This window comes from Leuresthes tenuis, unplaced genomic scaffold (assembly GCF_036924035.1).
Source record: "Leuresthes tenuis unplaced genomic scaffold, fLeuTen1.0.hap1 SCAF_18, whole genome shotgun sequence".
Taxonomy (NCBI): domain Eukaryota; kingdom Metazoa; phylum Chordata; class Actinopteri; order Atheriniformes; family Atherinopsidae; genus Leuresthes; species Leuresthes tenuis.
In genome coordinates this window covers 10,205,484-10,344,184 of record NW_027325372.1, presented here as the reverse complement: position 1 = coordinate 10,344,184, position 138,701 = coordinate 10,205,484, and the positions used below count along the sequence as shown (strand labels likewise).

Sequence of the window (138,701 nt, the reverse complement as noted above, 5' to 3'; positions counted from 1 at the left end):
ACTTCTTAAATGCACTGATCTTAAAAATACTGGGAAACAATTAAAGAAATGTTGAGTCACATGTTTGAAAGCTACACTTTTTCGAATTTTTGATGCAATTGCAGTATAACAATAATTCATCCTCCATATTCATTGTGACAATGAATTAAATACTTTATCGGGGGTTTTAATGGAGTTCCACACTTATCTTGGAAGATCTTTAATCAGGACAACGTATCATTGGAAATGTAATGCAATACATTTCAATAGTACCAATCAACGACATCACCATCAGTGCTCAAATCCCAAATAAACTGGTATCGGTTTGATACTGTCAGGGTTTCCCAGTAATACTTCTAGTAAGTAGATGGTGAGATATCAGCTCTTTACCTGCACAGGCCACGCAGCACCATCTCCCAGGGCACAGATAGTGTGTCCCTCAATCTGCTTACTGAGCTCCCAAATCATGTCGATCTCTGCCGGCCGCGCATCACCACGAACAAAACGCCACATCATGTTATTCATCCAGTCCACTCCTGCAGAAATAGACAGAGGAAATCAACGCTTTTTTACGACTGTTTAACATAGAACAAAAAAATTAAGGAAATAATTGCGATAACACTGTACGAGAAGGCTGACACTATAATTGCTTAAAAAGGCACTAAAGCAGTACTTACCCTCTCTGCATGGTGTGCACTGGCCACAACTCTCGTGCTTGTAGAACTCTATCAGGCGGGCAATGGCTCTGATAATGTCAGTCTGCAAAAGTAACCCATTCGTCAATGTAACATTTGTTTTCAAATGTCTTTAGACACCATGAAATACGCTGCAAAGGTCACGAGTCTTACAGATTTGTCCATGACGATTATAGCAGCCGTGCCAAGCCCAGTCTGAGCCTGAATGAGGCCATCAAAGTCCATCAACACTTCTTCACACACTTGCTTGGGAATGAGGGGAGTTGAGGATCCACCAGGAATTATAGCCAGCAGGTTATCCCAACCTCCACGCACACCACCTACCAGATAGATGGTGGTCTCAATTAAGACTCTCAAAAAAAAAAAACCTGCCCTTGTGGCTAAGTTAAGCTTTCTGAACCTTTGAGTTCATAGCATATTAGTCCCGGACAACACATTAGATAAATGGAGCTCAACCCTTTCATTCCATCTCACATAAAACTACTACAGTATAGATAAGGCATATTCACTCTTGAAAAAATAAAAGCCTATAACTCTTATGATAGATCCATTAAAAACATGTTACTATGACAATCAACGTCAAAACTGATGGGACAGATCCAGAGTGTAATGTGCACCTGCGTGTCTCTCGATGAGTTCTTTCAGAGGGATAGACATCTCCTCCTCTATGGTGCAGGGGTGGTTCACATGGCCTGAGATGTTGAAGAGCTTTGTGCCAGAGTTCCTCTCTCTGCCAAAGCCCAGAAACCACGAACCTCCACGGCGGCAGATGGTGGGTGCCACGGCGACCGTCTCCACATTGGCAACAGTTGTTGGGCAACCAAACACACCTTCAAAACAGTAGAGAAATAAAACATTTGAGGGTTAACTGGACACTCCCGGTCCACCGTGTTCACAGCATAAGTACCACAAGGAGGTCATGTTTACATTTAGACTTTACAAACTGTATTACACAGCTGGAACTCTTTGTAACACTGGAACTCACCCACATCAGCAGGGAACGGGGGCTTCAGGCGGGGCTTTCCCTGCTTGCCCTCCAGAGACTCTATGAGAGCGGTCTCCTCTCCACAGATGTACGCTCCAGCCCCACGCATCACAAACACATCAAAGTCAAAACCAGTGCCGCAGGCATCCTTTCCGATTAGTCCAGCAGCATAGGCCTCATTGATGGCCACCTATGATCAAAAAGAGAAAAGATCACATAGGTGTTAGTTTCTAATTAGGTCATTATTTTGCAGTGTTTTTTTTGCGATTTTGCTTAATCTGTTCCTGAAAACTGATGAACTCCAAATTCCCCTCCTCCAACATTCACCTGCAGGTTGGATGACTCGTTGTAGAACTCTCCTCTGATGTAGATATAAGCGGCACGCGCTCCCATGGCCCTCCCAGCAACCAGGCAGCCCTCCACCAGCTTGTGTGGATCATTCCTCATGATCTCCCTGTCCTTGCAGGTGCCTGGTTCTCCCTCATCTGCATTCACCACCAGATACTTTGGACTAAAATGAGAAATTAAAGAGTTGGGTCAAATAGTGCAGCGGAGTTTAGACACAGGGGTGAAGAAGTTTAAACAGCATTCAGTCTGCACACGCAGCTGTTAAAAAGCATCAATACAAATGGTTAAAATTGCAAATCTGGCTTGTTTTCCATGTGAGCTGACCAATTTGGGGTTTTGTAAATTCTACTTAAAAAAGACATTGCATATACATCTAAATAACATAAAGAGACATTACATTAAATATTGTAAAAATAACAAGAATATTTTAATTAAATCTGTCTTTTTCCTCACTGACCGGCCATCACTGGGCTTGTTCATGAAGCTCCACTTCATGCCAGTTGGGAAACCAGCTCCACCTCTCCCACGCAGGCCAGAAACCTTAATCTCATTGAGAATCCAGTCGACTCCCTTCAAAAGGATCTCCTTGGTTTTGTACCAGTCGCCACGCTTCATGGCACCCTTCAACCTGACGCACAAGAAAGAGCAGCTGAGGACTGTTTTTAAAAAAAAAATTCTGGTGTGTTAAAAATCCTCCTTTTCTGCATCAAAAACCGATAGCACGCTTTAGATTTGACAGAGAATATGAGAATCATCAATCGTGTTACCTCCAGTCATGACGGCCATAAAGATTTGTGAATATTCTGTCCTCATCTGCCAGTGGTCCAAATTTCGATTTCTTAGGAGCAGCCTGGAAAAAAACAGGGCAAAAAATGTTAATGCCATTATCACCATCTAAACTGTTTCATTGTGGGGGTTTTTTTCCCCAAAAATACAGGTAATGTACCTGTGCTGTGCTGTTGAATCTGGTGATGGCTGTCACGCAACCTTGGCTGGCAGCAACTGGGGCACGTGCCACCCCACACACCAACGATCGAGACAAGGACAGCATCTTTCCTACCGCACAGGGAGCAGACAACAGAAATGTTTAAGCACGGAAATGTAAGAAAAATCACAGTTTAACCGGAAAAACTGAATCTGCTGAGGTCAATGCAGCTGTTTCACATGTTACTGAAAGATCATTTTCTATATATTATTACACATAACCTAATTTAATAAGTACAAAGCAATGACAACAGCAGACGTAAATGTAAGAGATACTAAGAGCCTACATTGACCTTTTCCATTTGTTTTCCAGGCCAAGTTGTAGTGTAGTTGCTTGGATTTTGATGACATCAATCGGTCAAACACAACACACATTGTTTTTTTTTTGTTTTTTTTTAAGTCATAACCGGCTTTGTTATAACCACCCATTTCAATATTAGCTCCTATCAACACAAGAAGGATATCGAGGATATCCAATCAAAGCTCGAAATAACGATGAGGAAGTTTCTTTGGATTCACAGTATTAACTTTGTTATAATAATAATAATAATAATAATAATAATAATAATAATAATAATAATAATAATAATGATGATGTAATATGATATATCTAATATATTCACAAAAACATTATGATAAATCGATGGTTTAAAAACAAGTCAGGGCGTGATTTACACAACAGAAGTCAAACATCGATCAAAACAAGACCAGTGAGGTTTAACCAGACCGTCTGTTACATCACGAATATCGTTTACATTTAAATTTTTTAAATAACATTAAAGTAATAGTACGTTTCGCGAGCTAGAGACAATCATGTGACTGATTTTTGTTATTAATTTCTTTCTAGAAGCGGTCTCTGTTACTTGGAAGTTGTGTGCTGCTTCTTCTTCTACTTCTTCTTATGTGATGTTGTTACGTCACAGGCAACTAACACTTAGCTAATAAAGGTGAAGGCTACTTCCAACACTGCTATCGGTCCTAACACTCCTGCGGTGAATATCTAAGCAAAGGCATTTTTAAAAAAAAGTTTGGCGAGAAGCAATAAATCGATGCTATTTCACCTCACTAACTGTGCCGAACCGTGTACACACACTGACCTCCATGCTAGCGTCTGCTAGCCTGTGGCTAAGTACAGCTAGCTCAGCGGTTAACCTTGTACCGTCGGGATAAAAGCAGCGGATGCACAGCACAACATGCAGATCCCACACTGACAACATGTGGAGTGCATGGGTAAAAACACGCGTGGTGTTAGCAGCAATTAAAAGCCAAAACGCGTTGATTGTAAGTCAGCAAACAATCGCCCCTGCTTACCTTCTCTCAACGTTACAGGTTTATGAAACACAGCTTCACAGGAAGCAAAGCGCTCGGCCCGGATGCAATTCTGAACAGCTGCTGCGGCGCTGTGAGGCTTATATAGACTGTGGAAAAAATATTTCATAACATCAGTCTGTCCTTACAGAAGGTCAGTGTGTAATTTATTTCGACTTGAATAAAATAAAAATGTACTTTTCTTGCAGGAATTTACAACTTTACCAGTTGTTATCATTTTTATGGGCCGCCTTTAAGTTTATTTAATTGCCAAAAAGAGGAGACGCGCACTGTTATGTACCCTACATGCTTGTACTGTTTTATAATAGTTTACAGCAGATTAACCTTTAGTAAAATACAGTTCATATTCTTATGAATAAACTATAGAATATAGCATTGATCAATATACTTTGTATTTTTAAGATGATACATGTCAGTGTATCTACTTTTTGTTTGTTTGTTTTAATAAACGATGTATTCACCAGTGTTGTGAGCATGTGTTCACATCTTTATAACATTTCTATAACTACGTTTTCCCTCAACCCTGGATCTCCCAATCAAATATGAAACATTAAAAAAGATATGAGCCTCTAAGACAAATGTCAAATGTCACTTTGTGGCATTAGATTGAAAAAACAAACAGCAGATGTCATGCAACATAAACAGGAAAGGAAATAGAAATAATAATAATAATTCAACACTTTTTTGTAGCATGTACCTTAAAAATGGAGCGAAATTGTTGTAACTGATGTCTTGCTTTCTCAGTTCAAGTAGAGGAAATTAATGATGGAATCACTCAATCATGAGAGAAAACGTACAGCTCGATCAAGAAAGATGTCCAATTGTCAGGTGACAATAAATGATGCACAACAAAAGAGATGACTAATCAAATGGGCAGAAACAGGAGTCAATGTTTGTGATCAAACTGTAAGAAACCAGCTGAAGGAAATGGAATTTAGAAAGTGCCTAATGAAAACCATCATTAACACATAAATATTAGAAAAATAAGGTGACAGTGGGCTAAAGAGAAGCCGTCATGGACAGTGGGTGATAGGATGGAAGTGATTATCAATGACAAATCAACCAACCTGCAGTAGACAAGGAACCTTTGTCTGGTGAAGGTCCAATGAAGCATATATGTTTGATTCCTCATTACTGAACGATTCCAATTTTTTCCTCTTTTTTTGTTTGGGAAAAAAAATGCATCATGAGCTGCAGAGACTTTAATGTTTTCACAAAGGCTGAATGTTCGGCTGCCAAATGCTGTAGTTTGGTGTCATTTGAGCGGTGATACCATTGTTTTCTTTGCCAGGGGTTGTATGTTCATACAGAGTACTTAAAGCATTTGCCTTTTTTTGTCTGGTATAATTTTGCCTATTTTTCTTAACAGTTATCTTTGTAACCTTCGCTGTTGTGTGTATGAGTTTGAGTGGTGTTGTGCCTTTTTGGTTTGTAGTTTGTCTCAGATATTTTTTCCATTATGGATGCGTACTGTATCCATCCTATACTTATTAAATCAGAAGCTAAGAAATCTATTGTTAAATAAATAAATAGATGAAAATTTTAAAAAATACATCAATGATATCTTGAAAGCAACTGCATAAGAAAACAACATATATTCATGCTTCAATGGCAGAAATATTCACATTTACATCAAATAATCAGAATGAGACTTTTTTACAAGAAAGTCCAAACAGACAGGATCTGAACATTTTGGTCAAAGCTGAACACATTAACAGGATTACAAAAGTATTATTGTGTGTGCACTTCTCTCAAAAAGTTTTTCTTTTCCATCAAATGTACAATAATGTGTAAAATACTTGCTTTATCAAATTTAGCTGAAAAAAATCACATAAGTTGAACTTTAAATCCCCATCAGGGGACTTTATGTTATCAGCATATTTAGTTAAAACAGCAACATCAGTTATAATGAAAATAATATTATCACAGCGGCCCTGAACTGGATTAAGCAGGTGTAGAAAACAGAAGGATAATAATAATAATAACAATAGTAAATAGCTTATAATATTAAGTGAAATCCATTACATTAATTCATAATGGTTGATGGCTATATTTACATACAATTAGCTGAGCCTTTGCTGCTTTCACAAAAATCAGTCCAAAATGCGACCTGCTTGTATGTATGATGTCTTCTAAAAAGCTTATTTGTTTGCAAGTAGGCTGTTTGAATTAATTGTATTTCTGCAGAAATAAAGATCTCTATCATAAATTCATTCTTCGAAATCAAAGAGCCTGCAAGAAGAATAGAATAACTAAGTAGGAGTTATAACAACTCTAGATTAGAGCAAAGGAAAATGTGTAAATCCAAACCATAGCACAAAGCTGCGATCCCATGTGTCTGTACAGTTAGAGCCCTTACATCATGGCAGCGTATCACCCGTACACATGGGCATTAACCCTCACTTGACGCAATCTACAGACCTGGGGGATGATTTGATTTAGAAAGCTGCATGATGTACGGCCAACTGGTGATCTTACACTGTTTGCTTTCAACAGCCTGTATGATTGATAGGATGGATAATCACAGGAGTGCTGCAGTACCAGAGAGTAGGCAGACTGTTAAAGTATAAGCAGCATTTACAAGTGGAAAAAATAGCACGCACAGTGGTTAAAAAGCATGAGTATTTGTGAGGAGAACAAAGGAAACCTTGTTAGAAGTCGATTCAGTTTGAAAACCATACAGTGGATCTGAGAGAACAATTTAAGAAGATCCAGCATCAAACAAGAGCAAATAGCTTTTTGAGATTCAAGTAACAAATTGAATTAACTGAAGGTGCAATATTTTTAACCAAGGGCAGCAGCAATGTGCTTATAAATAAAATGTATGGTCCCCATTTAGTTGTTCATCACTGTGCACTAAAGTCAGTAACAATCGCTCTGACTTGAATAGAAGAATCTTCGTTACGATGTGGAGTTCTGTCAGAAAAGGACAAATTTCTCTGGTTCTCTGGTCATGAGTCCCTTCATGAGTCCAATGGAAGTCCCTCAGACTCGGTTGTTGGAGGCTGATAACTGGGTCTGCGTGAAACCCGGTGCAGTCGGTCCACAGCCACACTCTCAAACGCCCTCCTCATCAGAGGATGCTCCTCCAGGACTTCGTTGAAATCGTCGACGCTCAGGGAGTAAAGACGGCAGTATGTCTCAGCCTTCACGGTAGCTGTGCGTCGTCCCTGAGTGAGCAGGCAGATCTCTAAACCCAGAAAAGGAGAAGTTTAACCATTAGCTGAGCTAAGCATGAAGGATAAAAACAAGAAAACTGGCAGAGATACCAGTATTGTACTGTTATTTTACAACGCATGTAACTTAACCTTATGGCGCATCACTGTATATTGGCTTACAGTAGGGTACAGTAGTAAGTTCTCCCAGCAATCATTTGTTATCATTGCATCAACTTAATGTGGAGGAAGATAAATTTTATTCCTTTCCTGCAACCTATAATATTTTTGCCTGTCTCTGTTCAGACAAAAGACACAGACCAGCATGGAGCTTCAAGACCAAATAGGAAAAAGCTCATTGTAAGTGAGGGATGAAGTTGATCCTATCCTATTATCATGTGTCCTGGATTGTACACTATCACTCTATTACTCATTGAACTTCAGAGGCTGCCTGAATCAAATTCAAGACACAAATGTTTGCCTACAGAGTGACTGTGGATTCCTCCAAGGATTGACGACTGACTCTGTCATCTCCTTGGTCAGTTAAGTCAGTCTCAATCCAGACAGGAGCTACGAAATGCTGTCAGAGTGGCGTTCCTCTCTAGCTAACATTGCCCAGTGCTACTGTGTTCATCCTCTTCCAAGCGTTCATCAGTAAATGTGTCTTTATGTGTTAATACACAACTCCAGGTCTAACCAATAATAATAAATGAATTATTAATTCAATTTGACATCAGTCCTGGTTTTTAAGATGTGACTTTGGAAGGAAATAACATAAAGAGGTATTCAAAGATAATAACTTTGCTTTTGAGAATCTATTTTTGATCATCTAAGAGCAAACATTAAAAAGAGAATATAAATATCAAGTGGACTGATGATGAACATGAGGAACGAGGCGGAATTGATGGTGTAATTACTACAGTGTAAATAAAATGGAACAAAGATGAGCTGGGACTCTAAAGAATTACGACTAAAGAGGATAAACAGTAGCATTAACAACAAGGAAAAAACCCAATCACAGAACGTCTCCTGAATTTTAACAGGTAGTTGTATGAAAATTAAGCAAGGTGGCATATGATTTACCCCCAAAATAAGCTCCATCGTTGAGCTGAATCTCCTTACAACCGCGTGGGATGATCGTGACAGTGCCATGCTGGATGAAGTACATCTTCCGACCCAGCGTTCCTTCTCGAATCACGAAGTCTCCTGGTTGGAAAACTTCGAAACGCAGCTTGGTCAGGATCACTGTCACAAAATGAGGGTCAGTATTGGCAAAGAGTGGCATGTTGGCTACCAGCCCACGACAATTATAGCTGACAATCTCCTGCATGAAGAAGAAAACAAGACATTCAGAAATCAGAAATGGTCGTCTGTTGATACGGATTACATTCATAAATAGGAAGGAGTTTGTGCATGCTTATTGGCTTAGTCATGGTAATTGATTAAGTTAATTGACTTTAATCCAAATGAATCATATACATTCAATATCCAACAGTCACCGTGGATTATTTTACCAGAGCAGTTGTTGACGAATGTTTTCGAGTAATTAAATTAATATCGATATCAAAATTCTATACCTGAACAAAAAATCTTCCCAAATTGAACTTCTATTTCTAGTTTTCACTTTAATTTGACAAACATTTGGTTCTATGTAGTCTTAACATGATTCTGTCCCATCGAGAAGTTATTTGGTTGTGTAAAAAAATTGCCACAGATTCTGCTTAATACAGTTTCAGTAATAATTCTACTATATATTTAATACTGACGTCGTAGTTGTCTGTGATTATGGTATCATTGACAAAAACAAAAAATACAGAAGCTTTGTAATAGTAGAATTTATGGTAAAGTCTCTTTATTAAGTGTTCCTAAAACAGTAGCTGGTACAGGGGTTAAAATATGAATTGAAATAAACAAATATGTTTGCTATAAAAAAAACTTTTGTTGAATGAAAATGTTGTGAAATGTTGTGAAAAACTTGTGGAGATTATCCCTGTGTTGGTTGCTATGGTGTTTAGCAGGTATGGAAAATGGATGGATGATCCTTGAAGTTTTGTGTATCTTTAGTGCTAACATCAACCCAAGAATAAGCAATTTGTGAATCATAAAAAGAAAAGAGTTTCCCAAAGCATCAAACAAACAAAAGCATTACTGGGTAGAGCTCTGGGATCATTTTATCTATTTATTTATGAATTTATTCATAGAGAAAGGAGTATAAGAGTTTGATCATTTGTTGTGGAACTGCCCTGCGGTTAAAAAAAAAAAAACAGTAAAAGAGAACCTGAAGACTGAGAATGTGGCATGTTTCTGCTAGAAAAAACATTTAACAATAGACTGTATTGATACAGATGGATCTATTGTCTATTAATTAATCTTTTTATGTCCAAATAAGATATTCAAAGATGATACTTTCAGGTTAAGAAAATTCCCGAGTTCACTTTACTTGATCATTTGCTGACAAATGATGAACTACAAATAGAATCACAGAAAAAAATGGTACGATACTCAATATTTTGCTATAGTGATTTATAGTATATCTATGCTGATTCACTAATACTAAAATTACTGATTCACCCTGAGCTGAAAGTGTCAGCTAACTGATTTGTTGACAGACGTAGCTGCTTTTTTCAATTCCTTTTAAAACTGAATATCTTAAAGGTTTGATTGTCGGTTGGAAAAGATTTATGGAAAACATCACGCTGAAATTTTTGATTTTCTGACATTTCCAATAGATGAATAATGATAACAACTGCGACTGCTATTCCCCAACTACTCTCCGCCTTATTATCTATGGTCATTTTCAAGGATTTGAGAAAATAAAAGACAGAAATGGGAGGAAAAACTGAGCTCCAAATCACCCACCTCCCTCAGTGGATCACTGAGCTCTCCGAGGATGCTGTCCTCATCAAACATCTTGCCTTGAAATCGCTGCTCGTAATAATCATGAATCCTTTGTCTTACATCCGCTGGCAGTTTATGGAAGGACATATACTGCTCCACTTGCTTATACTGAAAAACATTTGTGCAAAACACATTGTGGGTGACCCTTATGAGGATGCAATCAACATTTTCATATCAGATGTAACAGTTAGTCACATTTTCAACCATGTGTTTGCTGAATTATTCCACAGTTTCAGTAATTCCATTTGTTTTGCGCTTTCTTCCATTTTAAGTGGATTAAAAACTCATTTTCAATAGCCATCAACAGACAGTGATCCAAAACAAAGGTGCCATTTGTCATCATCTGCTCAGCTTTATGAAAATACCCTGGAAACAATCACAGTACGGCCACAAAATCTATTAGATAATACATATATTCATATCTGGCATAGTGTCCTGGAATAAAGGACAAACAAGTAAGCAAGCCTAGGATATGAGACATGGCTCATATTAAACTGTTTCAGGTCAGAGTAGAGGTGATTACCTTCTCTTGATACTGTCGATGTGATGCATCCAAGGACTGGACCAGATTAGTTGCGTGACCCAGGAACATGGCATAGCAGGTGGCGCCAATAACCATGCTGGTCATGGTGAGCCAAACATCACTGATGCCCTCGGGAGGGTGAGCACCATATCCAATACATAACATGTGACTCATGGCCATAAACAGGGAGTAAGAGTACTGTAAGTGCCAGGTAGAATTCTGAAACAATAGAGTAAAAAACAGAGGATATGAGACAGGACACAGCAATGCGGTCATGAAAAGGTTATATATAATGTACACAGAGAATGAATAATTAATTATTTGCATGTTTGGAAAAGTAGACGGTAACTCTGGTGACAGCAGTGAAAAAAAATATAAGTGAGAGGCCTCAAATCAAAAATTCACGAGAACACGATAATAAACTGTGATCACGTCTCAGTGACGTGAAACCACAAGATACAAGTCTAATATCTGTTGTGCTCACAATACTGGGTGAGCTGTGTACCATCGGGCTATCATCAAGAATGAAGCGTGGATGAATTTAACTTTACTTAAATCTTGGAATGATTTATCATGATGTCTTAGCACAGTGCAATCTTTAATAAAGCACTCTTAATTGGGCTGGTTATAAAAAGGGTGTAAACGCAAGCAATTTATGGACTTGGACAAGTCGTTCTTCATAATGTTTGACCCCAGACTGCAACTTGTGGCCATCCAATAAGTAGTTGCAGAAATGCTGTTTTCACAAATGCTCAGCGGTCCTAAAGTGTTCTCAAGGTGTTTTAGAGGTGTGGCATGACAGAATACAAATGTCCACTGCACATGCTTCAAACTTCTTGCAGATATTTTCCGTGCAGCCACCAAGTAAAATATCAGTTCGATCAGTGGTGGAGACAATGTGTTAATGTAGCAGCATATCTTTAGTAGCATTTACGTCAATTAGTGAGAGACGCTTCTTTAAACTTTTTCAGCAGAAAATCTTCCATTGTAAAGTGTGTGAAAAGCAACTGCAGAATATCTCTGGACCACACTGCCCCCATGCACACTCTCCTGGAACCTCTGTGGTGTTAATGAGTGAGAATGACTGTGCTCAAACACTTTTGACTCTTCAGCTTTTCTATGCTAGCAAAAAGTTGACAATGGGCTGCTAATGTTTGCTGAACTCTCTTTCATCAGCTTCAAGAAGACACAAGCTGGTGGGAAAGATTTTGTAAGTGTTTAATATGAAACAAAATCTATCCATTTATACTTTGAATATCTTAAGCTCACCAAGTCCAAATCAGATCCTCTCTGTTTTATAAAGAAAAAGACTAATCGTAGAAAGCACCAGGTCATGCGTGTTTCCCCTGAGATTTATGCACATTTTGGGAAAAGGGTGAAGGGTCTTATGATCTTCTTTTTACAGCACATAATTGGAACCTGAAACCATGTTATCCAGCTTGGTCTATACTTAATTCAACATAGGCTGTATTTGTAAGGGGGGCTGCACAGTGGTGTGGTGTTCAGCACCATCACCTCACAGCAAGAGGGTTCCAGGTTCAATCCCCACCTGGGGCCCCCCTGTGTGGAGTTTGCATGTTCTCCCCGTGTATGTGTGGGTTCTCTCCGGGTACTCCAGCTTCCTCCCACCATCCAAAAACATGCATGTTAGGTTAATTGGTGACTCTAAATTGTCCTTAGGAGTGAGTGTGAGCATGTGGTTGTTTGTCTCTATGTGGCCCTGTGATGGACTGACAACCTGTCCAGGGTGTACCCCACCTTTCACCCAATAGCTGGGATAGCCCCCCCCACAACCCAATTGACAGTATAGAAAATGGATGGATGAGAAGATGAATTTACTTTTCAAAGAGCTGGAATAGCTGTTTAATTTGCCTTGCTTACAGAATAACAACTATGCAGCTGCAGCATAACTGTCACCAGTCAGGATTTTATGATGCATTTCTCACTCACAGAATCATAACAGATTGCTGTGAATTTGACAAAAAGCCCCTGTATGACTCAGATCATGAAAAGTAGGGTTCTATTTAACAGAGGTTATTAGCAAGGATCACATCTCCCAAATTAAATAAAAAATAAACGTTCTTTGAACATGAAATGTATTGGTAGTATCTCTCAGAGGAGGTGACAGCACCTTACTTGGGGAAGGCTTCAAGATAGATTTACCATGATGTCTGTGGTTAGCAGACCCCCAAGATACCCTAAGAGATAGATAGAGGAGAGAGGAGAGCAGGTGGGGCATGGAAATTGAGAACAAGCAGGTGTGCAGGGCAGGAAAGAATCTGAAGATGCATGGAGAAGGAGGTTCTGCAGTGTGGTTCTGCTCAAGCATGTCAGCTAAGATGATCTCTGAATGTGAGAGGGGTATTGATTCTCTTATTTAAGTGTTTTTTCAATATATTGAACTATTCCTTGAAAAAGAAGAATTCCATGGACATTTAACTGTATTTTGATTAACATATACTCACCACCATATTGTTTTTAGATACCCAACATTCTGGAGGAAAGTCCTGCAGCATTGGCACCATGAAGGTCATGCAGCCATCCCAGTGGCACAACAGCAGCATCATGCCGATTAAGTTGACTATACGCACCACAGCACTGGCAAGGTCATAAGTCATGTGGCAAATCTGTCAAAGGAAAATATAGATTTGGAAAAAATGCTGATATTGATGAATATCTTATATCTAAGTCTCGTTTTCAATCTTGCCCCTTTACCTCTTCCCACTGGTGAATATATCGGATGAGGCGAGACAGCCGGAGAAGACGAAGTAAGCTGAGAATTTTAGTGAAACGCACAATGCGAAGAGCGCGGGCGGTGCGGTACACGTCAGAAGACTCATGCCGGGACTCCAGATCAACAATAAGAAAGATGTAGTCGACTGGGATGGAGGAGATGAAATCTACCAGGAACCATGTACGGAGGTATTGCATGCGGATTTTTTTGGGGTCCAGGATGATGTGACTGTCCTCTGAGAAGATTCCTGTGCGGAAGTTGAAAAGCAGGTCCATGAGGAAGAGAGTATCAGACAGGACGTTGAAGGTGATCCAGGGCATGGTGTTCTGATCTTCAAAGAAGGTGATTCCCCAGGGCAAAATTACCAGATTGCTCATCATCAACAGGAGCATCACAATGTCCCAGTAAAACCTGGACAGAACAGGAGAGGGCGGTGCAGTCAGATTTGTGACACGGTGTCGAGACCCTGAAGGTTTGCATTTTCTATTTGCTTGAACACATTAACTTGACAAAATTGTTTTACATTTTTTGTCAGTCCCAAAGACCAAGCAAAGATTCTATTCTGGAGACAACAATTTTGATCAGGTACTTCACTAGTTCACACATATTTGAATGACTTACTGAGGTTAAGCAGTTATATGCAGAAAAAGTTTGAAATTGCAGTGAAACGGTCTGAATAATTCTTCATATAATGAGTAAATGCATAATGTCCAGCAGTGTCAGCCTAACCACATAAGTTTTACTGTAGTGTTTAACTTATATGAGTTGGACAGAGGGACCTGACTCCAACATTTTCAGCAGGTTTGTTGCTGCAGGCCCTGAATTATCCAGATAATGACATACAACCTATAAGCTTGGCTTTCACTCCATTTTCACTATTGCATTTCTACCGTTAGCGTTTATCTGATATCACTATTAAAATGTACTCGTAAGGGGATGTCAAAAACGACAAATCTGCTGTTGAAGAGAAGTTTTTAATTTTTAAATGACCTTTTAAAAGTGGGTATTGCTGCCTTCTACTTGTGTTTTTTTTTCTTTGCAGACGGTCACTTGAGCTCTGGTGCATCCACCTGTTAGTGGTTCTTGAGATGCTTCCAAAACTTGACTTGAGTCCACCTCTTCCTGGATAAATTCAATGGAAAAACTGGAAGGGACACCTATCTACATAAGATCAAAGAATTGGGGATGTATGTCAGAGTGGAAACCAGCTATGGTAGAGAGAAGTGTCTGCAGATATGTGGTACCACACTGAATTAAGGTTAAAATATTTGGAAGGATAACAGAACATTTCTGGAGGATTCAAAGCTCCAAAAAAGCGCAGCATATGTATTTGATTATAAAATTAAATATATGTGGAACCAACAATAGAAATCCCAGATCTCGCAGACAGGTAACTAAAAATCTAACAGTCACTGTGAATGAGACCCAGAGTTCTTCTTTGGAGATGGGAGAACCGTACTAAAGGAGGACTGTAGATCTCAACCGTTCAGGCTTTAATGATAGAGTGGCCAGAACAAAGCTTTTTCTCACTCACAGGCCCATGACAGCTTGCTGTTAATTCAACGAGAAGCACCTGAATGACGAGCAGGTCTCTGATTATAAGATGCAAATATGAACGATGGAATCAAATATGATGATCGTATCATCGGTCAGTGGGGACACTTTTCTGTGACTAGTGCTATGGTTTTACATGAAAACCAGAAGCCTACCTTCAGGAAAACATAAGAATCACTTGAGGAAAACTTTGTGAAAGTCCTGAACTGTACAAAGTTTTATGCAATGAGAACATTTAATACTGACGTCATAACATAACACAACATAAAACACTTTTTCCACATGAATCACATTTAGTTTTTGGTGATGACCGTGTACGTTTGTAAATTCTGTCAACTTCATTATTATTATCACTTATCTGTTATTATCACTTTGTCCTTTTTAGCTAAGTTAACACAGGCGCTTCTTATCAGCTGATTACATTCATTTAATGAATGATTCATGATTCACTGATTCATGTCAGTGCTTTTTTGGTGACCCAGTCTGAGACCAAACATGATCCCAGTAAAGCATCTCTGGATGACCTAAAAATGCCGGTGCACTAATGATACCCATCCATCATGGTTATACTAGAAAGTTTCCTTAAAGGACCATGAAACTTTAATTCTGTGCACATTTACAGTCTGTCTACATCATATCACATCCAAACAGGATTGAATTGGTCTGTCAACAGGTGTGAATGGGTTAAAAGGGTACAGAAGTCAAATTAAAGTTGCAAAGTTTGAAACAGCCACTAAGGTCAGCTGAACTCATCCCATTATGGGGACAGATTGAGGGAGTGACCCTTATTCTCGTAACGGCTTCTGTCACAAGAGAAACCCCTCACATTAAAAATGAATGCAGTTTGTTCCTCTGTCATTGGGGATGTACTTCCATAAAGGCAATTAACAAAAGAAAGTATCACTATGTCATGTGTCATGTGTGAGAACGCTGAACTTTGGGCTGCACACAGCTTCACTCATCATTGTCTTCTTTAGCTCATGCACATCATCTTACCCCATATGTCTCAAGTATCTCTTATACACCAAGGGTGCACAGTTAGGATTTCCTTACAGATTGTTTACATCAGTTGTCAATCACTTTGCTCTCTCTCTGGCTCTCAGTCACTCTTTCATCACTCTGGCACAGTAACAGAATATCAACTGGACTATTTTGAACTACTGCCACACTCCAGTGAGTGCAACATGAAGCCAATCAGTGGGGATACAAAAGCAGATGATTGGCCTTTTTATTCTCATTCATGTTCCTTCAATCGTTCGGATTTATGTTGTCAGTGTCAGCACACTGGTTTACATGACTATTTATCATCACATGTCATGTTACAACGGATTAGAGGCTATTTCCTGCTGCCTATAATGACCCCAAAGACTCAGACAGCAGTTTATTTGAGTAGACGCATAAACTTGTGAACTTAGTGTGTGAGAGAAGCAACTTTTCTGCTTTTTTTTTTTAAATCCATGCACACAGCCAGTCAATCAGTCATTTCTAACTATTGGATCACTCACAAAGTCATTGTCATGATAAATTCCTGCAAAAACACGTTTTAACCGTCATGCGTATCATTATGATTATGAGCATCAAATTTATTGGCTTTATAGTGAATCTATGGAGCTAAAGAGAGAAGCTGACTGTCCTTAAATCTTAAGCAAAAAAACTTGGAATGAATGTGCCGATCTGACCTGTCAATTTTAAAGAGGAAGTTGGACCACAAGGTTCCAGGAGAGCGGGATCTCTGTAATCTGCCCATCAGCTGTCTGTGTATTATTGCATAATAGAGCAAGATGGGAATTATAGGGATTCTTACGGGTGATAATCCCCATGCACGGGTTTATCCTCTCTGTCTGGCATAGTCTGATGCTTAAGAATTGTTTAAATTTGATACCAGCTATTGTTAACGACCCCACAGACAGATTTCTTGAGCATCACTGTTCAGATGTTGCTTAGCAACAAAAAGAGAATCAAATTCTCCAAAAGGGAGGCCAAGCTAAACTCAAACTATTGGATGTTTTTCAATTTGAGTAATAGTTTAATTGGTAAGGATCAATGAATGTTGTTTTCCTCATAAACAGGAAGAGGGGGAACAGGAGGGAGTGGTATGTATTAATCCAGATGATCTTGTCCTATATACTGTATCATTAATCAAATCCCTTCATCGCCTTATCATGTGCTAGGAACTGTGACATCAGCTGCTGTCCTTGGAAAACAGGATGTGAGTCCTCAGTCAAAGACTGTTTTCTCCAGACTTTGCACAAGAAAATGTTGCCAAAACTTTCTCACACACATCATTGAAACAGAGGGTAGAATTAAATTGTGGAGTTGGACAATCACCCAAACTTGTGGTTACCTGAAGTCACTGTAGGGGTGGATGATCCACACTCCAAAGCTCTTGACCCTTTCCTGCTCAGCAGCAACCCCCTTCTGGCTGCCAAACATGCGCAGGGAGAACTTATTGACCCCCGGCTGCAGCATAGAGCCGAACTTCTTCTGGAAGTAGGTGGACTGGTCCTGAATTAGCTCATCGATGCCGCCTTCCCCCTCTTCGTCAGTGTCCTGCAGGCCATCGGGGTCTGCCGTGTAGTCATCGTTGTGGGTCTTGACCAGGGAGAAGAGTGTCCTGGTAACATCGCTCCTCTTGTCTGTCTTTGGTGAGGGGGTTCCAGGGGGGGTCATCTTCTGGGAACTACTTTTCCACCTGGAGAAGCGGAGGCTGCTCCAGCTGCGGTACCTGGAAGTCTCTGGTTTGTTAGCTGCAGTTGAGATTTCACCAATGGCCTTCTGATCGTCCATACTCCTTGAGGGGCTTGTCATTTCAACACCTTGCTCTTGAAATTCAGCGAAACGGAGGGCTTTACCTTCTCTTCAATTTTTCTGGTTGGGTCTGTAAGATGTAAGGCTCACTTTCCACTCAAGTTTGCTGCAAATGTCATTTCTCATGTAAGCTCCAATGCTACAGAAATTAAATTAAAAAACAAAACTTAAAGCAAAACTAAAGAAATAAAAAAGTCATGCAGTAAGCTACTCACAGAATAAAAACAGCAATGAGTGGGTGACCAAGAAGTCACAATTAGCTCTGTGCAAAATGCCACATATGCATTCCAAGTCTTGATATGTTGTAATGATATACATGTGATAAAAGAAAAACAAATGCCCCACAACAGTTCTCACAATCCAGAAAAAGTTGTAGGGTCCATTTAAAACTTCTGGTGATGAATTAATTCAGCAGCGCGGAAAAACACAAACTTCAGCCGCAGCTGCGTCGGCCTCCAGTCTGACCGGGAGAGGACGGACGCAAATGGACAGAGGGTTCAGTAGCCTTCAATAATCGGCTTTTCGGCATAGCTGCGTCCACTCACCTCCTCCTCCTCGGTGGTGGGAGCGCCCTCCCCTCCTGAGGCGGGTCCCAAGGTGATGCAGCTTTAGCGCAGCTTGTGTTGCGCATGCAAGACGGAAAGCGTCCAGCTCAGCAAGAACCGAAACCTAATCAATTTACTCATTACCGATCTGGTTTCTTTCTGAACTAAAGAGAGGTTCAATTAAATTATAACTAAACAGTTCCTACGGGAAGAGTCACCTTTGGTCCAAAAACATGTGAGTGGTCGATTTAAAACAGTAATATAGCCCACTAATCCATTTCTATGCAATTCCAAAATACCCAGAGCACAGATTTATGACAGCTTGAAAATGTCAGGGGTTAATCCATTTACCAGTGGTAATTCATGTTTGTTTGTTTTTTTGTAAGACTATCTGATAAAGTTACATGGAGAGAATTGCTGCAAATATACAATAAAATAAATATAAATATAAAAATCTTTTTTCAAATTCAAGCTTTACATTCTTACCTTCATATATGTGTGTATGTATGTATATATATACATGTTTGTATATATGTATTTATTTAATTTTGTATTAAAATCAAACTGTAAGGTTACTATAAGGGCAATTAGAGGGAGAAAGGGTATGAATAAATAAGTTTTGCTTCTTCATACCCCTTTTCAGACAATTTGCATGAATTAATGTCATATCTGGTATGACATAGTATAAATACTTACAAGGTTTTTCAATTGGAAATTTTGTTTATATTGTTAGTTTCTATTTATGTTCAAATTTATATTTGAATATGTGATGAGATGTTGAGTTTATGCTGGTGAATATGTATATGTTGTTTGGGATTGTTCGTTTTGTAACTACTGTTTTTGTCTGAAATAAATAAATAAATTCATTCATTCATTCAAAACGCGATGAAGGACGCAACAGAAGTAAAGGTCTTATTAGGCTGTGCATGACTGGGACTTTCCAGATCGCATGATTTTTATACTTTATTCATATACTATTTAGAAACTATCCCTTGGCCATGCAACCTTTGCAAGTGTCCTATACTCAGCAACTGAAAAGCGGCTGTCTGGATTTCTGGGTCATTGCTTCAGCCGTTTTCCTTGTTCAAGTTTCGAATTTTGAAGTCACTCAAACAGTAAATTATCAACCATTTAAGCAACATGTCATTAGTGTGAGCTCTTTTGCGTACTGCAGAATTGAAAAATGAGTGCATTGAAAACGTTACCTGCAGCAAGACTGAAGTCACTGATATAAAGGAGCATTAAATAAAGCCAGAATTGCAGCTGCTACGAGCCATCCCTCATTTCTTCATATTCTGCGGCTTTCTTGTAATCTTTTAAAAACTGTCTTGAGCAACAGTTCTCCAGGCTTACTGAAGGTGCCTTTCACTCATTTTCAGTCCAGTCCATACACGACCATTTTCAGAGGACTGTGTTTTGTTTTTTTTGTTGATGTTGTATGTTAAACCACCAAAGAATGACCTACGACTCATTCAAGCATAAAAAGTTTTGAAACCTCAAAACCAACTAGAAAAGAAAAATTAGCTTTTTTAAAAAGAATTCCAACCAACTTTTTAAAAAATCTGATGGCTTCAAAAATTTAAAATCACGGCATGGATGAGTAGAAAAGTGAGACCGCTGAGACATGTAGAGGGGAGGAATTTAACTTTGTGTTCTACATTCAGTTTCTGCTGGTTGTTTCTTATAGAAATATGTAGTTTCGTGATCCTCAGGCAAACGGGAGTTCTGCGACTTTCAATTTTTCATGTGCAGTTGATAGTTGAATACATTGTATTTATGAGTCACAAAATGCACCTTAAAGTACAGTAAAGATGAAAAATATAGTTTAATTGTATAAAAGTTGTAAAAAAGGTTGTGTATTAAGTTTTCAACTGACACGAGTTGTGTGTGACAGCTTAGAACTGACAGAAGTTTAAAAGTAAAAACAGAAAAGACAAAAAAAACCCGTCCGACCTTCATCATATAAAAATGACTAAATTTAACCCAAATGCATCAAACATTTCATGAGTCTTTAACAGGAATAACTTCATAAACATGATAACCTATGTGGCACTTGAAAAGCGCTCTGTGGAGCTGCAGCCTCGCTCGCTGACCCTCTTTTCACTGGGTGCTGGTACTGTTGCCACATAATTCCCTGAAAGACAGAAAATTGTATTATTATCATCAAACATTTTTTGTGAAATTTCTGAATGAGTTTGATTTGTTTTGGAGACTCACTTTTTTTTTGGGTTGTCCTTGATATAATTACATATCTGCGAGTACTGCGTCAGTTGGGCTTTCAAAGTGTCAATCTCCTTCTGCCAGAGACCAGACTCGGCTTTAAGGTCATCTGAATGACAAAGAAAGTGTTTCAGACTTAAACTGTAATTCTTGTGCTGCACCACATGGTGGCAGCTGAGTGGAAGGACAGGGTTGAGGGTTTTGTACCTGCGACCTTCTTGTTTGCTGTGTCTGTGGACTCCACCTCTTCTTTTTTGGTTTTCTACAACAGCATGGGAGAAATGTTGGACTTTAAGATGGGCTGGGACTCTGTTACACACAAAAATACATCTACTTTCTTTATCAGAAGCTCCGATTCCATATAACTTCACAAAACATGTTAAAGCATGATACCTGTGAGAGCTAGTTACTGTCATGAGAAAGATTTGCCTTTTGAAAAACATGAAAAGAGCAAAGATTCGATCCTATCTGAAACGGTGTCTGTTAATTAAGTTGATACACTCAAGTGGCACATGAATCATTTTGTAATAACGTAGGAAAAACACCTTAAATGTGTCGCACCTTTGACTTGATCACAGTGGAAACAGCGGTTTCATGGGCTAAGTGACAACAACTGAAGCTTCTTTGAAGGTGACATTTGGAACTTTTTCAAACATTTAAACCTCTGACTGATGACTGAAGTGTGTGACGCCATATATACACCCACCGATATATGTTCAGACATCGTATCATTCTTGCTATGATTTGAAGGCAACTGAAATCTAAAGGAAGACGTGAGCTGAAAGGTTGGGGAGTGTTAAGGTGGAGCGAGCACGCCCTTTAACGGCAGCTGCTTGGAGTATCAAAAAGTTGAGGATGACGTGTTTGCTTATTCAGCAGTTTCCATCATCATGTCCAGTAACATGAGAAACTAAACAGATGAGGCAGGTGTTTTTCAAAAGCGGATATGCGCTATATCCGGCACATGGGGGCACTGCAACTAGAGAGGGCGCCAAAGCGATGGGGGAAAAATAATTTCAAGTAGGCATTTTCTTTATTTAACAGCTTTTGTGCATGTGTAAATGAGATGATCAATAACAGAGGCACATTACTGATTTCATTTGAATCTTGTTGTCATCTGATGACGGGGTGCTAAAGATTCTAAAGAGCGGAGGAGGGAGAAGGAGAAAGAGTTTGAAGGGATGAAAGAAAAGTTTTCTCAGTGGCTAAAAAACAGCAGGTAAGTTATGACAAGGCTCAGTGGCTTGTAAAATATTCAGGTTAGCTAAAGCTACTACAAGTAAAACGACAGGTTACTGTTGTCTTGCAACTGTGTACTGATCAGTATTTACCCACCCTCTGATTTAAAAATATTGATAATCTGCAATTATCAATAACAAAGCAAGTGTTTTGCACTCAATTTACAAACATACTTATTATATATTGACCATGGGTGACACTGGTACATGTAACTTGACTTTTTTTTTGTTTTTGATTGAGAAGATCACCTGTTGTGCTGTTTTGTTTTGTTTGCAGTATAAAACCTTTCCCTGTGTCACTCTCTCTCTCTCTATCTCTTTCTCTCTCTCTCTCTGCCACCCCTCTCTCTGTTTCTCTCGGTCTCTCTCATCACCAGTCCCAGTTGAAGCTGCAAATTCTACATTTTGCATTTAATGACTTGCTTCAAAATAAAAACAGTTGAGTTACAAGCCTCAAGAATTATTCCTGAAGACATTAGATTATTGAAAGTCACTGAGTAAATAAGATTCATGGGGCACCATGTCATGTGTCTGCATACCCCTCAGAAAGTAGGCAGTTGTGCCCCTTCCACATATTTTTTACCTGTTCTGCTTGACAGGCTTCTCCTTCAATTTTCTTATTCTCCACCTCTTGGCCAAGTTCGTTTGTTGCAGTCTCCAGATCCTTTATTGACTTTAGCCCCACAGTCACCAGATTCTCCATCGAGTCTTTAAACTGCTCTTCATATTTAAGTTTGTTATAAAATCCCTCTGTGACCTTTTTGAAGTCTGCATTCTTCCTGTTTATCAAGTCCATCTCTCGTTTCTGGCCCAGGATAACCATAAGCAGTGCTCCGGACACCAGGATGAAAAATATGACTAGGATCCCGTGAGATCGCATTGATGCTGTCTGGGTTGCTGTAAAGAAATTAACACAGACAGAGTAAAACTGTTAAAAGAGACATGAATCTTTAAGTCATTGTCCCCAGGAGAATAAAAACAAATATCACATGAGATTTAACTTCTTTTTTTTTGTATTCTACCATATGTACGAAATGCTAGGGTGTCAGATTGCTAAAGTACACGTAACTCTGTAGATAAGTCATTGTGACGGGGGGGGGGTCTTTTGTCTTATGGCACCTGCTGATAGCATGTTTAACGACTCAGGACTTTTAAGGTGCTACGTTTAAAGGTCCCTGCAAGGTCCACAAGGGAACACGCAGTCGATAATAGGGAACACTCTAATATAATATTAGGAAACAGTAATTACATGGAGAAAACACTGTGGTTTAGGCGTTAAACTAACTAGAGGCTGGGAGGAAAAATGGGTCTTTGCTTCTGTCATCCTGTGCATACTTTTCAATGATTAAGGATTTGGTTTGAAGTTATTTCATAATTGCATGCAGTTATAAGAGAACTAGAATGGATGAACACGGCATCTTTATTGTTAAGAAAATTTAACTTTGATAACTGAATCAAGCCATTTAAGGAACATAACAGCATTATTTGGATCCTTGAATGTGTTGTTTATTCAGTAGCGATACTTGCAAGCATAGCACATAAAATACACCACAAATGAAAAAAAGAAAAGTCTGCATTCATGACTCGAGGCTTTCCTGCGTTTCCAAAAGTGGACCTTCTCTCAGTTGACCTATTCGTGAAAATTTTAAGCAGGGCCGCGACATGGCTTTCATTCATAAGGTGAGCATTCACAACGGCCAAATGTGTTAAGCCTAGTTTATGCCCAAGTTTATGCCTATGTCCCTACCTTAGAAAAAATGAGAGCCCAGCACCACCCGGTATCAGTAAGTCCACAAAACAAATCGCAGGGCAGCAGAAAAAGCCGACCTGAAGAACTATAAAGAAGGCGCTTTCATTTTAGTTGGTTTAACTAAACCAAAAGTCATGTATCAACAACTGATTTACAACTCATTGGTGTTTAACTAAGACAATAAAAAGTAAATCATTGATCAAAGTAAACGAGGCCAGTGGGATAAATAGTCTTTTATCTGGATGATTTTTGTCTTTGAAGCCTTTTTGTTTGAGAAATGTCATACTCAGTAAACCAGATATCACTTAATTTGTAGTTAACAAAGGCTCTACAAAAAATATCTCATGTACTGCTGTTCACTCACTTTGGAGAAGCTGACTGGCTCAATAATGGAAGATTAGAAAGCGTTCGCTTTACAGTCCTACATCTGACTTTAGGTAGGAGATTTGGACAACAGCAGAATCGAAACCTTTATCAGAAATACAGTGGCCCTGTTGGGAATCCTCTTATGTAGTCTTGGGTAAGTGTTTCCAAAATGAAATGTTGGATGATTCATTTTCAAAGATGCTTACGTGAAAGCTGCTGAAATTAATATATACTTTTTTTAGATAACTTTCCTTTATTTAACCAGATAAAAAAAAAATATATATATATATATATATATATGATTTCTTAATCTATGCCTGCTGAAGGCCTAAAATCAACAGGCGAGAAAAAGAGGAAACTGAGGGTCACTCAAAGGCATTAATGTAGCCAACCATCATACAGCTACAGTCAACCCGGGTTACAGCCAGGTGAAAAATGAACGTTATCACAGATTAAATAATTAAATGAGTTTTGTGGCTTTGAACCTAGACTCACTGTGAAATATTCCCATGTTAGGTTAGCCGGTAATGGGAGAAGCTCCAGGCTCCCGAGCATCAGCAGGATAAGACATGAAAATGATTAGTAATATGTGCCATAAAAACAATAAATGCAACACATATTTAAATGTGTTTTTTTTCCATGTTTGCGGCACCTTGTTCACAGCTCATTGACGTATAGTATAACAAATTCACTAAAGTCACGGAAAAAGAAAAAAAGAAAAACACTTTAGAGCCACATTGGTATTTCACAGAAATTAACTAGTCCCTGTAAATATTTACTGATATTATGATTGTGTTGGATATGCTCTCAGCCTATTTATTTGATACATAAGGAACGATGGCCGGTATAACAAAAGAGTGAGATCAAGCAAAATTAGAAATTAATTTTTTTCTCAAGAAACTTACTAAAAAAGCTGTAGGAAGCGAAGTGGTATTCCAATTTGTCCAAGACAAGCAGTTCTCCAAGACCAGGAAACTAAAAGATCCCGCGGAAATGCAGATATTTCGAACAGGTGTTAAACCGAGTAATCAGTTTGTACGGGCGCGCTCCCGACGGGGTGCGGAAGCTACCAGACCGTGCACGACTTCTGCACCGGAGTTTAAACGATTATTTTATCTAATGAGGAAATAAGCGGTGTTTGTTTTCTGTTCTATCTTGATGCATTTGAGAAACATATTATTGGGTGATATTTCCCTTATTCACCCACAACTTTCTATCCGGTAAAAAAAGATCAGACTCGAAAGGGAGACGCTAACGTTTGAGGTGGAGAAACTGCCAGGATGAGCGTGGTGGCCAGCGAAGTTTAGAAATGAGAAAACTAATTATTTTCATCCAAAGTTGTAAAAAATTAACTTTTTGGTTTTGTATAATCTACTAAATTAATTGGTAAGTATGTAATTGTAATAATAAGTTTCACTGATTACTAGACTTTAAGTAAAAATGTACATGTTTACAAATAAATGAACTCTGCGGGAAGAGTACATTTCACCCCACAATTTCTCTTTCTGTTACATGTTTTATAATGACTGAACATAAACTGAAAAATGGTAAGTAAATTTAATTAACCATATCGCGTTTGAATCAAACGACACAATTCAGGGCGACAGCGCGACGAGACGCTGGAGGAGCTACTTCATGCCCGAACAAGTATGTTGTCTCTACATTTGTGAAAATTTGTGGTACTTGCTTGTGTGTGTGTGTGTGTGTGTGTGTGTGAGAGAGAGAGAGAGAGAGAGAGAGAGAGAGAGAGAGAGTTTATAGCGCAATGCGACTTTCCAAGGCAACAGCTGCCAGCTTTATATCCAGAAAGACAAACCAATCACTTGCTGATGGCTTGTTGTAAGGACTGTAATGTCACGTTTTAAGTTTTGTTTTGTCATGTTTTCAGATTCTGTCATGTTTCTTCCCTGTCACGTTAAGTTTCACTCAAGTCACCTGTTTCTGCACTCATCACTAATCACCTCCCCACAGTATTTAGTTTCCATCAGTCATTGCAAAATCCTCACTTTACCTTTCATGCCACGTTTTGTCACAGTCTGTTTAGGTTTTTGCCTCACAGTTATGTTATTTAATCAAAGTCATAGTCTTGTTATTTCTTCATAGTTTTGTTTAGCTAATTCACAGTTTAAAGGGGAACTCTGGTATTTTTAAACCTAGACCTTATTTCTGGCATGAAATACATCTATCTACTCACCGAGAACAATTTGGCAAAAGTCGGAGTCCTTCGGAAGCTATTTAGAAAACTCGCCATCGGCGTATATCCATATACGTGAACGGGGCAGGGACATGCAGCCTCTAAATAAGGCATCATCTGTCTTGATTTCACCAATACTTCAGGAAGAATGAATGAACGAACGTGTACTATAGCTCTGTTTGCTCATAGGTGCTGTTATGTGGCTAATTGTGGCTATAGGAGAGCTAACGGAGGGAGATAACACCATTAACACCATTTGGCATGACGTTACTACACCTTTGGTGTCACTGAACTCTCTCAGCTTGATATACTCTTTTCCACCAATCTTTGGCCACACATTTAGCTTCTCTCTGAAAGCACGTTGCACTACAAAGGAATGACCATATGTGGCATTCAGCCTATCCCATGCTTGTTGATAGGCTTCTTCATCTTTTCTGTAGAAGCTGCCTTCAAGAGAAGATTTTGCCTCACCTGCTACATACTTTTGGAGGTAGAACAGCCTATCTGCAGGGTTAGAGCATCACCTCTCTATAAGAGCTTTAAAGCTTGTGCTCCATTCGGTGAACTTCAAAGGATCGCCTGAGAATACGATAGGTTCTGGTTGGAAGACGAGCGAGAGCAAGTGATTCTTGTGATGTCTGAACCAAGGAAGTGCCATTTTGTACTACTTGCCGTTCATAACGTGGAATGTTGTGTGAGCAAATTAACTTGTATCGTTTACTTTGCTGCATACAGGACTGCATGACCCATCCTTTCCTTTTGTCTCTTCTTCAGGGGAAACATTTAGCTTTGCCTGAATGACCTCAATGTGTCTTTAATTTTCAAGTTTTTTTTCAGCTGCTGACTTTCAGCTTCAATAGCAGCTTCCATGTCAATTTCGGCTCTCTTCAAGTAATTAAAGCAGTTCTAATGTTTGATATGTTGATAGCATTATCTAAATTCTCATTTTATGTTGTATACAGGTAGGTAACCGCGGTGATGCAACTCAACACATTATGAAGATCATGGTTGTCCATGGCACTGATGGAGAAGATCTTGTGGAAGTATTCATACTCCTTGAAGGCAAGGAGATGTTGACGGGATGCTGCAGTACTGCCAAAGCTTGCACGCTGCTTATGGGGCTTATTTACGGCCTCAATCTTGCTTACCCACCAGCACTGTGCTACACATTTGAAGTTTGGACGGGATTAAGCGGTCTCCAAAAGTGCAGGGTTTGAAGACGAAGCTGCTGTCCTAAATGAACACAGACCAGCAATGTTCAGCAGGCGTTTTCACATGGAAAGGCTGACATTTTATTGGTTTTGTGTCCAGTAAGGCACCTGTTCTGACAGTGGGTTGCCTCCTTTTCATCACTGATCTGTGGGATGTTTTTATGATTTGACTGAAGGGCAGATGTGTCTAAGTCAGTCAACTGGACATGATCAGATGCCCACAGAGAATGAGAGAAACTTCCAAAGAAGCAGAAAGCTTGAAGGGTCACTTGATTGATCCTTATATGTTGCTTTGTCCAAGTGCTGAGAATGAGATCTGAATACTAAGCTCTGAGAAGTTTGGACATTTTTGGCTTTTATTCTTTAAACGTTTATAAAACACTACTAAAGCCCAGTTTTTGTGTCGCCACCATTAAAGAATTGTAATTAAAGTGGTAAAGAAAAAATGTGATTGAATCCATTTTAGGAATGACCCTGTTGACCCTGCTGTCATCATTTCACTAAATGTTAGTGTTGCATGTGCCAACTGTTCACACACAGTGAGATAATACGATGTAAGATGAGGAAAAACAACACTGTAGAGACACATTTAAACAAAGAGTGAACTTAGCCTGTTTTTTTCACCTCTTTCTCCTTTTAGAAATATGTAGTTACGTGATCCTCAGGCAAACGGGAGTTCTGCGACTTTCAATTTTTCATGTGCAGTTGATAGTTGAATACATTGTATTTATGAGTCACAAAATACACCTTAAAGTACAGTAAAGCTGAAAAAAATAGTTTAAGTGTAACAAAGCTTGTCTCAACCCATACAAACTAAACATTTTGTAGAAACGTAGTTTTCATAGGTTACATACATTTACAAATAGCACGTGCATATTTTCGGTGTGATTCTATATTGTCCCTATGAGTGAGCGTGTGCGTGCATGGTTGTCTGTCCCGTTTGTCTCTATGTGGCCCTGTGACGGACTGGTGACCTGCTCAGGGTGGACCCTGCCTCTCGCCTCTCTGTGACCCTGAACTGGATCAAGCAGGTAGAAAAAACTGATGAATGGGTGGTTATTCTTAATGTGCATTTACCAAATACAGCAAAAGATAAATCAGTACAACGAGCTCTCAGGGGTTACAACAAAGAAAAAAAAAGGTTGTGTATTAAGTTTTCAACTGACACGAGTTGTGTGTGACAGCTTAGAACTGACAGAAGTTTAAAAGTAAAAACAGAAAAGACAAAAAAAACCCGTCCGACCTTCATCATATAAAAATGACTAAATTTAACCCAAATGCATCAAACATTTCATGAGTCTTTAACAGGAATAACTTCATAAACATGATAACCTATGTGGCACTTGAAAAGCGCTCTGTGGAGCTGCAGCCTCGCTCGCTGACCCTCTTTTCACTGGGTGCTGGTACTGTTGCCACATAATTCCCTGAAAGACAGAAAATTGTATTATTATCATCAAACATTTTTTGTTAAATTTCTGAATGAGTTTGATTTGTTTTGGAGACTCACTTTTTTTTTGGGTTGTCCTTGATATAATTACATATCTGCGAGTACTGCGTCAGTTGGGCTTTCAAAGTGTCAATCTCCTTCTGCCAGAGACCAGACTCGGCTTTAAGGTCATCTGAATGACAAAGAAAGTGTTTCAGACTTAAACTGTAATTCTTGTGCTGCACCACATGGTGGCAGCTGAGTGGAAGGACAGGGTTGAGGGTTTTGTACCTGCGACCTTCTTGTTTGCTGTGTCTGTGGACTCCACCTCTTCTTTTTTGGTTTTCTACAACAGCATGGGAGAAATGTTGGACTTTAAGATGAGCTGGGACTTTGTTACACACAAAAATATATTTATAAAATATCTAGAAATATACTTTCTTTATCAGAAGCTCCGATTCCATATAACTTCACAAAACATGTTAAAGCATGATACCTGTGAGAGCTAGTTACTGTCATGAAAAAGATTTGCCTTTTGAAAAACATGAAAAGAGCAAAGATTCGATCCTATCTGAAACGGTATCTGTTAATTAAGGTGATACACTCAAGTGGCACATGAATCATTGATAAAAAACAACTAATTTTCCTATCATAAGATCTACTGTAAACTCAGTTTGTGCATCTACAATCAGAAAGACTTTGCAAATGTAACCACAAAGTGAAGAAAAAGCCTATGCTCTCCAAAACGATGGTTAAAGTAAGTTTGCCAGTGGGCATACAGGCAAAACCCAGGCCTTTTGAAGTAATGTAACATTTGCAGAGCGAGTTGCTTGGCCACAGTATCACTATGTGTGTTTAGTGTTGAGCAAAGATTGCTTCGGGTTCATTACTTCATAGATTTGAAAATGTTGACAAGTAACAACATTTTCAAATCTATCCTTGGCACATGAACCCACCGATATATGTTCAGACATCGTATCATTCTTGCTCTGTTTTTAAGGCAACTGAAATCTAAAGGAAGACGTGAGCTGAAAGGTTGGGGAGTGTTAAGGTGGAGCGAGCACGGCCTTTAACGTCAGCTGCTTGGAATGTCAAAAAGTTGAAGATGACGTGTTTGCTTATTCAACAGTTTCCATTACCATGTCCAGTAACATGAGAAACTAAACAGATGAGGCAGGTGTTTTTCATCTTGTGGGGTCATGAGTAAAACAAGATAAATGAATAAGAAAGCAAACAAATGTATGCTCTGTTATGAAGCAACAAATCAGCTAATAAACAGACACAATTTCATGAGGCCACAGGAGAACAAAAGGTTGGCAAACACATCAATCAGACAAATCATTTGTATTTTATAAGCTCGTGTGCGTAATCCGAAGCATGAACCTGTAGAGTGAAGCTCCAACCAAATCAATGTGATCTTTCAGTAAATATGCTTCAGAGTAATTTCCTAATTCTCATATCCCTGTGTTCTCTCTGATAAAAATATTTTAAAATAGTTTTTTTTTTTCCACCAAAGCATACGGAAAAACTCTGAAACAAACAAATAGCACACATTTTTTACCTGTTCTGCTTGACAGGCTTCTCCTTCCGTTTTCTTCTTCTCCACCTCTTGGTCAAGTTCGTTTGTTGCAGTCTCCAGATCCTTTATTGACTTTAGCCCCACAGTCACCAGATTCTCCATCGAGTCTTTAAACTGCTCTTCATATTTAAGTCTGTTATAAAATCCCTCTGTGACCTTTTTGAAGTCTGCATTCTTCCTGTTTATCAAGTCCATCTCTCGTTTCTGGCCCAGGATAACCATAAGCAGTGCTCCGGACACCAGGATGAAAAATATGACTAGGATCCCGTAAGATCGCATTGATGCTGTCTGGGTTGCTGTAAAGAAATTAACACAGACAGAGTAAAACTGTTAAAAGAGACATGAATCTTTAAGTCATTGTCCCCAGGAGAATAAAAACAAATATCACATGAGATTTAACTTATTTTTTTGTATTCTACCATATGTACAAAATCCTAGGGTGTCAGATTGCTAAAGTACACGTAACTCTGTAGATAAGTCATTGTGACGGGGGGGGGGGGGGGGTCTTTTGTCTTATGGCACCTGCTGATAGCATGTTTAACGACTCAGGACTTTTAAAGGTCCCTGCATGCTGAACAGAGCCAGTCTCCACAAGGGAACACGCAGTCGATAATAAGGAACACTCTAATATAATCTTAAGAAACAGTAATTACATGGAGAAGACACTGTGGTTTAGGCGTTAAACCACAGTGAGAGGCTGGGAGGAAAAATGGCTCTTTGCATGTTTCATCCTGGAATGCTTGATCGAGACCAACATATGACAACTGTTTACACTTACTTCTTGCTTCTGAAGAGTGCAGATGCGTCTCTGCTTCCTCCTTAAAGCTTACTGCTTTATTTGCTTTTAAATCATTCTACTTCTTTCCACTAGTCTTGGATATAATCTTATTCTTTTATTCTTTTTCTTTTAAGTGTATATTGGTAAACGATATTAGCCCTCCTGTTTGCAAAGAGAATCGGACAGAACAATGTCTCCTAACCCTGCATTATCAGTGAGCTGCACAGAGTGTGAGCGACTCTCTGTGAGGATAACACAGCTCGAGAAGAGGATTGAAACGCTGCAAGAAATTCATGCGAGTGAGGAATTTATTGACTCTATTATAGCTCCTGTGCAGGCTGGGGAGCCTTCATGTGCCAAAGGACTAACTCAGATGTTTCTACACGGGATAACGGCTGATGTGGAGCCTCACACTGCAGACCTGGCTGACACACTTCCTTGAATGTGTCCAAATGACACTGGAATATCTGGTGAGGCTCCCAAACCAGCCGGTCCGACTGATATCTCTTACTGGAACAGTGCTGGTGCCAAACCAAAATCATCAACCCCAGCCAGGACCTGGTTTCATGTTGTCCGTCGCAGAGCTAAACCCAGCATGAAACCTAAACCTCCAGCCCTCACTCTACCAGCTGAAGTACCATTGCATAATAGATACGATCCGTTGATTCCAAATACAATGTGCGATGATGGATGTAATACAAAAATCAATAAAAACAAGAGAAATGGCCCCAAAACTCAGCCAAGGGCTAACCAGAATATTAGGAGAAGCTCAAATCCCACAACCAAAGTGAGGACTACAGAAGCAATTGACACCTCCACACAAAATGGAATAGATACCATTCTAATTGGGGACTCTGTAACAGAGTATATCAGAATGGTAAAGACGGAAAATATAACTTTTTCTGATACATCGGTCAGGGAACTGATAAGATATCTTGCCGACCATTCTGTCTACACATACAGATGGCATGAGGATCATTATCCACACGGGGTCTTTTGATATTCTGAGAAGGAAGACTGGTTCTGAGATCCTGAAGAAAGACTTTTCTCTGCTGTTGGAGAGACTGTGTCACTATGGAGCACACCATGTCTCCATTTCAGGCCCCATTCCTACTATGGGTAAAGGAATTTAACTTTTCAGTAGACTTCTTGGTCTGAACACATGGTAATCAAATGAATGGATCGTCCATGGTATTAAGTTCATTGATAACTTTAATATCTTTTGAAACTGTAAGGAGCGTTTCAGACCTGATGGCGTGCATCCAAATCTAACTGGATGCAGATTACTTGGTGCACACTTACGTCATGCTGTTGGGACGGCAAACCCAAACATGAGTGTACAGATAAGAGTGAAGGACCCCCCCCCACCACCAGACTCTTTACTCCACATCACCCAAGGTCTCCAAAGGATGTCTCTATCCCAGCCAGGACTCCAGCAACCCCATCTACCAGGAAACACAGGGCACCCCCTCCTCTTACATCATCAGTCCTGGCAGAGCAGGGCAAGGGGATGTGCAGGATGTTCAAGGAGCAGCAGTAGATAACCAAAACAAATCAAAACAAAGATTACATGCCATGATGTGTTCAGGGTCCCTGCTATAGTAGTCTTACTACTGACAGCTGTTCTGAGAACAAGCTGGGACCCAGTAGGATTCCTGTATTGGTTCGTAAAAGAAGGAATCGAAAACAGTCAACTTGCTGGGTGAATATATCTAATCTGTTAACGGTACCATGTACAACTCAGAATACAACAGATACCAGTGTAAACTCCACAAAGCCGGCTCTACTTAATATTAGATCTCTGTCCAATAAGTCACTGTTAGCTAATGATTTCAGAATTTCACACAACTTAGATTTTCTTTTTCTGACAGAAACATGGTTAACAGAGAGCACGAGTGCTACTGTTCTTAATGAAACAGCACCCCCAAATTTTAGTTTTATGGATAAATGCCAAAATGGGAGGAAAGGTGGGGGAGAAGCTGCCTTATTTAAAGATACATTCCAGTGTAAAGAGATCTCATTTGGCGATTTCACTTATTTTTAATATCTTAGTTTTATTTTAAAGGGTGTTCCTAAAATTCTGTTCTTAATCATTTACAGAGCTCCAGGATACTGTGCAAGTTTTATTGAATTTTCTGAATTATTGTCTGTTGTTTCAACCGATTTTAACTATTTTATCTTGAATTTTAACATTCACATAGATAATATGACGGACGGTAATGCCAAAGAATTTTCTTCTGTGCTGGACATGTTTGGTTTGTGGCAACCTGTAACAGAACCGACCCGCTTTTGAGGTCACACTCTGGACCTGGTCATTTCAAAAGGTGTTGATATTTCTTCTTTTGTGCCCAGTTTAGAGAGGCCATAGCTATGTTACCAACAATGAGCGCAATGAGTCGGTTGACGAACTGCTGGATCATTTCAACTTGAAAATTTTGAATGTAATGGAAGCTGTTGCACCCATAAGAATCAAGAGCACCTTGAGCAAACAGAAAACGCCGTGGAGAAACACCACAACGGTCAAAAAACGGAAAACAGAATGCAGGAAAGCTGAACGTAAGTGGAGGAAAACAAAGCTTCAGATTCACTATGAGCTGTATAAACGAAGTCTGCGTAGTTATAACAATGAGCTGTGCAAGGCCAGACAGGTGCAGTTATCTGTAATGATTAATAAGAATGTCAGCAATTCTCAAACTCTGTTTGCTATGGTTGAAATACTTACAAATCCAGTACAGTTAAACCCAGGCCTCCTCTCCACTGAGAAAACAATTAGACAAAACATTCACGCCACACAGACCAACAAGAAAACAAATCTGTGTCTAAAACCTAAGACTAACTCTGACGTTATGTCACAATTTAATATTGTTGATTTAAAAAACCTAGAGGAAACAGTTAGGCATTTGAAATCAACAACTTGCAATCTGGACATGATGCCATCCGACTTTTTAAAAACAGTTATTACCTCAGTAGAAAGTCACCTCCTACAAATAATTAACAGCTCACTGGCATCAGGCATTTTTTCCCAAGTCACTAAAGACAGCTGCCATTAAGCCACTCCTAGACGCCTCTGTGACAAACAACTACAGACCTGTCTCTAATCTCTCTTTCATATCCAAGATTAGTGAGAAAGTTGTATTTAACCATCTCAACGACTTTCTGAATGAAAGTGGAAGTCTCGATAACTTTCAATCAGACTGACAACGTCATCACAGCACTGAAACAGTTCTGATCAAAGTGTTAAAAGGCATCAGGTTGAATACTGATTCTGGTTATGTTTCAGTGCTGGTTTTGTTGGATCTCAGCGCTGCGTTTGATACTGTAGATCACAGAATCCTGTTGCACAGGCTGGAAAACTGGGTTGGACTTTCTGGAGCGGTCCTATTCAGAAGGCCGGAGTTATTTTGTTACAATTGGCAGCTATGAATCTGAGTGAGTGGCCATGACTTGTGGAATCCCCCAGGGGTCAATTCTTGGACCTCTTCTGTTTAACTTGTATATGCTCCCTTTGGGTCAGATATTACAGACCTTTGACATCAATTATCACAGTTATGCAGACAATACACAACTTTATGTGTCTCTGTCACCAGACGACTGCAGCCCAGCAGACGTATTGTGTCAGTGTCTGGAGGAAATAAACTCCTGGATGCGAGAGAATTTGCTACAATTAAATGAAGACCTGAGATCATTCTGTTTGGTAGCAAAGAGAGGAGGTTCAGCATTGGTAAATATCTTGAGCCTGGGGCCCTTACAATCACTGACCAAGTTTGTAACCTTGGAGTGTTGATAGACTCAGATCTGACTTTCAGCAGCCACATCAAAGCTATCACCAAGGCAGCTTTTTACCAACTCAGAAACATCAACAGATTTAAAGGTTTTCTCTCCCAAAAAGACCAGGAGAAACTCATCCATGAATTAATCTCCAGTAGACTTGATTACTGCAATGGTTCATGTGTTTATGCATGAAATCTGCACGGTATCTTTTAACTTATCTAGACTGTTGCTTGTTTTTATTCATTTTATTTCTTTCTCTTTATATTATTTTACATATTTTTAATGCTTCATCCACTCCCCACTTCAATGCTTTTATATTATGTAAAGCACTTTGAATTGTTTTGTACATGAAATGTGCTATACAAATTAATTTGACTTTGTCAGTAAAAAAAAAAAAAAAACATTAGTCACTCCATTGTTGGGTTTAAACAATGATAAGGCAAAGCCTATTTGCTTAGGGGTTAGAAATTCAAATTAGCCTTCCATGTGAGGGTTATACGTACTTTTCACATGCCATTTTGCTGGTTGTCATATAAACCAAACACATTAAGATAACAAAAAAATAAATAACTCTTGTCTGGGCAAAAAGACATTTATACTAGCAAATGTTCACCATTTCTAAACGTCACATAGAGGTGCTCCCATGAATATGTAGATTTGAACTAAATTATTTCTCTTATCTGCCTGTTATCCACCTGCCTCACCCACAGCCCTCAAGTGTTGTACAGACTGATGTTCATCTGTTCACATCCACCAGAAGCCGCTTGTTAACATGACAACTTGTGGTGCTAATTCTGATGTTAGGTGCCACTGAAAAATTGAGTAAAAAGTGTCATGAAACGATGTAAGCTGCTATTGCAAGTCACTTGTGTCACTGATGTTCAATCCCTTTCCATTGCGTTAGTCATGCCCAGTCTTTGAAAAGACTATGAATGTTGTAGCTGATGACCAGAAAAAATTTCAGTCCAATATAAATTACTGTAAATGTTGATCAGTGCATGCTGGCTGAGTTTTTGTGATATCAAGTTTTTGTTTGCTTTTGCTCTGTAAAGAACTTGCATTTGTGTTTGAAAAGTGTCATACAATTATAGCTGAACCACGTTAAACGCCAACAGATGCATAGTTTGTGACTCCTTGTCTTGAAAAGTGGTCAAAAAGCTGTTAGAAATCAACCCTTTGTGGGATCTTCTTTTAAACATCGTAAAGTCTCAATTATTTGCATAGAAAAAGGCAACCTTTAGGAATTTATATGAAGACTCCACCTTGTTAACTAGTTCATATGTCTGTATCTTTTGACTGTACTCGACAAACTGGCTCTATCAGTTACTGCCTGCACACCTGCCCATAACTCTGGTCTGACTGGAGTTTCTGGTTGTACTGGAACAGGAAGAAAAAAATATTCCAATTTGTCCTGAAGCTGTGCATTACTACCATTGGGGAATGGTTGTCTGTACTTGCAGCAAAGAACATCTGAATGTTACAGTTTGCCTTTCTTTTCTTTTCTTTTGTGAGGACATGCTGAAGACAACTTATGAGGTACATGACGTCCAGAAGAAAGGCTTTGTTAGTGCCTTTAAAATAATATATAGTTGAAGTTAAAAACATGTTTTGTTTAATCAACACTGAACAAAAAAAAAAAAAAATCTCATGTACTGCTGTTCACTCACTTTGGAGAAGCTGACTGGCTCAATAATGGAAGATTAGAAAGCGTTCGCTTTACAGTCCTACATCTGACTTTAGGTAGGAGATTTGGACAACAGCAGAATCGAAACCTTTATCAGAAATACAGTGGCCCTGTTGTGAATCCTCTTATGTAGTCTTGGGTAAGTGTTTCCAAAATGAAATGTTGGATGATTCATTTTCAAAGCTGCTCACGTGAAAGCTGCTGATATTAAACTTTTTTACATAACTTTCCTTTATCACATATATATATATATATATATATAGATATATAACCTTTATTTAACCAGATCAGATTTTTAATCCATGCCTAAAAGCCTAAAATCAACAGGCAAGAAAAAAAAAAGAAAACTGAGAGCCACTCAAGGGCATTAATGTAGCCAACCATCATACAGCTACAGTCAACCCGGGTTACAGCCAGGTGAAAAATGAACGTTATCACAGATTAAATGATTAAATGAGTTTTTGGCTTTGAACCTAGACTCACTATGAAATATTCCCATGTTAGGTTAGCCGGTAATGGGAGAAGCTCCAGGCTCCCGAGCATCAGCAGGATAAGATATGAAAATTATTAGTAATATGTGCCATAAAAACAATAAATGCAACACATTTTAAATGTTTTTTTTTTCCATGTTTGCGGCACCTTGTTCACAGCTCATTAACGTATAGTATATACAGATATAGGTAACAAATTCAGTAAAGTCACGGAAAAAGAAAAACACTTTAGAGCCACATTGGTATTTCACAGAAATTTACTAGTCCCTGTAAATATTTACTGATATTATGATTGTGTTGGATATGCTCTCAGCCTATTTATTTGATACATAAGGAACGATGGCCGGTATAACAAAAGAGTGCGATCAAGCAAAATTAGAAATTAATTTTTTTCTCAAGAAACTTACTCAAAATACGCTGTAGGAAGCGAAGTGGCATCCCAATTTGTCCAAGACAAGCAGTTCTCCAAGACCAGGAAACTAAAAGATCCTGCGGAAATGCAGATATTTCGAACAGGTGTTAAACCGAGTTGTCAGTTTGGACAGGCGCGCTCCCGACGGGGTGCGGAAGCTACCAGACCGTGCACGACTTCTGCACCGGAGTTTAAACGATTATTTTATCTAATGAGGAAATAAGCGGTGTTTGTTCTCTATTCTATCTTGATGCATTTGAGAAACATATTATTGGGTGATATTTCCCTTATTATTCCCAACTTTCTATCCGGTAAAAAAGATCAGACTCGAAAGGGAGACGCTAACGTTTGAGGTGGAGAAACTGCCAGGATGAGCGTGGTGGCCAGCGAAGTTTAGAAATGAGAAAACAGATTCTTTTCATCCAAAGTTGTACTGCGTGTGGGTTAAAAACTGGTCACCGTGTGCCTGATTTAGAGGACTTTTTTCAGTGTCATGTGTAGTCCAAGTGTTTGAAGACAGAAATAGTCCCACATTTCAAATACATTGAAAACAGTACACGCATTACAGGGGTCGTGTAATTGCATAAAAGTTGAAGTGTAACACACACACGCACACACTAACCTCTGTGACTAACAATTACTTTGAATTTTATTTCTAAATTATTTTTAAAAAATGCCATACAGAAACGTTTTGCTGTCATAGTATGCATCCTTTTTTAGCTTTTACCAGTTTGAAATGTTGCTGTTCTTCCCCACAGACTTAAAATATGTTCTGAAGCTGAGGATAAGAAACAATGAAGCATTTAATTGTGTTTTGTCCCATTCAAGCTGCAAAAAAATGTTCTTCTGCCTATGTGTTTATGGCCTTTTCTTGATACAAGGTCATACTGGATTTTCTTCTCATCATTATTAAAAAGCTCTGTGTATGTACTATCAACAAAATGGCTCGGGTGAGGAATACCTCTTACTATCCCAATCCAACCTGTGTAGGTTGTTCGTTGCCATTTTACATTTTTGGAGACCCCTGATTGATATGATTTCATTGTTTCTCACCAAACACTCCAACAAAATTGCCTGTCGTGGTAATACAAATTATTTAAAAATTTGATTATGGAAACATCTGATATTTTTACAGAGAAAGCAAACATCTTTAATTTGATCCAGGGGCTCACAGTTAAATCCATTTAAATCCAAAGTTATGGCCTGGACAAAGAAATACTTCTACGTCAAATCTCCAGGTCTGTTCCGTCCCCTGTCTGAGCCAGCAGAGGTCAGTGGTGTGGAGGAACTCCTTTTTAGCAGCCATCTGCCTCCACAGATTGAGGGGGGAATTGGACTGGGCAAGCTTTGAGAAGGAAAAAAGAAAAACACAAAGTGAATGACAGCAAATTTGGCATCTACATACATGAAACCCTTACCATTGGTGGCACTGTGTGCAGAAACAATACATGCTTTGCTTCAGATTCCTCCTGGTGTGGCATGGTGTTCATTTCATGTTCATATGAAGTCCTGATTACTGGTTGCTGATCAGGCGGCGGAGCATTTGAAGCCTTCTGCAGAAAAGAATTAAAAGAAAAGTATACATTAAAGTGGTTAAAGTGGATAGCGTTTAGCTTTCAAACAATTGAGAAAAAAAAGTAAAAAAGATTTTACTTACAGGAACATTTTGCATCACATTGAGTGATGTGATACTGATCCTTGTGTACCAATCCACTGGCATTGTGACTTAATTGTGAACACAACTTCCTCTGGAAGGTCTGGAAGATAGGAGAGGTTTGGGTTCTGCGCAGGTCTTATAGCCAAGATCAAAGTGTTGTACAGGGACACTGAGAGTGTGCTGAAGTTTAATGGTGTGCTCCTTTTAGAGTGCATAGAGGCGTCCGGCAGGGCTGTGCACTGTCTGGGATGCTCTATGCACTCTCCCTGGAACCCCTCCTACAGAAGATACGATCATCTGTTCGAGGCCTGTTTTTACCTGGTTTTAACAACAGTGTTGTTCTATCTGCATATGCTGATGATGTTGTTGTTTTTATCAAAGACCAACAGGATGTGAGTATTTTAAACTCTGTCGTTGACAAATTTTCTGTTGGGGTGAACTGGAGGAAGAGCAAAGCCCTGGCTGTTGGTGAGTGGCGTGAAGGCCTCCCTGTTCTCCCTCAAAGCCTAACCTGAAAAAAAGAAGGATTAAAGTACCTTGGTATTTATCTAGGGAACAACGACATCAGGAAGAAAAACTGGGACAATATCAGTGCAACAGTAGACAGCAAACTGGCTAAGTGGAGGTGGCTCCACTCGCAAATGTCCTTTAGAGGCAGGGTCATAAATAACCTGGTGGCCTCTTTATTGTGGCACAGGTTAGCCTGTCTGGACCCTCCATCCGGTCTCATTGCAGAGATACATGCAAAGATGGTTAAATTGCTGTTTTTATCCAGAGATGAGGGGGGGCAAGGCCTGGTCCACCTGGCTAGTAGGACAGCCACCTTCAGGCTCCAGTTTACTCAGAGATATCTGAGTGGACCTGAAGATCTGGTGTGGCGGGACGTAGCCAGCTGCATACTCAGGCGTGTTAACAACCTAGGGCTGGATGCTGCTCTGTTTTTAACTGATTTTAATTCTCTAAAAGTAAGTGGGTTGCCTCCTTTTTTGTCAGAGTGCTTTTAAATCCTGGGCGTTGTTTAAACATGAAATGAGTGAGAAGCGTGACTCTCTGTACTGGTTGTTAAAGGAGCCTCTAATTTGTGGTGCCAGGCTGGATGTGTGTTGCAGCACCGTGCCTGGGCTGACGGGGGCGCTGTGCAGGTCGAAAATCGTCTGCCTGAATCAGCTGGTGGATGCAGCAGGACCCGCACTGACCTACAGCCAAGCTCTGGACTCTGCTCTGGGGGTACGCTCTGTCCAGCTGATGGAGAGGTGCCTGGAGCTTTGGAGGAAGAGGCTCACAGAAAGAGAGAGACCTTCTCCTCAGGTACGCTGTGGAAGTACAGCGTTAAAGCCAGACTGAGGCTGGAGTTTTGCTTCCACAGAGTCACCGGAAACATAAATGTCTTTGCACATCAGTGGGCTCATGGGGGGCTTTTGTGCCAGGTGGCTGGTGGAGAACTGCAATTCGCACCCTTTTTAAATTGATTGATTGATCCTTTTATTAAGTAAATTGTGTGTTTTGTTTGGGACCAATTGTAAATAAAGTGCTGTTAAAAATTCTTCTTCGTCAAATATATATATAATACTTTCATCTTCACAGTCAGATCTGGAAATATGATATATGGCTTTCAATCTGTAAATGAATCAAACTGTTCAAATCAAACACAAAAAAACTATTGACTATTGATGTGAGAAATGTAAAGAATGGAAGGGCAGTGACTCAAACATATACAGATAAAATTAACAGCTCATGCTATATTTTGTTTCCCCTAATCAAGAGTATCAGAGATGATGTATCGTACAGGATATGTGGGGCTGCTGTGTCTCTTCAAAGGCACACTGCATTTATGCTGCTGGACATTAGGCAATAGACAGCTCCTGATTTCTCTCAGTTGCATATACTGCTCGAAGCACTAGAAAATATGAACATGTAGTACAACACCAAACATTGTATTTTCACATTTCTGAATCAAACTGATCTGGAGACATGCAGATGCAGACAGGTACATTATACACAGAACATCCTAATAAAGTGGCTGGATTAATCTGTACCGAATTAATCTGCATCTGTACCGAGAATAGGTTTAAACCCGCAAAGTCAAAGTGGGAGATACCTTCAAATGTGGAGGAGAATGACAGAGCTAAGATCCTGTTGCACTTCCAGATCCAGACTGATAAACAGGTGAAGGCTGACCAACCGGACATTGTGGTCAACTACAAAAAAAGGCAGTTGTGAAAGATGAGGCAATCCCAAGTGACAGCAACACCAAGAAGAAGGAACACGAAGCTTGAAAAATACCAAGTGCTGAAAGAGGAAGTTGAAAATATGTGGGAAGTGAAGATAACACTGTTGCTAGCGATAACTGCAGCACTTGGGGATGTGACCCCTCCAAACTGGGAGAGTGGTTTCAACAGATCCCAGGAACAACATCAGAGATCTCTTTCTGGAAGAGCATAGTCCTTGGAACATACTGTTCTGCTGTTGTTGTTGTTGCTCCAATCCTGGCAATACAAGGAGACCCAGCAGATGTCTTTATGGGTCCCCTGTGCAAAAAAGACATGGCTTACCAATGCAAAAAAAATAGCTGCGTATACTTTTTTTTTCATTAATGTCACACAGAGTAATGATTATTAGATGGCCCTCTGTCTCATGTTTTTGTGAAAATGTGGTTTGTTTTTGAGAAATGAAGGTTACAAATTGAGCAGAGATTGTGTGTGACATGTTAAGATGACCGTTCACTGACAGACCTGTCAACAAAGTAGACAGATGTTCATCGATGTCCAGACATGCCTGTGAGCCGCTTTGTGTAGAAGGCCACTGAGACACTGATGACTTGTGTTTCACACAACTTCACTTTAAAAGGAAGAGATTCAATAAATAAGCATCTTTTCAGCATAATGCTGTCGGAAAAAAATATGATTGTTTGGACTTTAGGAGGTGGAAAACTTTCAGTGAGTGATTTACTCATTTTCCGTAGGAGTAGTTTTTTTCTCTACCCACACGGTTTGGAATTTAAATGGCACTGCTTTGGAGATAACATGCACACACACACATTTATAGTTGGTGTTAACCATCCTTTGATAACAAAAGACACGCTGATCCAGTTTCAGCTGAAAACGAAAGAGGAGGACTTTGGTATTTTATTTTATTTTTTTGTGGTTTAGGAAAGAAATGAGAATGGTGTAAGAAACATGTCATGTTTCTCCCCCACTTTGCCCTCTCAGCAAAGATAAAAGAAGCTAAGACCTCATCTTTTCCCACTCTAGTTAATTAAAAAGAGAATAACGACATGGGAGTATATTCATACTTATTACATTCTGTATGAAAAGTGTTGAGTTGGACCTCTCTATTCTCCGTCATTCAGGTCATGGTAATTGTTTGGTTGGTTAAGAAGAGGTCAGCTGGACTTCTTTATGGTCCTAAAAGATGTTTCATGCCTCATTCAAAAAAGGCTTCCGAGGTTCAAACTGGCCGTTGGAGAGATTTAGGTATTAATTTACAGTTACCTGAGGGATGTTACTCATCTGAACCTCATGTTGGAATCATAGTGTGCTAGCAGTGAAGGTATCTAATAAGGGATGTGTTGGGTTTGGCTAATGGGTGGTTAAGTGAGCCAACTACCCTGTTTAAAGATGGTCATTCCCACTTAACTAAAACAGCTTGTTTATATTTCTTTGTCCATCATGTTTACATTGTGGTTCCCAAATGTATGTTCCTTAAACACTGGATGGAGGTGGACTGCCTAGTCATGACCTGAATGCCTGGGTCTAATATAATGTGCCATGTGCTAGAATAATTATTCTTACATATTTTCAAGAAGTCTTGTTGTCCTCTGCTAAAGGACCTTGGTTTTGACCCCTGTCTCTCACAGTTTAGGGCGTTCTAACATCAGTCTGTGTTCATTAAAATAAAATGAGGGGGCAGATAAAGATTATAAAAGATGTTTTAACAATGTCACATAAATATGTCTGGGAGGAAAAAGCACACTCACCAGTATTCCAGATGGTATTCTCCCCAATGATAACAAATCATCGATATGAAACGGCTTTTCCCCTCACACAATGCTGCTCCTTGATGGTTGTGTCAAAGCGAGTTGAAAACAAAGACAAGTTCATGGACATGACAAGTTCTTTATTAGCAGAAACATACACATGTGGGGGCAGTTCACTCAGTGTATCCTGCTGTTGTCTGTTCGAAACAGTATTTTTTCGTCATCGCATCATGTGCCGAAAGTGACATCTATTCTGCCAGTGCTCAGGAAATTAGGATTTCAGGTTCAATGGAAAAATTTGTGAGGTAAAGGTAAGATGATCGCATCACTCATCACTTTCGATTGTCTGACTGGGACAAATAAAAAAAAAAAAACACCATAAAGACATCAGATATCCAACACTATAAATTGAGTAGTTTTTCTTAACCTATGCTTAACATCATTCCCATGAAGGCAGCTTGAACAGTCAAAGGAAACTCTGTCCTCGCTCTGTTAAACCATCATGCAAATTAGCTTGACTCCTTTAACAATTTTTTTCTTCAGTCGAGTCAACTTTGTGACTTTTGACGAGTTGTTAGAAAAGCGAGAAAGCAAACCTGAAGACAGTGTGGTGTTGTCTGTACTTTATGCATCAAACGTATGCAACTTAAAGGTGACATGATTTCAAGGTTTTGACTTCTCTCTCCCGAAATACACTGAATGTAGCATCCTGAGCACATTGTGGTCTACCTTGAGTTTGCATTTGATGTGGTCAAAGGGATTTTGTAAATTCTTGCCACAGAAATGAAAATGGATTACCTCTCGCAAGTTCACTGCACACTTGCATAACCCAGCCACAGCTAATGTTTGTACTGGCATGTGTTTGTGTTCTCTTATGAAAAACAGATATTTCTGCGATTAGGAGGGTTTATTTTCATACTTTTGTGTATCATCCTGGGCTTAGGGTGCCTGATATCTTTGGTGAAATGCAAACTTTGCTGATTACTTGCCCAGATCAGCAAAAATAACTAAAGTTCACATTCTGTTTTTATCTTGACAGCTCCCCCCACACACCACCACATTCCCTCCACTCCCACTTCCAGCTTTCACATCAAACATTTCATTCTCACACGTCTCCTCACTCACTCATATAAATTGGTCGAGGATCCTGCCACAGTACTAGTAGGAAGGAAAGGTACCTTTACAGAATCAAACTCCCGCCTCAACGCCATACAGCCATGGCTTTAACTGGAAAACTCAGAGTATTTTGGATCATTGCACTGATGACTCTTCTTGGTGCATATTTTGGAGGTAACTTCTTATAGACTCGTCTATCATTTATACTTGATATTATATAGAGATGCTGCTAACTTCTGTGTTGGTTTGTGCTTATTTTCCACAGAGACAAAAAAGAAAACCAGAAAGGAACCAAATGTCCCATTCCCACCTGCCCGTCCCACCCCCCAGAACCTCAATGCCATTTGCACCCACGGTGGTGGTCGTCCCAGATACCCGGACAGCTTCTTCCCAGCCTCTAGTTTCAGTCACTTACGCCGCTGTGGAAAAGCCATCAACCGCCTGGAGTCGTGGTACAGTTTGTGCTGCAGTGGACAAATAGCACAGCAACCCAACCAAAAAGTCTGCTGCGCCCAGCAAGCTGTGAGTCTCACAAGCAGAGTGGTTATTGGTCTTATTATCTATGAATGATAAGGTTCTTATTAATGGTCAGGGCGTCCTATTTTTCTGTCAAGATGTGTCAGTTTTTGCACAGCAAAGGAGCTATGCTGTTACTCGGCTTTTACTTTACTTTTTACTTATCTTCTTCTGTAAAACTAAATACAAACATCTGAATTTAAACTCAATTTGAACAAAAGTACCTCAGTACTCATAAGGACAGCAAAGCGTTGACAAATAAAAGAGAGAAAAAACAGTCTTTTAAAGGATTTCCTGTATTTTACAGATACTGGAAAAAACTGTATAAAAATGTAAAAATCAACTAAGTGAGCAAAAACTGATGAGAGTTTGTAAGTATTTGCTCTGATTTTCTGGAGATGCAAGTCAGCTCTGTGAATGTGTATTTTCTGTTCACAGTGGAAACAAGCCCTGTCGCAGTTCTGTGAGCAAGAAGCTTCCATCATGACACTGGCATACGAGTGCTGTGAATATGAAGGAGAAGCCAGGTGGACCTGCTTCAACAGCGAGCTGCCAAACCCCAACTACAGCCCAACAGCAGGCTACGTTGCTCCCGTAATGTCACCAGTGCAGGGTTTCACCTTTGACTCAAATGCCTGCTAGAAGTGACAGAATAGTGCTCAGTGACATACGTAGATAGAGAACAATAAATAGAGTGGTTTGCCTTTGCCCTGGACTCACAAAGAGGACAGGAATTACTGGTTTAGTTCATGCTCTGTTACGACAATAGAATCCCACTGAGTTACTTTATCAGCTCTGTATGTTAACCAAGCTTTTTCCCAGCAAGAGAAAACACATGTTTATGATATAGTTAAAATGCTCACTGTTTCAACTCTCACAAAATGTGTGCTGTAAAGCGTATGATTCTCTGTAAGACATATGTAGTCACAGTCTGACAGGCCTATACATGTATTTTGACGGAGCTAAAGAAGGGGCTGTGGTAGACTTTGAGTTATGGTTGGCTGGACTTGCTTGGGTGTGAAATTTCCAGTGTTGAGTCATAAAGTTGGAGTGTTCCGTCTGGCTTGAGCAGAAATGTGCAGTCACAAATAAACACTTTATAAACATCTTGACTGAGGCATGCTGTGAGTATGTGCTGCACTATGTGATCCAGGACAGTCCACACCATACCACATTCATGAATGAAGCCAACACACGTCCTGTTTCAGGTTTTCAAAACAAAAGAAGAATAAAGATTTTTTTTATTCATTTATTTGTTTTGCTGTGGTGTAGTGTTACTTTATGTAGTGCATATATGTTAATTAAACATCGAGGAGAGCCTCTCTGCAGTTGACATATTTTACTTTTAATTCCTCTTTAGAAATACACATGTAAAACTTTGTTAAGCTTTATAAATTAATTTCAAGGCCTAAATGTTTTTTTCTTTATCTATCAGTTGAACAACCTTGTTATGATAAAGCCCCTACATTTTTTTATAAGGTCAGTTTAAACAGAATGCAATGATTTGCAATAAGTTCAACACTATATTTGATTGAGGACAGTGGAAATACAACATAACAAATCTATAAATTATTTTTTTCATAATAATATGTGCTCTGAATTTTATGCCAACATTTGTGGAACATAATATCATTAAAGCATAAAGAAAAATGAAGCAATACCTACCTTCTATATAAGGTACAAGGTAGGAGAAGCAATACTGAATGGCCCTTGGGACTGCATTAAAAACAGATTGACACGAGTGCTCACTGACTCTTCTGTAGGCAGGATACAAGTGCAGATAAAAAACTACTGTATGCAAAAAACATTAATAAAACCCATTAAATACATCAGTTTTTTATGGGCCTTTGTCATCAGGTCATCTTTCAAAGCCAGCAAGAAGGCAACATTGGTCCTTAATAATATGGAAAGATTTTATTTTTGTGTGGTTTACTCAGTCATCCAACTCATGATACTCCTACTGTAAGTATATAAAAGAAAAGCAACTGATATATACACATATATATATATATTATTTCTGAGTATTTCTCTTGCCTACTCTGTTATTGTGTAGGTGTATATATGGGTATTTTTTATGGAAAGGTCTTGCTTATCTCACCAAGATGACACCAAAGCACATTCTGCACATATCTAAACAGAAAACATCTGGCACACTATGACACAAAAACATGACAAAGGATGGAAAATTATGATACAACTGTGGAGCAGTTCAAATTCTATATTAAGAAAGAACAGGAAAACACCATCCATCCACCCTGGGACCAGCTTGAAAGGGCAACAGTCTGAGCAGAAGCCTTTCGACCTCCTTCTCTCCAGCCACCTGCTCCGGCTCCTCCGGATACACAGAGGTATTCCTAAGATCAACACTCTCCAACACGTTCTGGGACTGCCCAAGGTCTCCTCACATTGAGACGTTCCCCAAAACACATCCCATGAGAGACTTCCAGAGAGCAAAATAACCACTTCATCTGGTTCCTTTCTACACAGAGGAGCAGCAACTCCACTCTGAACTCAAACTCAAATGCACTTTACTATCCCCAAAGGTGCAATTAAAAGACACAGAGAGAAGCCCACATCAAACAACAAAGGCCACAAGGATAAATACTAAAAACACATGGTAAAAAAAAATGTTTGTCTGTACAAGAATACAAAGAGGTTGAAATAATCATACTAAGCAGTGATACAGTTCTATTGTGTAAGAAGTGCAGTTACAATTTAATATGAAGAGTCTGAGCAGGAGCAAAGAGTCTGTAGGGGATGAAATACTTTAGCTCTGTGTTCTGCAGCTTGGACAGCAAAGTCAGAACATGCATTTGGGTCCAACCCAAACCTGTAGACTCCTCCTGGATTTCTGATTTCCTCATCCAAGCTAATTTATCACACTTGTATTTGTAATCTCAGTTGAATTCATAACCCGGTGCTCAGCTCTCTCTTCTCCGTAACCAGTGCACAGGATACAGTCCGGTGGATCCCCCACACTCACTCATACCCTGAGATATTTTGTTTACTCCTCTTGAGGCAGAAATTCCCTCCCAACCAACCCAAACTTTTCTGACTAATGACCATGCACTCAGATTTGGAGGCGCAAAGTCTCATTTTAGCAGTATCACACTCGGTGCAAACTATTCCAGTTAGCTCTGGAAGTGTCCGCTCACTGAGCACAGTAGAACCACATGCAAAATGTATAGATGCAATCCTTCTCCTACAACACTTGGTTGCCTCGGTTTCCAAATGCTTACAAAGTGTTGTTAAAACAAATGGTGATGAAGCACAGGAGTTAGTTTTTTTTATGTGCTGCTGTCATCAAATGTATATGAGCATTTATCTAAAAAAAACCAACAACAACAAAAAAACCCATTGTAAAATGATTGAAGTTTTAGTATTTGTTGTCAATGTTTAATCAAAGTTCCCAAATCACCGCAATTTTTTTTTTTTTTTTTTTAGTTTTGGGAGGAAACGTGATTATGTTCATTACTTTTCAAAATAAATATTGAAATCCTCTGAAATAGGTTGGAATTGTTGTTCAGTTTTGTTGTATCATGTTTCACCAAATATGACGGCAATGTGACATTTCTCATGTTTAACGTTGACGTCACATTAACGTATTTTGGCGGCCTTGCAATTGTGCGTTTTATTGCGAAAAACCCACAGTAAACCGGAAGTGCAGCTTGTCCTTCGGTTAGCTGAGCCCATCAACAAACTGCTGCTTCCGCATTGCTTCCTTGTTTACTTGTTTTGGGGGAAACATTTCTTTTAGAAGAGGTATTTCTCTTTCTCGGGAAAGTCTCAGAAGTCCTCCACAGGAATTTTCGAGTAAGTTGACCGTCTGTTTTTGTCTTTTGCCGGTATTTGTGGGTGTGATTCGCTCGGTTAACCTTAAAGCGGAGGTAGCAGCTAGCTTTCTCGCCTCTCTTTGATTAAACATCGCAACACAGACACTTCGTTGGGTGTCATCTTAACCAGTCGAAACATGTTCTGGTATTCTGATTCGTGTTTGTTTTCCTAAGGTCCTTACACGAGTTAACCTACAGTACGTGTTAGCGTAGTGGTTAAGAGGTCTTCTCGAGTTTTTGTCCCGAGTCTCCATGGGCAGACCCGGTCAACGTGGCCGTTTCTTTTGAATTGTGGCATCAAGTACTCTGAAATGTCTGTTTTAACGAGTTCCTGTTTGTCTACACAGATCCACGTTTGCTTGAGCTATTTTCATCGAGAAATTTGATGGTGAAAGCTTAACAAGGAACCAGTTTCATTAAACTCCTCCGTTTAGTTTCTGGTTTGAATGGCCACAGCTGCAGAGGAGCCTCCAGGGCTTCAGGGCCACACTGCTAGTAAGTACTGTGTTACTGTACACCACCTGCCTTTTAAAGATCATGGGTGTTTGACTTCAGTTTATGTCATCTCAGCTTTTTAGTTTATGCACATACAAGGTATAAGTTGTTTTACCCATTAGGTGTCTATGACTGTCTCTTTAAGTTCAGTTAAAATACTCTTGAAGGTTCCAATGTAAATGAGAGTGTCTCTTTACATAATGAAAGTCTTACAGGTCGGCCCTCTAATGTATGTGTTGCCAAGAAAGTAAATGTTTCCTTGAACGTGAAGCGTGTCGCCTTTTACTCGGGCAGTTATTTCACATTAGCAAAACATTGTGAGGTGTTGAGTATACATGATGCTGATCTCGAGTACCGTGCTTGGGTATGTCGATATGGAACCAAGCTTATGTGCTCTCAACACTCACAGCCAGGTGTAGCGATCGAGTTATTTTAAGAATGAATTGGTCAAAACTGTAGAAGACAGATATTCTGCTTTTCTTGTTTTCAGTAGAGATTTAGCTCTCAAAATGCTTGATTGTCTAGATCTTTGCAACAAACAGCCTCATTACATCTCTACAACCCGATCTGGGTTATTTACTCCTTTTTTGTCATGTTCAACATAACCTCCTTGTAGAACGTTGAGGTTTGTCACACCGTGTTGCATGCTGGGACAGTAGCACCAGCATCTTGTTTGAACTGCTTTCCCATTGCCTCTGTTTACTAGCACTGCTGCCTGGTTAGCTCGTGTTTTGTTCGGCTCAAAATGGTCAAATCTGGTAGGGAGGAAATACTGAGGGAAGCTGGGCCATACCAACAGAAAATTAATTGTGCTGCTGAATGCAAGATCTGCTAATTGATTGGCCGATATTATGATGAAACTCTTTCCCCTCGAGTTTTTGGACTATTTATCAAAGTAAATTCATAATAATATTTCCAAATATCTTCAGGGTTGAGTATTTTTTTTTTTGTTTTACTCTCGAAACTCATTAGAATGGGTTTCTTTTTGTATATGCAGGGCACAGATATGTTTATCCCGTTGGTTATGAAGGGTAGCGACAGACTGAGATGTGACAGTACAGGCAGTTTCAGCGCAGAAAACGCTATCTTGAAGTTGGAATGCGTGGAGGTTTTGTACACAAAAGACAGACTTGGAGGTAACAGGAGTACAGTGTGGCGTCCAAACAAACCAATGTCAACTTCAGATTCCCCTACAGTGTTTTAATGCTCAGCTTATCTTTAGGTGAATTTTTTACATTAATCAATCTCACTCACATTCGCTCTAGAATGTGTAACTAGCGCCATTGTGTGTTTGAATTTTCTAGGTCTTTATTGGCGCTGTATGAAATCACTTTAATAGCGTCCTTATTTAATTCCTCCTAATGCATACAAAGACCTGCAGAGTCAGTTCTGGAGGGCACTGTCTTCTTTCAGAGGTAAAGAACAAGGTGTGTCTGCATGCTTGTTGCTTGTGTCAGAGTTCATCTGCTCTGTTTGTTTTCAGTAGTGGGGAGTGACGTAAGCTGTGTTGTTTGATATTAATGCATCCAGTGTAAGAACTCTGTTTGCCAGATCAACTCATTGCTTCTCCTCTGTGCGTGATTTTTGTCTAACTCGTTTATTTCCTCCTCTCTCTCCGCTCAGATTCAACCGGAGCCCGAAAAAATGTTACCACAGAGGTGAGGAATAACTAATTTGTCGGAGGAAATGTGTAATGTTCTGTAGCTCTGTGTCAGTTAGGAAGTAGAGATTGCTATAGTCCTAAACAGGGTGTAATTTACCAATATTATGCTGACATGTCCTCTTCTCCTTCCTGTTTGAAGCATGAGAATGTTCCATGTTGCTTCAGACTTCTGACTTCTTTTCCTTTAGTAACTTTCCTCTGTTTTGTGTTCGCGCTGACAGGGTCCAAGCATCGGCATGTCGCAGGCCATGAAAAAAACCATCGGCCATCGTGGAATCGACCCCACAGGAGAGACGACGTACAAAAAGGTGCTAACGAAGACGGCGTCTAATTCTTACCTAACCAAGCTTTTTTTTTTTTTTTACCTGACAGTTGATTTCTTATTGGATTATTGAATAATTTACTCTGTACAGTTGTCAAAAGAACATATTTGTTGTATTATCTTGTTGAGTCATATTTATGGCATTGGTTGGAATTGTCTATTAGCGGCAGATTGGCTGAAAAAGAAATACCGACTCAGGGAGGGGGTTCAATTTGAGAGAGAAAATACTCCGATTATCGGAGATTTAACTTGAATATGTTTAAGGCAAACCCAAGGGAAAACTTTTTTTTTGTAAAAGAGCCACAACCTCCTCTCACCTCAGACACGACTGCTTCCCACATCTCATGTCTGTAGAAGATAAATCGATTCAAAATAAACTGTAATAAGGAAATACGATACTCCTGATTACAGCCCTTGAATTATATGGGAGACTACAAAGAAAGGAGCAAGTGGCAGGATTGTGAATCATGTTGGGTCTCCTCTCTTCTATGCACATGTATCATTCCTGGTTCACTCACAGTGTCTGTGGTTAATGGAGCTTTACAAACTGAAGAAATGGTTCCTTAATTTGTGATATAAATCTTAGGGAACCTGTAGGTTTTTTTTTTTACCCTTACAAATGTATGACTTTCCAGTCTCAGAGAACATTTTCATAAAATCCCTGAATCGTATTGATGCACGCAGTGTCATTCAATTACGGGAGGACAGCAAAATCCCACATTCAGCTATCCTTACCTGCATCTGCATTCTTCCAGACCACATCATCAGCTCTGAAAGGTGCTATCCAGTTAGGCATCACGCACACTGTTGGCAGCCTGAGCCAGAAACCTGAGAGAGATGTGCTGCTGCAGGACTTTGAGGTTGTGGAAAGCATCTTCTTTCCCAGGTGAGTAAGAATAGGTTGTGAGGATTAATGACTCTCTTCTTTATTTACTGTTTGTGAGTATATTTGCCAGTACATACATATGGCGCTATTTTGCTTTGCCGCCCTTATCTGGAATGTATTGTTGTCTATTTTCGGCAGTGAGGGCAGTAACCTGACACCGGCCCACCACTATGGAGACTTCAGGTTTAAAACGTATGCCCCGGTCGCCTTTCGCTACTTCAGAGAAATGTTTGGCATCCGACCTGATGACTACATGGTACTTTTGTTTTCCCTGCAACTATTCTACTCAGAAAATGTGCCAAAAACTCAGCCTCTGAAGAAAGCCTGTGAGCTGCAAAAGGAATTGAGTGATTGAGTAACTAAGAAGACTGAAACTGGGGAAGTGTGAATAATGGAGTGTTGACACAGGAGAGGCGGAGGTTGGGTTCGTATCCCTCGCCTAACCACTCTGCTTTTGTTCTTTTTACAGTATTCTCTGTGCAATGAGCCACTGATTGAGCTGTCAAACTCCGGGGCCAGTGGATCTCTATTTTATGTCTCCAGTGATGATGAATTCATCATTAAGACAGTGCAGCACAAAGAGGCAGAGTTTCTACAGAAACTTTTGCCAGGATACTTTATGGTAAGCTCTAACATAATGTGCAGAATTGTGCATCTGACTGTGTCACACAGAAAATCACGCGATCATAATCCTCTTAGGGGGTGTGTCCAAGACTCTAGCAGAATTCAGTGTTTGGACGATCTGTTCCTTCAAATAGGCCGTTCCATCTTTGTGATCATTTCTGACTGACTTGTCATTTTGGATTGACAAACGCAGCCAGATGTGCTTCTCCTCCATCGCCACTGTGACAGATTATGTCCATTTGATTGTCTCTGTAGATTCGCAGTCATCCAGGTCATGGTAATCCTCAGTGCTTGAATGTTCTATGCCACCTATTCATGTCGTGTGACGACACCGTCACAGATTTACAACTAGCAGAATTTTGAATGCTCTGATGAAAAGACATCAGGTGATAGATGAATATTTAGAACTGAAGGGAACAGGTTACACTGCAGCATGTTTTAAGGGATATTTCTTAGTGAACCGGCCCCCGAGAATTCTCCCCGACTCTCCAAACTGAGAGCAGTCTGACCGCTGTTTCAAGGTGAGACGCTGACTGCTCGTGAGTACTTCTCACAACCCAACCTCTAAAACCCAACCTTTCCACCATTTATTTGCTATTTTAACACAACTGTAACTGGATCAAGAAGTCTGCAGTTACACTTCAGGGATATGACTGATTGTTGAATTCAGCAAACACGTGTTTTGAGTTTGCTTCACTCGTTTGACTTGCAGGTTACTTACAGTGATATGTTTTGTAATGTGTTTTACCCGGCTCTCTCCATCCTCTGTGTTCTTCCTCAGAACCTGAACCAGAACAAGCGGACCTTACTACCAAAGTTTTATGGGCTGTACTGTGTCCAGGCAGCCGGTAAAAACATTCGCATTGCAGTCATGAACAATTTGCTGCCGAGTGCAGTGCGAATGCACCTCAAATTTGACCTAAAGGGCTCGACTTACAAGCGGCGAGCGTCAGCCAAAGAGAGAGAAAAGTCCGTGCCCACGTACAAGGACCTGGATTTCAATCATGACATGCCTGGGGGATTGATACTGGAGGGGGACATGTACAGTGCTGTTTGTAAGACCATGCACAGAGACTGCTTGGTGAGAACTTTCACATGAACATGAATATGAAATTCCAAACATGACATTGTCAAAAAAAAATGGGTAAAGTTACAGCAAACACATCTTTTACAGGTGACATTTTTATCTGAAAAACTTCTGATTAGGTCTTTAATTACCTGTGTTCCTTGATTTCCCTTCAGCTCCTGCAGAGTTTCAAGATTATGGACTACAGCCTTCTAGTGGGAATTCATAATGTCGACCAGGCCCTTCGAGAGCAGGCCAGCGAAGAGGCTGTGGCAGGAGCTGCAGACCAAAGGAAGCCACAAGGCCAGAAGTCCCTGTACTGCACCGCTATCGAGGCCATCCAGGCAGAGGCAGGAGGCGTGGGGTCTCTGGAATCAGAGGACAAGTGAGTGACGGCGTGCTTGTGTCCATAGAGAGATTGTGTGCACGGCAGCTCGCCTGTACAGTACTGTTACTCCACTGAAGTCTTGACTTTAGGCGTTGCAATAAATGGGTTTTATTTTACAGGACAGGAGGAATCCCAGCACGAAACTCAAAAGGGGAGAGGCTGCTGGTGTACATGGGCATCATTGACATTCTGCAGTCCTATAGGTAACAGCGCACATATTTGCCCTTTCTCGGTGTCTGACATTCAAATATCGCCCACATAGAAACGACACACATCAACAGAGCTCCAGCAGTGTCAGCGATCTGTCGGTGTTGGCACATTCAGCTCGTTTGTGTTTAAGTAACAGTCAAAAACCAACAGACGATGTCAGCAGTGACACACATGGTGTGTAAACCTAAAACCCGTATATCCATTCTATTTACACAGATTGGTTGACTTGGCTTATTTGTTCTGTCAGAAGGGTTCAAATGACATGACTATAGCATGATCTCGAGCCCAAGCTAAGCTCCATTTGCTTTATAAGAACCACAATGGTCTATTTTATAGTTCTGCTTTATAGTTTTTTGTCATTCTCCATATGTTGGATTATGTAACTTCTCAGCTGAAACTGAGGATTATGTGATGTTTTTCAGATTTATAAAGAAGCTTGAACATTCCTGGAAAGCCCTGGTTCATGATGGGGTAAGGTAGCTTTCTTTTTCTTTGTTTGCTTGTGTCATTTGTCAATAAAGATGTTGACAAAAACATGTTTTCCGCCTCAGGACACTGTATCAGTTCACAGACCAGGTTTCTATGCAGACAGATTTCAGAAGTTCATGTGCACCACCGTCTTCAAGAAGATGTTGTGTAAGTGGACTTTATGCCCATCTAAGGATAAATACATCATGTCAGTTCCACAGTTTAGATTCTTAACTTTTCTGTCTTGTATACAGTGAAGACCTCCCCATCTAAAAAGCGCCGTGCTAACGGACCCATGAAGAAAGCAGCTGGCTTTGGGCCGTCTTTGTCAACCCAAAGCAGCATCAACAACCACCCGCCTTCACTCCAGCAGCAGGCCAGCTCAGACACCAGGGAGGACACAGAGGGGGACAACGGTAAGAATGCAGCAGGTTCAACTGTAGGGTAGCCAGAAGAAGTGCAAGCATGTTCCAGCATGTGATGTGCTGCCTTCGCAACACAGCGTTTAAAGCTTATCCTCCCCTCCCATCCAGTCATGCAGTCAGGTCGACCTGACCTCCTCCCACAGACCTTACCAGCCAGTGATGCTGGTGTCAACACTCCAGAGAACTCAATTTCCTCCTTGGCAAACTCCGAATCAGCTCCCTCAAGTGAGCCTCTGTCTCACTCTCAGGATACCTCCTTGTCAGTGGAAGTGGGTGAAAACAACACATCCAGCATGGACCAAGAGAACAGCACCCCCTTGAGGTAAAAGTTAAAAGTAAAAAATGAGTTTATCATCCACATTAAGTGGATATAAAAGTCATTTAGAGGTGCCATACCGCATAGATGCTAATGATAGAAAGTATTAAGAAGTGACTTAACACCCAATTAGAGATCAGTTATAAATGTATGTTTGTGGCAGTGCTGAAAGCAAACCCTCCTTGTTGGATCTTTGTGCTTTGGAAATGAAACTGCACCCAGACACAAAATGCCTCTAAACCAGAAGCCCCTGAAAGTCGGCTTCTGTGAAGGCTGTACAGCATCCTCGCCACCTGCAGGCAAACTCAATCTTTCATATTCTCACTCCTCTTTCTTTGTTTTCAGAGCTCAGTTCCAACTCGGAGAAACTGCTGACTCCGAGGATACAATCTCACTTAGTGATAGCATTCCTAATACAAGCAAGTGCTCCGTAAGTAGATTGCAGGTTCTTCTGGGACTATTCTTACTTCTTATCATTTAGTAGTTTTATAACCTGGTCCTTTTGGTTCGCAGGTGTAGATGTGGAAAATCAAACTGGACTCAAATGAATCAGAAAAGAAACTTGGAGGAAATGGCTGAAATGCTTCAACCCCCTTGATTTGATTTAAGGTACCAGAACTAATAAAGCCATATAGTATGACATTGAAACCAAGTGGGATTTTAAAAGTTTGCTGTTCTTGTTTTCTACACTCGGATTTCTACATGTCAACATAGTATGTAAGGGAGTTGTTGTGTTCTGACACTAGTAATTGTGGTTTGTTAATGTGGGTAGTGAACACTATCATTCATTCTATAGGAGTGCCTGTATTCACTACCAAATATTGTTCTTGGCCCTGATTTGCTTAGTTAAGCCAGCATTCATTACAGAGTGTAACATCAGGATTTTTGTGTTATTTGTGAACAAAAACTCCTTATTCATGCCTTGTTATTTCATACTTACTTTTTTTTTTTTAATGAATTCCTCTTTTATGTTTACCACATTACTGTAGCATATGCTCATGAAAACTTTGCTCAATGTGTCTCTTTCCCACCAAGATACTGCATATAAAAGACGGATGTGGCTACAGCGAAGTGGCTGTTTTTGTGACTTCAATCCCTAACACATGTTTATTTATGACCAATCACCACACAGATTCTGATTGAATGTAACTAATGAGGCCATGTTGACTTGTAGGATAAATGTATTGGCTTTGCATTTCAGGAGAGAAATAGATTTATTTTAAATGAGATGTGTAGCATCTGCCAACTAGTGGTCATCGGTGGTGTTGCAATATAAGGCATTTCCACTTTGACCTCACTTCTGACACCAGCCTGTGTCTGTATTTTACATACAGTCTTTGAAACCACCACTCAGAGGTTTCTGCTCTGTGTTTGATTTAGACCCTTTAACACAAAATCTTGCTATTTGTCTTTGGAACACATCTTTATTAAAAAATCTTTTTTTTTTTTGTAAGGAATTACTTTGGCTTACTGTAAATGCCCACGATGCTGGACAAAGTTGTGACCCTCAGCTTGCCGTTTAATTCGACTAAGTCTTCTAACGGACATGTACTACTACAGAGACTGTGAATCTTAAATTGCCACCTTTAATGTTCAGGTTCGAGTGAAATTTTAAAAGGTGGTTGGTTTTTAATATATTTGCATACGTGGAATACATGTGATCAAATGTGACTGATGGCGGTTGACTAATGACCACAACAAACAGTGACTGGTGGCCTGTCTCATGAAGCAAGGCTGCTGAGTTAGTCAGCAAAATTTGGACTGAATCTTGTCTCTCTAGGTTGAGTCGTGCGTCGAGGCTTCTTACTAATCATGTCACGGGGACTCAAAGAACACGTAATGACGTTATTGCCAACTGGCACGATCATTTTGTTTCACATTACAATTGTCTCTGCTATGGATTGAATGCGGTCGGCACAGTTGTTTTTTTTTTGTCTGCTTGTTAGCAGGATTTATCGAAGCGCTCTGGACTGATTTGCACGAGTTTACCATGTTTTACCAGAGGTACATGGCTCGACTTTAGAAGTTCGATTTTGACCCATTTTCACCCAAAGGAGAGGTATATGTTTGCAGACGACTCTGGTTCATGCTATAATAGCAATTATAGTTTGCAGTTTACTCAGCACATCCTGCGTGACCTTGTATGGCGCCTTATCCAAATGAAATCTACCATTACAGCATAATTGCCCTGTTTTCTTACTATAAGATATGACCCTACCTCTCTGCATTAGGGTGTCACTGTCTGATTCAGCAGTCCTGCAGTCAATTCTGCCCTCGTGAAGGTTATGAAATGAATTTTATATTTGAGGTGTGTCAGAGAGGTTTTGATTCAACTTCTTGATGACTTTGGAGGCGGTTTGTGCTCTGGTACTATACTATAGTGATGTATTTTTATTGTTTTGTCCACACTGTTTATATCGGTACTGCCAGGTTAAATGGGAGAGCTGCAGCTGAGTGTCCACAGCACGGACACTCGAATGCGAGTCATTAACACCTGAAACCAGGCCGGATGCACCTGTAGCAGTTCCAGACATGCTGACATGTCGGTAGATACTTCATCAATGTAGACCCGAGTGCTCCCTGACAGCCTGTCTGTGTTTAGTTTATGTGTGCATTAAACATTTGCTACATTGCATTTAATCACGCAAAAAGAGCATTACGAAGACCAACATGTTGCAGCAAAGAATAAAAGTCTTGCTTGAGCTTTACTGTCTTCACTGCGCTCTAACTTTTAGTTAATAAGCACAAGGCTTGTATGCATGGGAACAAAACAAAATAACCATTGAAGTGCTGCATTTTCTTTCAATAATTTACACTTTACCACTCTTTTCATGTGTTTGCTGCTGTAGACTTAGGTGGAATAGCCATTTATAGCATGACATAGTCTCAGCCTGATTTGTGTTGACTTGCCTTCACCGTTTTGATATTTTTCTTATTGCTCTGTTATGCTTATTGAAATCTTCGTATAAATGCAATGCTGCAACTCCTACAAGGATGTTGATCTTGCACACGAGTGCCTTGTTATTGTGGTGAACCGACTCTCGCTGCTTGAGCAAGTTGTGTAATCTTTGCGTGGCAGTGTTCCCTTCAGAGATAAATGTAGATGTAAAATGAGATTCATGAGATGGGCCCCGGCTGTCTTACATTAGCTATTTCTCATTAGGAAAAGACGGTGATGGCTGCCTGCTGTGTGAAAGTGAACAAAACAAAATGGTGCATCAAACTGTCGAACTGCGATTCAGATCAAACCGGTTTCAGAGTGTGTGTTCAGTGTTTTTAACCTGATGTCACGGTTGGACCACATTTGCTTTGTCAAGTGTCACAGTTGTTTGAAAATGCAGAAATGTATTGGATTTGGATGTTCAGTCTGACAGCACTGGACTGTGCAGTGAAATCCTCTTGTTTACACCATATATGTTTGTCAAAATGAGTAAAGCTGTGCAATATATAGTAAGGTTTGTTGACCAACGTCTGACCAAGATGCATTATTTGGGATCTTCTACATCACCTGTTAATGGTATGTAAGCAGTAGCACACGCAGCCTATGAACCAAACCTGTAAATATAGTGATATTTATTGTGATATTTATTGCTTTATGTTTAGTTTTTTCTCTTGTTTCCAAAATGTTTGTTCACGGTGACGAGGGGCTGAAACTGTGCCTTTCTTTACACAGCACAACAAACTTGCATCCAAGGCATTCAGCTGTTTAATTAAAACCTTTGTTTTATTGTTGCTGCATTATTTCGATTATTTTAACAACTGTTGAACGATCTCGTATTTTCTTTATGTATTTCTCTTCTCCTGCCTTTGGAATTGTGCATGACAGAAAAAAAGCACACGTCTTTGTACAAGGATCACAACAATGCCTTTTCACAGAATCCGAATTTATTGTGTTTCTCCATCTGTTTTGGGGCCGTCATGTTTTGTACAATTGTACCTGAAGTCATTAAATAAAAAAACAAAAACAAACTGATTCCGTTTCATTACACACTGCATTACAGACATTCTCAGCTGTCAACAAAGTATTTGTCAAAAAATCAGGCGTATTCATTTTTCCTATTGATGTACAAACTGGAGACATATTTAAAGGAAAAACTACTTATGTGGAAGGCAAATTTGTTCAGATAAATAAATTCAACAAGATGATGAAAAGGGCTTTACAAGACAACATAAGACACATTAAATCAGAATAATTGATTAAATGTGATGGTAAACAGGAAAATCTTTTATTTGATATAAAAGAAGCTGGAATAGTATTAGTATTAGAGCCTTTTTTCCACATATATGATGCATACAAACTGAGAGCAGCTTCTTCTTGTTTAGTTCTAACTCAGTGGTCAAAAACTTAACCTATTCCGGTTGACCTAAAGGGCCCAGAAGGTTAATAAAGAGCCAGAAGACCTGCAATGTATTTTGGCCCCAGCAATCTAAAACTATATAAACCAACAGCAGTATTTTATCTCAGATCTGGCTTGATAAGTTGTCAGGTCACCACAGGGCATCATGTTCTAGCAGAACAGCTTTGTTGTCTCGTTTCATTGAGTTAACAAGTTAGTTTAACACCGTCTGTTGCGTGGAACACTTTTACTCTGAATATGTTTCCTCATTTGGTATATAATTAATGGTGGTAGAGGATGCTGTTCAAACACATTGGCCCAGAATCTTCTATGGGTGTCAAAACTGGGTGGAGATCTGGTGATTGCTAAGGCCATAGCATGTGACAGCCGTATTCTCATATTAATCCAACCAATCAGCGAATCTTTGGGTCACCCTATTGATGGGATTTTTGTCATCCTCATGGGGACCACTCCCATCAAGATAGAAATATCATAGGATAAAACAGAAAAGTGGACTCAAATTATGCTTAAAATACCTCTATACTTGAAGTTGTCTAGAGTTCTGATTTTTCACAGTATTGGAGATTAATAACCACATATCAAGTTGCTGGATTTTGCAAAGACACCCATGTGCTGGGATATTTTCTACATGAATAAGTTCTTTATTCAGTACTATATTTACTATTTATATAAAAAATATAGATTGTGAAATAATCTTACAATCCCTGTTTTTTTTTTTTACAATATTACTTTCCTCGTACTCAGACAATAATCATCATAATAACTGGAGAGAGTCATTGGCATTGTAAAGCAAGGCTGTACAAGAAAAATTATGAGTACAATAAAAAAAATAGAAAAAAATTAAAGTTTAAAGCTAGTTAGTGGACCTTGACTTTAGATTTACTGTACACTGCATCAGCAAATCGAAGGTGACAGTGACTGACCAATCAGATTACGCCTTGTTCAGACGCTGTCCAATAGTATGTTATTTTGTAAGACTACGACAGAGAGCAACAAGAAGTTACCAAAATGGGGCTGGAAAGTACTATGGTCTGGTAAGAACTCTAAAGATATGTTTTTAAAGTAGTTGTCCAACTAATGGCGGTTCAATTGGGGACGTAGTAGTTAAATACTCGATAAGGTCGTCAATCGACCTCAATAATGAGCAAATGTACCGGCCAACTTGACTGATTTTAGTCAGTGACGGTTAGCCGGCTAACGAAGTGTCGACCGGCTGAGTCATTGTAGCTACAGTTAGCTTTAACTAAATGTGGTCTCGGTGTTATATTTCTTTCTCTAAAATATATGACATCATTTTGAAATGCTATGACTTACATTTTTGTGGGTTTTTTTATATACATTTTGAACTGACAACATTAACGGTGCCATTGTTTAGACGAGCTACTCCTTTGGTGTCACCACTTGCTAACGGTAGCGAGCCGTGCTAGTTAGTTTTTTTCTGTTTGAGTTGTTAAAATCTTGTTATCACCTACCTGGTTGAGGGAGAAATGATTCCCAGGGAGCTGACTGAAGTTGACCTGAGGTGTCTTACTAAAGCAAACCCTCTGCCAGGCTTTAACAATGTTGTGATGGGAATAAACCAACGATAACTAGCTGTTTGCCAGACTGGTGTCTGAAAGCCATGTTAAACTGATATCTCCCCTTTAGTGTGGACAACAGCGAATACATGAGAAATGGAGACTTTTTACCAACGAGGCTACAGGCTCAACAGGATGCTGTCAACATCGTTTGCCACTCAAAAACACGCAGCAACCCAGAGAACAACGTGGGCCTCATCACCATGGCAAAGTAACCATTTCTCTTTATTGAACAATCCTTGTTAGTCATTGTGATAAAGTTGAACAGTTCCTTTGCACATGGTTGCGGATGATGGATTACAGTCTGCGTTTGTGCTTGTGTTTTTATTTAGTAACTGCGAGGTCCTCACCACACTGACACCAGACACTGGACGCATCTTGTCCAAACTTCACGCTGTCCAGCCCACAGGAAAGATCTGCTTCTGCACAGGCATCAGAGTGGCTCATGTGCGTAATCTGCTGTTTCATACATAAAAGAGTAATCTTCGCAGTTATTGTGAAATGTACTCGTAAAATAACAAATATGTTTTCTGATTTGGACTTGAACTGAAGCTGAATGACAACTTTGCTGTCTTTGTAAACTGCCTTGAGGTGGCCGCTGTTAGGTTGCGCCATACAGATGAAACAGAAATTAATTTAAACTGAATTTTGTCACAGCACAGGAAAAAGTATCAGCCATGCAGGTATCTGAATTTGAATGACTTACAACAATCAGCAACTATATATAAGTAGACCTGAAAGATAAAATCCTCCAGAATGATGAGGGTGCAGTCTGTTTTTAAATACTTCTCCACTGAAAAGTGTTTGACATCTGCCCATTTAAACGGTACTAATTGGGCAAACTTAACTTTGAGTTTGTTGTAGCTGGATATGTTCCTGAATGAGAAACTGTTCTGATGAGAAACTGTTTACAAACAGTTCACTAGTATTTCATTCTTCACTCTTATTATTTTTTTCTTTTAACACATAAGTTAAGAAGCAAATCTCTGATCTGTAAATTGGGGGTTTTGCTTTTTTGTTTCTTTTTCCACGTGTAGCTGGCCCTAAAGCACAGGCAAGGAAAAAACCACAAGATGAGGATCATTGCTTTTGTTGGGAGTCCTGTGGAGGATAATGAAAAAGATGTGAGTTGGAAGTCTTGCATCACCTTTCATGCCGATGTCTTACGAAGACATATAATTGATCTACATCTGTGTATTCTCTCTATCCCTTACTGTTTCTGTCCCAACTTGCTGATCATGCAGCTTGTCAAGATGGCAAAGCGCTTGAAAAAAGAGAAAGTGAATGTGGACATCATCAACTTTGGAGAAGAGGTGAGGAATTATTGGTTTATCCTCCATTTTCACTTCTACAATCTATGCGATCAAAATGTATTTATTTAATCATTTTATTTAGTCATTTACTTTCTTATTAGTTTGAATGTTCTTTCTTTCAGTATCCAATGCTCTATTCACAATTTTGTGTGTCTGACTGTTCATTCAGGAGATGAACACAGAAAAGCTGACTGCTTTTATCAACACTCTAAATGGGAAGGAAGGAACAGGCTCCCACCTGGTTACAGTGCCCCCTGGGCCCAGCCTGGCTGATGCGCTGCTGTCCTCTCCCATTCTGGCCGGTGAGGGAGGATCTATGATGGGTCTTGGTGCCAGCGACTTTGAGTTTGGTGTGGACCCCAGTGCTGATCCAGAGCTGGCTCTGGTAAGCAATGAATAAATGTGTGTTGCGAGTGCTGGGAAACTTCACAGTTATGCATAATAATGCTGATCCTGCACAGGAGAATATTGGAAAATATGGTTGTGGTCATCATTGAAACGGGCAAACGGTGCAAAAACAACAGCTATCAAATACATTTGTTAACATGAAATTTAACTAATCAGTTGGGGATTTTATTTCTTCCTGGAACATGCAAAGCTACCAGAGATTATTCAAACTAAGAGAACTAGAGGATTATACCTTTTTAATAGATATCTTTTTACAACTTCACTTTGTGCGTCGTGCACATCAGGGCTACTCAGACAGCAATGCTCTATACTCCCACTTTTAGGGTAAGTTAAGGGAAATCTCAGATAATCAGGTGGATTTGCCAGAGTTAACTTTTTAGAAGCAGCGATCCCTTTTTTCTCTTCATGTCTCATCGTGCTGCCTCTGTGCCTTCGCTGTAGGCCCTGCGTGTTTCAATGGAGGAGCAGCGACAGAGGCAGGAGGAGGAGGCCCGCAGAGCTGCTGCTGCTTCTGCAGCCGAGGCAGGCGTGCCCACAGCCAGCGCAGATGGTAACCGGAGGGTTGGCAAAAAGTTGCTAAGATTGACAACTTGGATAAAAGTTTGTTTGCATTTGACTAGAAACATTTTTCTCGTCTCACAGAATCGGAGGAGGCGTTGTTGAAGATGTCTGTATCTCAGCCCGAGAGCGGTGCAGCAGTGATTCCTGACTTCAGCAGCATGACGGAGGAGGAGCAGATAGCCTACGCCATGCAGATGTCTCTTGCTGGAGGAGGTGAGCTTCATTTGTCACATAAATTTAAGCTATAAATGTTACTGCTGTTATTCACAGTCACACTTCTGTGTTCAGCTAAATAAGAGTCCTTTTTTTTTTTTACAGAGTATGGGGAAATGGACACTGGAGCCCCTATGGACACTGCAGAATCAGCCAAGGTGAGTCATCATATCGTGTACTCTAAAATGCCCAATTAAATGATCTGTATAGATAAACAGACTTTATTAGGAGAAAGACCTTTCAGGCAGTATATTTACATGCCCCGTGAGGCATTTTTATTGAACTACTGTCTTTGTCCCACTATGCCAGTATAGGAGCAGAAGCGACATATTGAATAAAGTATTTCCCACTCAGTCACAATACGTGGCTTTTTGTCCCCTTTCAGCTTGTTACTAGTGAGCTTTTTCTGTAGCTGGGGCAAATTATTATGTAAAGCAATGGATTGGACCGCTTTAAAGCTCTGAACGTTTTACACGCGCTGCACACTTTCCTTGTTTATTTTTACTTCCTGCTATTCCTCGTGGTTATTCCGTTATCAGCTTCTACTGTTGCTTCAGGGTCACAGCCCAGGATAGGAGCTGTGGACAAAACAAGTAGGCCAGTTAGAGTCCAATTGCTTGTTTATACGCAAAAGTAATTTGACGAGCAACCACATTATCTGAGTCTGTTTGAAATGTGATTCATTGTGATTTTGTTGGACAAAAATGTTTACATTTACAGTACTTTAAAAGTCTAGTTTCAAGTTTTTCACCTTTTTTTAGTGTCCATAAAATGTCTTTTTGTGTTGAGAGACATCTAATGAGCAAAGTCAGCCATCAGTACTATGGATGAGGATTTCTTATTGCCCATAGAGCAACACAAATGATTGTTTAGACTATTTAGAGGAACTGGTGCCAACCAATCCAGACTACTAGAAAGGTGGGGCTGCGCAGCTAATTTGCATGTGCTGTGAGGAACAGATGAAATGAGAAGCTTGCAAGCTGAGGAGAAGTTACTACAGGTTAGGTGGAGAACACAATAGAAGCAATGCTGCCAGCTCCTGGACTGCTGGGCTTGAGAACAGGATTAGCTCCTGTACCTAGCTCTTCAGCAGTGAGCTCTTGGGCTAGCCCAGCATTTCTGGAGCTAGGGGCTTCTGCGGTGTGTGTGAACTTCTGGTCTGCTCGGCTTCACGCTTGGCCGTGTTTTTGCTGTGTGCTGCCCATCCTGGGAACTGGAATACTGTGGTAGCATCTAGTCAGCTGGCAGCTCTGAGTTAACCTTGGTCATGTAGGCAGGGCCAGAATAGCATATTCATAGATATCCGTTCACTGAATAAGGAAGAAGAGCCATATTCTAAGCAGTTTTTAAAGATGTGATAGTTTTTTTTTTTTTGGGAAAAAACATTTAAATGTACTATTTGAAGGTGCACAGGTTAGTGTTTAGAAGATTTATAACTTCTACTTTAAGTTTGAATTTAGCTTCATACCTACAGCAGCAGTAGCAGCAGCTGCTGAACCCCATTTAGATTTAGAACCATTTATAAAACCAAACCAATGACCACAGCCTTGGCCAATAGAATGCTGAATTTAGGTAACGGATTCCCAAAATGTTTTATGGTGAAAAACTAAGGAAACCATGAACAGAAAAGTTACAACCAGGGGAAAATGCTTTGTTAAACAAGATTTGCTGTTAATCAACAGAGTGACTCATAGGATGATTAAGACGGTGATATTATGACAAACTGGTGTTGATGTATGCAATACTCCATCCTAACTTATTGCATCTGGTATTGGTCTTACAAAGGAGGAGGATGATTATGATGTCATGCAAGACCCAGAGTTCCTTCAGAGTGTCTTGGAGAACCTGCCTGGTGTGGATCCAAACAACGAGGCCATCCGCAACGCCATGGGCTCCCTGGCTTCCCAGACAGGAAACAAGCCAGATGGCAAAAAGGATGAAGAGAAGAAGAAATGAGGGGAAAAAACTGTTGAAAAATGAACAATTGCAGCCTCATGCAGGATTTCTTTTATATAAGATTGCTGATGCACCGCGCTGCATGACAGCACTTTGACATTTAATACCATCCTTTTTTAAGACACTCAAAGACACCAACCTAGAGGGGGGATTAGAGTTTTGAATGACAACTTAGTGTCTAATTTGACTGTTAAGAATTGCCCAGGAATAAAAACTGATAAACTTAGAAATGTAAACAGGGTCTGTTCTCAGACAGCCTTGCACACTCTTCACCGTACAATTTGATCTACATGGTATTATTAATAATTGACCAAACAGAAAAATCTGTGATGACAAGCTTTCAGACTAAACAGTTAGCCAAACACCTGTCAAGTCTTTGTGTTTTTGCAATAAAAGCCATCTGTAAATGCTTGGCCTTTTGTGGTGTTTTTGCCTCCAGAGCTTCATTGCTGCAAATGTTAGGATGTCAAGAAGACTGAGGAGACAAAAAGCTGAAATGGTAGCAAACCATCAGTTTAGTGAAGATAACACTATCTTAGCTTCAAGTAGATCTCCTTACGAGATGTTTGAAATTAGTGTGTTCTAGGTATCCTCAGTTAAAATAAACGTACGTGTCGTTTGCAGCATCTTCCATGCATTTTTCCAGCGCGATCACAGCCTGATAGGATGTCCCGGGTCACGTGACGGGAAGCGCAGCATTTTCAGCTGAAAACGAGCTAGGATAGTCGGGAATCGCATATCCAGGTAAACAATCAAAATACATGAAATATTAAAGGAAAGTCCCCTCCCCAGTCACGCTTTTCTGTGACATCGTCGACCCTACGATCACCGGGTTTTGTCTTCTGTCAACCCACACCTCAGCAAACTGCTCCGGTTGCTTTTTAATGGCGAACGCTAGCTAGTTAGCTAAATGACCCCTCTCTGTCTTGGCTGGAGCGCAGCGGCCAGCTAACCAGCAGCCTCAGACGGAGCTGAACATCGCTAGCACAAAATAACGGAGGTCGCTGCTACAAAACGCTCTCTCGACCGAGCCGTGTCTCAAATGGCCACCGCTGCACAACATAGCATGTACTAAAAGCATGATTGGTGTAGTGTTTCTCATTCATGGTAAAAAGGTGCTGAGCCTGTCACCAGAGATGGGTTTGGCTGCAGCAGCGCCGCCGCTAGCGCACTAGCTGGCTAACTACATGCTAGTGCAGGATCCTTGTAGTCAGCCAGCTTCCTTGATGACAAGCTAACCTGCTGGAGCTTGTCAGTTTGTGATGATTGAATGTGCATGCATGACATTTATTGTGCTGAATCTAATATGACAAGACATTTTAAAGACATTAATGTTAGTGTTTTGCGTGTAGCCGTCTGCAGCCTGGTTCATTGGTAACAGCACAGGCAGACTAATGCTGGAGTATTTGGTTGCGTTCATTTACCGAGTCTGTTTATTGTGTTTACAGGAGTCAATCCCGGTATGGGGGACATGAAGACCCCAGATTTCGATGACCTGTTGGCAGCATTTGACATTCCTGACATAGATGCCAAAGAGGCCATCCAGTCTGCCCCAGACGAAGCAGAGGGGCCCCATGGAGCTGCAGGTGCACCCCTTGGTAAACCGGATAGCGTGGTGGGCGTTGGGTCAGCGATGAGACCGCCAAGTCCCTCAGACTCCCAGGCGGACACCTCTATTGTGAGTGTGATTGTGAAGAACAAAGTCCGTCATGAGACTGTAGATGGAGGGGAGGGAGACACAGACCAGGATCCCATCGACGTGATCACGGGGGTAGACGTGGGTCCCAGACTTGGTGCGTGTGCGCCTGGGATGGCTGAATCTGAGGCTCTCAACCATAACGGTTTTGCGGTGTCTGGTGTCTCCACGCCGCTTCCCCTCAGCCAGGCGCAGTCTAACGGTGCGCCGTGGTCCATGAACACCCCGAAAGTGTCCGAACCAGCAGGTGCCAGTACAGCCAAATCTCACAAGCAGGGTGGGAACATTTTCAACAGACTTAAACCACTTGTGGCGCAGGGATCCGGAGATCCAGTGGGTCGGGCTAGGAAGATGCAGCTTCTGCAGCAGCAACATCAGCAGCAGCAGGATACAGGTCAAGAAAGAGCAGATGGGGTCAAAGCATCATTACCTTCTTCTTCCTCTCTGTCAGCTGGCTCTTCTCCTCTGGCTGCTGGAGGACCTGTTGGACTAGCCTCGCCATTCTTTCCACCTTCCAAGCCTCTGCTTTCAGCTTCCCCTTCTGCACCCTCATCACACCCACTGCACTCATCTCAGCCTTTTAACGGAGCCCCCAAAGGTGGCTCTGCTGGATTTCAACACCCACAGGTGGAGGAGGAGGATTCTGACCCAGATTTGGGGAGTCCTCTTGTAATCCAGGAGAACCCAGACTCTCCAACCTGCACTCAGCTGAGTCGCCGTTACAAGTCTGATTCTGTCTCACAGCCCACCTCCTCTGCTGCATCTCAACCTAAACCAGGTGACACTCCTTCAGGGTCATCTCTGACTTCATCAACCCCTCAGTCTGGCCCAACAGAAAGTCCCCAAGTGGAGGACAGACATCCAGAACATGTCATAGAAGAAAGAGACTCGCCAGAAAGTCCTGAACCAGAGATGCCAAAATCAACAGCTCAGGTCACAGCTAAGAGATGCTCGAGCCCTGCTGTGGCCTCCACTCCACCTCCCTCTGAACTGCGGGAGCCGAAAGAGGAGGAGGAAGAGATGGAGGTGGGCAATGGGATAGATAAGGTTGCTGATGCTAAGGCTGACAAGGGTGAAAATGTGAAAGCGAGTGAGGAAAATATGGAGGTGGGTGATGACAAGTCGAAACCCCTTCCCACTGATGGAGGAGAAACAGGCATCTCTGCACCTGCTGCCTCTGGAGCTCCGTCCCGACCCCTCAAAGTTCGGATAAAAACAATTAAAACCTCCACAGGTGGAATCACCAGAACTGTGACAAGGGTAGCTCCTAAAGGTGGTGCTGCAGGGAAGGGCTTGGACTCTAAACCCCAAGCTGGGGAGCGTAAGGCATTAGGAAACAAAACCCAAAAACCTGAGGCTTCTCCTGGTCACATGACAACAACTTCCCAGAAAGTAAGCGCTCTCAACGCTCTGCCAGTGTCTACGCTGGCAGCCAGCAGCGTCATGCTCGCCGCTGCCACTAAAGTTCAAAACAAAATGGCTTCATCTGACAAGGCAAAGGTTTCTGCCACTGCGGTGAGCATCACTAAGTCCGCTGCCCTGCCTGTAACTCCTGGGGCAGCTTCATCACCCAAGTTCTCAGTTGCTGCTGGTGGGATAAGTGTACGCACAGCAACTAACAAAACGGCAAACGGAGGGAGCGGAACCATCATAGGCAGCACCCTCCAGCCAAACAAACCTGCCTCCATTGTCAACAGCACAGGAGCCGTCATCTCGCGGAGTCAGTCCAGTCTGGTTGAGGCTTTTAACAAAATTCTGAACAGCAAAAACCTTTTGCCGAGCTACAAGCCCGACCTCTCGGCTCCTCCGCCGCCTGAGTGGGGTCTGCCGCTCCCAGCCACAGGATACCGCTGCCTGGAGTGCGGAGACGCCTTCGCCCTGGAGCGCAGCCTGGCGCGACACTACGACCGGCGGTCGCTCCGCATCGAGGTGACCTGCAACCACTGCGCTAAGAGGCTGGCCTTCTTCAACAAGTGCAGCCTGCTGCTGCATGCGAGGGAACATAAGGAGCGTGGGCTGGTCATGCAGTGCTCGCACCTGGTCATGAGGCCCGTCACCGTGGAGCAGATGATTGGGCAGCAAGACATAACACCAATCGGTGGTAAGTTGAGACGCAGCTCGCGGTCATTTTGACTGACAATCTGCTGTTCGTTGTTGCTGTTAATCGTTGAAAACTCCTAATGCAAAAGTCTAACCGTGACTCCATCATTCCTCCTTTTCTTTTTGTTGACTGATGAGTCACAAAAGATGCATCAACCTTAAATACGACACACCTCCATTCACGTTTGGCTCATCTTCCCTGACCATCACCCATTTGTCTCCTCTGTTCTCCACCCTTTGGCTGACCAGGTCTGCTCTCCTCTTCGTCCTCTTCTCCTCCAGTCTCTTCACCCTCCGCCACAGCAGGGGGCGCCGCCGTCGCTGCCAATTCCAGCCCCATGAAGGACGCTTCGTCTCCGGCAGCAGCTCAGCCTCGGCCTGTCCGCCGCGCACCCCAGGGCCCCCAAGCGCTGATGCCTCTGCCCTGCAAGAAGGCTGAGGGGCTGCAGTACAACAACTTCAAATGTCCAGAGTGCCAAACGCAGTTCTCTGGCAAGACAGAGCTGGTCACTCACTTCCAGCAAATTAGAGGGGCTCCCAACTCGGTGAGTCTTGGTGATGAGCAAACTGTGTTGCGCTGCTGCTGGTCACTGATTATTTTTTTGCTCCAATTTTCCTTTTCTACATCTACAGACGTGTACACAGTGCTCGCCTCCCATGATGCTTCCCAACTCATGTGCCGTGTCCGCCCACCAAAGGATCCATAAACACAGAGCGCCTCACGTCTGCCCAGAGTGCGGCGGAATCGCACGGCAGGCCAGCTTCCAGACCCACCTGGAGGAGGCCTGTCTGCACTTTGCCAGGCGCATCGGCTACAGGTGTGGAGACACTTTACAAAGTTGTCAGCAACAAATCCCTTCGTCGTTTCATTAACTGGCCACCAAAAGATTTTGAAACACAATAATACCAAAAGAGGACAGTATTTATTAGGAATTGGATCACTTTCATGTAACTAATTTGTGTTTGTGCTGGGATCATTTCTCACAAGAGCTTCTTTATTTCAGCAAGACTTTGCCAATCTGCGTTCTTCACGTGTTACAACAGCCTGGCTCTGTAGTGAAGACATTCCAGGAACTCCAGGTTCCTGCCTGTAAATACCTAAAAGACTTGAAGAACCAAATCATGTAACCAGCAACTATTGGGCAAACTGTATCAGCTCCCAAGCTCAGATATGAGACAGATATGATGCAACATGCAGGTTAACTCTGTCCAAAAGCTTCTGAAACATGTAAAACATGAGTATATAGTTTAAAAATGACTTAGTTTTGCTGTTGGATATATCATTTTTGCACAGTTTTAGTATTTTTAAAAAAATGCATTATTATATACATATATATATATATATGTATATATATGTGTGTGTATATATATATATATATATATATATATATATTATATACAAGATGCAACTTTGCAAGCAAATATGAAGTCAGAGTCGGTTAAAGAGAGGGTTTCTATGGAGTTAAACGTTGTCACTTTTTGCTTCGTCAAGGTGCTCGAGCTGCCAGGTCGTGTTCGGTGGGTTGAACTCCATCAAGTCCCACATTCAGACTGCTCACTGCGAGGTCTTCCACAAGTGCCCCAGCTGCCCCATGGCATTCAAGTCTTCCCCCAGCGCTCAGAGCCACATCAGCACCCAGCACCCGACACTCACTGGAGGACAGGCCAAGTACGCTGCGTGCATTTCCACCCGAGCAAACTTTTGTCCTCTCAGACGTCAGAGCAGCTTTGAGATTTGCTGTCCCGCGTTCATGAATTCTTTTCTGATTCTGCAGGATGATCTACAAGTGTGTGATGTGTGACACGGTTTTTACCCAAAAACCTTTGCTGTACATGCACTTTGACACTCATTTAGCCAAGCAAAAAGTGCATGTGTTCAAGTGTCCCGACTGCACCAAACTCTACGCCCAGAAAGGTTCCATGATGGAGCACATCAAGGTATGTTTTTGGATCCTTTTCATACTGCACACATTTGAGATGAAGCATCGTGTCACATAATTGCCTTTATGTGTTGCCCGTTCATGTGTTTTCCACAATGAATGTGGTGTCAGCAAAGGCATACATCAAGCCTTGGATCAGCCTTAGCAAGGTTCCTCACTGGTGACCTTGTCCTAAGTTCTGTCCCAAGTACAGCACTTCAGCACTTAGCCCCGCTCAGACGTAGTGTGCCAGATATTGCTGAGTAGATTTAGTGCTATGTTGTGACGCCATGCTCCTGTCGTCCCGCTCAGACCGCTCACAGAGGCCCCTCAGCCAAACAAGAGTCCCAGCCCGACACCTCGAATCCCCCCTCAGCCTCAGCCAATGCATCCGGTCCGTCTGGCCTCAAGTCGAAGTCCTCTGGAAAACCGGACACCTCTGATGGCGAGGACTGGGGGCGGGAACAGGAGGAGGAGGAAGAGGAGGAGGAAGATGACGACGACGACGAGGGGGACGAGGACTACGAGGCTCCAGGGGGTCACACCGGTGCTGCTGCTGCTGCCGCCGCCGCCGCCACCACCGCCGCCGGCCCCAGCAGCGGTCATTCCAGCGGCCCGACAGAGTGGACCTGCCCTCAGTGTCAGACCACCTTCACTGACAACGAAGACTACCTGAGTCACGTGAAGATGGAGCACGGCAAGGTGGGGCATGTTGCACCAGAGCGCGTTCAGCGCATTTATCTCAGCGCGCTAATTGTGAGGATGAAAACCTTTCCATGGAAACGGGTTGCCGAGCACACGGGTAAACTGACAGATTTTCTGGGGGGTTTCATCGGGTCTCGTAATGTGTGTTCCACAGTTTCCTTGTCGGATTTGTGGCGGCACTTTCAGCACATCTTCCAGTCTGCGGCGTCATGAGCGCGTCATCCACGAGGGCAACAAACGAGTCTTCCATTGCCAGTGAGTCTCTTAACTTCTCATTACAGGCATGTTTGAAGCAAATATTTTCTTAGTGTACTGTACAGATATGTATGTCTGCAGTTAAAGAAGAAGAAGAGTTACTCTGGGCTCATTTTAAGTGACTCCACTACATTAATCTGACCACCAGAGAGCACTAACTGCTCAATTAATACATTTTTAAAGTCTTGAACACTTCCTTTGAGAACAAAAGTTCAGTTCAGTATGAAGATCTGTTATACTGGTTTGTTTATTTATTCATTTTCTTTTAGAATTGCTGAGCAGAGGGTTTAAAATCTCTTAAATATTGACGTGTGATTGGTGGATGTTGATTGAAGCCTGTGTGATGATTTTTTTTTTAGATATTGCACAGAAGGCAAACGCACTTTTGGCAGCCGGTTCTTGCTGGACAAACACATCCGGCTCCATCACAGAACCACAGATGGGCAGGTGGGTCCACATTCTACATCATTCTGAGCAGGTTTTGGTCATATAATAGTTATTTAAAACCCCCAAAATCAAAAGTGTTAGCATTATTCGACCGCTCATCTTCACCAGCTACACAGGTTTCATGTTGTCCTTGTTAATCTGTTGAGTTGAGAACGGTACGAGGACACCGTGATAGTATTTCAAGTGCAAGTATTAAGCCTCGCTGTGGCCCTTAGGGTCCCCCCCTCACCAGGAAGCGTGCTGCCACAGGGGCAGAAGGAGCAGGCAGTTCATCAGAGCAGGACGGCGAAGTTGGCCCCCCTGCATGCCGGGCAGGAGATGAGGAGGAAAACGCCACAGAAGACGGCGGCGGTCCTGCAAAGAGAACCAGGGCGTCCGTGGCGTCCACGTCGTCGGCACCGAGCGAGCTGGAAGAGGAAGACAACATCTTCCGCTGCGTCCCCTGCGGCTTCTCCACAGAGGACGGGGCGGAGTTTCAGCGCCACATCCCGCAGCATCGGGGCGACACCGCTTCCTTCCAGTGCCTGCAGTGCGGCGTCTGCTTCGCGTCGGCCGGCTCGCTCAGCAGGCACCGCTTCATCACTCACAGAGTGCGGGACACCCACAGCGACGCCGAACGCGGCGCCCCTCGCGCTCACGGCTCTCCCGACGGCTCCCCTGCCGCCTCCCCTCAGGCGCAGGGCGAGGACGGAGAGGGGAATCTGATCTGCAAGGTGTGCGGTCGGCGTTTCGACAAGGCCACCGACCTCAACACCCACTTCAGGACCCACGGTATGGCCTTCCTCACCGCACACAAGACGGACAAGCCCCAGTAGGAGGGGTGGGGGTGTCGCCTGAGACTGGCGGGGCTGTAGAATATGAATGTTGATGAAACACAGCTGCTCCTGTGCCGTTTTTTTTTAGCAGCCACAAACATTTTCCTCTCTATGGCACCCCTTCTGTGCGATTGTAACTGCATGTTTGATTACTGAACTCACCTGTGATAGATCCGTGAGGAACACCTCCCTGAGTAGAGCATTTATATATCAGTCATACTCTAATACATCCTGTCCTTCCACTTCCACTGCACTGACTGTAGCCACATGCCTGTTTCTAAATGTAACACGCGCACACACACACACACCTCCCACTGCACTCCTTAGAGCTGTAGTGCAGATATTCTCTACGCCACATTATATCCATGCTGCTTGCCTCAAAGTCCATGCTTGTTTTTCCGACGTTTGATCAGTTTTAACACCTCCAGACACCTCGAAAGGCTCGTAAAACCGATCAAGCCGAGACATCTGAAGCATGAAAGGGAGTGTTTGGAGAATTTAACACTGATTTTTTTTTTTTCCTTTTTTTTTTTTTATCTTGCTTTTATTTATTTATATGAAACACATTACTGCTGTTGGTATTCGTGCGGGTCTGTTGCGTCAGGTTGGAGCGACAGAGATATGAGATGAGAAACACTGATGGCATTTCATTAGGAGATGAGGCTACAGGAGGTCTGTAGCCTGTGTAGTGTGAATAATGTGTGATGTTGTTAATCGTTAAGCTAGAAGAAGAAGGGAGGTCAGGCTTCCTGTCAGTAGTATGTGTACGAGTTTTGCCATGTAAATGCATAGTTACACTAAAAGAAAGCATTCTGGTTTTAGTAACTTGCTATGATAATGTGAATACGTATAGTATTTGTACTTGTACCGTTCCCTTTTTTCCAAAACTTGTTGAAGTTTAAAAGAAAAAAGAAAAAAAAATCCCCCCCCCCCCAGAACTAGATACACCTTGTAATTACAAATCAGAGGGAGAACGTGGGGGTTGTGTTGTCTTAATGTGTATGAAAACAAATGTTTATCTCTTTGAGACGATTCTTTTGTATCTACAGGATCAGTGCTTGCTGTACTCACATTTCTTTTGTATGTTCCAGCCTTCGTGGTCACGTGACGGGGGGCCTGTGTGTGGATGTTTTTGGTTTTTTTGTATCTTTTATATGTCATATCATATTTATATAGCTCGATAGTGGAAATTTCATGTCATTTTCTTTTCCATGGTTGTGGTCTGCTTGCTGAAATGCCATACACTTTTGTGCTGTTTGGAAATAAATGTGTAAAAGATATCTAACAGCTGCAAGAGGGTTCATGGGAGTCTCCTTCAGAGCCGTGTTTGCACATAGGACTATTTTCAGCACTCAGTTAAGGTTACATTTATTTAAAACTCACACTAATGTCGAACAAGACGCGTCTTCAACCCTGTGAAGCATTTCTTTAAGGCTTGTTGAAGCATAGTTAAGTGACACAAGACAATATAAAGTTTCCCACCATCATTAAATAGTTTAGTTTAGCAGTTGGGATGCAAACATTTCCCTTTTAGCACTTAATTTCAGTGTTTTTTTCCCTGATAAAGCCACTTGATGAAAAGGCCGGGGGTTGCTAAAGTCTCCCTCAGAAGAAATAAGAATTTTGTGCCCATCCGACCTGTAGATATTTTACTGGAGAGCTCATCCAACTCTTCATATTATTTCATAGCAGTTGAATAATGGTAGACCAAAGATTTAGCTGTGTAATCAAATAGATTTTAGAGATAAAAGCCTACAGCCTCTGACGCTGAAAGACGGCTTTAGGCGCTACTCTGCATTAACCCAATACACACAGTTCCTCCCTCTTTAATGTGGCTTAATTCTGCCACTAAGCTGGTTTTCCACAGTCTGGTTTCACTCCCTCCAGCTCCAGCCCCTTCTTGCTCTCAGTGGCCTCCTGACATGAGTTCTGGGACTCATCCGATGTGGGAGGATGGTGAGCCTCAATCAGCAGTTCGTAGATCAGCGTTCCCAGCAGCGCCCCAACGCATGGAGCCACGATCGGCACCCACCACCAGCCTCCTCCTGCCCTGTGAAAAGAGTTCGGATTAAAAAAAAAAAGTCTTAACAGCCATTAAGGTTATGCAGGGAAAAAAAACAAAAAAAAAAACAACATCTACTTGAAAACGTCGACTCCCCAGCCGCCGATGTACGTGAACAATCGAGGACCAAAGTCCCTGGCTGGGTTGAGGGCGTATCCGCAGTTTGAACCCATTGAGACGCCGATGACCAGCACCAACGCTCCCACCAGGACAGGCTGGAGGCAGTCAGGGACTGAAGTGTTCCTCTGGTCCCCGAGAGCCAGGACACACAGCAGCAGGGCAGCAGTGCCAATCACCTTAAAGACATTAAAAGAATCATGCAGACAGCAGAATAACCTTATAGGCCCCAAAAATAAATACAACATGTGTGTGTATATAGTTTCATGAAATCTTTCACCCTCGATTATGATGGCAACAAGGACGGGCCTTTTTATGATGATGGCGCCGACAGTAACTGACCTGGTCGATGACTCCTCCCCACAAACTGAGGTAATCAGCCGGGTAGGTTGAGAATATACCTGCGGTGGCGGTGGGTCCCGTCACTGTCAGCTGACCTCCGCCGTACGTTAGGATGGCGTCTGCAGACATTTCATGGTACACACACATTTAAACACACAAATATTCAGAATCACCAGATAATACATAGCTGCGTAAGCATGAACACTTTTTCTAAATGCATCAGTCCAAGCGAGTAATTGCTCCCGGTGAAATGTATCATTTGCTAAAAAGAACAAAACCTGCTTTGAGATATATTTAAACTTTTTATACAACGGGCATTGATTCGTCTAAATCATCTCTCTCTACATTCAGAAACAACACCAGCTGTCCACATGCATCTGAAGAACATTGTTGAAGGCTCACTGTGGTACTGCAGACCAACCGTGGCTGCTGCCAGAAAGGCTCCGAGCACTTGGAAGAAGATGTAGAAAGGTAGTTTTATCCATGGATGTCTGCCCAAGACACACAAGCTCAGAGACACTGCAGGATTGAGATGGGCGCCTGGAAAAGAAATGGATAAATCGAGCTCAATGGTGGACTGATAAGGTTCACATTTTTTTTTTTTTTTTGGCTGCAGTGAGCAAAAAATGTGTTTGGATTAAAAAATAAATAAAATAAGAAATACTAGAATTTTATGAAAACGTATGTGTTAAGCATGGGGGGGGGCTGTCATGCTTGGAGGTTTTGTTGCAGTCAGTTGCATGTGTTTGGTGCCAATGTTAGTGGTAGAAAGAAGAAGAAGAAGAGACGAGGATATAAGCAGCAAACATGCCACTTGTTTAAAAAAAAAAAAAAAGGTTTTGAAATCCTGAATGTCACTTATAATTTCAGACATGCCTCTAAACACCAGTGCATGCACAATGGCCGAAGAGAAGCTACTGGTGGGAAGAATTGATGAAAAATTCACCCAAACAGGAAGTGAAACGCTCTTTGTTGCTAGACAAAGTGTTTGAACAGTGTTCCTCAACTCCAGCCTTTGTCCTGCATGCTTTACGGGGGTTTCCTGAGCCAGCCCACCTGATTGAATCAAACAAAACGGCTCTTCACAGCAACGTGTTCATCATTTTCGACACAAACCTGTTAGGGACTCATTCATTTGAGCAAGTGTGTAGAAGCAGAGCAACATGCAGGAGCCGAAGACTTGAGTTGAGAAACATCAGTTTACAGGCTGTCAAACATGGTGGTCATGCAGATCTTTTTCTGATCGCATTAATATGTTATTTAATTTTATCATCTTTATGCTTTTTTTTAGAAATCAGATGATCTTTTACTTCAATGACCGGGGGTGCCTAAAGCAAGGGTGGCACTGAAGTGAAAAACACATGCCAAAGGTTTTTTTTGTCCAGCATATTCCCTTTAAGAGCAACTACACACATTTTTGTGCCACTGTCATCTGTCAAGAAGTTACAACCTGAGCAATGAAATAATATCGTAACGCAGACATTTTTATTAGTTTTTCAGATCTTAGAATTAAGATCTGATTTATTTTTTCAGCTGCCAGAAAGAAATGAGTTTCTGTGGAGACAGTTGAATTTTATTTACCTTTTCGCTTTACATCAAGATCACAAGTTGATTGCCTCATTGTCTCGAGATAATGGTTTTGTGTGAGGATAACTTTATGTGACCTGGAGATAACAAGTCGATATGTTCAGCAGAGTAAAGTTCGTTTTCCACCACCACAAAGAGTGGGATCTCCTGGGAGGCAGCTACTGGCTGAAGTACAGCAGAGTTGGTTATGATACGATCTGTGCCCACCGGTGTTTTGCACGAACACGTTAAAAATTAGCATTGATTTTTAACTGAATATGGCCATTTTCACCTGATCTACATGAGAGCACAGCTCTGTCTCTTTGACCACAGTGAATGCGTGAGACAGAATTTACCAGAAAGTTCCAGCTCCGGCAAAACCCAGTGCCCTGTGCAACGAGTCGAGCGTCAGTTACAGACATGGATCCTGTATTTGCAACTAATGCAGCTGCATCATGACAATTACGGAAATGTTTGTCTGCACACGTGTAGAGCTACGCAGCAACACTCCAGCAGCGGACAGTGAAACAGAAGCTGACAAAAAGTATGAGAACAAAAGCTATCATAATGCAGCTGTAAAGGAGAGGCGAGAAAAGAAAAAGAAGTGAAACCTCTTTACTAGACGACTGCACAGAGGAGAGCATCTGTAATGCAAGTTCAACTTTTGTTTTGGTCTTGGCACAGACAGATGTTCATGGAGTCTGTCCTCACCTTTTTGTGGTTTTAAATCTTAAATCACGGTTGGATTTTGAGTGTCTTGATGATTAGTAATAAAATAGATGAATGAATAGATATGCATGCAACTGCTTAGAAGGTCATAGGTGCCAAGATGGCCTCGTTCTTCATAGTACAAAACTGCTATGGACAGAAAAGGTGCATTATTTTCCTTGACAAACATGTGGCCTACAAAGCAAAAGTTGGGCTTGAGGACTCTATGTTGTGGAATCAAGCAGAGATTCAACCTCAACCGACACAGACTTGTTTTGAAACGCCAAAGTTTAAATCCCCAATTCAAAGAAAACAATTATCCCGGAGGAATTCGCCACTTTATGAAGTGAAAAACAATGTTCAACCAGCCACATTTACCTTCTAATAACCGTCTCTTACCTGAGACCCCACGGGAGACAAAGACCCCAAATGTTACTCCAAGAGCAAAACCAAGATTGATCGACAGGTACTGGCCATTTTTTTCTCCAGATGTGGTCACCTGGGCAACAGAGCCACATCCAAACAGCTGCAATGACAGGAGATGAGGAGGTGTCACAACACAGTTCCAAACCGCAGATTGTGTTTGTCTGATAATCGGCATAAAAAAAAAAACATTGTTCATATTTCCTCTGAACAGTTAAAACAGTTTATTATGAACTTCATGTCTGAGCGAAGTGCTTTATGATCTGTGCTGTAAACGTTCATTGCTTTGGCAGAGATAAAACAGCAACAATGTCCTCCAATCTCGCACATCATCCTCTCTTTTTACCTCACCCTACACTTCCTCCTCAGTCACTGTAAGTCATTTGTCGGACCAAAGTCCTAAAAAAAGTTATCCATTGAGTAGGTTCACTAAACAGATGTGCAGGCTTGTCTTTTTTTCTTTTCTTTTTTTTTTTTACAGGTTAACCTTGTAAAACACTTGGTATTTTGTTTACTCATGAGTAACCAGCTGAACTTTCTTTGCTTGGCAGCTTCTCAAAGCTAACAACAAAGAAATACTTACAATCAGGATGTAGACTCCGAGACATTCAGCCATGCACTCCCTGACCAGTTGGTTTCTGATCCGGCACCTCTTCAGCAGCCTCTCCATCCCTGAGTTTTCTTCTTCTTCTTCTTCACAGTCCTGACCCAGGTGAGCTTTCAGAGAGGGGACGCTGTAATCAGGTGGATCCGTTCTGCACAGCTCTGCACCGTCTGCCTCACTGAGCAGAGTTTGCCCTTTCATGCCAGAGCCATAGTCTACGTCACACAGTTTACTGCTTGGCTGGGGTGGTGCATTCAGGAGAGGAGAGTAGTTCACTTTGTAGGACATCCTGAGATCCAAATCACAACAGGAAAGGTCTAAATCATCTCTTTGTACCTCTCTGAAGCTTGACACCAGCTCACTTCACTGGTTTGCTTTGAAAGCAGCTGATCAGAATTGGCTCTGATTGATCTTTCTCTTTGATTAGTTGCTCTCACACTGAATTACTCCCTTTCTTGATAAAAAACAGAGCCCGACTCTTGGCATTGCTTTTCAGGTGAGCTTTGTTCTGCTAAAAACTACATCCACAGATTTTATGCAAGGTTGCCATCAAGCTTTTATGTCACAACTTAGCAGAGAATGTAAAATGATGACCACACTTGAGTATTTTTTGCAATTTAGGGTCTTTAAAGTTATCTGTTAAACTTTAGTAAGTGTTTGTGCAGCACAAAAATACCACAGCACCAGAAATTAAAGTAATCATTATGTTAATGTGTTTAAAGCACTTTCAGAACACTAACTTGTTTGTTAATATCAATTATCAGCATGGCAATCAAATCAGTATAGGTTTTAGTAAAATATATGCATGTGTGTGTGTGTGTGTGAGAGAGAGAGAGAGAGAGAGAGGGAGACTCAAAAGTAGGCCTGTTATTTCAAATGCTCATAATATTTAATATTCAGGGCTCTCACATTTTGAATGCAGGCAAGAGTGACATTTTGGCTATAATCCATTTTGGAAACAGGTCAGCATACAAAGACAAGAACTGCAAAGTGCTGCTATATTTCACTTTATCTCACTGTGATCTAAGGCTAGAAATCAGCCCACAATATAAAGTAAGACTGAAAATGTGACAAAGAGACTAGATTAATTTTTCATGTTGAAAAGAATCATCTGGTTCTCACCAGGTCTTAAAATGAGGTCAATAAAACCACAAATGAACAGCATCACATGACATGTTACACCTTTTACATTATCCGTGTGACACGAACAGAGTCAAAATGCAGAAATAACTCAGTACACCCTATAATTCAATAGTTTGTAGAACCAGCAGCAGTAACTGGATTAGGAGTTAAGATAAACCCTACTTTACAATGTTGCTTCAGTTCATTGAGGGTTGCAGGTATTTGTTGATAAAATGAACTCTCTTAAGGTTCTACATTTGCTGGAGGACTTAGGATCATTGTCCTGTTTGGTGATCCAGTTTGGTTAAAGTTTTCGTTGTCTGACAGATGGCCTCACATTTGTCTCCAGAATACTTTGGTATACAGAAGAGTTCAAAGACTGCAGAGTGCCCAGGTCCTGTGGTTGTAAAACAAGCCTGAATCATCAGCCCTCCGCTGGTTAGTCCACTCCTGGGAAGAGTGCCAGCTGTTTTGAATGCTTTCCACTTGTGAATAATCTTTCTCTCTGCAGAATGATGGACTCCACATAGTTTGGAAATAGCCTTGCAACCCTTCCCAGATTGATGGGCAGCAACAGCTGCTTCTCTAAGATCACTGCTGATGTCGTTCCTCTTTGGCTTTGTGTTAAGACACACCTGAATGCTCCAGACCAGCAAACTGCCAACACTTCTGCTTTAATAGAGGCGCTCACATCTCATTTCGTGCCACTTGAGTTCAATTCAGAAACTGCGTTGCCGTGTTCTTTGTGAACTTCTTTCAAACTCAGGCTTTCAGAGAACTCGTGTGCAGTATTTTATAGTTCCCAAAAACACGAGGCAAACAACTATGTAAATACATCCTTTATTTGATTCCTCTTTCACACACATCCATACTGGCTTGTCTGCAGGACGATACAAAAATAAAATATTTCACTTAGCTGTTCTGTGTCTGATGTGTCTCGCCACGTCTTCATCTCCAGGGTTTAGGATTGGCAGCTTCCTAGGCTACACAGTCACTTTAATCACTTTTTTTTGCTGTTTAACCTTCAACAAGCCAGCAACTTTTTAACCCAACACATTCAATTTGGCAAATCAAGATCATGCAAGTGTCTGTCCATAAATAAGCCAACACACACCGGGAGACAAACGCCTGTTGTCAGGGAACAAAAGCTACAACGGACCGGGCCAGAGGTACGCTGCATTCACGTGTTACTTAAAGCCTCCAAAGAACTTGGAGAACAAAGAGCCATCATCCCGCAGGTCTGAGAAGCGGTGTGGACCTGGAAGGAAAACAAGAACCGAAGCATTCAAAATAGCTCAAACTGCTACATCTGTTGAAATGCTCTCATTTCCTGTGAGGAAGAACTAAGCGGACCTACCTGGCGGCACAGGTCCGGTCTGGTGGTCTGGTCCCTCGAGCATCCCACCACCTCCTGAGCGAGTCACAGTGGTTTCCTCGTTGCCTTGGCCGTCTCTGACTGTACGCCTCTCCTCCACGGTCTGACACACGGGCAGCAGGAAATCAGGGAAAAACATTTACTCACTGTTGACTGGAAACAACACGTCCATCTTATGCTCTGAGGCCCAAATCCAACACTATTCCTTAGACATCCAGAGGTTCTGCAGTCATGCTTTACCCCATCAGACTGGTCTTGGCTGTGTAAATTGCCTTTGACATTCCAGTGAAACGGCATTGAAGAAAACTCACCCCGTCAGGTTTCACTACTTTGGTGACCGTGACTGACTGGAAGAAAGATCGGGTCCTGGGCTGAGTCGGTGTGTGACCAGCTGGCGGCGTCAGAATCTGATCCAGGCCTCCAGATGACACAGCAGAGTCCAAATCTTCATGGATTAAGAATGGAAAATTAGCTGGGGACAATATAACAATTATAATAATTTAATCAAATAAAACAGGCCACCTACCTCGGTCTTCTTTGAGCTCCTCATGTGGAGTTCTCTGTGGCCCCTGTCTCCAAACATCATTAAACTTTAGGACACAGTTAGAAAATATTGAGTTGATAGTTCTGACATTTGTTGCAACAGAAAGAAAGGCTTGGTCATTTACTTACCTTGGAAAAAGGGGTCCAGCCACGAAAAGGCGCACCAGGGAATTCTGGTGAATTCTGGTGGAATTCAGGTTGGATGTCACTTGGTGGCCCTCCTGTGTCACTGTCAGGAGATTTTAGCATCAAGTCTCTCAGGGGGTTCTTGCTGCCTCGTCCTTTCTCTGCTCTGTCCTGAGGTGGAGGTTGCGGTGGCATGATTCTGGGAACACCTAACCCACAGAGGAGGGGGACAGGGTGAGACGCGCACAGAGAACGGCCCGCTTTCGGTTCCGGATGGTGATTTAAACATTTAGATAACAGCTCCGTTTTCATACCGAGGGGATCAGACCCCGGCTGTTCTTCCCAGCGGCCCAGCTGGGAGAAAATCTCCTCCATCTCCTTGAGGACGTGGCCAAACACTGGAGGCTCCTGGATCCTCATCCCGTCCGGACCGAAACTGAAACCAAACCTCCAGGCACCGTCAAAAGGCTCCTGCTGGTCCCCTCTAAACCCATCATAGTGGAATCCATCTTCCTCATCATCGTCGTCGTCATCATCATCATCATCATCATGAGTCATGGCATCGAAGAAGGGGTCCCTGGCAGAGGAAATAAAACAGGTTTGAGTCCATGTGATGTGTCTGCATCAGCAGTAAAAGCTGCCTTCAGTTAGTCCGCGAATAGACCGAAAGGGCCTCAACCGTATTACACTGAGGCTTAAATAAAACATCAACCATGCAAGCTAAGGGACCCCCTGTGGTTTTCCTGGAAAAACAAAACACTAATCTTGCCCTTGATAGAGCTGCTTCATTGCCTAACAGCAGGTAACTTCTACTACTCGGCTTTGACTCCACAGACTCACCTTCGGCCTCGATAATGGCCTCCAGGCACCCCGAAGAATCCGCGAAATAAATCAAAAACACTCATTTACCGGCAGCGTCCGCAGAGAGCCGACAACCATCACTTAAAAGGTAATAAACTGACAAGAGAGTCGCACCAAGGAAGCTGCAAATGTCAACAGTGTCGTAAAGCGTTCTGGACGGTTCAGCGTGACGCAACCCGTCGTAATACGTTTGCCGTAAATACGAGAAACGGCGCGCAGCAGAAATTACGTCTTCTGTGGGATACTGTTTAAACAAGAGAAAACAAACCACTGAAATAACCGGACATATTATTTAAGAATTTTTTTTATGGACACGTTTCATTTAATTTAATTTAACTTTTTTTTTTTTTTTACCGTATTTATTTTCTCACGTCACCTTTATTGAACTAAAAGTTCAATGAAATAAATGAATAAATGTATAATTCACCTGAAGTAATAAAATGCCGACCGTTGAAATTCTTCATATAAAATATACATGTTTAATACAAGTATTTTCACCCTCAATCAACTAAATTTTTTTGTTTAATTCTTAAATACAAAATTACTTTGGAGTAATTATTTTATACGGTGTCACTATATATTAGTAAAATCTATGTGGGACTTCCATCAAGAACTTCTGATGTATACGTTGAGCACACGTGTATTATCGTTTCCTAACTATGCAGTAGACTTTATCAACTCAAGTGTAAAACATTGTTTGAATGATAAAGAGCACTATAGAGGAGCCCATTTCCGCCTCTGTAAAGATAGTCTTAAAATGGCTTAACTGTAATGGAGTCAAAAGTAAGATCAGAGCAAACAGAAACACTTAATATCACCTATATAAAAAATAAAATAAAAAATAATCAAATAAAATTTCATCCAAAATTCAACTGGCAGCAAGATGACCACTTAATTTAGGTGACATCTGGTATTTTAGTAAAGGTTTAGTTAGATTCTGCTGCTGTCCTAGAGTCTCAATAAGCCTAACCAAACCAAAAGCCTCCACATCAAAGGTATCCAAGCTATCAAAACATTTTTTTACATTTTTAATGAATTGTTACCTTATGAAACTGTCATCAAACACCAGGAATTGCTGTTAAGTTGTTAGAAGAAGAGATGCCGCCACATTCACAAGCCACAAGAAATGGTTTATTAAAAGACATCAACATCCAAAATGATGAAAATGTCTTTTTCTTGTTTATTTACTTAATATTTATATATTTTTACAAAATAAAAAAACAACAACAAAGAAACAAACAAAAAAAAAAGCTAACAAGTCTGCAAGGATTTGAGAAGGAAAAAAGAGAAAAGCCATCGACAAACAGGGACTACAGTACTTGTTTTTTGTGTTTTTTCTTTTTTTATATATGTACAAGACAGTTTATCCATTTAATTTTTTTTAAAACGCACAGTACAAAAAGAAAAAATAATCACTGACGGAAAAAAAAAAAAAAAAAAACCCAAAACGAACAAAAAAAAAAAAAAAAAACCCATAGTACAATTCTGTCCATCAGTATTGGATGCTGTAGATTTCCCTACAATGTTCGGGGACAGGTGGCGGGGAGCAGGGAGGAGGAGGTGGGTGGGCGGGGGCCTCGGAAACAAAATAAAACACACTGGAAAGGCAAATTGGGTGTGTGTTGGCCTTGGAAAACAATTCGTAACGTCTGTCAAAACAAGCAGGACCCGATGCGACGTACTTAGAATTCATGAAAACAGTAACTGTACAAGCGCTGGATAATGAAAAATCCTGTGCTAGGCCAAAAACAAAGCACAGTACAAGCACGGCCCCCCGTGTGTACGAACATGCACGCAGTCACATGACAAACACACTTTTCCTCACAGTCCAAAGCCAGTGAGCTCGCTTATATGTCTTTATATATAATATATCTATATTTGGTAAAAAATAAACTTCACAACTCTACCAATTTAGAGAATTGTTTCTTCAAACTTAAAACGACATAAAAAAAGAAAGAAAGAAAAAAAACATTCAACAGCAAATTGTTTTGGGGATACTTTCTTTTTTTTTTTTTCGTGGGAGGGAAAGAATTTCCATCAATATTGAAGAGAGGCGAGTTGAGGGTGAGAAATACAAAACCAGCCTGTCCCCCCCACCTTCAGATATTACTTCATTCCTCCCCCTCTGCCAGAAATAAGTGGGGGAAAAAAAAAGAAAAAAAAAAGAAGAAGGAAATAAAAGACCATACGAGGAAATGTTCATTCTTTTAGAAAACAGTTCTATGTTACATACAGGTCAAAGAAAAGGGGTGGGGGTTCATCACAATACAAATTCCCAACTTTCTCTATAATTCACCTCTTGATTTCTATAACCATTGAGCTCCATTTATCTCACCCCCGCCCCCTTGCTTCTAAGCCCCTCCTGTCCCTCGGTGCGTCTCAGCAGGGCTCGTTCTCTCGGCACAGCACCTCCTCTGACCGGAGTCAGAGCTGCAGGAGTGCTGGGCCAAGAGACTGGGGAGGGAGATCTCTGCAGGAGGAAGAGGGAGTTTATATGTGGAGACTGTTTGCAGAAAGAGTGATGAGCCTCCCTGTCAGCTTGAGCGGTGTGGGAGGGGCCCGGTCAGTCGATGTTAGTTGGCCCCCCAGTTGTAGCTGTTGTACGCCGACTTGTTGATCTGAGACTTCTGTTGAATGGACGCGTTCTGGTTACGCTGTCCGGTGCCGCTCTGTCGAGACAGAAAAGAGGACAAACGTCACGAGGTGTTGGCACTAAATACCGCACTCTGGTTTTCATCTTCAAAAGACACGTTTAAAGTCGTCTCAGGAGCTTTAAAGTGATCCACTCATCACATCTACATTTGCATAGTCAAACACAGCACCACACAAGCTTTGAAGGTTTAAATCATCAGTTTCAACCTGAACTTCACAGTCAAGTCAGGGCCTGTACATCCACTTATATTCATCACATAAGCCGTGGACACTGTGGTGGCAGCTTTCATTTCTGAGCACAAACAACGCTTCTAAAGACCGCAGGATGCACTAAGCAGCTATGGATAAACGCGTATATGTAATTAAAAGCAAGTATATTGCCGGCTCAAGACACAAGCATAACAGAGTACAATACTTCTAACACTAACCACAAGTGCAGACCAGAAAAACAATGTAAATCTGACACCAAATCTCCTCATATCCTGCTGCTGCTTTGAGAGGAGCTCTTCTACACCAAGCTGACGACAGGAACCGGCAGCACTGACACCCCCTGAGGTGTCAGTAGCAACAGATAAAACAGCTGCTCTTAAAACCTCAAACTGCTGACTCTGTCGTTCAATGCATGCATGTGCAAGAGGAATGGAGCAGGAGCTTAGAAAATATTAACAAAAGTAACAAAAATGTAAACAAAGCAACATTTGCATGAAATCAGGACAATGTTGGGTCAGTATTTGACATCCTGCATGGTTTTAGCTCGGTCATGGGCCGGTTCTCTGTGATTCACAGGGTCTGACGGAGCCGACGGTGCGTTACGCACCGAACAGACGACAGACAGACGTCACAGATGCTCCAGATGGCCGTTTGGCAGCTTGGTGCATAACAACACTAATGAATGCTATGAAATGCGTCTCCTTGTCTTTTCGAACAAAGAGCAACAGCCCCAACAGGCTCATTACAGTCCGAACTGAATGTTGAAAAAGAAGAATGTGTCACTCTCAGACCATCTTCTACTTAAACATTTCATGGAAAAAGTTGGAGCATGGGTGCCACATCTTCTGTACTTCCCCAGATAAGTGAACAAACATGATGATGCTGGGGGGTAATTCCGAACCCTAAATACAATTCAGATGGTGGTTTTTTGACAGATGAGGTCCAGCTGCAGTCAGTGGGAAGCACAAAATGAAAAGCTCAATCCGAGCATGTACACTACCTGCCCATCTTGCTGCAGGTGGTGGTGCAGAATCTGAGAGTGGGGTTGTTGGTGCGGGGCCAGGATGTGCATGAAGGGGGCCGGAGCGTAGCCAGCGGCGGCTGGGGGGTTGATGGGCCCCCCGCTCCCCAGCGCCGAGGGCAGGCTGAATGACGCCGCTGGTGTCCCAGCGTGGAAACCCTGCTTTTCAAACGACTGCAGGAGGAAGTCAGAACCAGGCCAATTATGTCACTTCAACCCGCCCACATGGACAGAGAAAAATAAGCCCCTTCTTGTGAAGAGGAGCGAAGAACTTTCATCTAAAACCATTTTCTGTAATTACCTGCGTCTTTGTGTAAACGGACCCTGAAATATCTGGGACCCCCGTGTTGCTCGACGTCACAGAAACTCCTGCAGAGACAGGGGAAACAGTACAAATTCAATCTAAAAACTGGTCAGCTGACCACGCATAGATGACCAGCACCCCCCCCAAAAAAACATCCCCAATCCAACCATGACCAGCTGCAGGGTTGTAATCAGATTTGAACAAGATTAACTGCCGTTTGGTGAGATTAAAAGAAAAAGCTTCCTTGATGATCTGGTGTTTTTCTGCAGCCGCTGTACACATGAGCACTGCATGGTGGAGACTTTCAGCTGGAGAAGTGATCTCTCAGCTGGAATGTGAGGAGGGGCTGCGGCTGAGTGTCTGGAGCACAGAGGAGGCAAAACGCGATGCCCAAAGTAAACCGTGGAAACCGCTGTTTCCTTTGCAACTGGCCAAAAATAGCATCTGGATCACGCTGTTGTGTTGATATCGTAGCATGTAAAGAAAAGCGAGGAGTGAGTGAAGAGCAGCAAATAGGTCAGCAGAGAGGAAAATCGGCTGCATCTCTCTCCAGCTCACACGATTCACTCTGTGGCGGTAATGCTGCGAAGCATTCGTTGCTTCGACCGCTGATGTCCTGGAGGCTTTACTGGAGGGCGGTGTGGAAGGTCTCCGCGAGAAGTGGATATCCAGAAGTGGACATCCATGTTCGCACGTACCGCCGCTCCGGAGCATCTGCAGAACAGTTCAGGGCTCCGGTGCTCGTGTGAAAACGGCTCAGGTCAGCACACGCTCACTGATGGTTTCAAAAGGCGAGGAATGAGATGAAGAAAGACAGGGATGAAAGAAAGATGATGCTGAGACGTGTCAGCCGGTGTCTGGTGGATACTGCCCCCAACCCCCGTATCACCATGGAGACACAGAACAGGGTCAACTCGTGTGCTGAACGAGGCTGACGCTTGACCCGTAAACTTTTCTTTTTTTTTTTTTTAACTCAAGACATGAGGCCAGAGGCATTTTCTTAAACCCCTGCTGCCTTCAGTTCCCTAAAAGTTGGATGAGAATGTGAGAAAATCTGAGGACGACTGAAAAACTGAACAGAACCAGGAGTTAGAACAGGTCTAATCTAAACAAGAACACTGTTGGACTTTGTTTTGAAAGTCATTGTGGAAAACTGTGTGTAATTATTCCCACTTTTTCTATATGTTCAAAATGCACCTTAAAGGAATATTTCTTAATACTCCCATCAGCATAGAACAGGATCATTATAGTTGCTATATGCTAATGCATGTTCCATTTATTCTCACAGCAATCAAAAACAAATTGTCCCGACAAAAACTGGCCACAACATTCTTCAGCATTCTCAAAAACAAATCTGCTGAAAGCTCATCGTGGTAAACTGAAGCCCAAAGAGCAACAACACAAGGGAAAATCGACCCGAATCCTTTTACACGTGTAACATTCACACTTTAAGGAAATGATCCCACACACTGTTACCGTGTCTAACCTCGCTGTAGGAGGAGTTGTCCAGATATCTAAGACTCGGCATAGATGCCAGATGACTTGTTGAGAGAATCATCTGGCAGGGATTTAAAGATGAACTTGCCATTCAAAAGAACCTTTCCTTGATAAAGTTTAGCTTCGATCCACAAGATTAAGCTTTATTCTTTCTTGTTTCCCCCACACCGACGGTCACATTCACAGAAGGAGCCGTTAAGAGTATAACAAAAGGAAACTACGGTGCATTTTAACACTATTTTCTGAAATTTTATATAAAGAAAAAAATGTTTTAGACTGAAATGATGAGCGAAATCAAAGAAAAAGACAATAATGTGCAGATGTGATTCATTTAGCTGTTTAAATCATTCTTGGAGTTGGAAACAATAGTAAAGGTAAATAGTATAAATAAGTTAACACATTTTCTTTTAAACTTGTAGTTAATTGAAAAGGTTACAGAAGTGTTATAAACTAGAAACAGAGAAATTCAACAGTTTTGGGAAGAAAAATCAACATTAAGGCAAAATCTAATGAAGATGTGCAGGTTGTGGTGGAGCTGAGTTCCCAGTGTAACCAGTGAAGGTAATCTACTGTGATGGGTAGGAGTCCTTTTGTTTTTCAGTGCTTGATGCCGAGTCACAGAAATACCACAACACAACATTTCAGTAATGGCCACAGCGCAAAGATGCTGATAATCAACCCCCCGACAGACTCCTCTGCAGGACACACTTGCTTTCATTTGTGAATGGGGTGGGGTCGGGTGCACACCGTTGCAGCTGATATTCAACAATCTCCCAGAGCGCAGCATTATTTTGAGTATTGCAGTGTTTTTCTTAACCTTTCCTGAGTTGTAACCTACTTTATTCACAAAAAAAAAAAAGAAAAAAAAAAGTGAACGCATCTCTGTGGAGACAGACACACCAGCAATGATGACATGGATGAAGAGCAAGCAACACAGAAAACAGCACCGAATCAACCAGGAGTAACTCAATCAATATGTAGCAGCCAGGATTGTTGGAACTTACCACATTTTTAGCACTAAACCTGATTATTAAGCAGCACAGCTGTCAAAAAAAAAAATCTGATGACGAGTTACCCTGGGAGAAGTCCGGTGACAGAAAGAATGGCAAACAAGGCTTGTAGGAGCGGCAGGCTGCCCTGGACTATCTGAAAGCACACGTAGTGTGAGGGTTTGCCCTACAGGCGCAGCTCACCAGCAATGAGGCGAAAGGAACGAGAGCAAAGAGGGGGGAGAGGGATGGCAGGTGACACGAGGAGGAAGACGGGAGGAACAGGGTTTTGTTTTTTCTTTTCTCTTTCTTTCTTTCTTTCAATTTGGCATGTGGCGGCACTCACCGACTCCAGGCCCGGTGACAGAGCTGGTTGGCTTGTTTTGTGCAGAAGCGGCAGCGGCCACAGCAGTGCCGTATCCGCCCTTACAGAAATCCCCACTCCCTGAAGCCTGGCCCACATCCTCATAGCCTGCAACAGTCAGACACACAGCCGCAGCCCACAGCGTTAGACACACCAGGCAGGGGAGGCAGACCTGCATCAAATAGCACTTGCAAATAATCCGCAGTTTGTTTGTTTGAAGTTGAACCTCATGAACAGTTTTCACCAAATTCGGACAATACAGATGGTGTTGAGGCCCCTCTGCTGTAATTATCTGAATTCGGACACCAACTGCAATGTCTGAATGGGAAAACCTGTCCATCCGGTCCAACAAGCCGGTCGGAATGATCGCCGACATCATTTGCAAATACCATTTGACCAAAGTCTGAGGGAAGGAGGTGAAGGGAGTGAAGGGGGCAGGCAGGGTATGTGTGTGGGAGGGGTGGAGAGTGAGCTTGAGTTGGGTAATGGCAGAAAGCAGCAGATGGTGCAGCTTAGAACAAGTAGGTGATGCACGTTTTGTTGGCAGGTGACAGGGAAATAAAATCATAAGAGAAAACATTGAAAACAAAACACTGAATTACTGAAAAAGAAAAAAAAAGGGACATAAATCAATGGTGAAGAAATAAAATAAAAAAAAAAGCCACAAGGAAAAATAAACTGAGCGCAAATAATGGCCCAAACAAGAGAAGATGATGCCTTCGTTTGTAGAAGTTTTTAAGATCAAGCTGCGTGAACAGGACGTGGTTGATGGTAAAACCCCTGGAAAAACTTCCCTTTCTGAAATGAGCAAAGCAAGCCATGGAAGACAGCAGGAAACCAATCATCTAACTCCTCCATTTTCAAACTGAAGAAACTACTGAGGCTTCATTTCCATTTCCCATTCCATTACTCACTAGACGTCATTTCGAGTTAAAAGAGTAGAGTTAAGGTGCTTTTGTCTCATCAAATTCTTCAGACAGTTCCCTCTTGTGCACAAGATTTATCGCGTTCTGTCACTTTTTTGGATTCTTACTTGGAAGTTTTGAATATTAGACAAGAATGTTTCAAGCCATGAACAACGGTCTTAACACAAGCATAACAAATGCCATTACACAAGCACTGTTTATGCTTGCAGATGCTGCGGCGCTTGAATGAAGTATGCACCCCGACACCGAGATCAATGGGTTCATCGTGACAATCAGCACAAAGTTACTGGTATGCAGGTATATAAGGCAGGACCTGCATGACCCTCTTTACATGCCGTTTTTCAACATCGTTTCATTTGCTCACCAGTGCTGTATCCATGGGAACCATAGCCACTAGCCTGCTGGAAGGGTGTGGCTGATGCGTTGACGCCGACATTCACACCGTGCTGCTTTGACGAGGTAGGAGCCACCTGGCCAAACAAAATCAAGGCATGTAAAGTCAGGAAAGAGGAAAAAGGCAAATGATTCAAATCAGATGAAGGTCAGGAATTTAAATATTCAAACATACTGCTCTTAAACATCAAAATACAAATTGTTCTTGTTACAACAACAACATGCACACAAAACGTTTACATTTTCTAGTCACGTCATATTCTTTCTTTTGTCTCATTTTCCTTGTGGTAATATATTTCTGTTCTATGATATCATAATCAAGGAAAAAGTCAAGAAAAACAGACTAAGGGTTAGAGTTGGACTATAATACAGCCAAGCTAGTCAAGTCAGCTTGTGAAGAAGCTCCTTTTCTCACCGGAAACACAGCAGGTCCATATTGGAAGGTATTGGGCAGGCCTGGCATGCCAGTGTAATATGGGAGGCTTGTGTAGCTGTAGCCAGGCGGCAGCGCCGGGTTGAGAAAGGGCTGCTGTGTGGTGTGATGCGTCTGGGTCTGATTCTGCTGCGTCTGAGCCAGCGTGGTGGCTGGAGCCGGGGACGATGCATCACCTCGACCAAACTTTGATAAGTCACCTGAAAAATCCAACCACGGGGAGGACAAGAGAGGTGAGGAATGAAATCAAAGGTTAAATCTTAAAAGTGACAACAGACATCTTGGTTTGCTGTAAAGTGCCATGCAGAAGGAGGCTGAACAAGTCATCACCACCATTCTAAATTCTTATGGTAAACAATGTAGATCTAATCATTAAGGATCATGAGGGTATTGAATAATTATTCCTAGATTATAAAATATGCAGAATTAATTAATAAATGAATTCACATGTCACACTAATTGTCATTAAAAGTATTGATTGGACAGCAGCTGGAAACCCTCATTTAACAGTGCTTTATAACCACCTAATTCCATAAACTTATATACTCTTCTACCACTGTTTTGAAGCTTTATTCTGCTTTCTATGCACAAACTGGACTTGCATAGATTCTGAAATTTGTACTCTTTTGTACTGAATGTGAAGGTTTTGAACAGAATCTATTCTGAAAAGAATCGCGATCCTCTGAATCTGAATAGCGTCCTCATACCTCGATATAATGTTAAAGGTAACATTCAAAGTTAGGCTGCCATCTCACAGGACGTGGTGTGCACCATGCTTGCTGTGCGAGGTCGGGCACAGATCAGAGAAGACAGATCAGCACGCACAAATCATGTCCAAGTTTGGTGCCAGTGGCAAGGCATATCAAGGGAGTAGCTCCTTTTTCTAACTGCAGACTTGGATATAAGATGCACCTCTAAGCTGTTGAAGAAAGCCCTGTTCTGCCTTTTTTCTGCTGCTCGTGTTCCTCTCCTCAGTAAAAGTGCTTGGGCTTATAAAATCCTGAGAGCAGGGCAGGAGAGCTTAGGCTAATCCAGGAGCTGCCCCTGTACAATGGAAGCCTCCAAGTCTACTTCAGGCTAAGTGGGGAGCAATTTGACAGACTATTGGGGAGAGCAACACAGAAATGAGAGGCAATTTTAAGCACCCATCACTCTACACAGTGCGTGGCGATTTTCTCAAGTGGGTGATTTGTTGAAATCTGCCAAATTTCCACCAAGTGGTTGCCTGGACGTGTCGTCACAGAGCGCTGTGCCCCGGCTGAGTATTTCAACTTCGGCAAAGAGCTGATGGACAACACGCCCAACCCTGCACTGTGCCCCATTCTCGTGTTGTGAAACAGAGACAGGGGGTTGAGGTGCATACCCTATCCTATGTAGATGCCCCATTCGTCTGATGCACCAGATTGTTTGTTATATAATTCATCTAAGAAGCTGTTACAGAAAGGTGTTAGGGAAAAAAAAAAAAAAGAAGATGGCCATCAAATCTACTTGACAGGTACTTCGATGAGCCTTCAGTCTATCCCAGTATATAACAGGCCAAGTCGACCAAATGAGTAAATCAAGCTCTCCTCCAGGAAAAGCTTACATTGTTCATCTTTAATACATAACTGGAAATGATTTCTCTTGGTTCATACACCCAATAACTGTATTTACGCTATTCTATTTTAGGAGCTAACATTGTTGACTGCGGTCACACCTAAAACCTGCCAGCAGCATACTGACTGGATGGCAACAACAATTACAAAAAAATAAATAAAAACAGCTCTGGGACACTAAAAGGAATCCTGCCGCTGCTTCTCCAGTTGTCCTTACTTCCTGGTATCATATGAAGTCAAATCCGCTCGAGGGCACGAGCCCAACATGATCCATTTATGATGATCCACAGTTAACTGGACTGACATCCTGCCAGACCTGGTTTCACTCAACCACAAAACCAAGTCAAGTAATTCTTTCCTCCTTTTTTCTCCTTGACGTTAAGCACAATTTCAAAGTGCAGGTAAGCTTTAAAACTTAGTTTACCAGAGTAAGGGTTGCTCGTCAGACTGCCCTCTCTCCCTGTCAGTGCCGTCGTGGGAGTTGCAAATGGGATGCTGTAGTAATCCTGGAAAAGTAAAACAAAATAGGACGCATAAATCATGAGGAAATGACATACGGCTTGAGGTTAATGTTGTTCTCCTAGCATCGAAACACTTTTCAGGAAACAAAACCCACCAGCGGTATTCTCGTCTGCAGCATCTGTAGGTCATCATAGCCGTACATCTGAGGCTTTAATGAAGAAAAGAAAAAAGGTCAGATAATTACTAAATCAGACACAAAATAATCTAATAAGCACAAGTAAAGGTCATCACTGAATTTGGCTGAAACTCACAGGGTAGGCATGCAGTAGTCCAGGAGCCATAATGTATGGATTGGGCAGTAGAGGGGGCACTCCAGGTGGCAGGTTTGGAGGTGCTTTCCCTGTACACACATTAAAAATTTTTTTAAGTATTTACATAACAAATCAGAAAGGGCAATGCTGCTTCATCATGTACACTGAAAGCAATTCCAACTTTCAACTTAAACTAGAGAAGCAATGTATTAATGTTTAGTTTAAAATCAGCCAGTTCAGCCTCAACGTTGTCTAAAGGAGGACATTCGTCCATGAAAAAGCTTCTGCATCTCAGTTTGTCAGGATAGATCTGTAACTTCAACCAGAGGCTCCAAATGTCTCGCTGCACTTCATCAATAAATGACCAAAGTGAATTAGGTATTGCGCCAAACTATGCTCCACCAGAGTGAGAAGAGAGGACAACCTTAATAAATGAGTGTGACAGAAATGAGGAACAATTGAACACAAGTCAGAAAATGAGAACAAACACACTAGTAATGCTGAGGAAATTGAGAGTGTAAACTGCAGCTGCTGACAAAATGTTGCCTTTGTGCCAAATAGAGATTAATGCTCATCAGTTACAGTCTTTTGGAATAGTTCTGTCACTCACAAAAATTCATAAAACCATCAAATAGACCCGAATGCTTACACGGTTATAAATCACTCCACAACACCAAGCAGTGCTGGGAACTAGATTAGTTTGGGAAATCTGTTTTTGATATCTGGTCAAATGCAAATCTATGATGAGAAAAATGAGGGATTCGAGAGGAGTATTACCCATAATAGGCTAGATGCACTTTTCTTTAATTATATTTCATTTCTCTACTTGGTGTAAACTCAGAGAATATATGAAATAAGCTTGGCCAACAGTCTTTAAGGCTAAATGAAATATTTACAGGTGGAAATCATCGCTTATTTGTGAGCTGTTTAACCTGAGGATGCTGCAGAGCTGCGTGTGGTTGAAGAGGTTGCTGAAGAGGGAATGGTCGAGGATGTTGTGGAGGCAGAAGCGGTTGCAGGGGCTGCTGATGGGGCACCCATGGAGGCCACGTTAAGGCCCATGGCCAGACTGCTGACAGGGCCTAGGCCGGATGCAGCTGAGACAGTGGCAGGGCCCACCGAGGACGCCTGAGGAGCTCCGAGCGACACCTGCGCTGCACCCACAGAAGAAGCGGAGGAGGGCACTGATGAAGACTGCACGGCTGAGACAGAAGAAGGAAAGGAGGAGTGCAGGCTTGAGTCGCCGTCTACGCTGGGATGCTGTAGAGATGGAGGAAGAAAGATGTGCTTAGAACTAATGAGATTACATTTCCATTACAGTACATGGACATCTAATGTGTCTGTCTACCACCACAGGAAATGCAACTTCCAAAATGCTAACAGAAGAGGGAGAAACCGATAAACAACTTGTTTTTTTCTGTCCGAGACAAATCAAACTGACATGAGCACATAAAGATCTCACCATTAAGGTCGAGTTAGATGTCCGGACTGAAGATGGAGCAAGGCTGTTCTGTTGTGATGGATGAGAGCTGAGAAAATGACAGGAAAGTTAAGGGGATCTTCCCGATGCCACGACGTCACACCTTATTACCGATCATTTCTTTAACATTAAGGTCATAACTAATGAGACTGCTGTAATCCAACTGGATCTCACTTGTTGTGCTGTGGAGGGGGGATGGTGCTTGGCGGCAGGTCTTCATTGTGCCCAAGACCGCTAAGTGATGTCTGATTGGATGAAGTCAACAAGGAGGCAGGGCCCGAGCCACTGTCTGCCAAAGTGCCCATGCTGGAGACCGATGCTGGCGTGACCGAATCAGAAGTCTGCTTGACTGATACTGCAGAGCCTGCTGCAGCTAGGGAGGTAAATCAGGGTTTTTATTGGAAGAAATTCAAATAAGTATGATGACAACAAATTGTGGGCGTCAGCTATACTATACTAGCAAGGAAGTAGGCGCTTACCTTCCACAGATTGCGTCGCCTGCATTGAACTGAAGCCATTCTGTAAAAACAATAATGAACGTGAGCTCATAGGTTTCTACAGAAACAGGCTATTGAAAAAAGTAAAAGGGGAAAAAAAAGTGCATTACAATCAACACAACCTAATTATGAGGGGGTAAAATGACACCATCTTCATCTAACATTCAGTTTAGTCACTAAACCTGCTCCCTTTGTAAATTAAACGTTCAAGTTTTAAGACATTAAGGCCAAATTCTATTTCTTAGAGTTAGCCACTCTGAGGACAGTTACTGGGTCTTCTGGTTGACAAAAAAATATTTTAAATAAAAATATCACCTCACAGAAAGGGACACACCTACAAGCATCTAATATAGCTTCGGTTGTCACCACCTCTGTGTATGTAAACAGAAGCGTTTAACATTATCACTGTGCATATGCATGTTCTGTAAACACTGGTGAACCACCTAATGCAAGCTTATTAAAAGGCCTTCTCATTAACAGCTGTAGTGTCACAAATGATCTCACATTACTCATACTGTTTATTCACTGTTATAATACATCCTGCTGACATTTTCTGTAGCTGCTACATTCCTGGAAATAAGTCGTTTTTTTATTCTGTTTTTTATATTTTATTCTACTTTAAATGAACTAGTGTGTTTATGTACATTATCACCAAAGCTCAACTAAGTCCAGTGATTACTACAACTGCAGAACTGGATGATTAGTTTATCTCATTGTATTTTACAGCAGTGTGGGATGAATTTTGCAGTTGTATGTAGTATATCAGAGAAAAAGTCTTCAGCACCTGGAAGTGCTGCTGGATCAGTTTATGACGAGTATGAAAGACTGAACAATCTTCTTGTACTTCACTAGATGCCATTTAGAGTATATAATGGCAATAGAATCTGTTATAACATGACACAATAACACGTGCAAGCTGTTAACATCTGATGTAATCATTTAATTAAACTGTGTCTAAAAACCTCCGAAGGGTCAGGTAACCCTGCCACTTCGCCCTGTCCGTCCATCCCTGAAAAGAGCGGGTGAAATGGGACCCAACAGTAACACTAAATGCACCAGAAATATTCAAACAAAGACTTAGTCATTTCTTTAAAATACAGGAACAAGCAGGGGTTGAGCATCTTGCCCACGGTGACCTCTCTACAAAACATTACACTTACATTACCATTTCAAATGTTTCTGAATTTAAAACGGAAGGGGAAGCTATGGTCTTACCTTGGGCTGCATATCCTTCTGAGGAGAGGAGGAGACTGAGGGAGGATAACGCCGCGTCTGAGATGCTCTCTGATCGTACATGTCCATCTGGCTGGAGTTGGAGAGAGCTGGAGTCGACTCACTGCAGATTGTTATGGTGATGACAAGACCAAATTTGATTTGAGTATAGTTGCATACAGATGAGTTATCATTTAAATCATTTTTAAAAGACTAGTCCATTCACTTCTGTCAATCATCATGAATCATCATGCTGCATTAAAAATAAGGATATTGAGAGACTTTAAATGCTTGTTGTACAATTGTAATAGAAAAATAAAAAAAACAGCATTCATTCAAAAAAAATATATCCAATATGCAACTTCAGCTGTGCATCATTCACATAAAACTTTAAATAATGTAACATTCATGTTTTAGAGGTGTACACCACCTGGAAAAGAGATGAAATCATTACATAAGATGGTTTGACTTGAAGAGCTACAGGATATGATTCTTCTTCCATAAATATTCACAAATATTCACGCGTTTGGACACATTTGCAGAGCTGTTTTTTGGAATTTACCAACCTGCTAGGGCTTGTGTAGAGGCTGTTCTGAACCTGGTTGCCTGGTGTTGTTGTGGCAGGGGTGGACTCGTAGTCTTGTAGGACTGGTTCTGACCCAAACTGCAGTGCTCCAAACTGAAGATTGAGGCCCGAGATGTCTGTTGATCCAGGCATCTCAACAGCCATAGCTGGAATCTGAGAACAATCAGGTGCATTTTGAGCTTTCCTTTACTGGAACCATCTTTTAAGATGAAAAGGTTTACATTCATATGCAAGAGCCTGTATCTTTTTATCATATATAAATTCTACCTTTGTAGTAATGGAAGTCCTCTTCTTCTGCTGTTTGAGTTTGTGTTGCTGCAAAGGCAGTGGACTTGAACCCTGGGCATCTGAGGAACTTGGGGACACTTGCTGACCTAGAGAAGGGACTGCTGCCATTTTGGGAAGGGAGGAAGCAGGTGGCGGCACCACATGGGCTGAGGATGCAGTTTGTTGTGGTAAGGAAGATGATGAGGAGACAGCGGAGGAAGGAGGGAGCCCTTTGTCCTGTAGGAAAACATCCAACATGGACGAGGCGGAGGTGGCGGCCTGGTAAGGCTGCCGCTTTGTAAAGGGCGTATGGATCCCAGACTCTGGCTGCGTCTTCATATCTGGACAATAGTGAGAATAAAACAATGATAATTCTTTAATAAACACAGATCAGTTAGGATTGTGTTAAAAAGAAAAAAAGAAAGATCTCCATTCTCTGCCATCTCACCATACTGTCCCAGTGAGGAGGCACTGGTGTCCCAGGATGAGGGGGCTGTGTTGGGAGGTCCAGTCTGAGGGTGCTGGGCCGCCAGCTGGGCCAGTGTCTGGGCTGTTTTATACTCCAGAAACTGGGATCCAGTGGTCCCTGTGCTAGCTCCCTTAGGGTCCCCAACTTCCCCAAAGCCCTTATTCAGCATGCTGACCTGCCGTGTTGATAAGATTATAAAACACAGTTATCACAATTATGCAAAACTGGTGCTGTATTCCTAACTGCTAAGAATTGATGTAAGTGAGCCCATTCATTTTCTTATGTGGTAAAGAAGAGGTTTAGATATAAAAGAGTTGGGGTGGAAAACTGCAACAGGTTCTCACCATGCTGTGCTGAGCATAAGGGGCGTTTGAAGATGTTTGGGAGAGTGGTACCCCTTGCTTGGAGTTGCTAAAAACCAGTGATTGGGACAAAGAGGGAGGCTGGTTAGCCTCGATGGGGGCGTTTTCTGTCTCAGAGGAAGAAGATGGGGGAGTCTTTCCTAACAGGACTGCAAGATCAATCCTACAAACAAGGAAAGATATTAAAATGGGACAATGAGACATTTTAAACCTAATTTTAGTCAAATAAATTACAGAACAAAACAGAATTATGCTGCTCAAAGTCATGCAAATGTGACACAAACAGTCCATTACTCTTCTGAAACTTTTAACTCGTTTAAATGATCTATTCTTGAATTAATATAATTTTTCCCAGAAAAAAAGTCTAATACTAGACTCCTACGCAGCCCACCTCTGTCCTTTGGTGATTGTAACATTCTCTTGAGGCAGAGGCATTGATGCCACACTGGAAGCTGTGAATATCTTGGTCTCCGACAGCTGCAGAGGTAAGGACAATAGAGGGTTGAAAACAACATATTTGGAATAAAATAAGCATAAGCTGCACCAAATTCGGTTAGACCTCAAATTATTCTTTAGAAGTGCTAACAAAACCTTATACTTGAATAAAATGTGAATGACGTTAAGCCCTGAAACACTCACATCCTCATTCCAGTCCTCAGTACCCCACTCCTCCGGGGCAGACCTCCAGGCACCTGCAAATCAAAGAGAAACAGTTCAATACCATCACATCAGGGAAGGAGTTACAAACAGAATAGGGAATGCAAAAAACAGGATCAGAGTGGAGACCAGTTTACCCGGAGCAGAGTCAAACTTGGGTGGGTAATTTGTTCCCTCTCCCGCAGAGTATTCCAACCCTGAAAACAAAGAAAACAACGAGGAGATTAAACAAGGTAGTGCTGATTGCAGAGATTACAGTTGGCAGAAACAGGTGGAATTTCTTTAGTCACCAAATTAAACAGACATCTGGTCATTAAAAATCTAATAGGGGTACAATGAATCTCGTATTCATGCGTGTGCAGGAGTGCACGGCTCAAAGAAAGAGCCCTGAAAAAAAAGTGGCTTTTGAACACAACCTTTCATCTTTACTGCACAAGCTTCTTTGGGAGCATAAAAATGGATAAACAGCGGCTGAATTAATAAGATTAACATCCTTAATTGTAGGAAACCTTTCTTAATAAATCAACTTACGCGCTCCTTCCTCTAACTCCATGCTTCCTGTGTTGTTCCAGGTACTGCCCCCTCCATAGTTTTCTTCTGTCTGGGCTGGCTCTGCATAGTCAGCAGGGTTGAATGTTCTGGGAAAGACAGAAGTGAGAGTTGAGAACTGAGTCCACGTGCTGACCATTCCCAAACAGCTGAAGGGGGGGGGGGGGTCAGCTCCAGCAATGACACTTGCCACAGCTGGCTGACTGGGGAAAGAAAATTCCTGTCTTGCCTACTACAGGTTAAGTTTTTCACATTGCTAGGCGTGGCACAAAAGCAGATCCAACCTAAGTTTTAACGAGGATCAAACCACCATCAATAAAGTTGATGTTCAGCTTTGCCTATAGAGCTTCACATACAGTTTAGGTCAGCCCACAATACTACCGTCATCATCGGGCTTTTGATTTAACAGGAACAATAAACAAAAAGAAGAAATATACACTTCCACATTTTGAAATCTGTGCAGACAATAAAAACTAACAGTACTCAGTAAGCATCTAAATGCTTTTTTTATTGTTTACTTCTCAGTGACAGTTGGCACCGCGTGTCTTTCACTGGTTTGACACACCTGTGTATGCAAAGAAAATGACAGCTGGTGCAACCTGGCAACATGACTGAGTGCAACAAGTCAGACTAAGCCAAGAAGCTTTCATTACCCATGTAAGATCCTTCCTGTGCAAATCAAGATGCATTTCAGGCTTGCATGAACACATTCAACATCACACTTTAGTAAGCTCACATCTATTTATAGAAAGAGGAGTCATAATTTATGTTTTGATAATGACGGATTAAACGGTTTTACGGTACTCAAAAGTCCCCCTTCAAAAAGCAAGAATAACAGGCACACCAGAGGCGATGCACTCACCTCTCACCTCCTGCAATATCATATCTGGACCCCTTATCAATCTGGCTTTAGAGGAAAAATAATGGCAATAATTACAAGAGGAACAACAAATTAAAAGTAGAAGATCAATCTTTTCTTTTTCACACCACATCCCAAAGCAGCAGCATAAGCAAAATGTCTTGAAGCTGCTGGTGCCGATACTGTAATAACCACTCTGCATTGCAGAATGAGTGGGTGAGCAGTGCAAAGTAAAGCAATGTGCTTTGAGTCACAGTGGGTCAATACACAGTCCAGGAAAACCTAAATCACCAGAAGGATAGGCTACACAAACATAGCTGTTATGCAAGAATAAAAGCAGAGTAGTGCTGTTCATTAATGAAGATTCTCCTAAAGAAGAGAAAAGAAAAAAATAAATAAATCACGGATTTCAATGACATTTAAATAAGCTCAAAGCTTTAAAACAGCCACACAGAATTCCTTTGTCATTACATAAGTCTGCATTTAAAAACTCTGCATTCCTTACAAAAATAAATCTCCATTCCAAGTCTGCTCGTCTCTGGTCTTCTTACCATTTTCCTCATGAATACACACACACACACACACACACACTTGGTCATGAACCTTACCTTGGCTCAAAACTTGCTGGCCTAATTCTACCTCTGTTTGCATCAGAGCAAAACTGCTTCAACATTTATTGCATCAACTATGGATTTCAACCAAATTCATAGGCTTAACAAAGAGACTAGACTACCATCTCTTCTGTCACTCTCTTTTCTGTAAACTTCATGATTAATTCAAATACAAGGACAGCTCACAGTTGCCTCATAGACGAAACACTGCAAGCACCACGAGCCAAACAATGAGATGCAACTTATCAAAACAATCCAACTACACACTGGAGGGAATCATCATTCTTAGCAAAAGCTTCTGTATTGAGCATCCTTACACAGGGTTACATCAGCAATACATCCAGTCTGAATATACCAAAAAATAAATAAAACAAATTGATTTATGCTGCCAATGCTAAAGAGGCCTGAGTGAGCACTTAAAGCACTTCACTTTTTGCAGGTCTGCGTGACTGTCAAAAATCAGTCATCCTCACTAGTTCACAGTGCTTTTCACCACGTGCAGTCCAAGCATCTTGGACCAAGAGGACTGAATGCACCAACTACATGTGCGTCTGGAACAACCTCCATTCAGACAAAGACAATTTTAAAAAAAAAAAGAAAAAAGCAATGAACAAAAAGACACCATGAACACGTGTTTTCAGGAGAAGCTTCAGAGGTGAGTCACATTAACTCACATTTCTACAATGCAGAGATCACATATCCATTTATGGGGAGCTTCAACACCAGAAGATATTTAGGACCGCTGGTGCATTTTTAGGGTCCCAATTTGCACAAGCTAACCTTAACTCAACAGGCTATGCTGGCTGGCACATATATTGTGCAGCTTCCATTCCCACAGCTATCACTAACTATCAATCTAAGAGCTTGTCTACACCAAGCTGACAGTCTGCTGCCTGGAGCATCTGTGACCATCTGTCTCTCTTGTCTTTTTGGTGTGTAATGCTCCGTCTGCACTGCCGGACCCCGTCAAGGCGTTTTTCAGCCGATTCATCACATTTAACTGCCATCGGATCTGTCAGTGAGAGATTGGTTGGTCAGTGTATTGAATTAACTCTGTATAAAAGGTAATGTGACTTCAACTGTGTTATTTCTAGATGTGTAAAGCCTACCTTTTTCTTTTCTAAAAAGCATGCATGTACAAAATCCATACTGTATGTTTGTTTTAATTGAATGTGACCATTGTATGTTGGAGATGGCTGCTAAAAGCTTCTTTTAAATGTGCAAAATACCAATGTCACATCCACACCTGTCAGGATAATCACCATCATCTTATCACACAGCAGTAAAGTGATCAAAGACTTTATCTACTTAAAAGGCTTGAGTGCTCCCTTAAGCAATAGCACTAAAATGAATGGCAAGCTGGTAAACCATGTCTGCCAGCAACAAGAAGCACAGCAGGAACAACTGTTGTGGCTGTGAGGTGGGGAGTGAGGCAACAGTCAGCGCTCCACTCACCGAGGCCAACCTCAGTTTAGAAGTTATAGACACAAAGAAGTTCATAATATTCAAGTCAGTGTCTGGATCAACACGTACTGCAACAAATGTGCTTAAAATTGTTGCACTTTTTTACAACAGTGAGGAATATAAACTACAAATATCATAAAAGAGGTTACGTAATCTCACTTTTAGCTTTTGCAGTACTGTTTTACTAGATATCTTACAAGTAGCACGAAAGCTTTCAGTTACAGTCTGGTAATCACCGAACTGCATACGAGCAGACATTCGTGCACATGTTACTGTGGTTACAAAGTGACAGAAAGATTTATTCATGCTCCTATGAGGAGGAAGCCACATAGCTGTTGAAATCAATAGAAAAAGCCACCTTTGTTACTTAAACAGACGACTACCAAATCTAAGTACCAAACCCAGTTCAACAGCGATGCTGCCCATACGATGACATGGAAATAAGTCAAGAATGCCATCACAAATACTTCCTGTGTTGTGACACCTTACTGCCCGTTTAAAATGCTAAACCATCAACTGACTCACTCGTGTATGCACACACAGAGGCGTGCACGCACATAGTGAAACAGAGACAAAGAACACAAAAAACAGACTTATTAGTGCTACAGCCCAGGGCCAGAGAGCAGAGACTGGAAGGTTAATAATTTGGGTTCCTAATACCCTTCTTTGTGGATTTATGTAAATTTCACTCTAAATAAAGTGTTTAGACACTGTACTCTCCACAGAGATCCTCAGCCCACGCTGGTCCATCCCATTGGCTGATGTATGTCCTCCCTCCTTTGGATTAAGCTTTAACAATAGACTGAGGTCCTGCTCTCTGGTGACCATGGCAACAAGTAAAAGTGGAACAAAAGACCATATGGATTTAGGCAACACAGGTATTCCCTTACCCCATGCCCTGCGCTGAAAATCTGCCACCCCGACGTCCAGATACTCCTGTGGTGGGGACAACAAGAGCTTACAGCACATTCTTAGTTTGAATTAGAGGGGTCAAAGAAAAACGGCATCAGATATATTTCTTTTACAGAGGAGTTTGAGTAAAGAGGATTACTTACCCACAGCTCCCCTTCCTCTACCTTTGCCCCGTCGGCCTCGCTCTGCTCCTCTCCCAGCTACCCCGGCTTTACCTCCATCCAAGCCGTTCTCCTGGCCACGAACTTCAGTGATGAAGAGAAAATGTCGTCAGATTAAGACACTGCAGTTCATGCAGACCACAAGAAAAATAAATGTATCCTCTGCTGCACATACTGGCATGGAATCTGATAAATTAGGGCCATGGTCGATGCTGAAATGCTCAATAATCATCGAAGCAAAATAGTCTGCGTTTAAATACAGCCCTCCAGGACTAAATGTGCAGCCTAAAAATAAAGTGTTGCTGTTTGGGGAAATCAACACCATCTATATTTTAAAGAACACAAGCAAACAAAAGTAAAACAGCAGAGTAGAGATGTTAAAAACTTACACTCTCGGCCCCTGCTGGCTCCACGGCCCCTGCGTGGAGCACCACCTCGACGACGTGCAGCGTCTTTCTCTCCTCCTTTCTCTCTGTTTTCTTTCCCCTCCTCTCCAGTGTCTGCCTGGTTGGTCTCCTTCTGACCAGACACCCCTTTCTTCTTACCCACCATTTCCCAGGAGTCCTTAAGAAAAAGTGTCACAGTTTCGTACCTTTATGTCAGCATGCTACTTAAATTTGAAAAGTTAATTCCAATGATGGTATGAGGACTCACTGAGGAGTTTATTGCACTCAGATCTAAGTCTTGACTACTTGAGTGTTAAATACCACTCGTGCATTTGTCCCAGATGGTACGAGCGGAAGATGTGTGGAGCAGCTCTGGCTGCAGCTACTTTAAAGTATCAAGTCCTCCACTGAAACATACTGATCTAGTTCTTTTCCAAATATTTCTTTCTTTGGGCCTTTATCGTGATAATTCAAGCAGCTTTATGATCATTGTGTGCTTTGATGCATTTCCACTCTTGTGGTTTCAGTTTTTGTTAATGTTCAGAAAACTATATTTTCAGCTGAAACTGGTATGGAACTATTAGTTTGTCCTTCTTGCACTTGCATTTTGTTCCAGGTTAAATTCATGCACTTCAAATTTTGTCCATACTTAAAAATATAATTGGTTTTAAGTGTGGACAGCAACAACAAACTAAGGGCAACTAAAGTCTTCTAGAGAAGAAAAAGCCCTGTGTTCACAACATGCTAAAATTGTCAAACACAGGACCAGTATAGTGTGCCCAGAATGAGTTATCTATGCCTGAGTAGCACTGACTTCTCCAGAATCTGGCCCTCTAACAAAGCCAATACTCACAGTGTCTGGGCTTCCCTCCAGCAACACGTTAATGGCTCTGTTGACATCCCCATTGCAATCATGCAGTGCGATCATAGACTCATCCTGGTCCTTGCCTGTGATGTCAATCAGCTGAAAAAGGAGGAGTGTTGTGATGAGACAAAAAGGTGACTCCTGGCATGCATTTCCAGGAGCTCATTTATACACACTTGCTGGTTATCACTTGGATTTCACATGGCAAATCACTTCAGTAGATCAGGTGTAGGTTTTTAGTGCTAACAGCCAACTACTAGAACATAATGAATGACTAGGTTTTTAAATAGATAAATTTTTTCCCCCTGTTTTGATGGAAAGTGCATATAACACAATGACAAAGCCAGAATCCATCAGGCTCAAACTGTGAAAGAGTGGTTCAGGGAGCATAAAACAGGTTTCACACATGGATCAGCCAAGACAAGAGTCTAGACCTCAACCCCACTGAGAATCTCTGGAGTGTCCAGGAGAAGAACTACACAGCGTTCCTCCTCTCTGGTCACCAATACAAGATATTTACGAAAAAACTAAAGCAACTCTGGACAGAAATGATTATCTTGACTCTGCATAAGCTTCTTGAGAACTATGCCAGTGGGAATGTGTGCCATAATCAACAAGAAAAAGTGAAAATCTGTTTGTCATTAAAAGGTCACAGGTTACAGAACAAGATGCCTGCTAAGAAATCAGCAGTATGTTCTTCACTTCATAATACAGACACATAACAGGTGGCTAACAGTATTTTGAGCACATGGTTCATCTTCTGTGAAGACTGTCACACCTTGAACTCCTTCAATTTCATGGAAATTATTACACACCATTATCTAGCATGTAAGAGATAACGTCTCCAATCAAAGAGTCTTACTGGCCTCTTATTAAACTTTAGAAGAACTTTATAAGACAATATTTTTTAGCAGAATAGACCTGCTACTCTGGAGCAGCTGTGGCCTACAGTCAACCTGAGTCCTCTCCAACATGCTGTCCTCTAATCTGTGCAAGTGTCATCATGATCACTGTTATCTATCACAGCCTCAGTGTCTTAGAATCTTCTTGTATCAATTGTCAGGATTTATAGCCCGTACCATCTTGCAGAACAGGAATTTTGTGCAGGATCAGTCAAATTCTTTTTATGTCACTAAAGACAACGGCATGGCTGAGACGGAGCAGTTTACAAGTCTGTGAATAAGTTTGGAGCAGAAGGTGCAACCACTCACACATCAAATGCAAAACATAGCAAAAGCAACTCTATACTGATAAGCCAATAAAACAAAGTGGTCCCATTACACAATGGGGCAACAGAAAACAGACAGGATGTACACCTGCTCACCTGTTTGACTTTCTCTTCAAAGTCTGCATCATTGTGGTCTGAAATCATCTGAGCGAGTCGAATCTGCTCTGCGGTGGCCTGTTCCAAGAGGAGTGAAACATCCAAAATTTGCATCAACAAACAGAAGCAAAAGATTTGCATTCTTGTAAAAGCGCAGAGAGAAACAAGTGTTTACAAAATCTCCAAGTCTGGCTCTAAAGTAGTTATGAGCAGATAACATTCAACAACAGCTTTGCTACAGATACAGCATCCACCTGAGTATTGTACAGCTAATAGCTACGCAGTTTTGATCAACTAAGCAGTTAGTAGTGCAAAAGGACACGGAAATTATGACCATTTTCTTTGAATCTTGACATGACCACATTTTTAAACAGCAAATTTTTTGAAAGTCGGGCATTTCATGTTTAACAAACTATCACCACAGCTTGTTTTGTGGCTAAGGATGCCAACATGAGGATTCTGTAAGTAACAGTTATTCTCTGATCATCCTGTTTTATTCATGAGGAACATCTCATAGGAGGTTCCAAGATCTCATAAGAAATTTAGTAATTATGCCTGTCAACTACCTGAATGAATGTCATAGAGGACGACAAAGAACCAATCACATGCTGAAGATACAGTTCATATGAGATATTGCTTTGTCATTAAATTTGGACAGAGGTTATTACAATACTATTGGAGCTTTTCTATAAACAATCTTCTACAATAAACTGCTATGCGTGATCTGAAAATAGTTCAGCTCATTCAGAACATGCTTTAATTGCTCCCCAAACACTAAACTGCTTCTGTAAGACTTCTGTGAAGTTACCTGGTAAACTGAGGTGAGTTGATCAGTGCTATACAACTGTAATAGTTTGATAGACTGATGCAGCAATTCATACAGCAAAGCCTGCATTAGTGAACCAAACCAAAGAATAGTAACTTGGAAAAACTCATTTTCTACACGAAAACTGGGAGCAAAAACATGCTGAACGTTCCTTTTACTGAAACTACTTTAACAGGAGAGGGACAGTGTTGAAAGAGATGGTGTGTACGACTGACTGAGAAAACAGCTTATAGAGAAGCAGAAAGAATACTGCTCATTAACATTCAAACTAAGATTTTATTTTTCCCATTTTGCACCAAATTTATGTTACAGTAGCACCACTTAAATAAAAAAAAAAAAAATAGTACGCACACTGGCTGTAGGCAACCTATAAAGCCTGGGAACCTCTTCAGTGAAAAGGTCTGATTTCAGGGAAACTCAAATGTGTAAAATATACAAACTACTTGTAAAATATGCACATACATACATACATACATACATGCTGTGGATGTCAATAAATATGCAGAGAGACAAACTGGCCATCGCATATTCTTCCATCTTGATGACTATGGTGTCTTGCACAGCGTAATAAAAGAAAAAAATGGGCACAATAAGGACAGTCACAGCCTTTATGTTTTTGCTGGAGTCAAAAAGTGAAGTCTGACAGTTTTTATAGTTTGCGATGTTGTTTCTTCTTTAATTGTGGGTGCAACAGTCTGCAAAGGAAAAAGCTATGGCAAGATATATATTTATATCTACAATCTTTAGGTATAATTTAGAAAGCAGGTCAATTTCAGTTGATGTGGTCTGAGAGGCATTATTAGACTTCTGAGGTGGTATACACTGGGATTTGGGGAAGCTATAGCGTAGGCAACAGTGCAAGTTCTGCACCTATCTGGCATTCACATTTAATTTGCACAAAAACCTGAGATTTTCCTCAACGTCAAACTGTTGTGATCCTCTTGTAGCACCTTCCTAACTTTGAGACTACTTTAAAGTTATCAAATCAGCTTTGTGATAGGGCTGGTGAAACCTGCCACAATCCTTTACAGATCATATTATGTTGAGATATACCTATGGTATTAAGGTTGCTTGTTCATTGCAGATGGGAATTATGAGATTTAAAGGAAACTCTGTATCCAAAAACAGGTACAATCTGGTAAAGGCCAGCTTGACTCATCTATAGATCAACCCCACTACAAGTCACTGTGTATGGGTGGAGTATGGTGAGTGAGGGTACCTGAGGCCTCTGCTTGTGCTGTGTCTGGCTCTGTGTCTGGCCCTGTGTTGGCTCCCAGCTGCCACGGGCTCGATTCCCGCCCATGGACGTCATCATTTACAGTATATACAAATAACAGTATTTACAAAGGAATAACACCTAAGGAGATAAAGATAAGAGGGGTGTTAGAGACCAGTGAGTACGTTCTACTTATGTCATGTACATGTCAGGAACATTTGAATTGTATTTCCTCAAAGAGGATGGAAGCTTATCATCTATAGATTTGGGGAAGTAGACAGAGATTTTAGCTTTGTTGTAAGAGACGCCTGGAAAAGGTTGACAAAAGTATTTTTCCCACCCTTTCTCAGACGTATCATTAACGAGCCGCGGGGCTGACCCGGAAAACTGACGTGCATCGATGCACTAGGTGATGCTGCTTTCAATTGTACAACTTGTTTACCTCTTATAAGATGATGCAATGCTTCATATAACAATATAGTCCAGTGGTGTTCACTTAGCCTATATTGTCAAGCAATCAAATATGATCACAAAGACCTCAATACGTAGATACAGGGTGTATACATATCACGAATGAGAAAGACCAGACAAACACTGTCAAGTGCATCAATAACTAATTGACACCCCCTGTGTTGGTCGGAGACCGCTTAATCTTCCACACGTTACGTAAAATCGTGTTTTGACTAACCCACAAACAAACCCCGGGCCAGGGCCCGTCGAACATATCCCACTTCCACTAGCCAGCCACATGGCCAAAATGCTAGCCCACTTGCTAATACTTGAGGAAAGCATCCAGCTCTGAAGTGGCGGTGGGCTTCCGCCTCTCACGGCTTTACCTCATGGCGACACGAGGCTAACTTTAACAGCCGCTAGCTAACTCGCTATCAAAACCTCGCTATACAAAGCAGCGTTCCTGGGGTTAGCTAGCTTAGCTTAACAGCCCACAAGTCAGTTAGCTCACCACCAACTAATGGGCCGGAATGCTTTCCCGTTCCACTAGATAAAACTAAACGTCCACGCTACTCAGTTGCCACAAACTGTCTGCTAACGACAAATCGCCATGCTAACTTACGTCGTTTCGCTTATCTGGGCAACGTTAGCTACGTTAGCAAATTAGCAGCATCATGTAATGAAGCAACACTCTGCAAAAATGACAGCCAATTTGGCCCTGGTATAACCCGATGTCCGGATGCTCGACATAATAGATGCCGAGGCTGCAGGTAGGCCTGCAGGCCGCTATAATGAAAATAAATAAAAAGCGATACTGACCAGAAACCCGGCTCAATATTATACACTGCTACACAACCGGCCGACAAGAGGGCTCGTTGCCGACCTTCTATGCAGATTTAGGGCAGGATATATAACTCCTACACTCAAAGTTGATATAACTAAATTGAGAAAATAAAAAGGGCCGACTCGCTCACACAATAAGCGAGAGCCTGTGAATTTACCTGTTTCTTTTCCACTCTGACACCACGGATAGTTGCGTCACGTGGTTTACAGAACGCTTCGAGGAAACCAGACCCATACCACGTGACCACTCACCAATATAGTTTGATACGTTCACCCGAGTTGTGACGAGTCAAAGCTAAAGATGCACAACACAAACAATAAGTCTTTTTGTTCAAGCAGTAAAACGAAGATACAATAATCAACAACGCTGCAGACACATATGACATATGTCCTCATTGAAGAAATTTGAGACTTGCTCAAAGTAAAGCACCACGGTTACCCCAAAATGGGAGGAAATAATTCAATGACATATATTAAACTATATTAAAGGCCATTTGAGCCTAGAAAAGAGACAACCACTGAATACTATGGGGACATTAGTTTGGCAGAAACATGTTATGAAAACGGGTAAATGTTTAACTTAAGTACAGTATGGATAAGTACGTACCAAAGTATAGATAATACAAAGGGTATACATTTTTAAGTTTGAGCGTGTAGTTAATTTCAAACAGTATATGTACACAGTTTGATGGCACAACAATATGTAATGTAGAGATATATAAAAGAAATAATGAGATGTATCACTTTAAATGTGAGGAAATATATAAGACAGTATATTTCAGAGTGCACAATATAACTATCAGAACAACAAAACAGAAAACACTAAAATTTGATCAAATTAAGCAAAATAAAACAACAGCAAAAATGCCTGGTTTTTTTTTTGTTTGTTGTGTTTTGTAAAAATTGTATTTTCTGAAAAATGCTGTCTTTTGTGAAATGTATTTTATTCATTTTTCGCGACAATTTTGTTTTTGACAATTTTCCGAAAATATTTTGTGAATTGCTGTTCTCTGAACTGTTGTGTTTTATGTTTTGTTTTTGCGTATTGAATTGAATCACAGTTACTTTTGATATTAAACAGTTAAGACAAATATACGAAAGAAAAGTTAAACATAAATAATTCATTATCTAAAATTAACCCCTGTATATGTTATATGTAACACTGAAGGTACGAATTTGGTTTTAATAACTTTTACGTAGGGTTAAATATTGTATTAAAAAACAAAAACAGGCAAGTTGTTAAATTTGTCTTGTCCTCCTCTGAGGGTTATTACGGTCATGTTGAGCTCGCGCAGTAGCTCGCTCTGTCGGTGTGCAAAGCTAGCTCAAGCTAACCTGCGTAATCTCGCCCACCATATCCAAGAACATGGAGAGGAGTCGCGGTTCCGTCATTGTGTAATTATTTTTCCTTCAGAAGTATTTTTTTAATAAACTGCAGCATGACAAACAGGTTCTGCAGTTTTTGCTGGTGTTGCTACGGCTGTTCTTTATTAAATTAAGCTGTTAGCAGCCAAGCTAATGTAGCTACTAAACGTTGCATTCATTGCTAGTTGTAATCAGTAATTACTGACAATCAGCATGGCAGACTCATCGCCTTTATCCGGGGTCAATGTTGTTTTGGTCATGGCCTATGGGAGCTTGGTAAGTTGGTTATAGTTTTTTGTTGAATACTTTATATGCAGTGTGTTGTTTTGGTGAATGTAAACCCCATCTCGATTGGCTTTGTGTACAGGTGTTCGTGCTGCTGTTCATCTTCGTTAAAAGGCAGATCATGCGCTTTGCGATGAGATCCCGTCGTGGACCCCATGCACCTATTGGACACAATGCACCTAAGGTACGGTGGATCCTCTGGTATAAGCTGTTGTACCTATTCTGTGACCAGAGAACAGTTCTGTTATATTTTTGTGCGTGGTTTCATTTGCAGGGTTTGAGGGAAGAGATCGACTCCAGGCTGTCCAAAGTCCAAGAGATCCGTTTCGAACCTCGTCTCCTAGAAGAGGAGGATGTTCGTCTGAGGCGGGGATCACAAATAAGTCAGTCACCCATTCATCTTGGTTCTACTTCTCAGTAAGCTTTCTACTCAGTCTCTGCAAAGTGCAGGTGTTGATAAAAGAAATCCTTTTTATGTTTCAAAGGTTGCTACAACTATCTGTACAGAATGAAAGCTCTGGATGCCATCCGTGACTCAGGTGAGGATTAAAACGTTGTTTAATGTTTATTGCTTTCCAAGGTGACTGCATTATAATCTTCTTTGTCACACAACCGATTTCATTAATGGCACTCACATTGGTGTCATTATCAGAAATCCACTTAAGCTATTCCCTCCTGTAGAGACGCAGCAATTCAAATCGACCCATTTCAGTAAATGTGTAAAAATGGTCTCTTTTTATTTTTTCAATCCTGTTCTTTCACAGTGACCCAGTATCCAGTTTTGGAGTACTGAAGCCTAATTTTTCCTGCCATTTTGTTCCTTCCTCTTTGAACTCCAGGAATTCCTCTGCAGGAGATAAGTTGCAGTCCCAGTGCGTTTACTGGCCGCAGCTTTAGGAACTGGCTGCTGGAGTTGCGCAACTCCCACTCTCTGATCAAGAGCAGCCGCAGCGCGCTCATTGACCGCTTGCTTGAAGGCTACGACAGTGCTCGCCATGGAACTGGGGTGTGTAGTCATCCTTTTATGTGTGACATTATGAGGATCACGGTTGAAAATACTGCGTTTAAAAGTAATCGGCTGTTCTAACATGACTGGCTTGTCTTCAACTGTGTTTCAGGTGTTTGGGGAGGTGGAGTTTCTTGAATACCAACAAGCTCTGAATGAATTGGCTGACGTGTAAGTGCTGCTCTGCTGGTCCAGATTCAAGGTTTTGTGCCGTATTTCACATTGACGGGGCGAAGCCTTGGCAACTTTTCAACACAATGCGCAAAACTGCATTTAGTTTTTAAAAAAAAAAAAAAAAAAGTATTTTTCTTCCAAGTATTTGCATATACACCTTGTGACCAATGTGAATATGTATTAGTTTATGAATGAAAATTATCTTTCTGTTAAAAATTGAGTTTATAAGAGTTATATGCAGTTGCCAGTAATCTTAATGGCAGCTTCATACTGCGGTGATGCTCATTCATACTGCTAAAAGGTTGTGGTGTATTCATTTTGCATGGCATGAATGCATGCCCTCCATCTTGCACTGTAAACCTGTTTCGTCATCCCTCTTTCCTTTCTCTCCTCTTAGTGTGAAGGCCTACTCCAGCAGCACCAGCCTGGATCAGCATCACCAGTCGGCAGCCAAAGACCTGACGGGCTCGCCTGTCCGCAGCACGCCTTCCACCATCCAGGTCACCTACCTGCCCTCCACGGGCCAGCGCAGCAAGAGGCCCAAACACTTCCTGGAGCTCAAAAGTTTCAAAGACAACTACAACACGCTGGAGAGCACGCTGTGACTCTTTTAGTCTCAGAAAATGTTTATGTGGCGTGTGACCATGTGTACACAACCGTTACAGAACATTGTGTCGGACTGCATTTGTGCTTTCAGGTCGAGCTTTATAATTGCGAATAAGAAGATAATGTTTGGGAGGACTGCTCTGTAAACTCGTTTCTTACTGCAGTGGAGCCCTTATGTGCACATGCTTCACCAAAGGCCTTCGGTTTAGTTCGGACCTTCGGTATAGTTCGGACCCAGCGAATCGTGTTCAGAAGACAAATATGATTGTGGCCAACCTGGCAAAGATTGAATTGACATCTTTGTAAAAACTGTATATGAACGGAAAGTCGGATTTATTCAACATGTAAATACACACGTTAGTTTTTGATTACTTATGTGTTTGTACAAAGGTGACCTATTTATATGAGCAATGATAAATTATTGAATTGGTGCTGTTTAATTTGTATTTATGTGGAAGTTGCACTCGTTTGTGCGTTGACATAAAGAACCTTTAAACCTTTTCATAGTTGGCATCCTCTAAACAGCCACTAGATGGCAGTATAAGGTTAGATAGTTACTATCAGACAAAATGATAAAGGTTATTGATGTGAAAGTACAACAAAAGAGCCTCAGTTCATTTATTTATTTATTATTAAGATTAAATAAGAACAAAGGCTAAAATACAAAGAGGCACAGGCTAAACTTCAGTGTATCTATCTACAAAGTTCACAGTAAAATTACATTGTAAAAATGTTTTGGATCACAACAAAGTATGCAGAAAGGGGGAAAAAACTATAGAACAATATATAATTATGTTAGTTTTATCAACATCATTAAATATATAACATTTTAGCACATAACAGACCTGGGCAGCTGTCGTATTCAAGCAACACTTGGCAGGATAAGAAAAATGTTTTCCGCAGTAACTCTTAAGGTAAGTCAAACATTTTGCACATTAAATTTCATCACTTCTCTATATCTGACCTACTCTAATGTTGGAGAGATATATTTCAGTTAAAAATAAATCACGTTTCACACATGCATGCCTGTCATTGGTAATGTGCGAAGCACAGAGGAATTTTGACAGAGACCCACCGAGGGAGCTTTGTTGAATAGGCTGCAGGATTAGGAGGAGAGGAAAACGCTGGGCACATTATTTGTACATTTGACCTACTTGAGTGAATACAGTTTCCAATTGATTCAACTCCTACGCTGACCTGCTGAAACGTCTTATTCAGATTCTGCACGAGAGAGAACTAGATATGAACTCCACTGCATCCTGAAGCCTTGCTGACAACGTACACACGTGTCTGTAAAACCTCCAACAAGTTCATTACGTTTCTTGGCTTTGCACGGCCATTTTTTGTCTCTCACTTCATTTTTGTTTAGGATTTCTCAAGTCTTTTCTAGAACCCTGCTTATATTCAGTTTGGACACTCAGAAAGCCAACAAAGCAACTCTATGTGAAACAGCCCCAAATATAATCAGGAGTTAATGACACAAGCTCAATGTGTGTGTATTCGTAAACTGGTGGGTGGTTGAATATATATTTACACAATATTTTTCTTCAGGTCTTTGATTGTTGTACCACTCAAGACTTGATCTCAATGATTTTGATGAACGGGAGGGCTTTGCTGGTCTGTGTCGTCGGTGTGAGAGGTTTGCTGCAGAAAAGAGTAGAATTTGATGTATTATTTGAAAACAGCATGACAAATATCGACAACCTCTCAGCTACATTATTTTAATTAGTGATTAATGATGAGCAGAATAGGAAATTAGGCGGCAATAACTCACCTGTACACAATCTCTGGCTTGTTCTCAATAGATGGAGCTGGAGGGTCCTGACCTGCCAGGAGGTACTTCATGTGGTCATGCATTTCTCTGTTCTGCAAACAGAAAGAAGTTCTATTAAACTGTGTTTTTCTTGGCTTCCTTTTTAGGTGCAAAAGCACAGATCCAATCAGAGCTAAGCTTGAAAGATGAAGCTGGAGTAATTTCTACTTGTTGTGCATCAAGATCTTCTAATTAACAAGCCGGTGTTAGATTGGAATATACTATGAAGAAATCATCAAATAAGAAACGTGAGAGGAAAATGCAGTGACAGCAGTATAGAATCTAAGTAAGAAAAAGTTTTTCATGGATGTGTTCACATCCTTTATATGCTGACCTCAGCTTCCAGGAAAGCCACCTTTTCCTCCAGATCTCTGATGACTCGGTCCCTCTCTTGGAGGACTGTTCGGGAGTTCTGCAGCTGTTACAGACAAAAAAAAAAAAAAAAAATGAGAGATGCTCATGAAAAAAAATAACACAATTCACTTTTCTACTTAAAGCAGATGCAGCATCACTTATTCATTGCAAGCCAGCTTCGTTTCATCACACATTTCTGCTTGGCTCCTCTCCCACAGATCAATTTTGCTTCTCGTATCCGCCTCCTTAAAATCTAATTTCCTCATTAATGGCTTCCTGTGTGTTCGTGGCCGCCAGAGAGTTAATTTGCATTGTCTGTGTTTGTGTGTGTCTGTGTGCACTTCCAGCCAACCTTTTGTTTCTAAATACCTGTTCAATCATGTGGCGGACCTTCCTCTGCTGACTCTTTAGCATGTCGTCAAGGTGATGAATCTTCTCTCTCAGGACAGCCACCTCCTTCTCAAGCTCTGCACACCTGCAAATAATCACATGAGAAAACTCAAACCAGTCCCTGCGTAACGTACTATACAAGTCATGCTGACGTGAGAAGGTTGTGTTTATGGAAGGTGTATTTGAGATCCATGATGATAATAATGACCTCTTTTCCTCTTTTGGGATAGTAAACAATCTCACCTTTGCTCATTCTCCACCCCTTCCTCTCCATTTGCCGTCAGCTGCAGCAGCTCCGCCTCCCTGGCAGCCATCTTGTCTTTGAGAATGCCGCTCTCAATCTTCATGCCTTCCAGCAGCCTCTGCAGCTCCTCCACTTGCTGACCCCTCGCCTCTGACAGCTGCTCTGCCTTCTGAAGCCGCTCCGACTGCTCAGCAAGGCGGGCACTGTACTCATTTGACTCGGCCTGTAAAAAGAACCACAGAGTGAAAATGGCTCTTTGATGTGCTCCGATGTTAAGTTTTGATAGATACACTGTTAGAAGATGGTTTACTTGAATCTTGTAATCACTGTCCTAAGAGGACGGTTTAATCGCCACAACAAACTGGGTGGGGCAAGTTGTTTACTGACTGAACATGCAAACAGTTTAGACAGATTACAAGGCACAATTCTGAAAGTTTGAGATCCTGAAATATTGGAAATAATGCCACTGCAGACTTGCTTTTCATGCTTTTAAGGACCGAATTACAAATGAATCATAATCAATTTTCCGGTCTGTGTCTGAAGCAGATAACCAAGTTTAGAGTATTGATTAAAAAAGATGCTTTTGGTGTGAAAATTATCTCTTAACTCTTTTATCGAATATTAGCACATGCAGAAATTTTAAAGGGGTAACAACCTTCGAAAACCACTGGGTGTCGCAGCTGAGCAGCAGCATCTCAGCCCAAAACCTACGCTGTATCCACTGTGACCTATCACTAAGGCACCAGGGGTTCAACAAGTAGCCTGAAATTATAGTGAAATTAATGCCCCGATTCATTTCTTTAGTCAGCCCTTAGCTCTAAAAAAAAAAAAAAAAGAAAATGTTGGTGTGCAACTAGGTAAAAGTCAAACAGCTCAACATAAGTTTTTTCTTAATTTCAAACTCAGTCGAGATCAGGTGAGACAAAGGAGATGATCATTCTACGAACGACTGTTCACTAGTGGAGACGGCATCAACTGTTTTGCCTTGCACAAGCCATCTTCTAATGGCACCTAAACTGAAATCCATTATGAAAATCACCATGGTCATTTCCTCCTGACCGAGTTTTAACAATATGTGTGAACTTGTCTTCCAAGTCTGAACTTGATAACTCGCTGAATGTGTTGCAGTGTTGTTGTAGTATTTGCTGTTTATTTTTGTTGTTTTTTCTAAATTGTCTCATTATAATCAGATGCTCATGACAAGAAATCATGCCACAGTAACTAATGTAAGTAAGATTTCAAAGTAAGTGGGATCACACGTCTGCCCGCTGGGCAGCGAGGGTGAAGTGCAAGACAAGACAGAGCAGGTCAGCACATCATAACATGTAAGTGTCCCTACATGCCCTGACAGACCTATTATAAAGATAATACTGGCAGATAATGAGAATGATGAGCAATGTAAGAGCGGCAAAGGGGTTAGTCATGGCTGCGGGCAGTAAATGGCGTCATGTTACTCGTCTCCTGAGACAAACCTGCAGTCTGTCGGTCTCCTCCTGATGGCGCTTCTCCATATCATTCAGCTGTGCGTACAGACGCTCGGCCGCCTCATCCTCGACCTGAGAGAGCAGGCAGACAGGGAGCGACACACTCAATTAGACTTAAACTTTACTTACTACGTAAGCCTGAAAAGACAGCAAGAGTTAGCAAACAGATAAAAGAGGCTGTGGATGGGAACTTTGTGTGGTTTAGCCTGAAGTAACAAAAACATCCTGACAAGAAGCTTTTAAACTGCGAAAAGATAATCTTTTAGAGCTGGGCTGTTGCTTAGGTGGACAGAATAATTTCCCTCCCAGACAAACAGAACACTTTGGACTTTGCATTGTGATGTAATATGAACTTAGCTTAGAAAGAAAAGCAGTGTAACCGGATCCACACACACACACATAAATCACTGGGTAAGGACACACACGATTCCTGTCAGCTCTTCTTCCTTGGTGGATAATGGTGTTGCATTACAGTAGAAGTTATGATGTGCTGAGTCGAGAATAATGGATGGGAAATGCAATATCATGTGTGTGAGTGTGAGAGCTGTGTGTGCAGCAAGGGATTCCCTGTGGTGTGTGAGTGTGTTGGCAGCTGCAGGCAGTAGGCGGATGTGACTGGGAAGGTGCTGATGGGCCACACATTCTTTTCCATAACAAATTATTCGCCTGTGATTTAAATAAAAATTTGAATGCATTCAAACCAGTTGCAGTTTAAATGAATTGCAGTCATGTCCGGTGGTTCATTTGTTTATATAAAACTGACGAATAATCAGATCACGAAAGCCACACAGACAAACCTTCACAAGCTGCTCGGAAAGGCTGAGTTAAGATGAGCTTACCTGAGCGTCAGGGAGGACAGTATTCCCATTGGAGACAACTTTTTGGCTGCTGGATATGTTGACTCTGAGGCCATTGACTGGATACTGAATAGAGAAGAGCAGCGACTGGTTAGTAGAGTTAGTGCTTTATTTCGCCTGCCACTCTTACAATGTGCGACCAGTGGCTGAGAAAAATAAAAACAATTTCCCTCAATTTATGGGATTACACAGAAGTGCAATTGGGCTGCTTTTTTATATTATTCACGGAAAGAAGCTGTGGCTTATTTTCCAATTACTTACAATAAAAAGTTGTGGCATTGGGGAAAATGTAAACCAAAACGACATTAAATGATTTGTACAATAATTCAAACTCATTTTGAATTGAATATAGAGAAGAAGAAACAAAAATGACCTTATACACTGGTCAAAATCCTACTAATATCTGGCTTTCGAGTGCAATGAGAAAGTGCTTAATCAGCATTTGGTCCTGCTTCAAGAGACCAGGCAGTAATCACAGGTATAAACTGGCCTCCACTGTGATTGGCACTGATGAGAACGCTTGGCTAGACTGTCAGGATATACCAGTTTTGACGATAATCGATATATCAAAAGAGTAAAACATCGATATTGTGTTAATAGTTTTCATATGATACCCTCCCTCCTCTTTAAATGTAATACAACTACCAAAAAGGAGACAAAATCTTAAAAAACAAAGATGAATCCGTTGTATAGCAATATTCTTTTGTCAAGTTTTCTGTTGAGATCGTGATCTGTCATCAACATGAATGCTTTCGGGTCAAAACAATCCTGTGGTAGCTCACTGTCTGTCCTGCTGTACGGAGCTAACAACCACAGTCCAGTTAGAAATAATAACGCGGCCTAATTATCTTAGAAAGTTGTAATAATCAGAAACGGTGATCAAGCACAGTCTGCAGGATACAGAGTAATGCTGTCCCTGCATGTTGTTGCAGTTTCAAGCCTCTTCCCTGGGAGGTAGTGGAAGTTACAGGACATAAATCCAGTTTGGTGTACTTTGTAGCCATCAGTGCACGGAGGGGGAAACACGCTGTCACTGATAATTAAAGAGGATTTTTAAAGCCAGTTTAAATATACTACTTCTGAGTGAAATGCACCCCTCTGTACATAATGTCATTAAAAAATTCTGAGAATCAGTGGAATTTTTAGTAAAAAAAAAAGTGACAGCTGATAAATCAATACAGAGTTGCAATGAACTGCAGGCTCTCAGGCAGCAGAGCATTTAACAGAGATGTAGGGTAGCTGTAATGGAAATGGAACACCATTATCTATAAAGAGTTAATGAGCTGTTCAATGCACAGGCGCCATGTTAGAACTATACCATATAGAAACAAGGCCCAGGAAGACAGCTGCTTAATTCTCTGAGCCTGAACTCATTTCAAATGGACTGAAGTGAAGTAGATTCTGCATCCTTCAAGTTACAGAAGAGAAGAATCATCCTGCTTGTGGCAGTCAAGCTTTTCTCTGTGATGAGTGCTAAAATGTTTTTGTTCTTCAAAGCATTTCCCTCGTGATTTCTTCCGCTGACTTGTTCTTATTATTTCACAGTTTTGCCTGCTTTGTTTAAATATTTACTGATTTTTTTGTTATTGCCTTTGTTAATATTGTTTTATTCATTTTCAGTCTCTTTTTTCCAAAATGTGATGCAACTCTTGTTGAAGTACAGAAATGATTTTCTTCAATTGCATGAGCTTTGTCCATTGACTTTGTTGGTTTTGTATTAATAACCCAGATTTTATTGTGCACTTTGCCTCTTTAACTTTTCTTTTCCCACTTCTCTCCCAAAACCACATTAATGATGTGCACAAGAGAAATACAGCAGATCCTAATGTTGTAAAAGCTATTTCTGCTATAAGTATGGTTTAAAACAAAAATCAAATATCACTACTGGTTTCAGATAACTTTCTGTTGATTTACCAAAAGATGAATATGAAGCAGAGGATGCGTACCTTGTTGTTGTTACTGTTTTGTCTGGCCGCCATCTGCTCTCTCAGAGTCTTCAGACAGTATCTGACCTGGGAACAAAAACGCATCATGCACCAAAAAATGTTTACTCTGCAGAAACACATCTATGAATCTAACTTTATTTAACATTATAAACTTATCATGAAAGAAACCCTGTCGTGTTCTGCACTCATTAGCCTCTTTCACACATAATCTGCGCCTTATTGGTGCAAAAAAAACCACGTCTTTGTTAAGTTGAGTGACAACAGCCTGTGTGAACAGTCTGCCTCAACCCTGTGTGAAAGAGGCTAGTGAATGGGAACATAGGGGATGTTCTGTGCTCTATCTGTCACACACTGACCTCCTGAATCTGCGACACCTCGTCTGTCAACATCCTCACACTCTCTGCAGTCCGTGAGCGAGCGTCAAGGTAAACCTTAGTGACACAACAACAGAATTACGTTACACAAAGGAACAACACGTGAGGATACTGTACTATAGGTAAACGTGAGGTGCCGAGTGGTTTGCATACAACTATACAAACAAACGTAATTACAGCCAGACTAGTTCACATACCTTGATGACTTCAACTTGATTTTCAGTAGGAGCGACAAGCTCAAGTTGTTGTCTCTGCTCTTTAGGTTTCTGTGGCAACACCACCGCTATGCTGCTCTGCTATGTTCAGTAAAAAAAAAAAGAAAAAACGTTAAAAATGTTAAAAATAGTTTTTCCTTACTCTCGGTAAACAACATGAGAAATGTGTTTTCCTCTTTGAATTTGTACCTTGCTGCTGTGCCGCTCTGAGGTGTAGTCTGACTGATCCTGACCTTGTAGCGTGAGTCTGAGCTGCCTGTAGCGCTCCTGAAAGAAAAGATGAGAGGATAAGGGCAACTACATGACTACAGGGGAACTGTAAGAAAAAACAACCAGCAGAGTATAGGAGGAGGGACTTTAACTGAAAGTTAAGTGGGAATGGGAGGGTGGAGTAGAGAGAGTGAAAGGCGCTAGTTTTAGTCATAAAACTTCCCCATGACTGAAGTTCCTCTATGGGGGCCTCACATTTAGACCGTAAAGCCTAGCAACCCACAATGAGGAGACATTTCCACCGAGTCCTCGTGGCCAGGTCTGCTGATTCTGACCAACACGCGACTCTGCTTGTTGGATAAAATGAAACCAGTCCAGTGCAGCTGGGGCTAAAAATAAAAACACTCAAAACATCCATGACAGCTTAGTCACTCTCAACACGACTCTGTCACCTTGGCAACAACAACAGATAATGTGGGAGGTTTTTGTCATGCATACTCTTACAGTCTCAGTTTAAAGTACTCTATTCTATTCTGTTCTGTTCTATGGTAATACTAGAAATCTACTCTATTCTAGTCACAACATACCACTATAGATCTACAGGATCCTAGGTACCTATCACCTTTCTGTTGATCTATTCTACTGCATTTCTTTTATTCTAGTGATGTGATTCTATTCTATTCTATCAAAATGTCGACATGTTCTATTCCATTGTTTCCACATTTTATTCACTGTACCTATTATGCTTTTATTCTGTTTTATTTGTAGGTATGTCATTCTTTTCTCTAGGAACTTCTGTATTTTTGCCTATTCTATTGTCCTATAAAAATTGGTATTCTTACTTCTTCTCTTCTGTTTTTGATCTGTTCTATAGGGGCATGTTTCATCTATTTTAATCTGTTCATATGTATATTCTTTTCTATTGTAGAAATACACTGATCAGCCTTAACATAATGACTACTTAATATTTACAGGATCCCCACTTTTGGTATAAAATGTCGAGGCATGGACTCTGAGCATGTATGGTGTGATATCTGGCGCCAGACTTTCAGCTGTGGACCCTATGTTTATCCAGCACACCCCACAGAAAATCAATTGGAATGAGATCTGGAGAATTTGGAGGCTAAGTAAATCCCTTAAAACTCATTGTTGAGCTCCTTAAACCATTATTGCACCATATTTGCAGCGTGTCAGGGCAAATGCTGAACAAATGCCATGAGGGAATTCTGTGCTTGGCCAGCAACAAGGTAGGTGGTCCTGACCACAGCAGACCAGAAATCTACCGCCTTTTTCTGCTATGAACACACCAACTTAAAAAAACAAAGAAAATAATGAGAAAATACTTCCTTTCACTTTACCTGATAGGGACAATAAATCTGTTTGGTGTTTATTCTGCAGATATGTATATAATCATCTATTCCTTTTATATACGCATTTTATTCTATTTCAGATTTTTTTTTTCTGTTCAAGTGTGTTTTGTACTACTTCTCCTCAATATGCACATTATTGTTCTGTGTTGGTAAAAATATTCTTTTCTATTCTATTCCATCAGAGAGTGAGATGCAGTTGGTGGAGTCTCTTTAGCATTTAGTAAAGACAGCCTTTAAAGTGCAATCCTGTTTTCATCCAAACTTCTTTGTGGCATTTTTATCATCTTTCAATTTTTTCTTGTACAGATGAACAAATGATTCATCACATTTCCGAAGAGACTATACTGAAAGCACAAGATGTTCTGTGCTGAGCACAGATAATTAGTCCCAGTTCAACCCCTACTCACGTTGTAGTTTATTTGTTTCATGCTGTAAAACTTCATATACCGTCAAGTGAAAGAGAAAGCACACTTCCTTTCAATCTTAAGATTTTTATATATGATAACAAAATAAAGAAAAATCATCTGAGCCTTACCAGGTCTAAAAATTAGGAAGCTATAACTTCAGCTAAACAACACTCGATTATTACATTATCTATTCATCAAAAAATAAAGTACAGAAGTACATCCTTACAGATTCCACAGGAATTAAGAGGGTCAGTATCAGCCAGGAGCTGCTAATCCGATGGACATGAACGAATGATCATAAACAAGCATGAGCCCTGCTATAAAAGCTGAAGTTTTGGCTGTTTGCCGGTCTGGAGGATTCAGGTGGTCCATTGTGGCGTCAGTTTGAGTGAGTGATCTTGTGTGTGAGGCCAAAAACAGCGAGCATACATGAAGCACATGACGATTCATTGCACTGTTTACAACCATCCTCAGCAAGTCTTCCAGTGTGTGAATCTTTTTATCGATAATCAAACAGGCCCAATGTAGCCTGAAAGATTAATGGAAACTTATGGTTACTGTTTGTTGGTATAGCAAGAAAAAAACTTCTCAACTAAACAGAAATCCACTGTAATAAAGCCGAGTAATAAACAGAGTAATAAAGACAAATGTTAGATTAACTGACTAATCAAAAATCCCCAAAATTGTAGACGAACTGATATAAAACATGATAATGAGCTGCAGCCCTAGCGTACCTAAAGTGTACTTAGTTGAGCCCTTGAGTTTCCAGACAACGCTTCTGCATTTTGAGTTTTATCAAATCACACGACGCTGTAATAGGACATGTTTCGTTGTTTATCTGAGAGCTTCTATTTACCTAATTTCAAGAACTTGTAAGAATCATATTTATTTTTTCATTATGTCCTGATATGGGAAAGCTTAGACTGAAAGGAGGGTGTACTTTCTTTTTTCACACACCTGGTAGAAGTGAGCTCAAAATGGCCTGCTCTATCAAAGTGTACAAGTCTTTGAACTTTTTAAGACGAAGCGCTGAATTTATTCCGACAGTAACAAAGACATCAGATGCTGAGTAATACAAGGAAAAATAAAAACACATCTGTGGACGGAAATGTATACTTTAGCGAACAACTTAATGTCTTAGTTTAAAAAAAAAGAGCTATGTCAGTTAAAATCTCTAAACACACATGACCTTTAATCCCCCCCATGGCCAAACAAACACTTCCTTTGACTTCACATAGTCCCTCACAGGAACGCCCACGCTCCATGAAGTACGTCTCCAAATAAGTTTTGTTGCTTTTTTCTCTCTATGTGAGAAGAAAAGAAAACATTTTGGCCTTTTGACAACTTAATCCACTTCTGGTGGAGCATAAAAGTCTAACTGCAGGTGAGTTATGCAACATGGTCTTATCGCTCACTCTGCGGCTAAATATTTTCCCCCATGTGTTTTGTGTGTATGCATGTATATCTACAAGTATACACATGTTTTCTGTAGAATTGTCTGTATGCAGCAAACGCGTGTGCAGTGTTTCTGAATCCTACGGTAATCAAGTCTGAATTAATATTCCCTGCAGATGCCTTTGAGAGCTCTATAGTTATTTGTAGTTGTGCTGCTCTTCGGTGGCCCTAATTAAACTTTGCTTGGGCGTCAGCAAGAGAGCTGTTAGTACAAAGTAGATATCATAATCATTGTTATGCAGAACTTAAAAGCCTGAAGCAAAAAGAAATATATCCACAACATACAAATAAATACTAATTTAGTTGGAAGTTAACTGATAAGACAAAGCTGGAGATGATGTTGCATGTCCTGTTGTTTAGTGGAATATACATACATACATGCAGCGTACGAACACAGTGGAAACTGAAATGTTATTCAAACAAACTCTTGTATTTTGCTGTTCCAACATCTTATTTTCTCTAAGAAAAGTATTTTTACAAGTCTCACCAGGAATTTGTTGTGTGACTCAACTATGTTCAAAAAATATGTGAGGACAGAGAGAAACAGATGTTCTCCCGGGGCTTTTACCACACAATGAAACAACAAGAATCTTTACGAGCATATATCAGTCCTCAGAATTTTACTATCCGACATTGTCCGTTAAAACATAACCCCTCAAACTGAAGACACATTACATGAAGCGATGCCGTGCTCATACTGTTCCAAGTGGACACTTATCAAAGCCACTTACAGCACACACCTTTAATTACTTTCTGTGAAAATGACGCTTGACAAGCACAGACACATTTGCTACATACCTCACCTGTTCTCAACTGTAAGACAATGCTGATACAATAACCTCAAAGGTATGCACACGTAGTATTAAACTCATCTAACAGTTTACTGTTAATCAAGAAAAAAATCATATTTATACATTTGAAAATTCCAATCTCCGTCCATCACTTTTTAACCCTCATTTTCAATCATAAATGGTCAAAAGGTTAACCGGCATCCTTTCAGCCTGTACAGGATACATGATTTTTTTGGCGACGATCAGGAGGGAGACATAGATGTACATATTGATTGTAGTATGCTGGCTGTGAAATTAAACCGTTTTTTTGGAAGCATATGGCAGGTTATGAGCCAATATCGTGCAAGAAAATGAAAACCATGTCTAAACATTCTTTGACTCTTAAGCCTCATTATCCAGGTCATCGTCAGCCATTACATATAACATATAACCTCATAACATATAACGGCTTCGGTTAGTTATAGCACCCACAAATTAGTTTGAATATAGCAGAAGAGATTAACACTTTTTGTGATTTGGTGATCAGACGCGTGGTATGACAAATGGGTGAGGTGCTCACATTCTCATCCCACAAGCTTTATAAATGCCAGTTTGTGTGGAGAACAAGGTGACCGTATGTTTTCTTTTGACTACGCCCTGCATCCAGCCCCAGAAGTCCAACCACTCCTCCTCTCCTAAGAACAGCCACAAACTACGTCTGGCTTCCAAATAATAACCAAGCAGTACAATTAGCAAGTTTTGTATCCTGTCATCAAGCCATAACAATTACAGATCATTACGCTATAGCAAGAAAAATGCAACTAATCCCTCTGAATTACATTTGAACTTAAGTCTTGTACAGCGTTTATGAGCAGTGATCACTCAACACTAACTGAAACAGGAATAAGCTGTACATGTTAGTTCTTTGTGTGGCAGGCAGCAAACCTGTGTGTGAAGGGGTGGAAACAGATTAGGGTTTAAAGTGTGCAAACATGCCTACTATAAGTCATGCAGACACAAACACAGATGCAAGGCTTAAAAGAACAAAGAGGGACAACCCTGCAAGCAGTGGGGACCTCATTTGCGTACTTAGGTAAGCAACCATTTCTCTGCTTTGGAATTCAAAGAAAGGCTAAATGGTTTGACTTGAATGACAAGCCTTTGTGTGCAACTGTGACGCCTGAAAATCATCAAAACTGAGACACTGACAGGCGAGCCAAGATTTAACACTGATCTGAAGGAGTGACAGCTAAATGGCTCAAGGGCCTCTCTCTTCGTGAGACAGACACATTATGGGAGGAGTCTGCACTGAAACTAAGCACACTGCTCCACTGTCATTCATTCACAGGTCATAAAATACATCAGCATTTAAGTATGCTTCTGTAATTTTCTGCTTTTAAAAAGTTAACTACTGGTATGCTCTGGCACTCAAATGAACCAGTCCAACTATTTATGGTTTGTTCCTTAAAGTTTCCTCAGATGCTGTTTCAGAGGCAGGGTTATATCTTGTTTTGCACTTTATGATTACAGGACTAGCAACAGCAGCATGTTGGGGCTCAAGCTAAAGAAATACACGAGACTCCATATTACAAAACAAAATGCCGAACACAAACACCATCACTGCTCATCATCAAACATGGCAATAAATTTCAGGGAAGTACAGTAAAGTCCTTCACTGTGTGCTGTGGAATGATCAGGTGCTGGAGAGGTCAACTTCACAGCACCATGAAAAGAGCTCCACTGTGGATGACAGCCAGATTTATTAACATTCACTCCCACACAAAGTGCTTATTATGTGTCATTATGGCCACAAGAACCTGTTCTTGTCATCATGTTCCAAGGAGAAACAAAACATTGAATGCCTTCGTTCTTTTTCCACGTGTATCTGCAAAATTTGCATTTCAGCCACTTTTAGGATGACGTAACAGCTCTGATTTGCATTTATTCCCAAAACATGACAGGCTTACTGTGTCAAAGGAGAAAAGGATGATTTGAGACTCAGGTTACAGAATGATACCGCTTATTACTTCGTCTGCGGTGTCCTTTTTAATGAACATAGCGTGATCCAGCCTTTCATGTGTCTGTTTAGTGCATCAGGTTTATTATTCTTGACATATTTTCTAGACTTGCCCAAGCAGCTAAGGGATGACTTCATTTCCATTTCAACAGACTAACTTCAAATTCACTTAGGGCATTTATTGCATGAAAGTACATGCTTACACATAATCATTTTCAAGGCAGGAACCAAGGATATTCAAAGAGAAAATATCTTAACTGATGGCATCAGCACCGCAAACTGAAGTGTTATTCTGTAACAGATGATTGATTCTTCCTCAAACTTATGCAACCGTCTGACATCAAATGTTGTATAAACTTGCTTTTGTTTACTTAATGAAATTAATCTGGAAGTCTACGGAGATGAATGTCGCTTGTTTTCGTGAAGGCACTGCAAGTCATGTCTCCATGTTTAATGAGTTTAATGAATGACCTGTGCAAAAAATACTTTATATTGTAATTACTTGAATTTGATTAATCATCGGTATCTTAGTATTCATGCTCTGTGAAGCCAGTGACCGATAGTCTTTAGTTTTATATTTAAAATAATAACTCTACCTTATTCACTGCAAAACTAAATACATCTCCCACAACTTCTAACTGTATGTTAAGATGACAAGAGTGACAGCAGTACTATATATTGTAGGAAAAGGATAAGGTGCAAGTTAAGTGAATAATCCTCCACTGGAGGCACCTCTATAGCGGCTCAGCTGTGGGATGGTAATGAGGCCTGAGTGGGAGTCTGCTTTCAGGATATCAGACAATGTAGCAGAAGGATGGAGCAGTGTTACAGCTGCTTAATACATCTCTACTCTGACTACTGCTGACAGGCTGCAAGGTAAAAGTCCAAATTTAAATGCTTTAGAGTAAAGAAAAGTCAAGTCCAACAACTGCAATCAATCTGCAAGATTTTTTTTATCTAGAAAACATTAAAAATGGTAAAAAAAAACAACTTACGTAATAACCAACAAAAGCCTGAAATTACACATCGGAAACCAAGAGATATTCAGTTTGATAGTATAAAAGAAAAGCAGCAGCACTGTCCAGTCTAGAGGTTACCAGTATACTGCTTATTTAACGGTTGGAGACCAGGAACTTAACAAAGTACTGGGCTGATGTTTTACTGTGGGGTTTGCAGTGGTGAGCGTTTCTGTTTGGTCAGATACTATCAGTGTCCATTTGAAGCGTCTCCACCATAGCTTGTAAAGTATGTCAACTTTTAGTCATACCACAGGAATACTAGTTCACCCTTTCATAGCGCAACAATCAAATTCTGCTTATATTAATTTCAGCAAGATGGGGGCACAGTACTTACCAAAGCTCACATGCAGATAAGAAGCAGAGATTGTGAAATTAATCGATCTAACAGGAAAAATAAAATGTTGACCTATGATTGTGTCACTGCTGTTACACTCTAAAGTAGAAGTAAAATGCCCCTAAAACCAGACAAAATGTAGAACATCCTCACATTTTGAACTGCAGATACCACTGAAGCACTGTCTGTGGTATTGTTTTCTGTGGAGGCTGCTTTGACCAGCGCTGCATCACAGACTCTGATACTTTTACTTTATAATTGACTTGATTTGCCTATGCTGCCCCGTACTTTAGACCTCGCATGGAAATTTATAAGGGCTTAAAGGTTCTTGAGCTTGTTGAAAAAAGCCCCATGGCCTTTAAGTTTTTGGTCAAAATGCAACTAAAAGCAGCTGTACTTTTCTTTGAAAAGCTGATTCTATCATAACCCCCGGAACTTATTTGTAGTACTATGCAAACATGATTACCAAATCTCGACCGATGGTTTTGATTAGCTCTCCTAAGTGATTTTTCATTGCTTCTTTTCTGCGAATCAAAGTTTTGCGCATTGGTCCAAGCAACCCCACTCTGCTAACAACCAGCCAACCACGCCAAGGTAGGTGGCCATTTTGTGAGACAAGAACAGCTGTTCGTGCCGTAGATTCAACAATATTTTACCAGCTGGGAAAATGTTGGTGACATCAGATTGCTCCATATCAACCCTGAGAAAATAACAGCCTTTAGCTGAACTCCCCATTTTAAGACATTTATTAAAAGAGCAATCAAAATGAGTCAGATATAATAAGCTGTATTACTTTATCATTGTTTCTATCATTATATTATATCATATAATTAAATTTTTAACAATTACTTTTAAAAAGTAACTTCCAACACTGTCTGTACAGCATCAGATGTGGATGAACATCTTATAAATCACCGTAGTCTGACTCATTTCTAGGTGACATAATTGTGGACTATTAGATCATCCCTGTACCATCTGTGACCTTGCATGGTGACTGCAGGACTGACTGATATCAGCTCTCAGGCTACAAAGTCCCCCATGACTGCTACTCACTGATTTGGAGATGATGTCAAGGTACAGATCAATAGCAAATAGAAGAACCAAGCAGATAACGCTAGCAAATTACACACTAGACCTTGCTTGTTCAGTAACCCACAGTAGTGTGAAAGACACCCATCTCTACCGACAGTCCAAGCAAAGAAATTGCATTACCAAGAAACACAACTAACTTCTTGATATCAACAAATTCTGCTCCACCTGATCCCTCACCACTCATAAACGTTTCCCCTCCGACTGATAAGTGTCACCAATAAAACATGTGACATTAAAAATGTCAAGAGACAAGATGTAGCGGATCGTAATGGATGTATCTAAAGGGCTTTGAAGATTAAACGTCTCTATTTTTAAGTCCTCCTTTTGAAGCCGCTTGTTTTGTGGATATGTCCACAACCGTCTACAGAAACCCAATTGAATCACATCCTCTAGCACTTCATGAAACAAAACAAGCACCATCATGCAGCCCTCACTCCTCAGACTCGAAACAATCCCCATACAATTCTTTACTTTGTCTCACAAAGAATCACTGATATCTACCTGGGCAGACAAAGTAGTCTGGGACTCTTCCCGGTTTTGATCAGCCAGCTGCAATCCAGACCGTCTGTGCCTGTGTGACTAAGTGTGTGGGAAGTTGCGTTGCCTTACAAGGCTGGGTGAGGCTCCACCAACTGCCCATCCCTTTTCCATCCAGATTGTTCTCCAGTCAGAGAGCTACAGTGCCAATCCAAGCAGGCACATACTGTTGTCGTTAGCCTCCCCTGCAGGACTCTGATGCCACATACACAGTGGAAAAAACTGGAGGGAACATTTCCACTGACCAGATTATACACAGTACTGGACAGACATGTTTGTTGGTGCTGAATCTAAACTGTTTAACAAGTTAATAGTTATGAATAAACTTAGCCAAAGCCTGATAATAAAACTCAACTCTGTCTTCAGTTCTATTACAAAATCAATTAATTAAACAGTCTAATTTGGTCAATGTAAATAAGTGAGAGTGTTCACCGAAAATACTTATGTGGATCTAAATGAATGCATATATACTGGGATTTATTAGTTACTGTTAAAGGACAGTAGCAGGAGGAAAAAAAAACAGTAGAATAACCAGGTCTCATCTATCTTCCACAGTGACAGTGGTAGGTAGCAGTGCTCTGAGGAATGTGTGGTGAAAGTTACATAAGACAGATTAATGAAGTGTCTTATATAACAGTTACTGGCTCAGTGAGTGTGCGCAAGGTAAACAAAAATGTGCAAACAAGAGTCGAATGCTGCCCAGACCAAATATGTTCATGTTTTGTGCGAGTTCGTGCTCATGTGTTCCCAACTAATAATCTGCGTATTAAACGCGTCACTCACGCTATGCTGTTCATTATCGTTTTAAAGTGTATTATAAGCCTGAAATGAATGATTACTTCCATTTCTCATTGTTTTATCTATAAGGAGACTGCGTAAGGAGATTAATTACATTATCAACATGTCAACCATATCAGTCTATACTGAAATACTGTCATATCAGCTAATGGCAAAAATTCTGTCACCTGTTAATGTTTGTTTTAAAATGTAACATAAAATCAAGTTTTCACATGCGGTTTGAAGGGGCTTTCTTATTTTGCCATTTGTAAATGTGTGTGTGTGTGTGTTTTACATGTTCACATCTTCCTGAAGGCCATCACACTACAGGTAGGCATAGTTATATTTGCTCTATTAGCAAAGGAGACAGTATCAGCTTTGGGAATTTGCTTAAACAGTTAGATAATATCAGCAAAACTCTAACACCATGTTTCTCCCAGAGCTGCAACAGGTGGTCAATAAAGTGACTTGGTATATTTAGCTTATTCATTTAGCTTATTTATCTCTACTGTTATTTCTGTTTATGTTTGCATCAACTTATAATTATGTCAGCATGCGAGCAGTGCGAATGTGCCATCAAAGGATGTTAGTATCACACACAAAAAGGCCTTTTGTAGAGCTCTTATGTGGCCATGTAAATACGCTGCTGAGTTTACATAAAACAGTTTAGAATCCAGCAAAGCCATTTTAATAACATCTTTGTCAGCTCTTCTCAGCTTGTTCTCACGCCATGAAAAGACACATAAGCAGAGATGTTGTATATCAAAAATGTGGGGGAAAATATCAAAAGCTGAAGTGAAATGAGAACGATTTTCCCACTGAAAACAATGAGCTGTTAGGGTTTGCAGAGCAGGCTTCGAAAGAATTCCAAGCCTGTGTTTACAGAGATCCCAGCACATTCCTCTATGACCAGCAACCAAAAATACTCTTTCACCTTCCGAAAGAAGATGACACAACAAATACATTCTGCTCCATTTAAATCTAACAACAATGCACAAAATTAGGAACTAACAGGCCGCATCTCTGTTTTTTACCTTATCTGTCAGCAGGGAGATATTATTTCTGTGTTGACAGCTCATACTTTTCCATGTTTGAGCTGACTCATGCATTTCCTGCCACAAATGTACATGAAACAACTTATGTGTTCATTCATGCCTCTGTGCTGGCCTGTGCCGTCATGACAGAATATAACACCTACCTAACTCAGTAATCTGGAACAATGAATTTCCTTCAGATCATTAAAATAAGATAAGTTTGATTAAGTGACATCAGTCTGTGAAGAGAAAGTTTATTCTAAAAATTTTAAAGGCAGGAGTTGAAAAAACTATTCACTGATTGCCAATGTAAAGTACAGATTTCTCTTTAACGACCAAACCAACAAGCCTTGGCACATTCTGGGTGAGTCTGCAACTCCTGATGAGGTTCTTACAACGATGGCTGAAAATGCAACAATTGTTTTTATGCAATATAGCTAGAGGATGTTCATCTGTGGCCTTTTAACTCGCCTCAACACATCCGTTCATTCTTCTCCAGTAAAAGCGTGACAGATCTTTGCTATTCTGTCTTTACAATTCTGGGTAAACTTAGGGTAAAAGTTACTGATAAATTAAAACTCAACTCGGGCAACAAGCAGGAACTCGGTAGAGCAGCTGCACGTACTGCTTGACTAGAATGTTGTTTTGTAGCAGCTGACATGTAATAAATGTTTCCTTTTGTCCTTTAAAACGAACAGCTATTGATTTAAGGGATCACGTTTATCGCCTGGAGGGATAATAACTTTTCAAGTGAATTATCTGTGAGATAAATTAATCATATCTTCAGCATACCACAGTGCGACACTTAAGATGAGAGGTGTCATACTTATTCTACCTGACAGGACGCATGCCAAACGCACCTTTCAGTCAGATTGAATTTCGGTTGAATCTATGGGTTGTTCCACCTTTAGGGCTCTTGACAGTGAAGCTATTGAGCTCCTGGCAGACCGTGACAGTCATGAGTCTTTAAGTGTTACTCTGACAAGCAATGTGAGGTACCCATTCCCCATGAAACACATGACATTTATGCAAATGACAAAATTCGGTCAGTGATTTAAAGCTTCAGAATTTTCCAGTGTAAATAATGTTGGTGATGTTAGCATCAGTGGCTGCCCGCAGGTCAGCTATTATCAGTCAACATTAAAAAAAATGTGCTGACTTTGGGTAAATACTGGAGAGTTAAGGTTAAGTTGAGTTTTTTTCCTGTTTCAAAGAAGACTTGATATGCATTTAGGAGGAATAGAAATAAACTTTGCATATGCATTAAAGATATAATATCCCATATCTTCCTAGATATTGAAGTAAATGAAATGTAATGTAATGTGTCTGATTCACATTTCTTTCCATAAGGTCGCTTCTGATTTGATTCGCTAGAGCATAGAAACCCAGCCACTGTGTGTTGTGTTGCCAGTGGTACAAAAGATACTTTAAAAAAAGATAAAAGTGGCCAGAGCATCAAGACTTATGCAATTAGGTGAAATTTAGAAATCAGATTATATATATTACATACAGTTCAAATCCCATCCACAAATAGTTTGGATCAGATTCAATAAAAAAAAAAAAACATTTAATTTTTTTTCACCCTTGTTCCTCTCTCTGAACCATCTGGATATAGTCTAGATATAATAAAAGACAGGTACAGGTTGGCAGTCTGAACAAGGCATTTAAATTGAGTCAGTAGATCCAAGTCGACACTTTTTGCTAATGTGCACTTTTGCTGCAGGCAAGTAAAAAAAAAAAACTGCCAGAGAGCATCCAAAACTGCCAGTGGAGCACTGAGGCGTCAGTTATGAACATTTTCTTGTTCAATAGTGCCACAAAGTGCAGTAAATAATTCAGAAACAACAACAGATTTTTCTTTGGAGAAATAATTAATTTACATTTAAAATGTGTGGATATCCTTGTTGGTGGTTGATTTAAATTTTTCAGGAAAATGCCATGGGATTGTAAAATGGTGTTCCCCTCAAGAAAATAAGAGGCATGACACCTGTCAGACCAGTACAAATAACACCACAAATATGCAGTCTTCTATATCTCAGTCCTAAAATAACGATGTTGTCTGTTTTGTCATAATCAACACGACATGGGTCAACGCACGTACAATACATGCAAACGTACTGCAGACGCAGCTTTACTTAATGAAGATGACGATATGTGATTAGGAAAAACAATATATACATGTATATTTTCGAAATCCTCTCAAATATGTTATTTAAAACAACTATTCTATTATTTTTCACAAGTAAAAGCTTTTCACGACTGAACATGTGTAAAATGGGAGCGTCCGGTTCGCTAAAGTCCATCAGAGTTGTGACACTAACTACCGTCCGTTACTCTTTGCTCGGCTAGAAGTAAAGTCAGTAGCCTAAATGTACCAATTGTTTTACTTCTGTTTGGGATTTCAGTTTCACCCTGTGTCTGTACATTTCAACAAGTGCGCAACACGTCACTCACGTTAGTTTGTTGGTCCTCTTCCCCATTTTCCACGCCGCTGCTCATCTTTTCATCGGACAGTGAAGCCTGCACGAAGAAATGACAGAGAATTTAGAGCTGTTGAAAGTTTTCGGACATCTTTCCTTTGATAATGGCCCCTGAAAACTTTTTTATACGACAACAATTTAGAAGAGAAGAGAGGAGACACCTGGAGCCTGTTGCGCTGCGTGCCTCCGCTCTCACGGTCTGTCCAGGTAGTAAATAAAGCAGACACGCAGGTCTGCTACGTGCCCGCACCTCTTTTAAACGGAATGTACAAAACCATTCACGAAGGACGCACATGTCAGTACAGACGTTTCTTTTTCTCTACGTGTGCTGTAAATCACTTTCCAATCGCAATTATGATTGTGATTTTGAATAATACAAGAATGATTCATATGTCATTTGCACAGTTAGTCTTCAGAGTTAGAAGAGGGTATCCAACCTGTTTCAAGGTGGGATCAGCGAATGGAGGTTGGGAAGTATTACAATACTTGTCAAAAGAGTAACTTACATGTTTGTGATGGGTTTGGCACATATTATGAGGGAATTTAATAAAACCTTAGGACAGATCATTTCTGTATTTATCTAATCTGGACGTCAGACATGTGACTATTTTGGCTCACTTGTGAAGTACATATGAGACTAAAAAAACTCATATTCTCATAGGTATCCTGTATTTAAGCAAAAGTAAGCTGAAAGGTATCTGTGTGGTATCTGTTTTCCAAATGTTATCTGAGGTGGCTCACTGTGAGAACCCGTGTCATTGTGTGTTTTTGGACTGTGGCCTGGAAAAGCAGCCACTGCTTGCAGATGCAACTTTCCTCCTAAAGTAAGCTACATCTCTGACCTTTTTTTGCTGTGATGATTATTTGATGCTATCTTATAAAAACAAGGCAGGGTGTGTAATTAAAAGGCTTAAAAAGGTGCACAATTTTCAGTCTTTGCATAGGTTTTAGATGCATGTTAAATACAATGATTTCCTTAAGAATATTGTAGTTATAGCACAGAATATGAATGGCAATTGATAATTTAGTCAAGAACTCACAAGGGTAAACTGTGTCTGACCTCAGAGAAGTTGATGCCATCTCCAGCCGGCAGACATTGGACGTGAGTGCTGCTGGACCACAGCATTTTGTACTCAATCGCCTGCCTGATCCTCCTCCACAGGGATCCCATGTGCCGGCTAACCTCATTTGTCTTACATCAACAAATCTCGTTCAACAATTTTTCTGTTGCTGTGAAAAACACCATCTCAAAACATTCAGGAACCGCAGTCTGCTGCTTCTTCTGCTCTGTAGCTAATTCTGTGCTAGACCTGCAAATAGGATATAGTCCTGTTTAAAAACAGTCCTGCCACACGTCAGGTGGCTCTGTTGCCACTTCTTGTTTGGCCTGTGGCTGAACTTATTAACCTATGGTGGCATGAGGCTTAAGACTTTGTGACATCCAGTCTGACACATCAGCCCAGAGATGTGTCCTCTTAGCAGATGACAGTTGCTGTCACAATGTGAGAACATTGTTGACTGATGGATCAGTGCTCCAAATATAATCTCAGCTAAGGGAAAAAAATATAATACTTTTTGTCAGTTTGTGAAAGTCTTAATCAGAAGCTCTCTATGCAGTTCTTATGAGCATAAAATTCAGTTTAAAAAACATCCTATCACGTGGTGTCTCAGGCAAACACGTACCATTTTCTTGTTACCATTCATCAGGGATGTGAGATAATACATCAAATCAAAAAGGCAATCTAATCCCCAGACCACAATCCTCCTTTGTGATCTTATTTCAGTGTTCCTCCACCGGGGCTGTCATCATGGCATTTTGTTTGTGCACATCAATGAAAACACAATAACCGGTTGTAAATGCAGCACATCTGCTTTGTATGAGGAACCTCCTGGGCTGAATAGATTTCTCATAGGAGTGACACATATTCAAAAGGCAGCTCATTTTTAAAGGACCAACCCAAAGTAAACACACAACGGATCTACTGTGTGTTTGGGTATTATAAGGTCATTACATTTTTAGACTGTAAAATATTGTTTCACATCACTTTTTTATGCTAAAAGCAACGTAAAGTTGTCATGCTTCATAAATGAATGTATGCTTAATGTGTTTCTATTGACACCATAACTTCTTAGGACATTAGATGTGAAAACAAAAATGCTGTATACATTAGCGCTGTTGCCATAACGCACAACCATCAGTTACAAAAGTGACTGCTTACGTTCTGACAGCCTATAGATCTATTTCTGTACACTAATTACATGTTATGCACTTAAGTAAACAATCATTTGTAATTTAGACTAAAACACCGCTATTCAAGGAAAGTAGCCAGCTTTACTAGATCTCATTTGTTGACAGCTCATACTGACATGTAATGTAGTGAAAGAACTCCAAAGGTAAAGCCTGGGAAGTCCGAAGAGTTGAGGAGAAAAACAGTGAGGTTGGGAGAGGTGGAGTCATCGTAGCAGCTTGATGTCTTCAGTAATTACAGTAAACCATATAAGGATTACAGATTGCGTGTCTCCAGGCAGAAAACGTAGCCACAGCTAAATGAAACACACTGCTGGCTTGTTCTGAGAGGCTCTGAGGGAGGCTATATATTAGATTAAAAACAGAAGAGGGACATTTCAGTGGAATACATTTAAATTGTTATAGCACTCATTCAGAAGTTCTGACACGTTTGAGATGAAGAACTTAATCTGGAGGACAACTGGAGTTTCTTTTCATGAAATACTCACCCCATTAGGAGAGCCATTCTTGTCTCCTCCTGAGACATTTAGTTTGTGCCTTGCACAGACAAGTTGAAATTATTGGGATCATCCTGTGCTCTTGCTTGGTTTACAATCAGTCAATTATGATAAAGCACCATAAACCCTGGAATACAATTAGGTGATGAGCAAAGTCATAAATCTAAGCTGTCTGGGCTTGGCTTAATTGCTTCCCTTTGGTTGTGATGAAGTGAAAATCCTGGAGGCTAAAGTTCTTGTATTCTAAAATATATTTTCAGACCGAACACTTGTCACATCATTGTTGGTGCCTCCATTCTGAATGAGAGTATTTAAAATACCCTTTGACATAAACCAGCGGGCATTCTTACACTGTGAAACCCGCTCAGTAGACAGAGCAGCAAACTGCCTTGATCTTG

The 138,701-nt window shown here is 41.0% G+C and overlaps 11 protein-coding genes and 1 non-coding gene across 23 annotated transcripts in view; 6 read left to right on the top strand and 6 right to left on the bottom strand.

Annotated features, from left to right (window-relative positions):
• The window catches only part of ndufv1 (NADH:ubiquinone oxidoreductase core subunit V1), a 5,061-nt gene extending 676 nt beyond the window's left edge, over nt 1–4,385 (bottom strand). The window contains exons 1-10 of the mRNA XM_072370278.1: nt 4,303–4,385; nt 2,954–3,063; nt 2,775–2,857; nt 2,465–2,635; nt 1,987–2,170; nt 1,660–1,849; nt 1,292–1,504; nt 828–994; nt 657–738; nt 370–515 (exon numbers count right to left, since the gene is read on the bottom strand). Coding sequence (XP_072226379.1) covers nt 370–515; nt 657–738; nt 828–994; nt 1,292–1,504; nt 1,660–1,849; nt 1,987–2,170; nt 2,465–2,635; nt 2,775–2,857; nt 2,954–3,058 — 1,341 coding nt within the window. The 5' untranslated portion in view covers nt 3,059–3,063; nt 4,303–4,385. The remainder of the gene's footprint in view (nt 1–369; nt 516–656; nt 739–827; nt 995–1,291; nt 1,505–1,659; nt 1,850–1,986; nt 2,171–2,464; nt 2,636–2,774; nt 2,858–2,953; nt 3,064–4,302) is intronic.
• Nucleotides 4,386–7,281: 2,896 nt separating this feature from the next.
• Nucleotides 7,282–17,905, bottom strand: hcn3 (hyperpolarization activated cyclic nucleotide-gated potassium channel 3). Its single transcript, XM_072370304.1, has 7 exons — nt 17,529–17,905; nt 13,612–14,041; nt 13,362–13,523; nt 10,897–11,115; nt 10,335–10,481; nt 8,559–8,799; nt 7,282–7,510 (listed from the first exon to the last, which is right to left on the bottom strand). The coding sequence occupies exons 1-7, from the start codon at nt 17,852–17,854 to the stop codon at nt 7,284–7,286; spliced, it is 1,752 nt and encodes a 583-aa protein (XP_072226405.1). The 5' UTR covers nt 17,855–17,905; the 3' UTR covers nt 7,282–7,283.
• A 26,428-nt stretch (nt 17,906–44,333) lies between these two features.
• Nucleotides 44,334–46,034, top strand: LOC140274791 (extracellular matrix protein 1-like). Its single transcript, XM_072370154.1, has 3 exons — nt 44,334–44,580; nt 44,672–44,928; nt 45,361–46,034. The coding sequence occupies exons 1-3, from the start codon at nt 44,508–44,510 to the stop codon at nt 45,562–45,564; spliced, it is 534 nt and encodes a 177-aa protein (XP_072226255.1). The 5' UTR covers nt 44,334–44,507; the 3' UTR covers nt 45,565–46,034.
• Nucleotides 46,035–48,626: 2,592 nt separating this feature from the next.
• On the top strand, nt 48,627–56,266 carry LOC140275516 (phosphatidylinositol 4-phosphate 5-kinase type-1 alpha-like). Of its 4 annotated transcripts, none has more exons than XM_072370996.1 (16): nt 48,627–48,735; nt 49,103–49,250; nt 50,874–50,908; nt 51,135–51,221; nt 51,991–52,121; nt 52,260–52,377; nt 52,591–52,743; nt 53,527–53,826; nt 53,988–54,196; nt 54,319–54,402; nt 54,832–54,880; nt 54,961–55,045; nt 55,132–55,293; nt 55,411–55,624; nt 55,964–56,048; nt 56,132–56,266. In XM_072370996.1, the coding sequence occupies exons 2-16, from the start codon at nt 49,202–49,204 to the stop codon at nt 56,135–56,137; spliced, it is 1,767 nt and encodes a 588-aa protein (XP_072227097.1). In that variant the 5' UTR covers nt 48,627–48,735; nt 49,103–49,201; the 3' UTR covers nt 56,138–56,266. The 4 variants fall into 4 exon arrangements, with proteins under 4 accessions (XP_072227097.1, XP_072227099.1, XP_072227098.1 ...); XM_072370997.1 differs by lacking the exon at nt 48,627–48,735 and adding an exon at nt 48,858–48,929; XM_072370998.1 differs by lacking the exon at nt 49,103–49,250 and having other exon boundaries at nt 48,693–48,735.
• Nucleotides 56,267–60,940: 4,674 nt separating this feature from the next.
• Nucleotides 60,941–66,413, top strand: LOC140275518 (26S proteasome non-ATPase regulatory subunit 4). The gene is made up of 10 exons (XM_072371000.1): nt 60,941–61,010; nt 61,624–61,764; nt 61,886–62,000; nt 62,591–62,677; nt 62,798–62,866; nt 63,036–63,251; nt 63,716–63,824; nt 63,917–64,048; nt 64,154–64,206; nt 65,834–66,413. The coding sequence occupies exons 1-10, from the start codon at nt 60,985–60,987 to the stop codon at nt 66,002–66,004; spliced, it is 1,119 nt and encodes a 372-aa protein (XP_072227101.1). The 5' UTR covers nt 60,941–60,984; the 3' UTR covers nt 66,005–66,413.
• Nucleotides 66,414–66,615: 202 nt separating this feature from the next.
• Nucleotides 66,616–75,221, top strand: znf687b (zinc finger protein 687b). Of its 2 annotated transcripts, none has more exons than XM_072371157.1 (10): nt 66,616–66,748; nt 67,453–69,801; nt 70,050–70,345; nt 70,434–70,618; nt 71,293–71,469; nt 71,576–71,738; nt 72,032–72,421; nt 72,579–72,679; nt 73,039–73,126; nt 73,342–75,221. In XM_072371157.1, exons 2-10 carry the CDS (start codon nt 67,467–67,469, stop codon nt 73,939–73,941), a joined length of 4,335 nt encoding a protein of 1,444 aa, XP_072227258.1. In that variant the 5' UTR covers nt 66,616–66,748; nt 67,453–67,466; the 3' UTR covers nt 73,942–75,221. The 2 variants fall into 2 exon arrangements, with proteins under 2 accessions (XP_072227258.1, XP_072227259.1); XM_072371158.1 differs by having other exon boundaries at nt 66,617–66,748; nt 70,083–70,345.
• Nucleotides 71,800–71,935, top strand: LOC140275896 (small nucleolar RNA SNORA13). Its single transcript, XR_011908600.1, has one exon. It is a non-coding gene; the product is annotated as a small nucleolar RNA SNORA13 (small nucleolar RNA).
• A 9-nt stretch (nt 75,222–75,230) lies between the features above and the next one.
• On the bottom strand, nt 75,231–80,120 carry aqp10b (aquaporin 10b). Its single transcript, XM_072371162.1, has 6 exons — nt 79,743–80,120; nt 79,136–79,262; nt 76,865–77,002; nt 76,463–76,581; nt 76,082–76,299; nt 75,231–75,991 (listed from the first exon to the last, which is right to left on the bottom strand). Exons 1-6 carry the CDS (start codon nt 80,049–80,051, stop codon nt 75,790–75,792), a joined length of 1,113 nt encoding a protein of 370 aa, XP_072227263.1. The 5' UTR covers nt 80,052–80,120; the 3' UTR covers nt 75,231–75,789.
• Nucleotides 80,121–80,731: 611 nt separating this feature from the next.
• Nucleotides 80,732–83,943, bottom strand: hax1 (HCLS1 associated protein X-1). 3 transcript variants are annotated; one of them, XM_072371160.1, is made up of 7 exons: nt 83,770–83,943; nt 83,244–83,506; nt 82,933–83,138; nt 82,787–82,850; nt 82,572–82,705; nt 82,243–82,363; nt 80,732–82,143 (listed from the first exon to the last, which is right to left on the bottom strand). In XM_072371160.1, exons 1-7 carry the CDS (start codon nt 83,832–83,834, stop codon nt 82,073–82,075), a joined length of 924 nt encoding a protein of 307 aa, XP_072227261.1. In that variant the 5' UTR covers nt 83,835–83,943; the 3' UTR covers nt 80,732–82,072. The 3 variants fall into 3 exon arrangements, with proteins under 3 accessions (XP_072227261.1, XP_072227262.1, XP_072227260.1); XM_072371161.1 differs by having other exon boundaries at nt 80,736–82,137; nt 82,234–82,363; nt 82,787–82,829; XM_072371159.1 differs by having other exon boundaries at nt 80,739–82,137; nt 82,234–82,363.
• Nucleotides 83,944–84,915: 972 nt separating this feature from the next.
• On the bottom strand, nt 84,916–111,175 carry ubap2l (ubiquitin associated protein 2-like). Of its 5 annotated transcripts, none has more exons than XM_072370901.1 (30): nt 111,102–111,175; nt 109,654–109,791; nt 107,609–107,686; nt 106,273–106,383; nt 105,423–105,597; nt 105,016–105,117; nt 104,851–104,896; nt 101,889–101,933; nt 101,009–101,115; nt 100,615–100,674; nt 100,460–100,512; nt 100,212–100,297; nt 99,803–99,983; nt 99,438–99,633; nt 98,990–99,330; nt 98,703–98,875; nt 98,140–98,260; nt 96,907–96,946; nt 96,602–96,800; nt 96,410–96,476; nt 95,880–96,207; nt 94,948–95,036; nt 94,791–94,844; nt 94,599–94,680; nt 92,562–92,779; nt 92,118–92,223; nt 90,810–90,935; nt 87,975–88,042; nt 87,653–87,847; nt 84,916–86,459 (listed from the first exon to the last, which is right to left on the bottom strand). In XM_072370901.1, the coding sequence occupies exons 2-30, from the start codon at nt 109,747–109,749 to the stop codon at nt 86,364–86,366; spliced, it is 3,639 nt and encodes a 1,212-aa protein (XP_072227002.1). In that variant the 5' UTR covers nt 109,750–109,791; nt 111,102–111,175; the 3' UTR covers nt 84,916–86,363. The 5 variants fall into 5 exon arrangements, with proteins under 5 accessions (XP_072227002.1, XP_072227003.1, XP_072227005.1 ...); XM_072370902.1 differs by lacking the exon at nt 111,102–111,175 and adding an exon at nt 110,920–111,088; XM_072370904.1 differs by lacking the exon at nt 90,810–90,935.
• Nucleotides 111,176–112,265: 1,090 nt separating this feature from the next.
• Nucleotides 112,266–114,808, top strand: LOC140275630 (protein C1orf43-like). Its single transcript, XM_072371139.1, has 7 exons — nt 112,266–112,584; nt 112,676–112,777; nt 112,868–112,976; nt 113,079–113,132; nt 113,433–113,599; nt 113,712–113,770; nt 114,171–114,808. Exons 1-7 carry the CDS (start codon nt 112,522–112,524, stop codon nt 114,376–114,378), a joined length of 762 nt encoding a protein of 253 aa, XP_072227240.1. The 5' UTR covers nt 112,266–112,521; the 3' UTR covers nt 114,379–114,808.
• A 1,121-nt stretch (nt 114,809–115,929) lies between these two features.
• Nucleotides 115,930–135,741, bottom strand: tuft1b (tuftelin 1b). 2 transcript variants are annotated; one of them, XM_072371137.1, is made up of 13 exons: nt 135,720–135,741; nt 135,533–135,598; nt 122,246–122,323; nt 122,039–122,137; nt 121,824–121,898; nt 121,468–121,533; nt 119,504–119,587; nt 118,653–118,736; nt 117,180–117,403; nt 116,916–117,021; nt 116,527–116,610; nt 116,154–116,245; nt 115,930–116,023 (listed from the first exon to the last, which is right to left on the bottom strand). In XM_072371137.1, the coding sequence occupies exons 2-13, from the start codon at nt 135,575–135,577 to the stop codon at nt 115,951–115,953; spliced, it is 1,110 nt and encodes a 369-aa protein (XP_072227238.1). In that variant the 5' UTR covers nt 135,578–135,598; nt 135,720–135,741; the 3' UTR covers nt 115,930–115,950. The 2 variants fall into 2 exon arrangements, with proteins under 2 accessions (XP_072227238.1, XP_072227239.1); XM_072371138.1 differs by lacking the exon at nt 135,720–135,741 and having other exon boundaries at nt 122,039–122,134; nt 135,533–135,664.
• Between the last annotated feature and the right edge of the window lie 2,960 nt (nt 135,742–138,701).

What these genes read in the sequence shown, in the direction of transcription:
- hax1 (XM_072371159.1), bottom strand. Translation starts at nt 83,834, where the DNA reads ATGAGTGTTTTTGATTTATTTCGCGGATTCTTCGGGGTGCCTGGAGGC. An exon ending in GCCGGGGTCTGATCCCCTCG is followed by an intron (nt 83,139 to 83,243) that starts GTATGAAAACGG and finishes TCTGTGGGTTAG; the next exon opens with GTGTTCCCAGAATCATGCCA. An exon ending in GGAGCTCAAAGAAGACCGAG is followed by an intron (nt 82,706 to 82,786) that starts GTAGGTGGCCTG and finishes TAATCCATGAAG; the next exon opens with ATTTGGACTCTGCTGTGTCA.
- znf687b (XM_072371157.1), top strand. Translation starts at nt 67,467, where the DNA reads ATGGGGGACATGAAGACCCCAGATTTCGATGACCTGTTGGCAGCATTT. An exon ending in CTCACTGGAGGACAGGCCAA is followed by an intron (nt 71,470 to 71,575) that starts GTACGCTGCGTG and finishes CTGATTCTGCAG; the next exon opens with GATGATCTACAAGTGTGTGA. An exon ending in TGAAGATGGAGCACGGCAAG is followed by an intron (nt 72,422 to 72,578) that starts GTGGGGCATGTT and finishes TGTGTTCCACAG; the next exon opens with TTTCCTTGTCGGATTTGTGG.
- LOC140275516 (XM_072370996.1), top strand. Translation starts at nt 49,202, where the DNA reads ATGGCCACAGCTGCAGAGGAGCCTCCAGGGCTTCAGGGCCACACTGCT. An exon ending in GCTTCAGGGCCACACTGCTA is followed by an intron (nt 49,251 to 50,873) that starts GTAAGTACTGTG and finishes CTCTCCGCTCAG; the next exon opens with ATTCAACCGGAGCCCGAAAA. An exon ending in CCATGCACAGAGACTGCTTG is followed by an intron (nt 53,827 to 53,987) that starts GTGAGAACTTTC and finishes ATTTCCCTTCAG; the next exon opens with CTCCTGCAGAGTTTCAAGAT.
- hcn3 (XM_072370304.1), bottom strand. Translation starts at nt 17,854, where the DNA reads ATGACCCCCCCTGGAACCCCCTCACCAAAGACAGACAAGAGGAGCGAT. An exon ending in ATCGACAGTATCAAGAGAAG is followed by an intron (nt 10,482 to 10,896) that starts GTAATCACCTCT and finishes AATGTTTTTCAG; the next exon opens with TATAAGCAAGTGGAGCAGTA. An exon ending in CGATGGAGCTTATTTTGGGG is followed by an intron (nt 7,511 to 8,558) that starts GTAAATCATATG and finishes TTCTGGGTTTAG; the next exon opens with AGATCTGCCTGCTCACTCAG.
- LOC140275630 (XM_072371139.1), top strand. Translation starts at nt 112,522, where the DNA reads ATGGCAGACTCATCGCCTTTATCCGGGGTCAATGTTGTTTTGGTCATG. An exon ending in GGATGCCATCCGTGACTCAG is followed by an intron (nt 113,133 to 113,432) that starts GTGAGGATTAAA and finishes TTTGAACTCCAG; the next exon opens with GAATTCCTCTGCAGGAGATA. An exon ending in GTGCTCGCCATGGAACTGGG is followed by an intron (nt 113,600 to 113,711) that starts GTGTGTAGTCAT and finishes ACTGTGTTTCAG; the next exon opens with GTGTTTGGGGAGGTGGAGTT.
- LOC140274791 (XM_072370154.1), top strand. Translation starts at nt 44,508, where the DNA reads ATGGCTTTAACTGGAAAACTCAGAGTATTTTGGATCATTGCACTGATG. An exon ending in TCTTGGTGCATATTTTGGAG is followed by an intron (nt 44,581 to 44,671) that starts GTAACTTCTTAT and finishes TATTTTCCACAG; the next exon opens with AGACAAAAAAGAAAACCAGA. An exon ending in TCTGCTGCGCCCAGCAAGCT is followed by an intron (nt 44,929 to 45,360) that starts GTGAGTCTCACA and finishes TTCTGTTCACAG; the next exon opens with TGGAAACAAGCCCTGTCGCA.
- LOC140275518 (XM_072371000.1), top strand. Translation starts at nt 60,985, where the DNA reads ATGGGGCTGGAAAGTACTATGGTCTG. An exon ending in CTGATCCAGAGCTGGCTCTG is followed by an intron (nt 63,252 to 63,715) that starts GTAAGCAATGAA and finishes CCTTCGCTGTAG; the next exon opens with GCCCTGCGTGTTTCAATGGA. An exon ending in GCCCACAGCCAGCGCAGATG is followed by an intron (nt 63,825 to 63,916) that starts GTAACCGGAGGG and finishes CTCGTCTCACAG; the next exon opens with AATCGGAGGAGGCGTTGTTG.
- ubap2l (XM_072370901.1), bottom strand. Translation starts at nt 109,749, where the DNA reads ATGATGACGTCCATGGGCGGGAATCGAGCCCGTGGCAGCTGGGAGCCA. An exon ending in GACGAGCAACCCTTACTCTG is followed by an intron (nt 92,780 to 94,598) that starts GTAAACTAAGTT and finishes TGGATTTTTCAG; the next exon opens with GTGACTTATCAAAGTTTGGT. An exon ending in ATGGACCTGCTGTGTTTCCG is followed by an intron (nt 92,224 to 92,561) that starts GTGAGAAAAGGA and finishes TTGTTTGGCCAG; the next exon opens with GTGGCTCCTACCTCGTCAAA.
- aqp10b (XM_072371162.1), bottom strand. Translation starts at nt 80,051, where the DNA reads ATGTCCTACAAAGTGAACTACTCTCCTCTCCTGAATGCACCACCCCAG. An exon ending in GGTTGGTCTGCAGTACCACA is followed by an intron (nt 76,582 to 76,864) that starts GTGAGCCTTCAA and finishes AAATGTCTGCAG; the next exon opens with ACGCCATCCTAACGTACGGC. An exon ending in TGGGGAGTCGACGTTTTCAA is followed by an intron (nt 75,992 to 76,081) that starts GTAGATGTTGTT and finishes CTCTTTTCACAG; the next exon opens with GGCAGGAGGAGGCTGGTGGT.
- tuft1b (XM_072371137.1), bottom strand. Translation starts at nt 135,577, where the DNA reads ATGAGCAGCGGCGTGGAAAATGGGGAAGAGGACCAACAAACTAAC. An exon ending in AAGAGGACCAACAAACTAAC is followed by an intron (nt 122,324 to 135,532) that starts GTGAGTGACGTG and finishes CTTTTCTTTCAG; the next exon opens with GAGCGCTACAGGCAGCTCAG. An exon ending in TCCGCCACATGATTGAACAG is followed by an intron (nt 116,611 to 116,915) that starts GTATTTAGAAAC and finishes TGTCTGTAACAG; the next exon opens with CTGCAGAACTCCCGAACAGT.